This window comes from Mercenaria mercenaria, chromosome 6 (assembly GCF_021730395.1).
Source record: "Mercenaria mercenaria strain notata chromosome 6, MADL_Memer_1, whole genome shotgun sequence".
Taxonomy (NCBI): domain Eukaryota; kingdom Metazoa; phylum Mollusca; class Bivalvia; order Venerida; family Veneridae; genus Mercenaria; species Mercenaria mercenaria.
The window spans coordinates 60,636,826-60,781,004 of NC_069366.1; the positions used below are offsets into that span (position 1 = coordinate 60,636,826).

At 35.2% G+C, this 144,179-nt stretch overlaps 9 protein-coding genes across 17 annotated transcripts; 7 read left to right on the forward strand and 2 right to left on the reverse strand.

Annotated features, from left to right (window-relative positions):
• Positions 1-12,626: 12,626 nt before the first annotated feature.
• Positions 12,627-22,711, reverse strand: LOC123548757 (glucose-fructose oxidoreductase domain-containing protein 1-like). 3 transcript variants are annotated; one of them, XM_045336286.2, is made up of 4 exons: positions 22,687-22,711; positions 21,722-21,822; positions 15,019-15,098; positions 12,627-13,843 (listed from the first exon to the last, which is right to left on the reverse strand). In XM_045336286.2, the coding sequence occupies exons 3-4, from the start codon at positions 15,035-15,037 to the stop codon at positions 12,690-12,692; spliced, it is 1,173 nt and encodes a 390-aa protein (XP_045192221.2). In that variant the 5' UTR covers positions 15,038-15,098; positions 21,722-21,822; positions 22,687-22,711; the 3' UTR covers positions 12,627-12,689. The 3 variants fall into 3 exon arrangements, with proteins under 3 accessions (XP_045192221.2, XP_045192218.2, XP_045192217.2); XM_045336283.2 differs by lacking the exon at positions 22,687-22,711 and adding an exon at positions 22,023-22,159; XM_045336282.2 differs by lacking the exons at positions 21,722-21,822; positions 22,687-22,711 and adding an exon at positions 21,438-21,654.
• On the forward strand, positions 21,765-40,102 carry LOC123548758 (peptide methionine sulfoxide reductase-like). Of its 3 annotated transcripts, none has more exons than XR_008371384.1 (5): positions 21,765-21,918; positions 26,869-27,027; positions 29,725-29,976; positions 31,000-31,144; positions 34,706-40,102. XR_008371384.1 is itself a non-coding variant. In XM_045336289.2 (5 exons), the coding sequence occupies exons 3-5, from the start codon at positions 29,843-29,845 to the stop codon at positions 34,781-34,783; spliced, it is 357 nt and encodes a 118-aa protein (XP_045192224.2). In that variant the 5' UTR covers positions 22,715-22,734; positions 26,869-27,027; positions 29,725-29,842; the 3' UTR covers positions 34,784-40,102. The 3 variants fall into 3 exon arrangements, 1 of the variants encoding a protein (XP_045192224.2); XR_008371385.1 differs by having other exon boundaries at positions 21,780-21,868; XM_045336289.2 differs by lacking the exon at positions 21,765-21,918 and adding an exon at positions 22,715-22,734.
• An 8,405-nt stretch (positions 40,103-48,507) lies between these two features.
• Positions 48,508-64,398, forward strand: LOC123548756 (vitelline membrane outer layer protein 1 homolog). The gene is made up of 6 exons (XM_053546062.1): positions 48,508-48,905; positions 59,352-59,437; positions 59,952-60,031; positions 60,362-60,469; positions 62,139-62,344; positions 62,643-64,398. Exons 1-6 carry the CDS (start codon positions 48,732-48,734, stop codon positions 62,895-62,897), a joined length of 909 nt encoding a protein of 302 aa, XP_053402037.1. The 5' UTR covers positions 48,508-48,731; the 3' UTR covers positions 62,898-64,398.
• Positions 64,399-67,117: 2,719 nt separating this feature from the next.
• On the forward strand, positions 67,118-70,899 carry LOC128557784 (vitelline membrane outer layer protein 1 homolog). The gene is made up of 6 exons (XM_053546066.1): positions 67,118-67,286; positions 67,660-67,745; positions 68,042-68,217; positions 68,787-68,896; positions 69,148-69,360; positions 69,655-70,899. Exons 3-6 carry the CDS (start codon positions 68,103-68,105, stop codon positions 69,907-69,909), a joined length of 693 nt encoding a protein of 230 aa, XP_053402041.1. The 5' UTR covers positions 67,118-67,286; positions 67,660-67,745; positions 68,042-68,102; the 3' UTR covers positions 69,910-70,899.
• A 4,457-nt stretch (positions 70,900-75,356) lies between these two features.
• LOC123548754 (vitelline membrane outer layer protein 1 homolog) lies at positions 75,357-79,572 on the forward strand. 2 transcript variants are annotated; one of them, XM_053546065.1, is made up of 6 exons: positions 75,357-75,464; positions 76,684-76,726; positions 77,118-77,203; positions 77,725-77,900; positions 78,506-78,615; positions 78,925-79,572. In XM_053546065.1, the coding sequence occupies exons 2-6, from the start codon at positions 76,709-76,711 to the stop codon at positions 79,183-79,185; spliced, it is 651 nt and encodes a 216-aa protein (XP_053402040.1). In that variant the 5' UTR covers positions 75,357-75,464; positions 76,684-76,708; the 3' UTR covers positions 79,186-79,572. The 2 variants fall into 2 exon arrangements, with proteins under 2 accessions (XP_053402040.1, XP_053402039.1); XM_053546064.1 differs by lacking the exon at positions 75,357-75,464 and adding an exon at positions 76,305-76,566.
• Positions 79,573-88,903: 9,331 nt separating this feature from the next.
• Positions 88,904-96,347, forward strand: LOC123548752 (vitelline membrane outer layer protein 1 homolog). Of its 2 annotated transcripts, XM_045336276.2 has the most exons (7): positions 88,904-88,985; positions 89,103-89,145; positions 89,524-89,609; positions 89,895-90,070; positions 90,736-90,845; positions 91,103-91,315; positions 91,514-96,347. In XM_045336276.2, the coding sequence occupies exons 2-7, from the start codon at positions 89,128-89,130 to the stop codon at positions 91,766-91,768; spliced, it is 858 nt and encodes a 285-aa protein (XP_045192211.2). In that variant the 5' UTR covers positions 88,904-88,985; positions 89,103-89,127; the 3' UTR covers positions 91,769-96,347. The 2 variants fall into 2 exon arrangements, with proteins under 2 accessions (XP_045192211.2, XP_053402038.1); XM_053546063.1 differs by lacking the exon at positions 88,904-88,985 and having other exon boundaries at positions 88,992-89,145.
• Positions 96,348-98,142: 1,795 nt separating this feature from the next.
• On the reverse strand, positions 98,143-99,679 carry LOC123548755 (uncharacterized). The gene is made up of 2 exons (XM_045336280.2): positions 99,525-99,679; positions 98,143-99,013 (listed from the first exon to the last, which is right to left on the reverse strand). The coding sequence occupies exons 1-2, from the start codon at positions 99,586-99,588 to the stop codon at positions 98,277-98,279; spliced, it is 801 nt and encodes a 266-aa protein (XP_045192215.2). The 5' UTR covers positions 99,589-99,679; the 3' UTR covers positions 98,143-98,276.
• Positions 99,680-106,087: 6,408 nt separating this feature from the next.
• On the forward strand, positions 106,088-115,565 carry LOC123548751 (uncharacterized). Of its 3 annotated transcripts, none has more exons than XM_045336272.2 (8): positions 106,088-106,219; positions 106,398-106,576; positions 109,254-109,339; positions 109,693-109,982; positions 111,154-112,161; positions 112,912-113,021; positions 113,264-113,476; positions 113,765-115,565. In XM_045336272.2, exons 2-8 carry the CDS (start codon positions 106,409-106,411, stop codon positions 114,011-114,013), a joined length of 2,124 nt encoding a protein of 707 aa, XP_045192207.2. In that variant the 5' UTR covers positions 106,088-106,219; positions 106,398-106,408; the 3' UTR covers positions 114,014-115,565. The 3 variants fall into 3 exon arrangements, with proteins under 3 accessions (XP_045192207.2, XP_045192208.2, XP_045192206.2); XM_045336273.2 differs by having other exon boundaries at positions 106,159-106,214; XM_045336271.2 differs by lacking the exon at positions 106,088-106,219 and having other exon boundaries at positions 106,226-106,576.
• A 7,329-nt stretch (positions 115,566-122,894) lies between these two features.
• LOC123548750 (E3 ubiquitin-protein ligase TRIM71-like) lies at positions 122,895-142,187 on the forward strand. The gene has a single exon (XM_045336270.2). It carries the CDS (start codon positions 123,374-123,376, stop codon positions 125,681-125,683), a length of 2,310 nt encoding a protein of 769 aa, XP_045192205.1. The 5' UTR covers positions 122,895-123,373; the 3' UTR covers positions 125,684-142,187.
• Positions 142,188-144,179: the final 1,992 nt, after the last annotated feature.

Sequence of the window (144,179 nt, forward strand, 5' to 3'; positions counted from 1 at the left end):
TACTTTCATGTTACAATCGTATCATAACAACAAGAGCTGTCTCCATAGGATGACACGTGCCCCCGATGGCACTTTGAATGAATAGTTATGGCCGATGTTAGAGTTTAGGACCTTTGACCTACGGAACTGGGTCTTGCGCGCGACACGTCGTCTTACTGTGCCACACATTCATGCGTAGTTATTTTAAAATCCATGCATGAATGACAAAGATATGGACCGGACACGCCCATCAATGCACTATCATGAAAAATGACCTTTAACGTCTAAGTGTGACCTTGACCTTTGAGCTACGGACATGGGTCTTGCGCGCGACACGTCATCTTACTGTGGTACACATTCATGACAAGTTATTTGAAAATCCATCCATCGATGACAAAGATATGGACCGGACACGCCCATCAATGTACTATACTTTAACGTCTAAGTGTGACCTTGACCTTTGAGCTAGGGACCTGGGTCTTGCGCGCGACACGTCGTCTTACTGTGGTACACATTCATGCCAAGTTATTTGAAAATCCATCCATCGATGACAAAGATATGGACCGGACACGCCCATCAATGCACTATCATTTAACGTCTAAGTGTGACCTTGACCTTTGAGCTAGGGACCTGGGTCTTGCGCGCGACACGTCGTCTTACTGTGGTACATATTCATGCCAAGTTATTTGAAAATCCATCCATGGATGACAAAGATATGGACCGGACACGACCATCAATGCACTATCCTTTAACGTCCAAGTGTGACCTTGACCTTTGAGCTACGGACCTGGGTCTTGCGCGCGACACGTCGTCTTACTGTGGGTCACATTCATGCCAAGTTATTTGAAAATCCGTCCATGGATGACAAAGATATGGACCGGACACGGAAATTGCGGACAGACCGACAGACTGACAGACGGTTCAAAAACTATATGCCTCCCTTCGGGGGCATAAAAATGGACAAAATGGACTAAGTGCCATATTGGAATATTTTGGCATGTGTTGTCAGTAAACGCATTTCTTCTTTCTTTTTTTTTGTTGGGTTTAACGTTGCACCGACAGTTACGTCATATGGCGACATTCCAGCTTTGATGATTGAGAAAGACCCCAGGTGCCCCTCCATGCATTATTTCATCACGAGCGGGAACCTGGGTAGAACCACCGACCTTCCGTAAGCCAGCTGGATGGCTTTCTCACATGAAGAATTCAACGCCCCGAGTGAGACTCGAACCCATATCGATGAGGGGTAAGTGATTTGAAGTCGCCGACCTTAACCACTCGGCCACGGAGGTCACGTAAACGCGCTTCTTAGATGTATTGATTATAATTGTATATAACCAGATAATCTTTATAGAAATAACATAATAGCTATTCATAAATTGCCAAAGTTTTAATGTAATACTTCGTGATATTTGATCTGTTTCCCAGTTTTCCTTGTATTTCTTTGTGTAAATGAACCTTAAAAAGTTTTCCTTATCTATTTTAAAGACCTATTCTCGTAATTGATATTTTTTTCATTTCTCGTTATTATATTCTTGCAACTAACTAGAACTGTCACAGGAGTGACTCATACCCCAACCATACGGTCTTGTCACAGAAGAATGGCAACCATAAGAAATCTTAAAAATACTTTGGAGTACTTCATCCTGGGCTTCCACATATAAGTAATACTAGTATAATACATACTAGTAAATATATTAAATCTCTAATATTAGAGATACACTAAAAGTGAATACAAAAAAAAATGTGTCTTACCGACCCATGTTACCACAGAAAAATGTATTTACTTTTTACATAGGACTTATAATAAAAAAATTAGAAAAATACCTACAATATTGAAAATCTAAAAATAGGATTTCTAAAAATAGACTAATTCCTGGAATTAAAGGGGAAGAAACTCAGTACAAAAGTTAAAAAAAGGTTACTTCCCTTTGGCTCTAAGCCAATCAGAATGAGATATAGTGAAAATACATCAAAATTAACATTAAATTCTAGGTAAAAGGGGACACAATTCAAGAAAAATTAGTGTCAGAGTTATGCACCTTGTGTCACATGATGTGGGTGATGAGGTGGAACATCTATTTTAAGTCTGAATCAAATCCATTCAGTAGTAACTGAGATATAGTGAAAATACATCAAAATTAACCTTAAATTCTAAGTAAAAAGGGGCATAATTCATGAAAAATTGGTGTCAGAGTTATGCACCTTGTGTCACATGATGTGGGTGATGAGGTGGAACATCTATTTTAAGTTTGAATCAAATCCATTTTGTAATAATTGAGATATAGTGAAAATACATCAAAATCAACCTTAAATTTAAAGTAAAAGGGGACATAATTCATAAAAAATTTATGTCAGAGTTAAGCACCTTATGTCACATCATCTGGGTGATGAGGTGGAACAACTATTTTAAGTTTGAATCAAATCCATTTAGTAATAACTGAGATATAGTGAAAATAGAACAAAATTAACCTTCAATTCTAAGTAAAAGGGGACATAATTCATGAAAACTTGGTGTTAGAGTTATGCACCTTATGTCACATGATGTGGGCACATGATGTGGGTGATGAGGTGGAACATCTATTTTAAGTTTGAATCAAATTCATTCAGTAGTAACTGAGATATAGTGAAAATACATCAAAATCAACCTTAAATTCTAAGTAAAAAGGGGCATAATTCATAAAAAAATGGTGTCAGAGTTATGCACCTTGTGTCACATGATGTGGGTGATGAGGTGGAACATCTATTTTAAGTTTGAATCAAATCCATTTAGTAATAACTGAGATATAGTGAAAATACAACAAAATTAACCTTAAACTAGAAAATGCTTTTGTAAAAAAGCGCATGTCTCCCCCAATGCAAAGTCCTATAGGAAAGAAGTTAATAGGGGTCAGGAGCGAAAGTCAAAGAGACACTGATGGTTGGCTGCAATAGGAATCATCTACTTGGCATGTCCAGTCATCCCGCTAAATTTCAACACTCTTGGCCTAGTGGTTCTCAAGTCACTGTTCAGGCTCCTGTGACCTTGACCTTTGATCAAGTGACCTCAAAATAAGTAGGGGTCATCTACTCTGCATGTCCAACCATCCTATTAAGTTTCAACATTGTAGGTCAAGTGGTTCTCAAGTTATTTCCAAAAAATGATTTTACATGAACAGGCCACTGTGACCTTGACCTTTAATAGACTGACCCCAAAATCAATAGGGGTCATCTACTCTGCATGTTCAATCATCCTATGAAGTTTCAACATTCTGGGTCAAGTGGTTCTCAAGTTATTGATCGGAACTGGTTATCAATGTTCAGGCCTCTGTGACCTTGACCTTTAACGGAGTGACCCCAAAATCAATAGGGGTCATCTACTCTTCATGACCAATCATCCTATGAAGTTTCAACATTCTGGATCAAGTGGTTCTCTAGTTATTGATCGGAAATGGCTTTCCATGTTCAGGCCCCTGTGACCTTGACCTTTGACGGAGTGACCCCAAAATCAATAGGGGTCATCTACTCTTCATAACCAATCGTCCTATGAAGTTTCAACATTCTGGGTCAAGTGGTTCTCTAGTTATTGATCGGAAATGGTTTTCCATGTTCAGGCCCCTGTGACCTTGACCTTTGACGGAGTGACCCCAAAATCAATAGAGGTCATCTACAATTCATAACCAATCGTCCTATGAAGTTTCAACATTCTGGGTCAAGTGGTTCTCTAGTTATTGATTGGAAATTGTTTTCAATGTTCAGGCCCCTGTGACCTTGACCTTTGACGGAGTGACCCCAAAAACAATAGGGGTCGTCTACTACAGCAGCCCTACAACCCTATGAAGTTTGAAGGTTCTAGATCAAATGGTTCTCCAGTTATTGCTCGGAAATGAAGTGTGACGTACGGACGGACGGACGGAAGGACGGACGGACGGACGGACAGGGCAAAAACAATATGTCTCCTGGGGGAGACATAATTCTAAGTAAAAGGGGACATAATTCATGAAAACTTGGTGTCAAGAGTTATGCACCTTGTGTCACATGATGTGGGTGATAAGGTGGAACATGTATTTTAAGTTTGAATCAAATCCATTTGGTAATAACTGAGATAATAGATTTCGGGACGCGACGGGACGAGACGCGACGCGACGCGACAAAACTGACTCCTATATACCCCCCTCAAACATGTTTGGTGGGGGTATAAATATAAGAACGTTCTGACTGTTTACTTGCGGTATAAATGCATTCGATTTAACTTCCGTAATATAGTACAATTAAGAACACCATATATATGCTACTGCCAAATGTATTTTATTACTATTTCATTGTTAACGAGTAAACAAAAATATGTTTGTGTTGTGGGTAATGGAACAAACACTCAAGGGAAAGAAGACCAAAGAAAAATTCATTCAGCATGTCTGAACATTACCATCATAATCTTGTTATTAGCGACGGTTGAGGCAATCGATGCACTTATTTTCTTGTTTTGTTGTTGTTGCTGTTTGATTTTTTTTGCCTCAACTGCCTCGTTATCTCTTTTACAACAAGAGGACCATGATGGTCCTGAATCGCTCACCTGTCTCCACATGACCCAATTTTCATGAAGATCCGTTGAAAAATATGGCTTCTAGAGAGGTCACAAGGTTTTTCTATTATTTGACCTTATGACCTTGAAGGCACATGACCCAGTTTTGAACTTGACCTAGATATTATCAAGGTGAACATTCTCACCAATTTTCATGAAGCTCTCATGAAGAATATGGCCTCTAGAGAGGTCACAAGGTTTTTCTATTTTTTTATATCTACTGACCTAGTTTTGACCACATGTGACCCAGTTTCAAACTTTATCTAGATATCATCAAGATGAATATTTAGACCAACTTTCATACAGATCCCATGAAAAATATGGCCTCTAGAGAGGTCACAATTTTTTCTATTATTTGACCTTCTGACCTAGTTTTTGATGGCACGTGACCCAGTTTCGAACCTGTCCTAGATATCATCAAGGTGAACATTCTGACCAATTTTCATGAAGATCCATTGAAAAGTATGGCCTCTAGAGAGGTCACAAGGTTCTTCTATTTTTAGACCTACTGACCTAGTTTTTGACCGCAGTTGACCCAGTTTCGAACTTGACCTAGATATCATCAAGATGAACATTCTGACCAATTTTCATATAGATCCCATGAAAAACATGGCCTCTAGAGAGGTCACAAGGTTTTTCTATTATTTGACCTACTGACCTAGTATTTCAAGGCACGTGACCCAGTTTCGAATTTGATCTAGATATCATCAAGTTGAACATTCTGACCAATTTTAATAAAGATCCATTGAAAAGTACGGCCTCTAGAGAGGTCACAAGGTTTTTCTATTTTTAGACCTGCTGACCTAGTTTTGGACCGCAGTTGACCCAGTTTCGAACTTGACCTAGATATCATTAAGATGAACACTCAAACCAACTTTCATATAGATCCCGTGAAAAATATGGCCTCTAGGGTGGTCACAATGTTTTTCTATTATTTGACCTACTGACCTAGTTTTTGAGGGCACGTGACCCAGTTTCGAATTTGATCTAGACGTCATCAAGGTAAATATTCTGACCAATTTTCATGAAGATCCATTAAAAAGTATGGCCTCTAGAGAGGTCACAACGTTTTTCTATTTTTAGACCTACTGACCTAGTTTTGGATCGTACGTGACCCAGTTTCGAACTTGACCTAGATATCATCAAGATGAACATTCAGACCAGCTTTCATAAAGATCCCATGAAAATGTGACCTCTAGAGTGGTCACAAGCAAAAGTTTACGAACGGACGGACGGACGCATGGACGGACGGACAACGGACGACGGATGCTGCACGATCACAAAAGCTCACCTTGTCAGTTTGTGACATGTGAGCTAAAAACAATTTAACAGTACCGTTTTATGCAAAACAAACACATCAGAATGCGTCATTTATGTTCTATTTCATTTTTTTTCTCAAGGGAGATCCCTCAATCCCCTATTAGCAGGAGGGGGCTCCCCATTCTATGTTTATTCCAGATGGCACAAACGGTATTCCATTTACTCCAAAATCCACAAAGCAATGCCCTTTTTCATTTGCCTCATTCAAATCTAGCCTCTTGCTAAGGCTCTGTCTTTTAGTACTGACCCAAACGTTTTATAACGGTTTCTGTATTTTCAGAAGAGGGTAAAGGATAAATGCTGATGTTCATCATTAAGGAGACCACTGTTTGCCTGAGATTCAAACTTACAACCTCTTTAACATCAGTCTTCAGATCTACATATTTATCTAGCCCAGCATGAGTTGAAGACATTACAAGTAAATAACAAACAACTTTACTAAAACGTTCAATGCTATATTTCAGACAAAATAAAAAGATCAGATCTCACAAACACAGTTTATCATTTCCGGCATAGGAACCAGCATACATTATTTTACCTTGGCTGGTACCACTGCAGGTAAATATTTATAATCTTCATGCTGGATGTACTATATATTGGGTATTATATTAGCCCTTATCATGCTGGATACATCTGATTCTGCCTTCGTGACCAGTGTTGATCATAATCAGCCTGCACTTCTATGCAGTCTGATCATGATCTACACTGTTTGCAATTCAGTCAGTATCTTTTTGGTAGACACCCCTTTTAACAGTTAATAGTACTGTCCAAACTGAAAGATGGAAAAGTTCATTATAGAAATTCAACATGGTAAGGGTTAGGGATGGTATGCTTTTTGCTTATACTCACTATCAAATTTAATATATTCATGAACATTTATCTGCATCATGTCCTAATGTATTTGTTGTCAATACATCCCTTACAGATTTTGATACATAACTCATTAATCATATGGTATTATTAAAAAATTACCGTTCATATATTAGTATACCAGTATTCAAAAAGTCATGTTCTGTATCTACAAAACTTGATGTTATATGCAACAGACTGCCATTATATGCTAGACTTCTTTCAGCTGCCATTTTCAGCAATTAAAGCAACAACTAAAAATCAAAATACTACATATTTTTCAGTAAGTAGTACAGGAATAAGCTCTTACATTTAACCTTTAGCCTGCTGACGGCAAGTAATTCTGCCTCTGCGACCAGTGCAGACCAAGATCAGGCTTCACATTCGTGCAGTCTGATCATGGTCTGCACTGTTCGCTATTCAGTTAGTAAATTTTCAGTGAACACCCCTTCGAATAATAAATGGTATTGCCCAAAATGAATGATGGATCAGTTCATTTTAGAAATTTAGTAGGCTAAAGGTTAAGAATAATAACATGCAAATAGAGCCTGTATTCATCAGTATGAAACATAGACTTTAAACTGTTAAAGTTTCTTTTTGCTCTGTCATTCTTAAACTAGCTAGGAAACTTTGCATGAATATCATTCTGCAGCTACAGACAGTTGTATAAAATTCTATTAGTATAAGATATGCTATAAAACAAGTTATGACAACTTGAATGTATGCCAGTCTTAAGTCTAAATTTCAGATTTAGAGCCACACCATGAGAAAACCACGATAGTGCATTTGCAACCAGCATGGATCCAGACTGCATCTGATCAGGATCAATACTGTTCCCTTTCAAACTCTATTGCAATTAGAGAAACCGTTAGCAAACAGTATGGATCCAGACCAGCCTGCACAACAGTGCAGTCTGGTCGCAAATGCACTATGTTGGTTTTCTCATGGTGTGGCTCATATTATGTGTTGCTGAAAATCAGCCCAAGAGGTCACTAAGGTGGAAAACATACAACCCACAGCCATCAGTAATATATGAAGTAGGTGACAGACATTGTGGAGCTATAAAAAAGTTCTGGCAGTTCTGCCAAAATAATTTCAAAACAGAACAATACAAAGTGAATGAATAAAAGTAAACATCACAACCTACAGACACCACTGAAACACATTAAACAAAGGAGGTATTCATCAAAAAACATTGTGCCAGAACTATCATTACAGAAAAGGTCACAAGAACACATCCCACAAAACATATACTACCATTTATGCACAAGTGTCCATCTTTATGATTATTATTGATAAATCACTGTACATAACTCTTTGTTTGTGTTTTGGGAAGGGTTGGGCAGACTGTTCATACACCGATCTGCCTTATAGTAGTTTCAGGTCCTTATTCTTATAGATATAAATATAGAATACGTATACAAATCACTTCTGTGTAAATTCCATGATTCTTTGTAAAAAGAACAAGTGTCTAAAACAATGCTAAAGTTAATAATAACAGTGTCCTGGCAAGAAAAAATAATTATACCTTTGTACAAGACATTATATATGGCACATAAAACCTACACAAAAATAGTAATAGTCATACTGGCACATAAGATATAACATAAAATATCTAACAAATAATATTTTTAAAACGCATTTCTTTTTAAAAAGGATATCTCTACAGCCAAGAATCATTTGTATGTACAACCAGATGGGTTAGGAAAAGTAAATTACACTGCACAGAACCATTTCTACCAAAATACATTAAGTCTGAAAAGCAGTGAAAAATCTTGACACTTAAATCGGCATCATTTTCAATCATTAGCTTTACAGAATGACCGACTAGCAAAAATGTGACACTTCATTTTTTTTACCCTGACTGCCTTTTTTTAATGGTAATTCTATAAATATTTCTCAGCTACAGTGCTCTGTAAAAGAAATAAACATAATCTTAGAGAAGGCAAATTACTAAGCAAAAACAAGAGCTCGTAGAACACGAAATGTCCCCTTTGAAGCATTCAGTGACTGCACAAGGAACAGAAACTATTTGGTCACTGTGCACTGCATGTTTGACATACTGACCTCAAATTAATAATTATAGGTCATTTACCAGTCATAAGTGACCTCTGTATCAAATGTGATCTTAGACGAAAGCATTCTCTAGTTTAATATGTGGCAAAATAAGTTCTACTGTTCTGGGTTAATGTCACCTTGACCTTTGACCTACTGATCTCAAAAACAATAGGGATCATCTGCTGGTCATGACCAACCAGATAAATAATATACCCTTCCTTTTTTGAAAGTGGAAATAATAACTAGTAAGTTACATGATGGATATATTATTATGCTAAAAAATAGAAAATGATATGTAACAGCTAGGTAAGTGAAGAGATACCTGAAGTTTTCCCCTCATTAGATGTACATGTACCAAACATAAACCAAAACATTTTTATCATACAATCAAACACAGCACAACAGTACATAACTTCTGATGTAAATCACCATTCCATAGTTTGTACTATATGACCTGTCAATCTTCAACATTTAACTACTGGGCTAATGAGACAAAAATCTGAAGAAAAAAACTTTGAAAATTAATCTCTGATGTCATGTAATAGAACATTTATTGAATGGCTTGGGTATATTAGTCAAAAAGTGAGAATAAATTGCAATGTTTGGAGTTTTAACACCATGTGGCACTTACAGAAATAAATAATGCAAACCTACACATAAAGTACAAGTACTGTACAAATATAAAACTGCAACCTAATAATTATATTACACAGCAAATTGACCACAACAGCATCTAACATCTAAATGATGTAGGTAAGGCGTAAAAAAAGTTGTTTCTGGTATCCCGACCTACCCTAAATTTTTGGCCAGAACCTGAATGTTTTGATGGCCTTGAAGATTTTTTTTTTCAACTGCACTTTTTATGCTTTGAACACGGTCAGAGATGTTAGAAATCAACTTACTGATGCTCTAAAGGCATAACCCTTCTATTTCTATTCATTTTTTGACAACAACAAAAATTCAGAAAAGTCCCACTTAATAAAAAAAAATTCAAAAAAATTAAATTACCGACCTAGATCTACCTACCCCAATTTTCTTTAGCATGTTAACTTACCGAAACAAACTGTTTTTTATGCCTAATAATATCCAAATTAATGTAGTGGATCCGTAATGACAATTTGCAAATGACTTATTCTTCATATACGATTACAGCATTATCTGGTGTTACAGACAACTATGTACACACAGGGCTGTATTTACATTGGAAGAATATCGAATCCCAGAACAAGACAATGTATTATGGAAATTGCCAAGATTCAATTATAAATAAAAATACCAAGTCATTTAGCTAGTTCTAGGTAGTAGCTCTTACAGTTTACTATATACTTAAAAGAAAACCCATCTACTGCATTAGCCACACAGTAATTCTTTGATGGAAAAAAAAAATCCAAAAATGTTTAAAACTCATTTCAAAAAGGTCCTTGGTATAACTGACATACTATTATATTATGAACATTCCTGCCTAATGAATGAAATTACTATGGATCAGTTCTTACTTTTCAGTATTAATTATAATTGCCATATCTACCGTACCAACAATCACTCTTTTATAAGAATTTCAAAATAAATATTAATAAAATACTGATATATACAGTTCCTCAATTAACAAAAATCTAGGCAGACTTACAACTGAAATGTATGTACTTAAATACTGTTATTGAAATACAGAACCTACAAAATGATCTAGCACAACACATCATAAATGTACAGCAAGTTTACAACTAATCTCCTTAGTGCAAAAAGTGTTTTAACTGCACTGAAATAAGGAAGCAGTTAACCACTTGTTGCGTTAAGGTGACAAACTGTTTCAGACATCTTTAACAAGATTACAGAATTTTGGATCTTTCATCTATCACATGATATCATATTCTAATACGATTGCCTCTGTTAAAACACTCTTACGCTAGAATGACGTCACGTTTATGTGTGGTGACGTCAACGTTTTTGTTGCATCCAAGAAAGAGCGCTTCTTTATTTTATCTAGCGTCTGAATCATATTAGAATCTAAATAATTTATAGCCCAAGCGTTCTTCAACACTATTTATACACTCGGGTGGTAATACATCGTTCAAATAATTTCACGAAATCTGTGCCCTCGTGAAATTATTCACCCGACGTATAACAAACCATCGTGCATAAATAGTGTTCAAGTACTCTTTTGCTATAAATTATTTCTTAATTCTAATATGGCTAACAATGCTTTAATCATCACAACGATATTATGTTGATGTCACGCCGACATGATATTTAGCGCCATGTACGCATCGAGAAATGGCGCTTTCAAATTTGTTAAAATATTTCATTTTAAAACAGCATAACTGTCTTAATTAATTTACACACACAAGGAGTAGGTTATTAGATGTGAAGAATAATTCGTACCCTAATGCAACTATTCCGCAAGACATATTACCATTTCCAGTCCTGGCATGTATAAACAAGAAATGTAACGACCTATCATTTGGCGCCATACATGTGCCAATAAACAGTTCTCTCATATTTTATCTATAGTTTACAAAAAAGATACATTAGAATCGAAATAATTTATAGCAAAGCCGTGTTTTAACACTATTTATTCACTCAGATGGTTTTACGTCATACAAATAATTTCACTCGGGCTGTGTTGTGAAATTATTACGCCTAACGTATAACCGCCCATCGTGCATAAATAGTGGTAAAGCAGTCTTTTGCTACGAATTATTTCTTAAATCAAACACAAGTTATCCTGTAACTACTGAAAGAGATTATTAAACAAATTTTTAGTTGTAAGTCACTACTGCCACTTCAGGAGATGTTTGAAATAATGTGTAAACTTATAAAGTAATAACAAAATTCAGTAAAATACACAGCAACAAAATATTAGAATCATAGTCAGGGCCTCCTCTGGGTTTTTCATACTTGTCGCCAACCTTTTCGCCAATTTGACAAAGTTGGAGCCACTTTAGTGCCATTTTTGAGCCAAAGTTCTGAGCCACTTTTATTTCTCTTAGTTGGCTGTCAAATTGTGCATAGAGAAATAAAATATAGTAAATAATTTCTTTTGAAGATGTATTAGTTCATTGTAGAAGTAAATTCAATTTGTAGTTGGATACAAATGACACAAATCATTTCCTTAGTTTAAGAATCATATCTATCCATGAATTACCAATATTCCAGGACTCATTTATTTTCGGAAAGGAAAATTCGGAATTTTTTCTATTTTAGAAGGTCGAGTTGAACACTCATCTGATGATTTTTAAGAAGCCATGGTAGCAAGTGATATCTTCCAGTTTCTGAACATTTCAAAGAAATTTATTTACCAGGTCCAGGATACAAATTGAGGCTGTTGTTTTTGTTTTCGGATTCATCGTTAAAATCTTTTATGAAAACTGAGGAATTACAAAATTATCTAATATATTTGCAAAAAGTAACAAATTAAATGTATCTTTCGTAATTAAAAATTCGTCAGTCATACAACTGCATGCCACAAACATGTCGATCATTTTTGTAAAAATCACAATACATAAAGCACACCGTGATCGGCCTTAATTTTGGTGAATTCTCGGCAGAGTTCAAACATACAAGGTGGCAGATGTTTTGATTACTGATTAACCATCAGTTCACACATTATTACGCAATGATATTCTCAAAGTGTCAACCAACTTCAACAGTCTAATTGTCAAATTACACCGCCTAGACTGGTTATCGATTTTATTCACTACCAGCGCCTAGGTAAACACGTGTATCGGGAACTAATTATTGGGCCGCTTATATCACTACTGAAAAAAAACAACAAATGACGAGAAAAAAAACTATGCGCCACTTACTTTCGCCAGTTTGCAAAATTTAGCGCCAAATTCTTAGAATTATTGCAAACGGCGACCGACAGCGGAGGCCCTGATAGTTCATACAATAAATACTGTAGGTTCTACTAGTGTTATGAAGTTTATGTTTTGCTGGCACCGTGTGGCAGAATTGGACTTGGAGCTGGCTCATCGTTCTTCACCTCCACCTTCTCCCACTCTTTTGTATGATTGGACGCTTTAATTGCATCTATTACAGTTTGGACGTACAAAGAATCTTCAAATGTTGCCGCATTTTCCAACATTTCCTGACAGTAACTTTGTCTTTCTTCCTCCTTATCAAAAGCTTCTTTAACATTCTCCATCATACGGATGATTCCCTTCAGGTACGGCGTTGGTATTACTGACCTCGTCTTCTCAGAGACACCATACCGTTCTTCTTCCTTAAAATTAATTGGATCGAAATGTAAAAGTTCTTCTTTTCTAGAGTCATTTTTCTGTCCGTACAGATCGGCGCCCTTCGCAGTAAGTCTTGCTTTTGTTCCTACAACAGTGATTTCCTGATAAAACTGTCCCGGCATGTGGGAATTGATCGTCACAGTTGCACAAGCCCCATAATCCAGCTCTAACTGAAACGAACAGAAATCGTCACTAGTTATCTCCCTTATACCATTGATCTTCTCTGTTTGTTTTGTGTAAGTTTTCAACATACCATGAACACTAATGGCTTTCTGTGAGGTAAGATAGGTGACTATATCAATGAGATTACTTCCTATAGAATTCAAAACCCCTCCTCCCATTATCTCGTCACAAGTCCAATCAAACTTTTCTTTCGGATAGTTCCAGAAATGAACCCTGATCTCGCAAATTTTTAACTCGCCTAAGAAACCTTCCTCAATTAATTGCTTCATAGTGTTTATAGTTGGAAGAAAGCGGAGACCATAAATCATTCTGGCTGCGAGTTTTGGATAATATCCTGCCGCGTGTACCATTTTAAGAGATTCAACCTGAGTGGGTCCTGCTGGTGTACCGCACAACACATGCTTCCCAATGCCCAGAGCTTTAACTGCTATAGGTGACTGCATATGAGGTGGACAGCTAATTACAATCACATCAACGTCCTTGTTCAGTAGAATTTCATCTACATTGTCGGTGCTGACAGGGATATTGAGCTCCACTGCTAACTGCTCTGCCTCCGCCTTTACCCGACCCCATAATGCAACAACTCTAAATCCACAGGAATTAAGGATGGCCACAAATGTTCTTATGCTTGGAGAAGTTCCAAATACTCCTATACCTGAAACAAATGTAAAACCAATGCCATTATTTTCAATCTACCGGTATATACAGAAAATATAAACTAATATAACTGGAAGACACTCAGTAAAACTGTCAAACACATGAAGTCTGTAAAAGCTGTTCAAACATGATACTGTTGACAAAGCTGCACATTGTCTTTTGATGGTAATCATGTAGGGATAACGCATGTTTTTTCATGTTAAAACATCTGCAGAATTCCGAGGGATTGGTTGGTGCCCGAGCCTGTAGGGCGAGGGTACCAACGTATCCCAAGGGATTCTGAAGATGTTATAACACGAAAAAACATGCGCTAACGCTATTCTAGCGTAAATCACGAAAAATTAAACCCTAATAAGTGAATACATTCTCCCTCAACGTCCTTATTCCATGAAACGCGCGGGAACGTCTACGTTGTTTTTTCACTTTGACGTCATTTCCGTTTTAATTATCGGTTTCAGGACCGTAATGCGTTTACGCTTTGCCACGGAACGCGCATATATAAAAAGGTGTTATAACAGCATGTGAGTGCGAGAATCTCTCTGTTAATACACGTTAATACACGTTTTCTCTCTTGTTAAAACACCCCCGAAAAGTGACAATAACAGCAGAATGCTAGAATATGCATTAAAATCTAACTTGCATGAATGAGTAATAGTTTACAACAAGCCCACTTCTTTCTAGGAAAAGGCCACAAATCTTGATCTCATGGTCTTTTACTTATGACTGAAATTTAATTCATACATATATATGTCTACAGGACAAGTGAAGAACTGAAAGTGTAGTGTTAGCAATGTTCATAACTCTTGATCATATGGTCTAATTTGGTCAACAATCAAATCTGACCAAAATCTTATAGCCACATAGTGTCAAAGTTTGATTAAGTTTGTTTGTTTGTTTTGGGTTTAACACTGTTTTTCAACAGTATTTCAGTCATGTAACAGCAGGCCCCGCGATCCGTAGACCAATGCTCTCCCTACTGAGCTAAGTGGGTGAGTTGATAGTTTTATTAAGACTGTGTGTAAACCTAACCCTGTTTCTCAAACAACTGTATTTGGGCAAGTTATTTGTTAGATACATGTGTAACCACTTGAACAAAATATTTTCAGTGAGTGAATTTCAGAACAATCATTAAGTAAACATTGCAAAAGTGAGACAACCCCTTACACCTCTTACCTGGAAGCATTTTCCTCATCTCTGCAAATGTTTGAAGTACCAACACAAAACAAGCTCACAGCCTTACATAGTCTTGGGCACTGAAATAAAAACAGAAATGAGCCGTGCCATGAGAAAACCAACATAGTGGGTTTGCGACCAGCATGGATCCAGACCAGCCTGCGCATCCGCGCAGTCTGGTCAGGATCCTTGCTGTTCGCTTTTAAAGCCTATTGGAATTGGAGAAACTGTCAGTGAACAGCATGGATCCTGACCAGACTGCGCGGATGCGCAGGCTGGTCTGGATCCATGCTGGTCGCAAACCCACTATGTTGGTTTTCTCATGGCATGGCTCAAATATACATTGTTTATAACTTCTGATTTAGATTCTGGATTTTTTTTTTTACAGTTCTAAGTTAAGTCAGGTCTCTGTGACCTTGAACTTTGAACCTAATAATGACCCTACTACACACTGAAAATAATAAGGCTCTACCTGAGGGTTGCTCCAGAAGTAAGGTCACTTCATCCATTGTGTGTTTATTCACTGTTGTATTATTATAAAAATTAGATCAAGATGTAGGCTAATTTTATTATGATTACATGGATAAATATTATTTTCTAGTGTTGTTGTTTTGTTTATATATATAGAGAGAGAGAGAGAGATCTTCAAAATTCATCCCTGACAACAAATTTCCAGCAAACAAAAATAGTGTTTCTTTCATAAACAGTAAAATCAGCCAAACAAAGAAAATCACCAATCGACATCAAAACATTTTAATTTTTGAAGAGTTTAGCCATCCAGTAACAAGACACCTAGTATGCGTTTTAGCTGTCTGATAACACCTAACCTGTCCTCTGAGGGTTTTCTTAGTGTCTGGTAATCAATTTGTTCATGAATTAAGTATTTTTCATGTGAGAATTATATTGCTAGAACTTTTTCATGATAATTTCAAGTGGCTAAACGATAACTCTCATCAATATTTGTCAAAAATGCTGCTGATGATGATGAAGTTACTGATGCTGTTTAAATGCGTTCTGGAGTTGTTGTTGTTGTTGTTGTGTGGTAGATAATTATGCTGAGGCAAAATACTAACAAACAGAAATTTCAAAGATGATGACAAAGATGAAATGTTTCACTCCGAGGATATGATGCACAGGAAGTCACAAATGAGAAATGTTAGACATTCCTACATTAACATGCTTGTGACATATCTACATTCTATGTGTCATTAACCATTTTCAACATTCCTTTCAACAATATTTAGACTAAGTATTAATTATTAAATTTCCTCATCTCAATATCCCAACACTTTAGATTGCCCTGTCACAAATATAAATCAATCTAAACGTCGAATTATTTTGACTACTAACCTTACTTATTTGGCTTATTGGGATGACTTATTTCATGATCTTTTATTGTGCTGTCCCAAAAACATATTTGACTACCAGACGCCTAGTCTGTGTTCTAGCCGTCTGGTTACCAGATGGTAGAACACAGGCTAGGCGTCAGGTTACCAGGCGGCTAGACACTGTAAAAAATATGTTGACTTATAAACCCTTCTGAATGTTATAATTAAATATCTATAAGTTTAAGACACTCTTAGGGATAACACACTTCATTCTGCAGAGGGGACTGTTCCAGGATAAGGCCGAAGAACTTCTAGAAAATGTGTAGTTTTGTACATACTTTCCTGTTTATAAAAATGGGTGGTTGTTGTAATAACTGTAAATTGTAGGACACATTTTTTCCTTTGCGGAAGAGCTAGCAAGACATTTCAACCACAAGACATTTCATTCCCAAGAGACAATCCGACCCAAAGACATTTCAACCCAAACTCCTTGGTAATTTCGACCCCAATCTATGATATGCATTGTAGGTTAAAAGATGTTAATTTATTTGAAAAAAAGGTGTATTTATCCTTTTCTTTTTAAATGTGATCAAAGAGCTATAAAAATACTTCTTTGATGTAATATACTGGTTTGGAAAATTTTTAATATTAGGATAATTGAGTAAATTTAATTTACTCAATTATCCTAACATTAAAAATTTAAAAAACTGTTTAATTACCAAGTGTGCCTTTTAGATAATATTAATGCCTATGCATTTCCATTGTGTATATAACCAATTATTTTGAAAGGAAGTAATAAGACGCTGTCAAGTTCTATTTTATACACTGAATAGTTAAAGTATTTGTCTGTCTGTTTGTCTATTAGTCTCTATATACTTGGAAATTAAATAAAGGTTAGCCTATATTTAAATATCAGTGAGATTTATCCAAAAAGAAATATTACATTGAAATGGTATAACACACTTATATGTACCATCAAAATATTGAATGTTTCTCAGGTGTGCGCATTAATTCTATATACTAATAAACAAGAGGGTCACGATGACCCTGGATCGCTCACCTGAGTAATGTGAGCTGCATGTTTCAAATGTCAAACTGATGCTAAAATATTAAGAAAGTGGGTCAGTAGGTCATATTCATAGTCACTGAAAGTCAGTTTTAAGATCGGTGTGCAAAACTGTATATGTCATCCAAATTTCAAGGCTGTATCTTAAAAAAATAAGAAAAGTAGGTCAAGGTCAAGTGACCCCTAATTACTTGGGGTCATCAGGTAATTATAATTAAACAGTGTAGGAAATATGATCAGAAAATTTTTGAAGTATTTTTTCCTGTATAACTCATATAATAAGTAACCCCCTGGGCTTTTCACCCCAGGGGGCCGGGCATAATTTGTACTTTCTTGTTAGAGAACCACTAGGCATTGCGACATACCAAGTATCAAAGGCCTAGGCCTTGAACTTTTAAACAAGAAGATTTTTAAAGTTTTCTCTTATATAAGTCTATGTAAAACTTGGGACCCCCAGGGTGGGGCCTCTTTTCACGCCAGGGCAATAATTTGAACAATCTTAGTAGAGGACAATAGAGGCCCTAGGGTGGGTCTATATTTGACCCGAGGGGGATAACCTGAACAATCTTGGTATAGGACCACTAGATGATGCTACATAACAAATATCAAAGCCCTAGGCCTGTGGTTTTGGACAAGAAGATTTTCAAAGTTTACCCTATACAGATCTATGCAAACCAAGTGACCCCCAGGGCAGGGCCATATCTGACCCTAGGGGGATAATTTGAACAACCTTGACAGACAACTACTAGGCAATGCTACATACCAAATATGAAAAGCCCAGGCCTTGCAGTTTCAGACAAAAAGATCTTTAAAGTATTTTCCTTCATAATTAAGTCTATGTAAAATTTGGGACCTTAGGGGCCTTCTCTCCACCGACCAGGGATATAATTTAAAGAATCTTGATAGAGGACCACCGGGCATTGCTTCATACCAAATATCAAAGGCCTAGGTCTTGTGGTTTAAGACAAGAAGATTTTTAAAGTTTTTTTTCCTATATTTAAGTCCAGTGATCTGCCAAGGCCGTGATAACGCGAGAAAGTCGCGTAAAAATTACGATTGTCGCGCTAAAATATGTCTAGAAGCACCAATTGTCGCGTTACAAAAATTTTGGGGACAAATGTGCCTGTGGACGACCGGAAATTAGTACGAATCGTTCACATTTCTTCTGCACCCCAATTGAAGAGTTTCCCGCAAAAACGTCACTTTGACTCGCCAGCAAAAAGACAATGAACAATTTTAAGCTATATTTCTGTATCTGCAGACAAGAAAAACGTTCAGTCTAATAATTTACGTCTTATTACTTTATGTCGCTTCATAAACAGCTCCATAGACCACAGAAACCCTGATGCGTTTTACCGTTCTCCAACCACTGTTGCTTACCGTTCTCCACCAATGTCTCAGCAGGTGAAATTGAAAATGAATCTGTTGACTGCCTTATCATCTCAAATACTTAAATCATTACAAAATTAAACCCCAAAGTGTGCAGAAAATTCGGATTAAGTCTAAAATCATATATGGTCAAAAGTTGTTGTCCCCAAGATTCTGAAAATGTCTCCACATTTTTCATACCTAGGGGACATTTGTCCTCACCTTTTTTGATCCTCGGCAGATCACTGTAAGTCTATGTAAAGCTTGGGACCCCTAGGGTGGTGATGCTTTTCACCCAAGGGGCATGATTTTAATAATCCTGGTAAAGGACCACTAGATGATGCTACATAACAAATATCAAAGCTCTAGGACCTGTGGTTTTGGATAAGAAGATTTTCATTTTTGGCAGGGAGTCAGTGGTTAGCAGGTTGGACTACAATGCCAGCGGTCCGGGTTTGACTGCCGGTTACGGCTGATATCCAGAATAGTGTTCAGTGCTGGGTGATATGCTTGAATCGGTACTGTTTCCAGCAGTATCGGCCTAGACTGGATGCTGGGGAGGTAAATATGACACCTGCTGTGGGCTCAGCTGGAAATAAGTTGTTCCATCCGTTCCAGGCGGGGACTTTCGTCGACTACCCACGTTAAACAAGAAACTTTACTTTACTTTTAAAGTTTTTCCCTATATAAGTCTATATATATAAACCATGTGACCACCAGGGCAGGGCTATGTTTGACCCTAAGGAAATAATTTGAACAATCTTGGTAGAGGACCACTAGATGATGCTACACAACAAATATCAAAGCCCTAGGCCTGTGGTTTTGGACAAGAAAATTTTCCAAGGTTTCCCGATACAATTCTATGCAAACCATGTGACCCCCAGGGCGGGGCCATATCTGACTCTGGGGGATAATTTGATCAATCTTGGTAGAGGACCACTAGATGATGCTACATAACAAATATTAAAGCCATATCACCTATGGTTTTGCACAAGAAGATTTTCAAAGTTTTTCCTTTTGGTGTTGCCAACATCCACTACGTAGATATTGACATGGAGGAAAGGTGACTGTACATCGTTGTAGAGTGGAGAGTTCCGACATTTTTTAAAAATTATGCACACGTCCGCAGCTTCAACTGTCCCTTCAAACTGATGTTACGCACTACACCATAAAATAGTCTAATGACCAACATGTATATACACTATATAATAGGGGATGAAAATCCCCGAGACGGTAGCATCCGTATATAGTTATTCGTCTTTGTTGTCTGCATATTCTGAGGCAATTTTTTCGTTGTTTTCCGGTTCCGGTTTATGTACACACCACAGACTGGTTGTCTGCATGAACATCCGAGCACCCCGAATCAGTCATAGAAATTCGTAAACCGCGCCAACATGATTATTTTACTTCTTTTTCGTAATGAAAACCGACATGCAACTGAAAAACACTTTTAAAACAGTAAGGAAGTGTAAAGGAAGTGTAAAGGCCGTCAAGTTTCTGCGTGGAGTGCAAACAAACAAAAAAAATCCTAAAGCCAGTGCGAGAACGCTGAATGACGTCACCGTCACGGCTTCCCGTAAATTTTGCAAAGTATGATATTCGCTGTAAGAGGTATGACGACACTAAATGTAAACTACTGTTTAGAGCGAAGTTTCACTTTATTGAGCGTTGAATATTTCTTTGTAAGTGGATATATAAAAGATAAATCCCCATGCTAGGCGGTGCCTTAATTCATATTAATACTGTGATCCTTTTAAACAATGGATGGCACAAGCGGGACGAGTTGGATGGAGGATATGAAGGCATCCAGACTCGTGGTGACACTAGATTCCGGAAATATTTTCCATGTGATACAGTGCTTTAGGGTATAGCGGATAGCTAACTAATTTTTCCTGCATTCCAATTCAAAGAAATGACAATTTTAGTTTTTTTTTAGTATATCAGACAGAAAACATCTATTCTTCTTAAAACAGTCAGCTTTTCATAGAAATTCATGTGTTTTTTCTCTCCACGCCATTGTTTACATATGAGCTGATTTAGGGTGTACAGGATAGCTTTGGTCATTTTTTACATTATTAGTTTAAAATCCACATCTTAACAAACTTTCCAAGACTTCTTTACTATAAATCAGAATAATAATGTATTCTCTTTTCAAAAACATTCAGCTTTTTAAATTTCTATCAAATACATTTCATTCACTGACGTTTTTTACATACGCACTGATTTAGTCTATAGGGGATAGCTTTATTTTACATCTGATGACATATGAAAAATAACACAACGAGAAAATATTTAAAATGTATGTCAATATGTCTGTTTGCATGCCAGTAAAAGAATGATATGAAAATTTATACAATAATTCAAGTCTAAATATAAAATTTATCAACCTATCCCTAAAATCCGCTATACCCTAAAGCACTGTAACAGTTCTTGGAAAGAATGAACTTTGATATATCCTATATTAATACCTGATTGATAATGAATGAAACGGACATCGAGCAGACACAAAAGCTCACCTTGGCCTGGGGTCAAAATGTCCAAGAAAATTCAATTTTGGGGTCGAAGTGTCTGGGGTCGAAATGTCTTGCATTCGCGGAGGATAGCTTGGATGATACCGTATTTGGGCGAGGTAAACAACATGACTCTGGGGTACCTACTGTATCATAAGCGCTTGTTCTGTCTCCTTTAATTTCAAACGTAGCTTTTGTCTGGCATATTTATACGAAAAAGCAAGAAACTTCTTTCAGATTTTGACAGTTGTTACCGGAAGTAATCTTTAATGAACACAACGCGTTTTTAATCACACGAGGATATCATAGTTTAAAACAAAAAAAAAGATAATAAATTAAATATATTAAAACATTTTTACATGCCTTCAAGATCTATTCCTCTTAAGACTTAAAGTACAAGATTGATGCAAGTGACTCATCTTTTGACTTACCCAGTTGGGGAGATCTTTCCTGTATTTTTTTTTCGGACAGACGCTTGGAAACTGATTGCTTGTCTACTTGTAGACGCTTTCTTGAAATTCGTCTGTTGAAACTGATTGTTGAAAAAAAAAATATCAAGAAACAAGTTTCGATTAAAGGTGTGAACGAAATTACGTTAACGTTGAAATCAATACACGATATTTTACAGGTGATTAGTCAAAGAGAGGATAATGACTGGAAAGGAAGTCCCTATTCCTACGGTCCCGTAAGAATAGCCTCACAGGCTATTCCTACGGCTCTCCCGTAACTTACGTAAGAATAGTGAAATAGCCCGCAGGTGGCTATTCCTACGGCCCTAAAGACAGTTTTGTGTGTCCATCTTGAATAGCATTGTACTGAATTAATTCCAATGGTATATTTTCGAACATATTGTTTACTTTTCAGTATCAAATCAAGAGAACAGGAAGTGATTTCGAACATAGGAAAAGGCTGATTTATGTCTATGTGTAATATTGTTGTCATCGAATGATATATATGTATAGATATATGCAACAAATCAATGAATGTAATGATAAAAGTGTGAGTAATAAATATGTCATTATTCTAAGTTTACATCATGTTTTGAATATCATGTTACACGTTGTTCTCAGTGATAAGACCTCCCCGAGGTATGGCTCATGTGATGACAACAATATTGCCCATTTGACATATAAATTAGCCTTTTCCTATATTCAAACTCACTTCCTCTAATTGTGATACTGAAAAGTAAACATTTTGTTCGAAAATATATCAGTTGAATTAATTCAGTACAATGCAATACAAGATGGACATACAAAACTGTCTTTAGAGCCGTAGGAATAGCCACCTGTGGGCTACTTCACTATTCTTATGGGAGAGCCGTAGAAATAGCTTGGAGGCTATTCTTACGGGACCGTAGGAATAGCCACTTCCGACTGGAAAAGTTGAATGAAGTTACATAACATTGACGTTCTAGATCAGTGTCTGGTATCTGCATGCCCTCAAGGTCTCTTCTAGGGTCCATTACCTTGATACCTTGATCTTCGGGCCGTAATATTAGCTGTGCTATCCTGGCCCCTCTTGTGAAGAATCTTCTGAGTATATCTCAAAACTAATTGATACTAATAAGTTTTAATGAACTATGAGTGCGCACTTTACAGTCATACTAAAGTCAATAACAACTTGGCACAAATTTCTTTGCATTCCAATTATCATTGTTCAGCAGTGATTTAAACACATTTACTGACTCAGCATTCACAGTCTTTGCACTTACAGCATTCCAGTAAAAAATGGATCTTTGACTAAATGAGTTAAGCCTAATGTTATGGCGGCACTTTTTCTTCATGAATTTTAAATGATGTCCGCGAAGACCACCCACAGATAAATTGAACATTTTGTCCCAATTCATATCATCAAATTTATGAACTGATTTAAATATCTGTATAACGTCAGCTCATTCACGTCTGTATTCTAATGTTACAAGACCCAGTTTCCTAAACTTCTGCTCATATGACAAATGTGAAATATCATGAACCAACTTGGTTGCTCTGCGTTGTACGTCTTCAATTTTTCTAATATCTTTTTTCAAAAATGGTGACCACACACTGGATCCATATTCTAAAACTGGTCTAACTAGAGATTTGTATATTGTGAGAAACATGTCCCTGTCGAAATACTGGAATGACCTATGTATAATCCCAAGGGTTCTTTGAGCTTTATTTGTAATGTTGATAATATGTTGTTCAAAGTTCAAGCCCTCATCAAAAGTTACACCTAAATCTTTCTCAGATTGTACTGGATCAACATACACATAATTTCCATCTGTATCAGGCATTGTATATCTGTAATGCTCATTACTATTTCCAATATGCAGAACTTTGCACTTCTTTGCATTAAACGAAAGTTTCCATTCCAAACTTCAATTACACAGGCTGTCCAAATCTGACTGTAAACTTTCACAATGTGTCATGTCCGAAACACCAGAATAAATTTTGGTATCATCAGCAAATATCTTCACAAGACCCTTCACTACATCTGGTAAATCATTGATGAAGCACAAAAACAGAACTCACAGGGCCGAGCATGCTGCCCTGTGGAACACCACTTATGACTTCCGACCATGTTGAAACTGATGAACCTATCCTAACACACTGTAGTCTGTCTGACAGGAAACTGCTAATTCACTTTAGTGCTAGACCCTATAAATGCCAAATTGTGAAGTTTATAAAGCAAACGATCATGAGGCACGCTGTCAAAATAGATCTTTCATTATAAACAGAATACAGTTTTATAATATGTGATATATTTATCAGGCGCACTGCGAGCCACCTGGCGTTAGGGTAGTCATAGCTTCTGTTACTGTCTAGGTAGACAAGCTTACTGTCGCTGAGTGGCTGCTTTTTAATTTCAGACTTTTGCAACCACCGTTACAGTTTGACCGTCACAATGTAAAACAGACTGTATACGTCGGATTAGTTCGACTACTGTCTAGGCAGTGGCTTAGTTAAGTTGGTTTGGGCTACCTAGTCCAAAGAAGTATAAAACAGGCTGGTAACATTGCCCGATCGGGCTTTCGACATAAAAACTTATAATATTTCTTGAAAAATAATGAAGATATTTCCTTCAAAATTGGTCCATTTATGAATCATAACATATGATACAAATTAAAATTAAAATAACTTGGTTGCCTTCTGAGTTTTGGTAGAATTATTTCCCCTTTTCATGTTTTTATGACGCATAATTTTTGAAGTCCAAAAAATATGGTTCCGATGTTAAGTTTAAAACAAAAAAGGGTTCAATGGCTTTCTATAATGCTCTAAATTGCTGTGCTATTACAAAAATGTATACATTTTACTGTGCTCTCACTTACAACATTATAATGTAAGTTGTAAAAAAAATTGTTCATATATCTGCACTAGAAACAAAGTATTAACCCTAAATATATAGAATAAAGGTATTGGCGCACAAATTTGGAGCAATAGAAAGCCATTGAACTCTTTTCTGTTTTAAACATTGCATTAAAACAATTTTTTGGACTTCAAAAATTATGCATCATGAAAATCTGAAAAAGGGAAGTAATTCTAACAAAACTGAAGGGTACAAAGTTATTTCTATCTTAATATGCATCATATGTTATGCTTAATAAATGTGAGCGTGATTTGGCCTTATCTTAGTAAAAACAAACATCGGCGAGCATTGAGTTACAATTTGTACCTTTAAAACTACATTTAAAATACGTGTTAGCTTCTAAAACAACATTAGTTTAATGTGAAATAGTCTTAAGACACAAAGTACACGTTTCTTACCATCAAAAGAAGCGCGGTCATACGGTTATAATTAATTTACCGATGAATAATTGCTTTCGCATACAAAATGGTGCATGGAAAATGTGCCACTTCCGGTAAATGAGATATCATGCATTCAGTTGTCACGTTTTTTTGGCGAGATTTGCCTTATATGCCTTTCAAGTTTCCGATCTATTTATTTTTACAGCTCTTTGCTTAGTCCAAAAGTCTACTAAGTTGGTTCCAGCTACCTAGACTAAAGGTCTACATAGCTGGCTCTGTATATACATATCATATATATGAACATGTAGGGGTGGCAAATTCAATTGTTCGTATTGCCCAGGTTGTCCCTAAGCTTGTATGGACAAGTGAAAATTGACCAGAATTTACTATATAACTATCATACAGACAAGTAAAAGATAGCAAATGACAAAAATGGACAAGCAAGTCAAAATCAGATTTCGCCAGCCCTGCACTAAGTCCGGCTCTTTGATAAACTGTATTATAGAGTAGAGGATCATTATATGGTTAGATAAATATTTCATGTGACATTTCTTGTGATTTATTTACTGTGTGTGATTTACCTGTTTATAATGCCGTATTTACACACTCATATCATACCGGCCAACATTTTGTTATGTTATTAACAAATTATCAGAGTGTCTTTATCATAATCAGGCTACATACATGTGTCTGCTAAATTATCCGCATTTACAGTTTAACAACTGTTTGTAACATAAAAGTGAATGCGCAAAAAGATGTGCATTGGTAACTCCTGGATACGTCTTTAAACCTTATTGACTCAAAATTTATTATTAAATTCTTATGAAGTGCTATTTTTACTCAAGTTAGAAATTGAATTAGCAAATAACACGCAAAATGTCTAGAATTCCGAATTCGCTAACTTTTCGACTTGAGAAATATCCACTTTTAATATACAGTATGTTTTGAAAAACACTGTGTTGTTGAAAATGATGTTGAATAAAATGAATTCCCAACTAATTCTACATACACATACAATGTAGCAGTGTAAAAGTCTTATTGAATTACACAGTCTTGCTAAGTGCAGCATTTTTACATGGTTTTAACCAGATTGAATCATCTGTATTGAGATGTTACAATAAAATCATTAAGGTAGTGGAACATATAGTGACAATCATAAATTTACGCTTGTCTTCATATGATTTTGGCATTCTCCATTTTCAATGGAGAGCCATGTACACGTTGAGCTATATTAATGTCCGAAGAAGGCTAATTTTACTAATAAGGGTTCTTATTCATACTGAAATTCAAGAATTGCCAAATTTCGTTTAAGATCCGCTACCTTAAAGGCACTGACAGATATCGGCTAAAACAGATCTTTCTTTAAGATTGAAGTTATTATGAACATTTGAACACAAATGTTTGTTTCTTAACTAGTAAAAAATGCCAGATCAAGAAAAATACATGGCCGAGTCGGGGAATTGAACCTGGGCCATCACAGCAATAAAAACTTTCACTCTTTCTAAAAACAATACACTACGGAGGAATATGTATCTAATAACTGTTGAATTAAAAGATTTATTTATAATTAAGACAATTTACCTCTGGTACCCGTTACAAATGCTTTTCAATTTTGAATGGATAATTTAGTAATAATAACTTATTCTCATGTGTTTCCATTTCCAAGCCTTAAGAAAAATAGCAACAATTTCCTTATATCTAAAAATTTTCTTTTCTTATGTTGTTGTACCATCAGCAGTTCAGTGCCCTTAAAGTATTATATATTGTCTTGGATAATTTTTTTCTGCTGTGGATTCTCTTGTAAAGTCCAGTATTGCAAGAAAGTATCATTCATTTGTCGAAACTATTTGTAGATTCAGAAGGAAGATGCCTGGAGGACTTTTGAGAAGAGCAACTTTTGCAATGAGCTGATTTTGGCATCCCGAGGCACAGTTTGGCTGTGTCCCGGGAGTGGTGAGGACTCGTGTTGGCTTCTCTGGTGGATCCACAATTAATCCCACATACAGAAACATGTAAGTGTTGTCAGAACCAAGGCCTTTTTAGCTCGACTCACTATACGATATATAAGAAGAGCTATCCTACTCGACCCGGCATCTGCGTTTTCCACGTCCCCACCTTGGTTAAAGTTTTTTTTACACTTTCTCTTTTTCTTCATATCTCTGTAATTACTTGATGGATTTGATTCAAACTTAAAATGATTGTTCAGCATCATCACTCACATCATATGACACAAGGTGCATAATTCTGGCACCAATTTTTCATGAATTATGCCCCTTTTTACTTGGAATTTAAGGTTAATTTTGATGCAGTTTCATTATATATCTCAGTTACTGCGAAATCCATTTGATTCAAAATTGAAGTAGTGCTCCAACTCAGCACCCACATTATATAACACAAGATGTATAACTCTTGCACCAACATTTTATTAATTATGCATCATCTAGTGGTCCTCTACTTAGATTGTTCAAATTATTTCCCTGGGGTCAAATATGGCCCCGCCCCAGTGGTCACATGGTTCATTTAGACTTGTATAGGGAAAAACTTTGAAAAACCTCTTGTTCAAAACCACAGGGCCTAGGGCTTTGATATTTTGTATGTGACATCATCTAGTGGTCCTCTGCTAAGATTGTTCAAATTATTCCTCTAGGGTCAAATATGGCCCCGCCCTTGGGGTCACTTGGTTTACATGGACTTAATTAGGGAAAAACTTTGAAAATCTTCTTGTCCAAACCACAAAGACTTAGGGCTTTGATATATGTAATGTAGCATCATCTAGTGGTTCTCTACCAAGTTTGTTCAAATTATCCCCCAAGGGTCAAATATGGCCCCACCCCGGGGGGTCACATGTTTCATATAGACTTATATAGGGAAAAACTTTAAGAATTTTCATGTCCATAACCTGCAACATTCAAATTTGGACCATATGTATAGTTTTGAGTGGCAAGATGAACCTTGTCATGAGTGGACCTTGATCTTGACCTAGTGACCAACTTCCACATTTCCGTAGCTACAGCCTTTAAATTTGGACCACTTGCATAGGTTCATGTACCGAGTTAAACTTTGACCTTGACATTGACCTAGTGACCTACTTTCACATTTTTGAAGGACCAGGCTTCAAATCTGGAGCACATGCATAGTTTTGTGTTCCGAAATGAAATTTGACCTTGATTTTGACCTACTGACCTACCTCCACATTTCTGAAGCTACAGGCTTCAAATTTGGAGTACACGCATATTTTTGTTCTGAACTGAAATTTGACATTGATTTTTACCTAGTACCTACTTTCACATTTTCTCAAGCTACAGCTTCCAAATTTGAAGCACATGCATAGTTCTGTGTACCAAAATGAACTTTGACCTTGAAATTGATCTAGTGACCTACTTCCACATTTCTCAAGCTGCAGCTTTCAAATTTGGACCACATGCACAGTGTTGTGTACCAAAATCAAATTTGACCTTGATTTTGACCTTGAGCTAGTCTTGAAATTTGGAACATTCAAAAATGGCTTAATGGTTGGCGCCAAGATCACTCTGTGATCTCTTGTATAAGTTATTATTTTTGACACAGACTCGAGCTATAGTGCAATATCATCATCCACCATTGGAGTCATTAAACACTACATTGACAGCTCCAGTTTCCTCAGATGTGCCAAGTTTCACTATCCAGCATTGAAAAATAGTGGAGCACACTGTCTCATTAGTAACAGTAAAGCTCAAGACTGTAAATTGAGAGGTGAAAAGTTTAATCACTTGGCAATGCAACAGTGGACAGTATGTTTGAAGTCTTTTGTTCCTGGTGATGAACTACATTGTATGTAGGGAAGTTGTTAGTTAATTTTATCCCCAGGGTACTGTGCATCCACCCCCAGGGTACTGTGCATCCACCCCCAGGGTTCTGTGAATCCACCCCAGGGTACTGTGCATCCACCCCCAGGGTACTGTGTATCCACCCCAAGGGTACTGTGCATCCACCCCCAGGGTACTGTGCATCCACCCCCAGGGTTCTGTGAATCCACCCCCAGGGTACTGTGTATCCACCCCAGGGTACTGTGTATCCACCCCCAGGGTACTGTGCATCCTTATAGGACAAGTCACAAAGGGGCTTTTGCTGTTCCAAAGGTCAAAGGTTTTGGGTTAAAGTCCTTTTTCTTTTCCAGTATTTCCCTATGGAAAAAGTTGCCTGCCAGTATAGCACAGGCTGAGAAATTACCTGTTAGTAACATGCAAAGAAACAAAAATACAGCACTAGTGTTGAACCCATAACAAGCAGGGTTAGGTGCTCACTCTTGCCAGCAGTAAAACCCAGATTCAGAAGCTGGGAATTCACAGTATGACTTGTAATTGTGTCATGATGTTATTCCTTTCCCTGCAAAATTTCTGTTATGAACTTGTCCATCTTTCAATTTGAACAGTACCATTAACTTTAAAAAGGGGTGCATACCAAAAATATACTAACTGAATGGCTTAGCAGGCTGATCTTGATCTACTCTGGTCTCAAAGGCAGAGTCGCATTGTGTGTTTAGCATGTTTAGGGTTAAACACAGCAAAAAAATTGTCAACCTGTTGTTATGTTAGTATATTATATCATGATATTTCTTATGATATTAACAGTCTTACATACAGTTGCAATGTGCACAAACACGTGGATATAAACTGCTGTAATTGAGTAACTGGACAATGTTTTACTTTGTCTGTATATTGCTCTTTCAGTGGGGATCATGCAGAGACAGTAGACATCGAGTTTGACCCAAACAAGACAAATTATGAGACCCTGCTTAACCTGTTTTGGAAGTGGCACAATCCAACATCAAGTCATAGTAGACAGTATATGTCAGCCATCTTTTACCATGATGAAACACAGCAGAGACTTGCAGAGAAGACTAAAACAGAACATCAGAAGCACATAGCTCGTCCAATTGTAACCCTCATACAGAAAGCTGGACCTTTCTATAATGCTGAGGAGTAAGTTCTTTTTAAAAGGGGTATATGTTATTATTTGTCAGCAGAAAAGTACACCTTAGTTTATGATTTACCGTAATAAGCAGAAAATACTTCAACCTTCCTAGATGATTGTCTCTGGTCAGAAGATGACCTATTATGTTTGGGGTCCTCTGGTCAGAGGTCAAAGTCACATTGACATAAGGACTGAAAACTGTTTGTGAGGAATAAATTTAGAATGCTTGGGCCTACAGTGATTAAACTTTTTTGTTGTCACAAGATTATTCCTATTGTTTCACAGCTCATTTATCAAAGATTCTGATCAGTTAACAGTGACTTCATTAGTGAAAGTATTTTCCAATCAATATCCTGATGGTACCTTGGCCAAGGACTGTCAATCTTTATTGGATGATTTCTTGTGTCAGACCACAAGATGACCACTACTACTTTAGTCTATTGCTTTTTATGTCAGTAAGTGGAAGGTCATTGTCACAGTGACTTAAAGGCTAAAACAGTGTTTTCTCAGTAGTGTAAGACTGCTTTGAGCTACAGCCTTCAAACCAGTGTGTTATTGACTGTAGTCAAAAGATGACTGCTATTGCTTCTAAAGATTGGTCAAGCTTACAGTGTCTAGACACTTGGTAACATAGGTCTGACATGACTTAATGAAAGTTAAGGCCCTTGAATGACTTGAAAAATGTTGAATATTCGAGTGATCTGTTTTACAAACAGCTCTTTGTTTCTGTATTTTCCCACCAATTTAAAAGAAATGTTATAAGATTTGACTTTATTCAGGCATATCAGTTCAGATTTTCAGACACAAACATTTTACAGATTTGTTGAAACACAAACATTTTACCTTATAACATTTTGTATATATAATATAGACTAATATTTTATATTATTGACAGATATCACATTATTAGCTTATGCTGCAACTGAGCTAATAAGTCCCTTTTCCTGTAGGGTACACTGCCGCATAGCAATACTTAGTTCACTTGTTTTTACATATTTTACTTGCTTAAGTAGTGTGTTTGTTATTTACAGCTATCACCAGAAATATATGTTACGTCGTCACTCGAAGGTAATTGACCGTCTCAATCTTACAGATGAAGAGTTGATCAAGTCAAAGGCTGCTTGTAGATTAAATGGCTACCTTTCTGGTTATGGGACAGAAGAAGGGTTCCTAAAGGTAAAAAGCAGTAGAGTGATGGAACATGTGGGAGGCATATTTTCATACTGAATGTTCTCTATAATGAGATAAACATGCACAGAATATTCTTTCAATACTTTAATTTACCACCCTTTACACACCACAGCATTGGTAGAAAGTCCAAAGCTCATATGAGCATGAAATGCATGTGGTGAACTTGTAGGATCGTTTGGTATCTCATCAGTCTGTCATCCACAACTTCAGTCTGTCCTTCACAATTTCAGTCTATCCTTCACAATATTTCAGTCTGCCCTTCACAATTTCAGTCTGTCCACAACTTCAGTCAGTCCTTAACAATTTCAGTCTGTCCTTCACAATTTCAGTCTATCCTTCACAATTTCAGTCTGTCCACAACTTCAGTCTGTCCTTAACAATTTCAGTCTATCTTTCACAATTTCAGTCTGTCCACAACTTCAATCTGTCCTTCACAATTTCAGTCTATTCTCCACAATTTCAGTCTGTCCTCCACAATTTCAGTCTGTCATCCACTATTTCAGTCTGTCCTCCACAATTTCAGTCTGTCATCCACAATTTCAGTCTGTCCTCCACAACTTCAGTCTGTCATCCATTATTTCAGTCTGTCATCCACAATTATTTCAGTCTGTCCTCCACAACTTCAGTCTGTCATCCACTATTTCAGTGTCCTCCACAATTTCAGTTTCAGTCTGTTCTCTACTATTTCAGTCTGTCATCCACTATTTCAGTCTGTCATCCACAATTTCAGTCTGTCATCCACTATTTCAGTCTGTCATCCACAATTTCAGTCTGTCCTCCACAACTTCAGTCTGTCATCCACTATTTCAGTCTGTCCTCCACAATTTCAGTCTGTTCTCTACTATTTCAGTCTGTCATCCACTATTTCAGTCTGTCATCCACAATTTCAGTCTGTCCTCCACTATTTCAGTCTGTCAATTTCAGTCTGTCATCCACAATTTCAGTCGTCCAAACTTCACAGGAACATTTCTTGGTCATCCATGCAGAATTCTTGTAGCTATGGCAGATACCCCTTATGTAGATTCTTACAATAACTATAGGTCTTGCTGCCATGTCGATCATTTCTTAGGCACATTGCTGACATACAAAAAACATATTAAGGCCAAGGCTGCCATATATTTATAGCCTTGTACATAGAAAACAGCCATGTCTATGATATGTTATAGACACATTAGCTGTGTATATAGCCTCGGCCATAAAAATGTGGCTCCTTGGACAGGCAGAAAATTTTACCCAAAAATAATGCTGCTTCCAGTATTAAACTTTGTTGTTAGGAAATAGACTCTTTTTATTAGCCCACCATCATCATCCGTGGTCCGTCGTCCTTCCGTCCGTCAGTCCGCCCTTCCGTTAACAATTTCTCGTTATCGCATCTCCTCAGAAACTACCAGGGGATTTTGACCAAACTTTGTCAGAATGATGTATTGGTACCCTAGTTGTATCCTCCTGAAAATCAGACTGGTTCAACATTTTTTATTGAGTTATGGCCCTTTGTTTATTTCTATAATTTACATAGATTATTATAGAGAAAAACTTTGAAAATCTTCTTGTCCAAAACCACAGAGCCTAGGGCTTTGATATTTGGTATGAAGCATCATCTAGTGGTCCTCTACCAAGAGGTTTCAAATTATTTCCCTGGGGTCTAATATGGCCCCGCCCTAGGGTTCACATGGTCTATATAGACTTATATAGGGAAAAACTTTGAAAAACCTCTTGTTCAAAACCACAAGGCCTTAGAGGGCTTTGATATTCATCTAGTGGTTTTCTACAAAGATAATTATCCCCCTAGGGTCAAATATGGCCCCGCCCCGGGGGTCAAATGGTTTACATAGACTTATATAGGGAAAAACTTTGAAAATCTTCTAGTCCAAACCACAAAGCCTAGGGCTTTGGCATTTGTAATGTAGCATCATCTAGTGGTTCTCTACCAAGTTTGTTCAAATTATTCTCCTAGGGTCAAATATGGCCCCGACCTGGGGGTCACAAGGTTCATATAGACTTATATAGGGAAAAGCTTTTAAAATCTTCTTGTTAATAACCTACAGCATTCAAATTTGGACCACATGTATAGTTTTGAGTGGCAAGATGAACCTTGACATGAGTTGACCTTGATTTTGACCTCGTGACCTACTTTCACATTTCTGTAGCTACAGCCTTCAAATTTGGACCACATGCACAGTTTTGTGCACTGAAAAGAACTTTGACCTTGACATTGACCTAGTGACCTAATTTCACATTTTTGAAGGTACAGGCTTCAAATTTGGACCACATGCATAGTTTCATGTTCCGAAATGAAATTTGACCTAGTGACCTACTTTCACATTTCTCAAGCTACAGCCTTCAAATTTGGACCACATGCATAGTTTTGTGTACCGAAACAAACTTTGACCTTTACATTGTCCTAGTAACCTGCTTTCACATTTTTGAAGGTACAGGCTTCAAATTTGGACCACATGCATAGTTCTGTGTTCCGAAATAAAATTTGACCTTGATTTTGACCTAGTGACCTACTTTCACATTTCTCGAGCTACAGCCTTCAAATTTGGACCACTTGCATAGTTTTGTGTACCGAAATGAACTTTGATCTTAAGATTGACCTAGTGACCTACTTTCACATTTCTGTAGCTACAGGCTTCAAATTTAGACCACATGCATAGGATTGTGTACCGAAACAAACTTTGACCTTGACATTGACCTAGTGACCTACTTTTACATTTTTGAAGGTACAGGCTTTAAATTTGGACCACATGCATAGATTTGTGTTCTGAAGTGTAATTTGACCTTGATTTTGACCTAGTGACCTACTTTCACATATCTCAAGCTACAGCCTTCAAATTTGGACCACTTGCATAGTTTTGTGTACCGAAATAAACTTTGACCTTAAGATTGACCTAGTTACCTACTTTCAAATTTCTCAAACTACAGCCTTCAAACTTGATGCACATGCATAGTTTTGTGTACAAAGAACTTTGTCCTTGAAATTGATCTAGTGACCTACTTTCACAATTCTCAAGCTACAGCTTTTGAATTTGGACCACATGCACAGTGTTGTGTACGGAAATGAAATTTGACCTTGAGCTAGTCAATAAGTCTTGAAATTTGGAACACTCAAAAATGGCACATTGGTGGGCGCCAAGATCACTCTGTGATCTCTTGTTCATCATAATCAGCTTCAAAGATCTTTGTTTGAATTTATTGTTACAGTAGTACCAAATTGATTACAATTAAGGATGTAAAAAAAAATGCCAGTTTGTAAGAATTACGCCAAGAACTGGTATTCACCAAGACCTGGTTTCACCACTCTATAGGAACTGAGCAATTATATTATATTTATTGCTTATATCTTTTCCAGTTTGCAGAGAAATTTGCTTTCAATGTATGTTTTCCATATGAACTATAAGGAGAGTGCCCCGAGAAGACGATGAAATCCCCCCCCCCCCCCCCCCCCCCCAACACACACACACAATGTTCATTAGATATGAAGAACATAATTCAGCATTATTGAACAGCTTGCATTAAACCTGATAAACCATTTTATGTTTACAGGAAGTGGATGACCTTGACATCAAAGAATCTGTAGTTGGATATGTACAGCAACAAATCAAGAAAAGTAAAAGATACTAGGAGTGACAGTTTGCTCAAATTTGACTTCATTCTGTATTGTTTTTACCATTATTTATATGTAAATTTTTAGAAAATGTTATTTCTTATGGATTTATTACAAGTAGAATTATTGGTTGATTACTGGTGTTACATTTTTCTTTGAACAAGATAGAAGGTAAAATTACTTTAATCCAGGTTCTAAGATAACAAAACTGAGTTTGGAGACAAGTATCAAATGTTGCCATTGGTCAGTTTCAAGACCGAGCTCAGAATCAACCAGTCAGATGCTCTAGTTTTGAGACTGGTATCCTAACTCAGTTTTTAAAATCTCAGAACCTAGAACCCATATTTACCAAAGTCTTAAGTTTTATCAATTTCAGAGTTGGGACATTAATGAACAGTTTTTAAGTTTGTTACTGATGAGAGGCAATTTTATCTGAGATTACCTGTAACATCTAAATCAGTAGTCTCCCTTACAGTAAACATTTTAGCAGATTTCTGATGAACAAATTTTAGAGTTGTTCAGAGTTCTTTCTACAGAAACAAGGCTAATGAAGGTGATATAAAGTGCAAAAAATAAATTTTGTAGAAAAATATAATACTAGTATGTGAACTTCTTTACATGGGTCATGTGATATTTGTGCAGTACTGCTAGTGTCTGCCTTGGGAAAGTATTTGATAACATCTTTGGTCTTCCTCCATTTCATGCTAGAAAACTGGCAGTTATGTATCTATACAGGGAATTGGAAATTTATCCTGGAATTTTTTGAAAATGGTGTTGAGGCTACTTGTTCAGAGGCAAAATGAAAATTTTGGCCACATTCCTTTGGCTACTCAGAAGATTCTGCATCTAGTGCAGACAAAACAGTCACATGATAAATATTTACAGCAATTGGAAAGCAGGTCTGGGTTCCTATCCACTTTAGGTAATCTCACTAGAGTTGGGTACCAGAGCAGAACAGTGTACTTATTTCGTTCCTTTGACAACAATTAGAAGACTAGTCTAGAATTTTAGAAGACTGGTTCAAGCAGTCAAAGGAATATGGCCTTTGTTTTACAATCATTACATATGCCTGACATTTGTAATCATTCAAAAAAATGCTGAGTGTGTAATTTCCACTGTTTTTATATTCTTATAATTTATATTCAATCAGTACAGCTGCATGCCAAATTAAAGTTCACATTAAATTTTTCAGTGTAGACTTACAATTACATGCATTTCCAACTAGTATAAAACAGTCATATCCTATCTATTTCTTTAGATAATTTATTGTTAGTACTTAAGGTAGAGTTTAAAGTTTATGTGCCAGTGCATTATAGTGTTGTAATTTTCAAACATAATTATTTTTATAAATTTTTCCTTTAGTTTTCCACTTAGTCCACTGGACATAAGAATTTGAAAACTTGATTCTTCATTACAGAATCTTTATTATATGAAAAGTATTGCAACTTGAATACTAATTGATAGGAAAATACATTATCTTTCTGCATGTGATAATTTTATATTTGTGAATTGCAGATATTGCGTGTCTACAAAAATATGGGAAATAAAATATTTATCAGTTGAAAAAAATGTGTTTTGTAAACTTTAATTTGGTATGTAAATGTATGTCGTAAAGATAACGGGTAGCAAAATACTGTTATATTGTTAATATACACATGTCTTTCATTTTACCTTCAACTCTTATCCATGGTTGTTCTGTTACTCGGTGTGGTTTTAGCTGCCCCAGTCAGCATTAGTTTTTTTATGAAACCAAATATCTTTTTCATTGCTTAAGGGATCAATTCAAACTTGTTGTATTTACTCATAAAGATAATTTTCATTAGAGTGACAAGTTATGTAACTCTGAATGTAATATTTCAAGAATTATGCCAATTTTTAGCTCACATGTCACAAAGTGACAGTGTGAGCTTTTGTGATCGCGCAGCGTCCGTTGTCCGTCATCCGTCCGTCCGTGCGTAAACTTTTGCTTGTGATCTCTCTAGAGGTCACATTTTTCATGGGATCTTTATGAAAGTTAGTCAGAATGTTCATCTTGATGATATCTAGGTCAAGTTCGAAACTGGGTCACGTGCGGTCAAAAACTAGGTCAGTAGGTCTAAAAATAGAAAAACCTTGTGACCCCTCTAGAGGCCATATTTTTCACAAGATCTTCATGAAAATTGGTCAGAATGTTCACCTTGATGATATCTAGGTCAGGTTCGAAACTGGGTCACGTGCCATCAAAAACTAGGTCAGTAGGTCAAATAATAGAAAAACCTTGTGACCTCTCTAGAGGCCATATTTTTCATGGGATCTGTATGAAAGTTGGTCTGAATGTTCATCTTGATATCTAGATCAAGTTTGAAACTGGGTCAGCTGCGGTCAAAAACTAGGTCATTAGGTCTAAAAATAGAAAAACCTTGTGACCTCTCTAGAGGTCATACTTCTGAATGGATCTTCATGAAAATTGGTCAGAATGTTCACCTTGATGATATCTAGGTCAAGTTTGAAACTGGGTCACGTGCCATCAATAACTAGGTCAGTAGGTCAAATAATAAAAAAACGTTGTGACCTCTCTAGAGGCCATATTTTTCATGGGATCTGTATGAAGGTTGGTCTGAATGTTCATCTTGATGATATCTAGGCCAAGTTCGAAACTGGGTCAACTGTGTTTAAAAACTAGGTCAGTAGGTCTAAATATAGAAAAACCTTGTGACCTCTCTAGAGGTCATATTTTTCACAAGATCTTCATGAAAATTGGTCAGAATGTTCACCTTGATGATATCTAGGTCATTTTCGAAACTGGGTCATGTGCCTTCAAAAACTAGGTCAGTAGGTCAAATAATAGAAAAACCTTATGACCTCTCTAGAGGCCATATTTTTCATGGGATCTATATGAAAGTTGGTCAGAATGTTCATCTTGATGATATCTAGGTCAATTTCGAAACTGGGTCAGCTGCGGTCAAAAACTAGGTCATTAGGTCAAATAATAGAAAAACCTTATGACCTCTCTAGAGGCCATATTTTTCATGGGATCTATATGAAAGTTGGTCAGAATGTTCATCTTGATGATATCTAGGTCAGTTTCGAAACTGGGTCAGCTGCGGTCAAAAACTAGGTCATTAGGTCTAAAAATAGAAAAACCTTGTGACCTCTCTAGAGGCCATACTTTTGAATGGATCTTCATGAAATTTGGTCAGAATGTTCACCTTGATGATATCTAGTTCAAGTTTGAAACTGGGTCACGTGCCTTCAATAACTAGGTCAGTAGGTCAAATAATGAAAAAACCTTGTGACCTCTCTAGAGGCCATATTTTTCATGGGATCTGTATGAAAGTTGGTCTGAATGTTCATCTTGATGATATCTAGGTCAGGTTCAAAACTGGGTCACATGAGCTCAAAAACTAGGTCACTATGTCAAATAATAGAGAAAAAAAACGACGTCATACTCAGTTCAAAACTGGGTCATGTTGGGACAGGTGAGCGATTCAGGACCATCATGGTCCTCTTGTTTATCCCCCCACCAAAGGTGAAGGGGATATTAGAAATGCTCTCCGTCCGTGCGTCCGTCTGTCCGTCCGTCCGCAATGATATTTGTCCGGAGCATAACTCCAAAAGTACTTGAGGGATTTTCTTCAAACTTCATACACTGATAGAACACATTGGGAGGAAGTGCAGTGTGCAAGAACAATAACTCTACCTTGCCTATTTTTTGAGTTATTCCCCTTTATCTTATTTTCTTAAAAAAATTTGTCCGGAGCATAACTCCAAAAGTGCTGGAGGGATTTTCTTCAAACTTCATGCACTGATAGAACACATTAGGAGGAAGTGCAGTGTGCAAGAACAATAACTCTACCTTGCCTATTTTTTGAGTTATTCCCCTTTATCATATTTTCTTAAAACATTTTGTCCGGAGCATAACCCCTAAAGTACTGGAGGGATTTTCTTCAAACTTCATACACTGATAGAACACATTAGGAGGAAGTGCAGTGTGCAAGAACAATAACTCTACCTTGCCTATTTTTTGAGTTATTCCCCTTTATCATATTTTCTTAAAGAAATTTGTCCGGAGCATATCTTCTTCATGCATGGAGGGATTTTGATATATCTTGGCTTAAATGTTTACCACCACGATGCGGAGTGTCATACGCAAGAACTAGGTCCCTAGGTCTAAGGTCAAGGTCACACTTAGAGGTCAAAGGATACAAGAATAAAAACCTTGTCCAATTTTGAGGTGTATTTTGACCAGTCTCTTCCTGATAAAGATTTTTGTGTGGACTTGCAATTTTTTTTTTTTTTTTTTTTTTTTTTTAAAGATTAACTTCCCTTAGTTGTTACTATAAATAACTTATATTGTAACATTTTTATAATTGACCATAGGGAAAAAACAAGACCACTTTTCTGTGGTACATCATAGATGTTACTCTCCAGTTTTAGGTGTATTTTATTAATTTTATTATATATAAGGTATCTCTACCTAGTAAGGAGTTTTTTTGTGGACTTTAAAAAACAAAAGACTTACAAGGATTACTAAACAACCACAAAATTAACATTCCATTTGCAAATACAGCTGCTAGAGTAAAGAAATTTGCTTTGACGGGCATATATTGTGACATTCTGGCACTCTTGTTCCCTGTTAGCTTTCCATTCCTTCTTTTTACAGTAGCCATATAGAAAAACATCATAGTTATACTCTTCATGAAAATTAATAAAATTTAGCAGTAACCCACCTCACTACTGACTTATTCTTTCTTCCACATCTTAAAACCCCTGATGCGGACCACATCCTTCAATTATGATATGCCCGGTGGGGGGATTAGCCATGTCTGACATGGCTCTTGTTTAACTTAGAAATATTGGACTCCATGTACAACGATGAAAATTATTTTATGACTTGATGTCAAGCCATGACTAAATTCATTAAAACAACTTTGCTATCTTTCGTAACATAAAATATGAAATGAAAATGTTTGACACATTGAATAATTTCAAATGATGTCTTAAAATCAGTGCATAATGTGCTGATCTCTTTAATCATGAGCAAATATCTCTAAAGTACATGTATTATACATTTTTTTTACCATATACCATAAGTTGTCAAGTAGCTTAAATAACTTGAAATTTCACATAATCAGAGTATTCTCACTTGTTATATTGATAATTATTATTTATTTACTATCTCACAATAGTTGAATTTATGAATGTGATAAATGAAAAATAATTTTATCACATGATGGTTTTCATTTCTATTCTGAGATAGTAGATTGTTACATAAAAAGTGATTATTATGTACGTACTTGTTACTTATGTTGACCATAGTGTGTTTTAAATGAAATGAATATTTAAGAATCAAAGTACTTAGTTGTTGTATTTTTTTGGACAGACAGCCTGTTTTGATACTGTAAAATTAAATAGTTTTAACCGTTGACCTAAAATTGTGACCTTGACCTTTGAGCCAAGGGTCTTGGAGTTGTGCCTGATATCTGATGTTAAAATGGGGAGCACTTGTGCCGAGTAATATTAAAATCTCCTGATGTATGGTTGAGTTAGTAGCCTAACAGAGAAAAAACTATTGACATTTGACCTCCAAATGTGACATTGACTTTGAGCTAATGGTGTGGGTCTTGCACATGACGTATCTTCTTTTTATGAGGAATATTTGTGCCAAGTAATAACGTAATCCTGCAATGGATAGCAGAGTCATAGAGCAGACACATAACATTTATGCCAAGTAAAATTCCATGATAACTAGAGCAGCAATTTTAACTTGACCTAATGTGTTGCCCTGACCTTAAAGTCTGGGGTCTGAAAGCTGTGCTTGACATATCGTCACATAAAGGGGAACATTTGTGCCAATTGACCTTGATTGATGGTTGAGTTTTGGACCGAACAGGACAACACATGTGTACTATTCAGTATTGAAGTGGCCTACCCCTTTAAATTTTAGAGAAAAATGCCATTTTCTACAAAAAAAATAAAAGGAATTTTTTAGACGTTCTAGTATCCGTGACTGTAAACCTGTCAACGCTTTGAAAATAGAACGATACAAAAATAATAATAAATAGAATACTAGAATAGTAGTAATGATAATGAAAAAAAGACATATTAGTGTTTTGTTTTGGTTTCGTGACTACCAAAACGCATAGAAACCACAATATTTAATGAATATCGAAATATTTGAATTTGCCTTACATGGATGAAGCCACTAGCGAGTCTACTAAAAGGTCCTTTTGTTTTACTCGCACTTAAAACGAGAAACACTTTTCTACCGTGCCAACAAATGAAAGCGGACATGGTAAAAAAATCTACCACAGGCATTTAAGCTTTGACTCTCTGCCTTTCTTTGACTTATATGACATTCGCTTGCAAACACTAGTATCGCATAAAGGCGGATCTTACACTTATCAGATTTTGCTCTTTATAGCCTTTTCCTTGACTATTATGAACAACAGAGTTTCGCATTAATTAAGCAGGTGCTAGGGAGCGTGAAGGGGTGTTGCACATTTCATAACCTCTCACGAACAGACTCGATCAAATCGACTCTGCTATTATGTGGTTTTTGATCGGCTGCGTTCTATCTGTTGATCTGTCTGTTTCAGGTTTTATGTGTTTTCGGGAAATCTTCCCTTACATTTTGTTTTTCCGAAGGAACTTCTTCTAGATTTTATTAACTATCACAACATGAGTCTCTGAGTGCGGTGTGGCGGCTGTAAAAAATCCCCGTTCTTGGACTCTGTATTGTTATATTAACTTGTCCTTTGTGATCGTGGAGTTCATTCAGTGTTTAGTGATAAAAGAGTACTAAGCCGATGCTAATGGGCATAAGCGGTGGTTCACACTTCATGACCTCTCACGAACAGACCCAGTCAAACCGAGTCTGCTATTATTTTATCTGGTTGCGATCTATGCTTCCAAAGGATCTTCGTATAGATTTCATTCACTGCATTTTTTCTTGTTGTTTTGTGTCATGTAATATACGGGCTGAGATAGTTCTTTGGGGTTGTTTTTTGGTCTGTGTCGCCATAAATTCAAGGTGGATTTTCTTTTTGTTTTTGTCCGGCGATATTTGATCAAAATAAGTCCCGTATCCAAAACCTGCATTCATAAATAGTCGTTTTTCAAAAAAAAATTATTTCAGAACCACACGTAAATTCTGTAACTAAGACGGTATATCATGACATGTATAAACGGCTAATACATTTTATAATTCCGTGGATTTACAAATTTGGCAAACTTACACATGCTCATTTGATATTTTTCGTTTATCCACACCTTGCCAATTGTTCAGCTTAATGAAAGTCAAAAAAAAAAGTCCGTCGCTTGATCATAAATAGTCGGGGGACGCCGATTTGATCCAAAAAGTCTGAGTACGTTGACCACCGTGTAATTGATTATCCGAGTGTTAAATACTCTGGAAATGCCACCCTAAACGTTCGGATTTTAAATCCTCACTGAGCTATTAGTATTGGTGGATGGTCCGGCTTCCGCAATCTTTCTACATAAAACTGCTGGTGACGTCGCGTCAGAAGTTGAGTCTAGAGTAATGTGGGGAATAAAAGACTGTGAATATTGTTTCATAATCCTAACATATCGTCACCTTGGCGCAAAAAGTGAATAAGTCCTTCTTTAAGTCAATGTAATTATCCACTTCTTGCGTTGAGGTGACGATATACACTGTTTTATACCAAGTAAACGATTCTTTCATTTGCTCTGTAACTATAATATTTTTTACCACCAGGTAGAGAGATGTAACAGAAAATATCAGGTGGTACAAGTTAATAAGCGAGTAAAGAGTGAAAACAACACAAAATTATGGTAAAAACATATACAATATGGCGTTGACACGTGCAGTGACGGAAATGACATCAAAAAAGAAGGTTGCATCAACAAAAGAAAAAGAGAGAAAATTGTTATGTAAAACGATATTAAATTATGAGAGTTTTGGAAAAATAGGAATGCAGAAAATCATTTTCGTATTTCACAAATGAAAACAAAACAAGATTGTATGTACATTAAAAAAAAACAACGTAATTTCTTGTCATTTATTAGTATTTTTTTGTAAAATTGTAGAAGTTAAAAAGTTTTACTGGAAATACGATTTCTAGTAAAAATATCACAAATTAGGGGAAAAAATGTATTGATAATTACAATGCCAAGTTTCTCATCCGACACGACACAAAAAGGCTAATGAAGCTGATATAACGTGAAAAAAACTTGTAAGAAAATATGATATTTGAAATTCTTTGCAACAGTAACGTGGTTTTGTGGCCATGTGATATTTGTTTGCGTTATGCAGATCTTCTTTTGTATCAGTCTTTGTGGGTTAACTTTTGAAAAAGCTGTATTCTTTATTTTTAAGATGTTTCTAGTTTCGATTAAAAGAAAAAATCAGAGAACATTTTTAATTTTATCTCTATTTACGTTCGAGTTTGCTTGATTACCTATTTTAGTACACTTGTTCTTGTAATGGAACACTTACTGTTGGCAGAAAAATTAACAAAGCTGTTCTTAATAGGTGGCACATAAGCTTTTATAAAAACTTAACTTTTCAAAATATAGAGAAATTTCATAGGATTACAATTCGCCATAGACATAGAGTCCGTGCACAGTTAATCAGTTAAACTCTCAAATGGTGTTTTAATTAACACTCGTATATTTAACCGTTGCAGGGTCGTGCCTCACTATGTGCCTCTTGTCTATTTTTTTCACATATGTGCGTACATATCCGACATACCAAACCCTATATACACTGTTTTTAGATTTTGCTTTAAATGTACGTCGAGGTACATAGGGCAGCCTTGGAACATCGCTATTCCTGTTGATCCAAATTGATGTAGGTGAAAGCTTCTTATCTAGAGCAAGTTCTTGTAAAACGAATAAGTTTTGTATTAACATCTTGGCCTGAGGGCATATGGCAATTGTAAAAGTTTTTTCCTTTCTTCATAGTTTTGTTAAAAAAAGTAAACATTAAGACCAAAACTGTAGCTCGAAATAGATATATAAAGCTTTGCGATACTATATCTCCTTTAGAAAAATGTATTTTACCAGTCTTTAGAGAGATGAAACTTATTCATGAGTAATTATATTATCATAGTTAGGGGAGACCGGGGCATGTCGGAACAAAAAATACACGTCGAACCGTTCTGTGTATTTTTAACACATTCGGCAAATCAGTTATGAATAGTTTAGCAATGTATTGCAATTTCTTCAAGAGTATTGGCTCACTTTGTATATTGAATGAGTATTTATCAAAATAGACTAGCTCAAAGTAACAAGGTGTGATGTTCCAACTTACCCCGTCGTTGGTGTAAGTTGGAACACGGACAGGGGTAAATTGGAACAAAATAAAATATACTTACGATAATTGTGTTGCAAGTTTAATCAGTCATTAACACCTTTCAACCGGAAACAATCATAGTTTGCATGAAACAATTTCAGTAAGACAAGAAAAACGTCATTTGGGCACCACTATCTCCCTCATTTTTATACAGACCCACAATACTCGAGAAGGACACCACAAAACGTTAGATGCTCGTCCGAAAATACATGGTCGGTAAATGGCGTATGTTTAGTATTATTGTCTACCAAGTCAATCACAGAAACGCCTAACAAGAACGGTAAAATTTTCGAACATTTTAAGCAGTTAGGACCTACAAATCTGTTGTTACATCGTTTCTAGACTATTACATAGTTTAAATTTGCAATTACTAAAACCAGCGATGGGTGCAGATCAGGAAACGCCACACATTAATTATATAAATGAAACCAGATCGTCATGATGGCCCTATATCGCTCATCAGAGTTGATCTGGCCTACTTGTCCAAGTTGTTAATCCCACATGACCCAGTTTCAAACTTGACCAAGAGATCATCAAGACAAACAGTCTGACCAAGTTTCATAAAGGTAGGGTCACAACTGTGGCCTCTAGATTGTTAACAAAATTTTCCTTTGATTTAAAAGGGTGTCCTAGTTTTTAACCCCACATGACCCACATTGGGACTTGACCTAGAGGTCATCAAGACATATATTCTGACCAATTTTCGAGAGTTTCAAACTTAAACCGTGGACTCTTGCGTGTTAACAAGATTTTCTTTTGATCTTGCCTACAGACCTAGTTTTTGACCAAACATAACCCAGTCTCAAACTTGACCTATAGAGATCACCAAGCAATCATTCTGACTAATTCTGATTAATCAAATTGTGGTCTCTAGATTGGTAACAAGAATTTCCTTTGATCTGGCCTTGTGACCTAGTTTTTGACCCCATATAACCAAGATTCAAACTTAACCTACAAATTATCAAGACAAACATACTAACAAAGTTTCACAAAGAATCAGTTACAGTTGTAGCCTCTAGAGTATTCACAAGCTTTTGCTTTGATCTTGCCTACTGACCTAGTTTTTAACCCAACATAATCCAGTTTCAAACTTCACCGACAAATCATCAAGAAACATATTCTGACCAAGTTTCATAAAGATAGTATCACAACTGCGGCCTCTAGAGTGTTCACAAGCTTTTCCTTTGATTTGACTGGGTGACCTAGTTTTTGACCCACTTAACCCAGATTCAAACTTGACCTAGAGATCATCAAGACAAACATTTTGGCTAATTCTCATGAGTTTCATTTCTAGAGTGTTAGCAAGATTTTCCTTTGATCTAGTCTAGTGGCCTAGTTTTTGACCCCCACATGACCCAGATTCAAACTCGATCTAGAAATCTGGTGAGTCAAAATAGTGTAAAGATAAAATCTGATGTTTCGCCTTCAGCAGTATACCAACGTAAGTTTTACACTGAATGCTGGCATTATCGTAAACTAATTTGCATTTGCATTCAAAGTATTTTGGCAGAGAGAAAAGATAAATAACGCTCTCTTTCGACACCCAGACGACCAAGAGGCCTGACTGGGGCAAGTCGGAACAGTGTTCCAACATGACCCGGCCACGCTGTTTCAATTTACCCCAACCGCGTGTTACCTTCTGTCATCGTCTTGTGAAAGCGCGCCGATGACAATGATTCAAATTGTAGTGTTTCAGATGTTAGCTCAGAAAAAGGACTTTTAAATCATGCATAACAATTAACAATGTTTCTATACTCATGATGTGTGAAACAAAACATGTACAAAATGCGAAAATTTATTTATGGAGTCGAAAATTAAACTTTTCTCTCTGTCCATTTGTTCTGACCTCCCGCCATTGAAACTTTTGAAAACAGCAGGTACGAGTTACGTCAGTCTTATACGTTATCAAATATCGTGTACATTATAAACATATAAAAATTATCGCCCTTGTTCCGACTTACCCCTGTTTCCCCTACCTGGATATGATGTGTCTTCTCAAGGACCAAATAAGCACGACCTCCCGTTCGTAAGTGTATAAACATTTGCAATGAGTAATGCGCAGATATTTATCATTTAAACTGCATTTAGTGCAATTGTTTTAGTGCCAAATCCAATCAATATGTTGGAAAACCGGCTATTATGTAACAATGTATTTGTTTAATCGTGTATTTTTTGAACCCAATATAATGCAGATGTATTGTTTTTTAAAATTAGATATGTGTCACAGAAGATTTTAGGATAAAAAGGCCATGCAAAATTAGATCTTTGTTAAGCGTCTCCATCAGGCAGGAAAAAAATAAAGTGAGGATAAAAAAGCTATTGTCTCAATGACATCTTTCTTGACAAAAATAAAGCGGTTTAATATCAAGACATAAAACACAAACTACTAATTCACAACGAAACAACAACAATTATCGACAAGTAAGATGACGAATCCTTTTTAATATGGCTTTTTCTGTGATAATGTTTACACTCATGAAAATTATAACAAACTCTTAAACAATTGTATTTTTCATTAAGTGGACATTACAACACAAACATGCATAAATAAATTTAAAAATTAAATGAAACAGTACGGATGTGGAAAAAGTGTTAAACGACTGAATATTTACATTCGCCCTATTCTTTTCCATTGACATTTCGTATGAACAGCGAAAGTTACGTCAACGCTGCTTAGTGATAACGGGCCGCCGTTTTCACGACGTCCACGTATAGTCAGAGAGAACGTTTCTTAGATAACGTAGCAGTATAATAATATAATAATAATAATAATAACTTTATTTAAAGAAGGTAACACATAAAGATATATAACAGTGTTAGAACATATTAAACATCTTAAATTTCAATGTGGCCTTCTGTAATATTAATAAAAACAGTTGTTCCGTGTATTCAGAATGCGTGGACGCTTATTTTAATGTTAAATGCAACAAAATGTGTGCAGTTTATAATATAACCTTGTTTACAAATGGAAAGTCAATGTAATAAAAATATACAAAATGAAACTTTTTTTGGTGTTCATGCGAAATGAACGACAGAATATGATCGGCAAACTAAACATGAATCGCCAGCGCGTTTCATGGATTTGCCCATTATTATTGTTTGAATGGGTTCACAATTCAGATACTAAATACGAGGTCGCTCGTGATTAAGTTCTGAAAATAGATTAGACTGCATTAAACAGGGTGAGGCATAATATCTCTTACTTTACCTTGACATGTATCTGTAGAATTTCAAAATATGCTGTCTGAATGCACATACTATGGACCAGCAATTTATGAACAATTTATGTATCATGTAAAACATGTTTATATTTTACATGTGATAAGGCGGTGTAAGTATTAGCATATACACAGTGTTTTTTATCGAAACGGAATAATGTTATAGAAAGTGCTACAAAACTGTCCTATTATTTTCGATTTTCATTCGCCCGGTTGGTGTCACCTTTAGACTTCTTTCTGTAGAGATATTTGTGTATAGAAATATACACAATTAACAACAGTTGACTGAAAATATGCTTTTAGAAATATCTAAGGAAGATGACTGCAGTTAGTGGAAAGGGTCGTCACTTTGAAATTATGTGTGTAAAAAGAGCGCTTTACGAAAATGTTAGATAGTATGTAAATACTTACATTGATTGTAAATCCTCATGGGCCTTTTGGCCTAATGGAGTATTTGAAATAAACTTATCAAACTTAAAAGTCCGAAACAGATACGAGAAAACCCGGTTTGCATCTATTCCTTTCGAAAACCCATATATAACACACCCCACCCCACCAAAGAAAAAAAACAGTGGACATCTCACAAATGGAATCATCCTATGCAGTATGCAAAATACATAATTATATGACAATGACAAATATAGGCATACAATAACTCTCAAAGATGTTTTGAAAATGTCCAGAAAACAAAAAAGGGTCATGTGCATATAAGCGATTCACTTGTTGGGGTGTTACAGCTCAAAATTTAGAAAAATGTAAAGTTACAAAACCAAACGTATTCTAAAGAGTAAATGTATTAAGTAAATGGAAACAATCCAGGCTGGTGCTCAGTTATTGTTCTGTAAATTGATTTTTGGAATATTGTAGAAAACTATTACGTTTGAAAAGATATAGAAGTCCATGAATCATGATCTATATACGATTTTCAATCGTACGCTTGCTTTATCCTGAACGCCTACCTTCAAAGTTTATAGAATGACCTTGCCTAATTAAATGTTTATACAAAAACATAAACATACGAAATGGTAATGTAGTATTTATTCCCCTGAAACAGTTAGCAGACAATAATTTCAAAACCTAAACTACATTAAAACGATATACTGCACCTACGCACTTTAAATTGCTAATTTAAGTTGCCTTCTTGTCACCGTTCCAACGAAATGCATTTGTATCAGCATTTACCCAAATATCGGAAAGTATGTCAGAGCTTCCAATCTACTGTGAATCATACCATACGTATCTATGTCAGAAAAAAAAACAGCATGGAAAATAAACTATCTTGGCCGACAAGGCATTTTTTGGTTTGTTGTCTATTTAATAAGTTATGAATATATATAAACATAACTAAAACACACTGTTTTAATAAATGAACAAAAAAAAACTCCAAGAGAAAATACTATTGAAAGAATATTGAGGATTTTAAGTAGATTAATGTTGCTTTTTTCATTTGACACTACGATAACATATTTTGAAAAAAAAATGGATATATTGCAAAAAGGACAAAAAAGTGTTGTCTATGTATCGGTTGAAAAGAATAAACCTGTTGTGAAATTGTGTAAAACAGAATCCCCAGAAGAAGATGATGTAAAAGCGTTCTTGGACTGGGTATGCACACTTTTCTTACAATCTCGTTTTTGTTTTTAAGCAAGATGTAAAACATTTGTTCATATTTATAGTGTATAATTTTATACCAAATATAATATGTTATATAATATGTTTGAAATATGAAGGTAGCTCCTTTCCCTTTTACTTTTGGCTCAATTTTGTCTTTATTTTTTTTCAATCCAGGGGCTGTAATATAAATGTCAAATGTAGGGTCTAGTACACGTTGTGGCACCGTTAAATGTCGCAACACCACTAAATGTCGCAACCACCGTTAAATGTCGCAAGGTTGACGCTTAATGTCGCAACCACCGCGAAATGTCGCAAAATCATCTGCCGCTAAATGTCGCACCTTTAACGTTAAATGTCGCAAAAATTTGTCCACCGTTATTATGTCGCAACACCAACGCTAAATGTTCCTATTTGATACTATGATATATATATAAACAATTGCTTGTGTAAATTTCAAAATTTTATTTTACGTAATTAACGTGAATCTTCCATAATAAAATAATATGGTGTTAGCTTAAAGGCCGACGGAAGTCATACTCATACATTCTTGTATACCTTTACGAGGAAAGAAGAACTATCAGGTTTATGTTATACCAGTAATTATCTTGATAATACGTGCTGTTACGTATAGAAACAAAAGGGCCTTTTGTGACCCTAGATCGCTCACCTGAGTTCCACACCTTGCTTGAATAGTCACACAAGAAAAATATCTGTGAAATTATTTTGTTGTAAGGCCAGTGTTTTGAAATAGAAATACAAATGTATCATGAAGTTTCTACTAACTAAATAGGATTTGGTAATGGCGTTCTGTGTTTTGTCGGGGTTTGGTATGGATGGGGAACGGGATGAATGATGACACAGAAATCTATGACACAAATACCAAGACAATTAATAGAAAATATATTTACATTTTTGAAGAGGGAGAGGGAGGGGGTTTATGTGTGTGTGGTGGCGGGGGAGAGAGAAAGGAGGATAATGTGGGCACAGAGAGAATGAGACTAAGCCAGACGATTTTAAGAAACTGAAAGTAAAAAAAAATCAAAATGCCCGCTCGTACCTGAAATAATGTACAAAGGGACACATAAGATCTTCCTCCGCCATTGAAGCTGGATATTCGTCATATGATTTAAAATGCAAACCTCCACCCAACAAAGAAATAGAGTACATGACTGATTAATAGAAAATCTTCACTTTTTACAGTGCACTGGTATAAAACACAGTAACACTGTATAGGTTAACTGGCTGCGAGTATATAACAAGTGACATGGACAGGTTAAGTCTCTCGTGTGCGTCCCTTTATATGAACAGGCTTAACAAGATAGGTGCAGTTCACATTGCTCCCATGTGCATCCAACTGCGATTGAATGTCTTTCAACCAATTTGGGTTCGATACTTTGGTGACATATATCTTACATTTTCCCGTTACAAAAATATACATGTATTTTGTAGCAGCTTTTACTGCCGAAATGAAACAGATTGGGCTCGGCTGGGCTAGTTTAGCCTATAAACATGATAGAAGCCACTCGCTTTTTATACGCCCGAAGGGATGTATTATGTTATTACACCGGTGTCCGTCTGTCCCTCCGTCCGTCCGTTCGTCTGTCCGTCCGTTCGTTAGCAAATTCGTGTCCACTCTGTAGCTTTTGGATCCCTTGAAGGATTTCGAAGAAACTTGGCACACATATTCACCACATTGAGGCAACGTGCAGAGCGTATGTTTTGGATGGCCCGCTTCAAGGTCAAGGTCACACTTAGAGGTCAAAGTTCATATGACTTTGTTTCATGTCCGCTCTGTAACTTTTGAACTGCGGAGAAAGGAGGATAATGTGGGCACAGAGAGAATGTTACTGTTGTAGATGTAGCAAAATTTCGATCCTGTATGGCAAATTTTCGAAGTTCTTCACATAATCTCATGATTGAAAAAGGTAGACATATTGGTTTAGATAGAGAACATCGTGACTGTCCATATTGTGAAGCTATTATTGAAGATGAATTTCATTTGGTATTCATATGTCCTTTGTATTCAAATATTCGGTCATTATACATTTCAAACCATTTTGTTAACAATGCTACAATACAAAAATTTTATGATCTAATGTCAATAGAAAGTGATAAAATTATTAGAAACCTAGCAATGTATATATATCATGCTTCTAAGGAAAAAAGTCGGCTATTTTCAGACTTTACTTTAATATGTATTTGGTAACAGGTACATAAATATATTAACATGTGTTTACTATATAATGCTATTGTATAATTGACAAGTACCTTATAATATTATTATGTAAATGTAAATGACCTTTGCTTCACACATATAATTAGATGTTATATATTCTGTATTTCTCTGAAGTATAGAATTGAATTGAATTGTAATATTGAATTTGACTTGTATGGTCGATTATTTTATTTTCTATGAAAATTTGGTAACGTTGATTCATTAATTTGGGACGGTATACCTTGTAAATAAAATCTTAAGGAGGTAGTATACCTTGTTACCAGGGTAAATTCAAATTAGTTGAACGGTAGCAATTTATTGTATTTCGTGTAATTTAATGTTTTAGCTGCTACAGTCTCAATTTCGTTTATCTCTGACCCTTCAAGTACAATTTTTATCCAAGTTTGAAGTACATGACTCTCTAAAGATGTGCGCGAAATTAGCAAGAGCAGCCAGAGTAGCCAGAGTTCAGCCAGAGTTTAGCCAGAGTAGCCAGAGTTCAGCCAGAGTTTAGCCGGAGTAGCCATTCTCGCACATTCTCTAAAGGTACTTTATATTGAAATAAGAAGAAAACTACGGATATTAACACATGTTTCACTGTTATCAGTAGAAGTATGCGTAGTTGATAATTTTATTAGTATGCACGTTAGCTTTCTAATATAAGCTTATAATGTATATGTCGCGTGGCTCATGTTTCCATGGTAACGCATTTTCTCTCATTTTTAAACAACTTTGTACATGACATCCCCAACTTTGAGTGTAAAATATACGAGAACCGCAACTCTTGTCGGTATTGTTTTTTGCCTTGTGCGCAGTTGTAGTTGTTTCCCTTTACACTAAAATATCGATAAACCTGCTAATTGGCAACTCGGCTGTCTATCTTCCAATTAGTCAAACCCCTGCTGGGGACCTAGACTTGACGCGCGTCAACCGACAAGAAATTAATAAGATAAGAAATAAAATGTTTTTCTGAATTGGTTAGATAGAGTTATTGAAGTATGCAAATTAAAGCAGAATATAACAAATCTTTAAGCTACTGTAATTAATTGTATTTTAATAGAAAACAAGAAATATCTTTAAAAATGATGGTCGGCGAATTGTAATAAGGAAAGAAGTTTATGAATTTTTCGAAAATTGCAACCCTACGAAACCTTTGCGAAAACTTAAAAGAGAACCATTTAAATTGTTAAAGTGCGGTGTCTAGTTTTTGCAATTTGAAAAATGTTAGATGAAAGATGAATGTTAGATTGTCTTATCAGTTCTAAAAATAGAATTTGTATACAAACACGATATCTCCTATCAGGCAGAGTGTTACATAAATCTTCCATTTTGATAAATTATCTATAATGCGTTATCAAGTAGTTTGATTTGCAAACTGAAGTCACGTGGCATAGGCAACGAAAACGAATTTAGACGGCGTCGCCGAAAAATGTGGACTTTGCTAGATACCGACATTGTACCATGAATTAAATAATTATATATTAAACAGCAAGCAAAATATACAATGCCCAAAATAGTTTGCCGTAATGCACAATGAGTTTCTAATGAAACTGCATGGATTTTACAGTAAAAATACTTGTTCCGCATGACCGAATCATTATGCGTATGTAATGTGTATTTCCTGTCGTGTATATGCTGGGTTAAGTTATAAGTTTCGTTGAATGTATGGGCCGAAAACTGCCACCTTTTAATGGTAAAGGATATACCATGGTCAGCTTTTAACGAGAATTTGCAAGAACTATCTCCCTTAATTATTGACTATGTTAAAGCAATTCCCTTCAAATTGGACTGCCTCCCTTACATTAGCTCAAGTCGTGTCATTCATGACCGAAGTCAATAATTCTTTGTCATGGATTTTGCACTGATCTAATATTTTGCTTTAGGTAATACACGGAAATAAGGCTCGCGTGTTACTCCATAAAAAGCAACAAAACAGTTAGCCAGTTTTTGATACAAATCATGTTGTTTTATAGATTCATACAGAAGTATTATTCATGTAAAGATATAAAACATTTCTGTAAAAAAACATTATGTTAGCTTAAGATATTGCGAAATTCGTGCTGTCATGTAACAGAAAATGAAAACATTTAAATAAATTTCTTTTCTTTTGAAACTTTGAAATCCGCCAAACATTGAAATCCGAAAATTATTCCATCAACGAGCTTTCCCACAAACACATGTATACATAATAGTTTTCCTCGAGAAAAACGAAACTTGTGTGAAGATACATGTATTCCCATCTTGACTGATTGTTCTTGTCAATATAACGGTACTTTTGTTTCACTTTCATGTCTAGAAGTTTGCCAGTTTTAATAAACTAAACAATACTGTATTTGACAGGCAGTGGTAAAGAAAAACCCGAGCAATTTAACAAACTTAAAAAAACATACATGTTACTAAAACACGCAAACACATGTTTTATTAACTGGTCTTGACCCAAGGTTTTCCATAGAAATCAAAGAAAGAAAGTATCTATTGAATTATGAATCAAGTTTCTGATTTTTTCTGATCAGCATTGGTGTATGTGTATCATAGAGATCCTAACTCATTTTTTTAAACAATTAGCTCTGATTCATCCTGTCTACTTATTTATAGTGTCTAAGTTACTTGATTATACATAAATCAAATATGCCATTCAGATATGTGTTTGTACATACAATACAATTCAATCATGAAATCAAATTTATCGTGTAAACTGAAGTCTTTAGCTGTAAAGGTGACTGTTTTTTATGTTTTTTATAAAACCGTGGCAAATAATGTAGGTCGTACTAAAGAGATAATCCTAACGTGCAAACTCATGGAAAGCATGCAAATTTTTTTTTCAAGCTTGGATTTCATTTCTAAAATAGACACGACATTGCGCGTCTGTTAATTTCACCCTGTCTTTGCACATCGTGGAAATCATGTTGTGTCTTTTGTTTAAATAAATGTACACATTCTCTCTCCCCCACCCCCACCCATCTCACCAGCTTTCAGTGAGCGCCTAACTTGCAAATTACACTATTTCATTAGAAAATTATTCTTTGAAGTAGTTTTTCTCCTGTGGTCGAATGTTTCAATATTCCAAAGATATTTAGCTTTCAGTCGGAAATAATGTAATTTATGTTGATTCGTATTGTTTCCATAAAAAGTTTGGTGAAAAATCAAAGCTCTTTTCTATTCTGTTCTTTTCATTCTTTTCTATTTTTTTTTTACTAATTAGACAATTATGAACGTTATTATTGTAAAAACTATATTGAATCGTACGTCAGTTGTCGGTATATTCAGTTCCGTAAATTAACACGGTTTAAGTTTCATCAGACTTTAAGAAATCACAAGTTTTTTTATTTCTTGGTACACTTTGAAGTAAAATGGAAGCAAGAAGCCTTTACCCTATTACACTTAAAATTATATTATTGTATTGTTTATAAAGTCAAGAATACCTACATATGTGATAATAAATTGTCATGCTTTGGAAAATATGCTTTATTTGCCCCTAAAGTAGAAGAAATTGAAAAGTTTACTGTTTTTCACTATATGTTCAATATAAGCGACGGTGATAATTTTAAAACAAAATTGGAAGCAAGAAGATGTTCAGTTAGAATAAATATTTTCACATTAAATTGAAGAGAAGAAATTGAAGTTTTCTGTCATATCTGGTAAAATATTCACAAACCAAAAGACATATTAGAAATTAATCATTACAAATAAATTTCCTATATAATCTATTGCTCAAAGTAATGTCAATAGGGAAACCAATATTGAGTATCGGATAATTTTCAAGGGGGACAACCTACTATAATAAGCCAGTCAAATATAATAAAAGCTGGGGATGCATAAAACATCACACAACAAATCTTCTTGTTTTCAAATGAAAGCTTTTCCCCCCTTTTTGCTGTGAAGCGTAATGTTGTAAAATTATGTTCTCAAGTTCTTTTTTTTTTAAATTATTGCCCTGCAAATTTCAATTTTCACAATTACTACGAGATAAACACCCCATGCTAATTACCCCAAAATACGTCTGTAACAAAAATCATCAAGATTTGCAAGAGACTATAATGTACATTCGTTAAAAAAACAAAAGACATTTTATAATAGTCTAAAACACATATTATCTTACATTTTACAATTAATCTAAAATATCTATTTGCTATTAAAATTATTGTATTACAATAAAACTTCAATGTTTCACAATATTCGCAGTAAGACCATAAAACATTTGTCAAGCGTATGGGTAGAGAAATGTCCCCCACGCTAGTCAAATATACAACCCCCGTCTTATCTGCTGCTTATCAGCGATTATGTAATAGTCGCTAATTGATGGACAATTTTGCGCAACAGGTGTCCCTATTAGACCATGAAGATTTGTGGAGTAGGAATTAATTTTCCTTTATTGAATGTAGAAAAATAATAATAATAATATAGTTATAACAATAAAACACAGATATAGTGAAAACTAAAACTATGTCTTTGCATTGATAAAAGATATCTGCCAATATCATGATAATGAAAAAGGTCATATATTCAATAAATATATACTTGTGTTGTTGTTTTTTTTAATTTAAATAATAAGTTGCATCTTATATGTCGTATGTAAGAATGAGACGTAAATAAAGATATAAAAACTAGAATTAATCTTAATTGCCTTTTTAATTTTATGCGGACTTTTTCAGACCAATTTTCCAATTATAGATGTGACTTAAAGTTTGCCAATTCAAAAAAGTTTTACATTTAATCATGATATCAAATAGAATATATAACTGGCACTAATGACGGATAAATAAATAAATAAATAAATAAAATGCTCGAACGGATATGCAACACATTGATACACCTTGCCGTATACCGCCTTACCGTCAAGTAATTGTGAAAAGCGCGCTCAAGATTGCGATTACTTCATTTTCAAATTAAAATGGAAGCAATTTGTCTTTCTTCAATTTTAAAATAAAAAATACCCAGACAATGTTCAGACAATGGAGAATACTTCACGAGGTTATAAAATAATGTCATTTTGATAGAAAATAATTTTATAGCGTACATATACGATATTTTCCACATTTTTATATAGAAATACATAGAAACCATAGTCATCAACTTCAAACAAAAATGGAAGCAATAAGTTTTGGACCACATCGATAAAAAAGACATTGAAATAAAGAGCAAAAAATGAAGATTACTTCACGAGGTTATAAAATTTCGTTATATAACGATAAAAATACGTTTTTAATATTTGAAATATATTTTCCTATACAAATCTATAGTACAACTGTTTATCGATAAACGGATTACACCAAACCAGAAGTGACTACTCAGTGTTACATGTGAAGTAGTCCAAAATGTAGTTCCATGCTATGGATGAAATCTGGTATAATGAGTGACATGAGGAGGTGACAGTTAAATTTTTGGCTTATGTTTATTGCTTATAGTATTGAGAATAGATCTAGACCATTTTCATTGTAAATTTCTTTGAATAAGTTTTATTCTTTGCGAAAAATGTCTACCTACGCGTAACTGCTAAACGGCTGTTTTCATGGGGGCATTTTTAGAGGGTGATGTTTCTCAGAACAGATTATTTTTCTTATATTCAACATAACATGTCAATATTTTTCTATTTTTGATAAGAAGACATTATGTTATACTAAATGACCATATATGGTTTTCATATCATTGAAATGCTCTAAAGTGCTGAAAATGAGGTCTGAATGTTTTGTTATTAATATATAAATAAGGAATTGAATTGGTAGAATGTAACCATGTAACGGGTCCGCGATCCGTGTATATTCAAGGGAGACTACTTTTGCCGAAACTACTGGTCAGTTTATTGGAATGTTGGCCATGTAACGGTTTCTTCGACGGCTTCAGTGCCATTCTGTTAATGACCAACATGGAATATTAGGGTAATATTATTAGCAGAATACCAAACACTTTACATGGTAACCTATTTATCTTAACGTTTAAAGTAACCATGGCAACAGTGATTGTTATGTCATTTACTTGTCAGGATAAACCAAGTTAGGGTTCGAGACCCAATATGAATAACACTCTTAAAGGTTAATACATTTTAATCTACATGATACAAGTGCAACTACAATACTGAATACTTGACAATGAAACATGCCTATTATATAACACAGTAACAATAACTCAATGTCCTAACAGTGTTGCTGATACAGCGTTGTTGCGCCCTTAGTATGTATGTAATCCAGTTACACAACAGTGATGTCTAAAAATATCATATATCTTGCTTTTTATCATAATTTCTTAGAAAACTATTAAATAAAATTATCTTTCTCGTTTAATATAGCTCCAAAACATTTTATTTCTAAGGTAAGTAATATATTCGTGCTATTTTCATTTAAACATGATAAAAAGAATATTACATTTGTGACGTTCCACATAGAATTTATTAAACTCGTTGAATAAAATTGATAAAATGCTCGGCAGAGCCTCGCATTTTATTATTTTATTCAACGAGTTTAATAAATTCAATATGAAAAGACACTCATGCAATATCCTCCATTAAATCTTACGCGGCAACTGACACGTAACGCCATGACGTCGATGATGCCATTTTAAGGCAACAATGTTTTGTAGCGTTTCTGTGGTAAATTATTCATTATTTCAACATTATTAAACCATAAAGCATCAGATCGGAGACAGGTTAATGATTTTTTTTCGGCAGAAGCAAGGCCTAACTAAACTAAAGGAACCAGCGTGGGAGCCATCTGGTCTAGTCGCGTAATGGCTGCCAGGTATTTGAACACTAATTTTTCACTTGGCATGGCAACGGAGGTCTAAATTGAAGCTAGTTTCTGTTTAAATTTCATTGTGGGTGTATTTGTGACATTTTGGTAGGAAAAATGGGGGAGCAGGTTGTATTTGGTGAAGTCAAGCTCAATTTTAGTATGAGTAGTACTTCCAGGTCACAGCAGTGTGATTTTGATGTCAGTTTACAGTAAGCAAATGTGACCAGAAAAATCTCTCTTAGAAGATACATGACCCCTACTTTTCTCTTCATTTTATATCAGTTTTATCATAACTCTTTAAAGTAAGGATTTGTTCTCTGAAATGGGTCTAGTTATGTTTGGTAGCTCTTTAAAAAGTTCAGTTTTATATAGAATATATAGGGAAAACTATTTAGCTTATTGTGACCTAAATATATATTTAGTGTGTCGTAAACGTTGTCCTAAATCGTCATGATAGCTTCCGGTTGGGCATGCGCATACAAATATTAAGGTATACTACCTCCTAAATAACGATCCTTACAAAAACTAGAATCCAATTAAGCAAAACAATAGCAGACTTTGTTTGATTTTGAGAGATAATGAAAAGTGCAACACCCCCTCACACCCTAACATAAATGTTAAAATGTTTTCAAGTGTATGTTGATTTATCTTTCAGAAAGCAGAAAATGGTGTCAAATAATTAAAATTTATCTAAATTAAATAATAGATTTTTTTTGTATGGTTTAACGTCACACCGACACAATTACAGGTCATATAGTGACTGTTTCAGCTTTTGATAGTGGAGGAAGACCCAGAAACCCTTTCTTGCATTATTTCGGGCACTTACTATTATTATTATTATACCAGATTTATATAGCGCCCTTTCAAGACATGATAAACGCGTTCAAAGGCGCTTTACATGTAGCAAACGCAGCCACACATGGCGCGAAATTCATCCTTTACTAGTACAGACTCAGAGCGATATGACCAGAGGGACAGAGTAAGATAAAGCCCCCAGAACAGATAGAGAGAACAGATTACAGATACAGGCCTGTCCGGCTAACTTAGCCTAGCTCTTTGCGAATAGACAGTCTGGTTCTTTAACGTGTCCAGTGTATAGCACCGATACACGCGAAGCCGTCTTTCCTGAGAAGAACGAGTATAGGCCTCTTAGTTAGGTGGGAGACACTTAAGAGCATCTCAGAAATTTCCAGTGCCTGGACCGGGATTCGAACCCCTGACCTCTGGATTGACAGTCAAGCGTGTTACCACTAGACCGCCGGCCCACTTAGAACCACCAAGCTGGACCTCTTCCTCGCATTGAAGAATTTCAACCTTTAAACAAGGTATCGAACCCACAGCGGCGAGGGACAATTGATTCAAAGTCATTGACTTTAACCACTTGGCCACGAAAGCCCCCGAAATATTGGAATGTATAACGTGACGCCATACAAAGAATGCAATCTTTAGATACTGTTAATTAAGAATAATAATCTACATCTACTTTACATATTCAAGAAATGCTGGCTATTGAAGTGTCTCCTGACATGTATATTTGTGGGAGTTGCAGCTTTTCTGTTTGTGTTTCTGGCTCACAACATGCAGTAAGTATAATTGTTGTTTTGGTTCCCCTTTATACAGAGTTCTCTTCCTGTAAACTTGGTAAATACTTGCACCGAAAATGACAACAGATAATTATAAAAACAAAACAAACCTATAGATAAGACCCTTTTGACGTATACAATGCAACCAAGCAAAAATAATAGCGGACTCGGTTTGATTGAGTCTGTTTATGAGAGGTAATGAAATGTGCAATATCCTTCATACCCACTAGCACCGACTTAAGTGGAACCCTATTATTCATATACATTGAATGGACCCCATAATCACAGAGGACCAGACAATAAAAACAGCACTGAGTTCAGTCAGACTATAGACATTTTTTTAGAATAAAAATATATGTTCCGCACCAAACGTTAAATTGCAAAAGTCATTGCCATCTTTTAAATTTGTTTGATAAATAAATTGAAATAATTTTACTCACACTTTACTCATTATTTCTGAAACTTAACAACGTTTATCGTAATTTTTAATTTGTTTTGTTTATGATAATTTCAGTGATTCAGAAAGTAAAATAGAAATAGAAAATGCTGCACAACAAAGTAGCACAGCTGATGCAATGGAAAGTCCACAAACTGGTATTTTTTCATTTCAGATTTACAAAGCGATACTGCTAGTACATTGTATTTAAAAGTATTGCATTCGTTTCAGTAAATCATATAATTATTTTTAAATTTTGAAAATTAAAAAAGAAAGACTTCAGCGAAGTTAAATCAAATAAGATAGCTATCTGTTTATACATTTTGCTCATACTGTGGTAAAAGTGTTCCCACTGCCCCAGCCAGATTAGTTTCCTTGAAACATTTACATTAACACTCGAAAGTAGCAGGCTTTATTCAGACTTTATTTTTCCAACTTAGGTTTACAAATTAATTTTATGTACACGTATTTAATTAATCTACTTTCAGATAGGCTGATTACTAAAGTACTGACAGTGGAAAATGGGGGTTCGTATGGACTATTGTTGCAACCCCAATACTGTCCGATAGGAACATTTGCAATTGGATTTAATACGAAGTTATTTCCTTTCATTATTTTTTCATTAGTATATATGGTAACGGTCTCTGTATGTATATCCATCCGTCCGTCCATTTGTCCGTAACACTATTGAAGGGATTTTATTAAAACTTCACACAATGACAGAAGCATTAAGGGAAAGTGCCATGCACAAGAACCATTTAACTCTGTCTTGCTTACATATTGAATTATCTGTGTTTGTATGATTTACACATGACACTTTTGTCTGGGCTAAAATTCCAGTCCTGTTGAATGGTTATAGTTAAAAGTTTGATTTATTCATAAAACTTTTGTAGAAGAAACATACCGGTTTGCATTAACTCTACCACACGCATTGAATGTAATACATGTATTGTAACTATGTTAAACCTAACCCTAACTTTATTATACACTCAGTACGCGCGTACATCAAACAGGAGCGGATAAGTGTTAGCTTTGCCATGCTTACATTTTGAATTTTATCTCTTTATACATGTATGCTAATATAGTGTAACTTCCGAAAACCGAACGACCTCCGGACCAGACTAAAAGTTCGGTTTTTGGAAGTTTCCGGAATTCAGAAGTTTAAAAGTTTGTAAGCAATGTAGACTTGGTGCACAGGAGTTATGTTTTCTTACACATAGGGTGTTGGAGATTATTATCCTTTTCAATTTTACAATTTCATTAAAAGTAAATAATTAGTCAATTAATTAATTAATCAATTAATCAATTACAAACATTAAGGATAATAAATACATAAATAACAGATGTAAAAAGAAACAACATATCTTATATAATAGCATTTACGCAAATATTTTCCACTTACATTTTACTATCTTTGGAGTTTAATGTTGACACTGCATAGTTTAATCGATGTAACTAAATGAACTAAAACACCTACTTTACTTTCGTTCAAACATTAAAAAAGTTTTTCACACTAAGATATTTAATTTATCACGTTTTCATAAATTGAATACAAATGAAAGTAACCACTGATTACTTCCTTACTTTTGCATCAAATGATCATTGTGATTATCTAGCGTGTCAAAATAAACGCCGGCCGCTGATAGGTAAACAAAAGAACATGTTGACAGCGTTTTTGGATTAACAGGTGACACTTTTAAACCAGCAAAAATTTTATTGCTCGGTTTTCACAAGTCAATTTTAGTGTTGAAATATATAAATGTCCTTCAAAAAACGTCCGGTTTTCAGAATTCAGAAGTTCCAGTTTTCAGAAGTTAAAAATATACAGAAATAAGAGCAGAAAAAATCGGGACCTTGAGGTTCGTGCGGTTTTCAAAGGTTTTCGGTATTCAGAAGGTCCGGTTTTCGGAAGTTACACTGTACCCGTAAATATTGTCCGGAGCACGACGCCGGGATTTTGATATAACTGCTCACAATGACAGCGTACATAGCGAGGAAGTGCCCCGTACATATGAACCGTAACTATTCTATTTTGACTTCTTGAATTATCTGCAGACAACTTAATTCACGAGCGTGGCAAAGAAGTTGATAGTCATGTCCATTTCCTTTAAAAGTCCGAAGAGAATTTTTAACTCACTGAAACACAATTTAAAAAAAATGAAAATGTAGTATCTTTCGTAAAGGAATTGAAACAATTCAACAGATGTGTTTTGGAGCGAAACGAGATTTTTCTCTCGAACGTTTATTTAACAGTTATTATATTATAGTACCAAGGCAATGAAGGAATCGACGGCGATGATACGGCACTGAATGGCATAAGTCTTCTGTGTGCTGATAAGAATGGTATTCGGAAAAACAAGGACAGGCTTGTACAGTCTGAAGCAGATCCGTTGACTGGGGATATTTTCTGTCCAAAGAGAAAAGATGCTCCTCTTTTCTTGCAGAGATTTGTGCTTAAGGTGCATAGAAAGGTACAAATTATTTATTCCTGTATGTTCAAGTACTTGCCTACAAATGTATGAAAATTGATTTCTATGCAATATGCATTTTAATTAATACATGTATTTAATCGGTCATAACATTATATGGACTTCAGCAGAAATAGTAGTATTTGAGAACAGTCTTGTGTTGTATCGCTAGTTGTACACAAATAGATTCAGTGGAAATTTAGAAAGCAATTCTATTGTAGTTTTTTTTACCTTTTCCGTTAAATCACATTTGACACTTAACTGTCTTCAATCATTTGGAAAAGACCGACTTTAATTTCAGGAACAAAATGCAAATGACGCCATGGCAACAGAAATCCAATTTTCATGTCGTGATTCACAGTGGTTCCATCATCCTCATAAATTAGGAGGTCATATTGCCGGAGCCAAAAATGGTGAATATGGACAATGGAGTAAAAAGTGTCCGAAAGGCTCGGCAGTATGTGGTATCCAAACTCGAATTGACGGTCATCTACCAAAGGGCAATAGCACTGCTCTAAACGACGTTCGTCTTTTCTGTTGTGACTCTAAAAGTTAAAGTGAAAGTACCATGTTTTATATTTCGTACAAAGTATATACATGTGCATGCTTTTAACAGAAGATAGATGGACTGTGTGATTTGTATGCAGCATTATCTTTATTCAGATTCTTATGTATTCATGAGTGCAATTCTTTCCTTATCATGAATTCAACATTTACGAAAGCAATAAGTAACAGTTACCTTCGCATCACTTTACTAAACTGTGCCCGTCCAAAGTGTTTATTTACGCATTGTATCCTTCCTGATGTATTTATTTAATGTTTGTTCCGAAATGATTACAAATGTTGGATGGCAGAGAAAAAGTTTTTATGAATATTTCTTTTATATAACTTAATGCTTATAGTATAATGCGTATAGTTTATTGGTAAAATCAAATCTTGTCATAATCACAGAAAAGCAATTTCATTATTTTTGAATAAATATGTTTTTGTATGTGTTTTATAGGATTAGGTAAAGGTTGGTCTAAAGGGTGAGTAAGACCTTTTTATAAATGCACAAGTGTACACAATTGATGGAAGCAAATTATTGTAACAGAACGACTCGTTACATTATTTTAAAACATTTTGTAACAGACGCCAATAGATTGTTCCAAATCTTGAACATGTATATTATTTTATGGGACAGACTTTCCTTTTTTGCACATCTTAATTGTCGTGAATTAATCTTTGTGATGCATGGTATCTTTTTTAAAACATAGTTGTTGTTATACTTAGACTTCTATAATTTGAGACGTGTTTTTCGAAGAAATAATTATCGATTGACTGTATGATTGTGTAGATGTGTGAATGTACATGGACTTTAATTGAAGGCCATACTGGATAAAAGTTGTATACTATTTGTATTTGTACACTTAAAAGTACCGCACAGTATTATGGCGTTTTTATTTTTAGGCACATGTAAATAAACAGTAAGTACTTAGCAATCTCTTTTAAAAGGAAAGATATTGAAAGGAGGCTTGGTGGCGCAGTAGATTGAGTGGATAGACATGTAATCATTTTGTAGTGATAGTCTTAATGGTTCGAACCTTCCGTCCGTCATTTTTTTTATTTTGTATTTAATTTATGTACTTTGTGTAAGTTTGTTTTTCTGTGATTTCTACTTTATTCACGAAAGCCTTAAAACATTAGATCATATTAAAGAAGAAGCATATATATAAACATGAATACGTGTTGACAATGACATATATAAGTTAGTGAACAAGTAATAGATCAACAAATTTTTGCTGTTTTCTTTGAATCGTATTGAAAAAAGAAAAAGAAATTTAATACAGTTTTCAAAATACTTTTAAGGGTCCGGGAATCGATCCCCCGACGAAAAAGTATAAGACGGATACGAATACCGCTCGGCAAACGAGGATTTACTATTCGCAGCGTAAACGTTGTATATTGAATTAAATTTATGTTATTGTTATGTTTGTTTACATTTCAAAACGCTTTATTACTGTGCGATACCTGTAGTATGTAACCTTCAGAAAATAAAGTTATTATCATTATTGTTACTTAAAGCGTTGATTACGCAATTCGTATGACAATAGGCCTAATACCGAAACCGATGTATTTAAACCTACTGGCTAAGTGCGTAAATCGAACATTGAATTATGAGATCAGATACTTAATTACTTAATCCCATGATGAATATACAAATTATACATAAATGATGTACAGTGTCAAACAGTTACAGAAATATATTCTTATTTTTATTTAACTGGCATGGAAATTACATTCTGTATACTACTGTAAGAAAGTGCAGGGTCCTCTTACTTTACAATATTTCCAACTAAACTCAAAATGTCCTTTTATTCGTCTTATTGCATTTTGGCAAATTCAAAGGTAGATTCTGATGAAGAATTTATTTAGATAGCACTTTAAAACTCACATTATTCACGCATTATGATATCTTTAAGACATATAGTATATGCATGTATGAGGATGACAACTCCCTTTTTGTTTGTTTGTTTGTTTGTTTGTTTTGGGTTTAACGCCGTTTTCAACAGTTTTTCAATCATGTAACGGCGGGCAGTTAACCTAACAGTGCTCCTGAATTCTGTACCAGTACAAACCTGTTCTCCGCAAGTAACTGCCAACTTCCCCACATGAATTACTAGAGGTGGAGGACGAATGATGTTAGACACAATGTCTTTTATCAAATCGTCACGATACGTCCCGCCCGGGGAACGAACTTGCGACCCCGCGATCCGTAGACCAACGCTCTCCCTACTGAGCTAAGCGGGCGGATGGCTTCTAGAATAAAAACAGGCGATTACTACAAAACAAAAATAGTTGAATAGCATTGCGCAAAGCAAACGCAACTACAGAAACACCGAACTGTATTGGAGAAGATACATTTTGATCATGATGGAAAAATAGCGGTACGGACAAAAACACATAGTTTCATTGGGTGTACACTACGGTAGCGCTGTCAGACGGATTGAGTGACGTTACGCTCTACGTATAGAATGCACATAGTTAATGAATTGTTTTAAGGTTTTGGTTGTAATCTCGTACACATGAAGGCGAGGACGCCACTGTAGTTTATGTTAGTAACTTTTATTTGTTATATAAATATTCTTCTAATTCGAAGTAAGTTCCAGCAAAACGATATAAACATCCATAGGATGTGGCTCGGGTGATATCCACGTCTAAATAGATATAATATCATTTAAATTTCCAAAAATAACGTTTCTACATGCGACTTATTATTAGCATTTTCCTTTTTTTTTCCTCTGAATAAATGCATCTGATAATTTTTGAATGCAACAACAACAAAAAAAAAGAAGCGGGTTTACAAGTACAAAAGTACAGGACTGTTTTATTGACACCTTTCCAGCAGGTAAAGTATGTATTCGAAACACTAAAATGTATCACACGTCAGAAAATCCCAAACATCGTTAAATATAATAATATAATTTATTCTATACCTATTTTATCTATCCAATCGCGAACGTTCATTTGCAACACGTGACCGTACAATATATTACGGTATTTGGATGCACGTGCGTACAAAAATCCTGTATTTTCTGTATTTGGACGCACGCGCGTACATAAAATCCTGTATTTTCTGTATTTGGACGGTTCAACAGTCCCATGTTAAACATACGATAAAGCCCGGAACGCGTGAAAATGTTCCGAATGTAAATCGGATGAAGTAGCTCTATGTACAGGGTTTGAGTATGCGTCTTGAAATCTTGATTTAATTTGAGTTTTTTTTTTGTTTACAACACACAGAAACGATTCAAGGGATAACACTGCTATCTGATTTAGATATTAAAACGTTCGTTAATAATCAAAAACTTAAAAATACAGTAAAAAGGATCATCAGATGTTGGAATATTTGAAAAGTCGCTTAAAGAAGCCGTTCCGGACGAAACCTAGAAATTGGTATCAGCCCTGACTGCTTGAGTAGCTACCTCAGCAGTTTTTATTTAACGGTTAAGAAACAAAATAGAGAAGATTATGAATGGCAACGGACGGGCGGTCAGCATTCAAAACATGTCTGCTCTATAATTCAGTTTTGGTCGGATCTTCACCAAACTTGCTGACAATGTTTGTGGGCATTACATCTCGGCCAATTTCGATAACCAGCCAAATTGTACCAGGCACTCTTTGATTATAGTTCTTGAATTACTCGAAAAACGGGGAATTTAGCCTTGTCCGCTCTTTTAAGCCGAACAGTTATCATCCGATCTTCACCAAACTTGCTGACAATGTTTGTTGGCATATAATATCTCAGCCAAGTTTTATTACCACCCAAATCGCCAAATGGCTGTTGTAGGGAGGTTGCACCATAAACTTTTTTTAATGATGATACGCAGAAAAAAACAACATTCAATGAATTACGTATGAAGTGAAATAAATATAGAATAAAAAGATTATTTAAGGTCTACCATTGTTCTGTATAATATATATTTGCACTCACACCAAGCTGGGAAAAACTATAAAAGGCAGGAATACAATATTCAGTGAAACATTTTTAATTTAAACTATTATTATAGTAAGATAAAATAGATATAGAATAAAAAGGTTATTTAACATTGTACTGTACAATACGAGATATATTTTGACTCGTACCCAGCTGAGAAAACCATATTGAACTCGCCTAGCGGCTCGTCCAATATGGTTTTCTCAGCTGGGTACTCGTCCAAATATATCTCCGTATTGTACAGAACAATGTTAAATAACCTAATAATATATAACGTATTACGCAACATAATTATTTATCAGTGCGCAAAAAACGACAGTCAGTGCTTCTAAAGGCGTTTCTTTAGTAACTTTAGAAATCTATGGTATCTATGCATCACTTGAAGAGAATGTACGGACTAAACCTACAGCAAAATTATGTAAAACAGAAATATTACTATCAGATGGCTCAAAAACATCCTTACCCTGGGTATGTAAAATTTTCTATCATCTTCTTTAGTCCGTATGGCAATTGAGCAAGATTAAAAACTTGAAGCTGTTATTCTCATATGTGTCTTAGGTTTTGTGTAAATATCTATAAAAGTATAACTATTGGCAATATTTGAAGATTTACATTCTGTTTGATAAACATATCAAGTTTATCGATCTCTTTTTTCGTTGTTGTTGTTTAATAGAAATAGTCATGAATTTTTTTCGAGAAACATACACGAGTTAGACATCATTAATATGACCAAAGAGAATAGTATCTTGAAAAGTTTGCTAATATCTTAAATCTCCTTAATGTTTGTAACAATCATTAAAGATATGTTGCCTTAATCTTCAATATCCCTTTCCATTTATAGAAGCGATGGCTCTTCATATGTTCCGCTGTATGTGTGACTGCGATAGTTGGGACCTTTCTTTATGTGTACTTGACCCAAAGGCCCAAGTAGGTATATGTTTTGCTTTTGTCTGTCTTTCTTAAAAAGCTCCTAGAGTGTAATCTTGTTTTTCCATTTTTAAACTATTTTGCTGAAAAGGAGAATAGCTAATGGATGTTTGTAATCATGTAAAAGGCTACAATACTGAATCAAGACAAACTAATCCTGCACAAAGCGCGTTAGTTGCGATTTTTATCAGTAACACCATAAATATAATAATTTGACTAGACTATGCGTAAATAAACATTTTTAAAACTGATAATTCATGTATAACTTTATTTATTTTGTTTCATGATAATATCAGTAAGTCGGAAAGTAAAAATGAAGCCAAAGCGGACACACAACAAAGCAGGAGAGCTTCTTACATGCGTGGGCCTGAAACAATGAACACTCTTCAAAGTAATGAAACACGGACAGGAATAAAGCCCACGACGCTGACAGACTCGCTCAGACTGCAAAGTGATATAGAATTGCTTTCCAGTAAGTATTGATATAAAACAGATTTTAACATCTTTGATTTCATGCCTGAATCCATTATCGAATAATTCGAGTAAGAAAAGCCTTTGTAAGCTACCAATCAAGACAATAGTAGACTTGGTTTTATCGAGTTTGTACATGGGAGATTATTATAAGGCGACTCACGTCATGCTCCTCTAGTGCCGATTTAAGCTGAACGCTATTGTATTAAAATTGAATGGATTCCATGATCCCAGAGGACAAGAAAATACTGAGTGCTGAGTCCAAGTATAAGAGTACTTTGTTCAAGTATGGGAAACTGTACACTTATAAGACTGCTGTTGCAATAGTGTTACTTTCAGACATTTATTACATATATTTTCGGAAGTCGTATTACTATTTTGTTATGTTTGACATAGCAGGCTCTTATTTTCATTGCGTTTATAGAACAGATATACGCGAAGAAAGAAATGGTATTAGAGATGGTAATGATTGTTTCAAATAAATAATTCTTTCTTATAACATCTCCATAAACATTTGGAAATATTGAACATGCAAGATATTTTCAATTAAATGTAAAAACTCTATTTCAGACAGTCGTGTTACTACAACATTAACAGTTAAAAATGCGGGGCCATATGGAATATGGTTTACACCACAATTTTGCCCAGAAGGAACGTTTGCAAATGGATTTAATATAAAGGTATGTACTTTTATTTTTTCTAATTGATTTGGTCCTTAACTATTGTTATAAAGTACATAAACCACGGTTCCTTTAACTGAACTTGGAAAATTAAGATATAGCTTAGAGAAGTCTAAAAATTGTAAGTGAAGTAAAATATTTTATAAATCTACGTTTCAACCAATACTTAAATAAACAGTCAATTAAATAAAAGCTGCAAGCCAGCTTCCCCACCCCTCCCATTAAGGATAAGTGAAATTATTATTTTGTAGTACCAACACCCTAAAGGACCTGGCGCCGACAGTACTGCACTAAACGCTATTAGCCTTCAGTGTGCCGACAAGAATGGTGGACAACAAAAGGAACACAGGCTTGTACAGTCTGCGGCAGGTCATAAAGGTCGCTGGATTGGAGATGTTTTCTGTCCAAAGGGAAAAGATGGTCCTCTATTCTTGCAGAGATTTGCGCTAAGGATGCAAACAAAGGTACATTTTTTATTATTGAATCATATTTCTACCTGCTTTAACAAGTATTTGAAAACAAATCCATGAATTGATTTCTTATGGAAAGTGTTTAAGTACTTGATTGGTCAGAATATTATATGGACGTCCTCTGAAATGGTGGCATTTTAGAAAATTCTTGTATGCTATCCCGAGATGTTCACAATAAATTCCATTAGAAAGCTATTCTACTGAAGATAATTTTTCTGTTTCAATTCAATACATTTAATAAGTAACTGTCTTAAATTATTTTGAATAGAGCAACTTATTTAATTTCAGAAACACGCTGGGGATGAAACCATGGCAAACGAAGTCCAATTTTCATGTCGTGATTTACACTGGATCCACCATCCTCATAAACTAGTAAGACCCATTGCAGAAGTCAAGGGCGAATATGGAAAATGGAGTAAGAAGTGTCCTAAAGGCTCGGCAATATGTGGTATCCAAACTCGAATTGGCAGTCATCTATCAAAGGGTGATAACACTGCTTTAAACGACGTTCGTTTCTTCTGTAGTGACTCTACCTTAAAGTGAAAATAGAATGTTTCACTTTCTGTACAAACTTGATTACAACTATGTGCTTGTATCAGAAGAGGTATTTTTCCAAAACCTGTTTAAGGGTAGAAGTTACTACGAAGTACTGCGTGATTTGTTAGAATTCACATTCTTAAATATGAGTGTGATTCTTTCCGTTTTTGGTTTTCTGGTGCCAGAGTTTTAACATTTATGAAATTGTTTTGTAAAAGGGAATAATTCTTTGTAAAAGTGATGTTATGCTAAGATGCCCCACAGACAAATGAGCTTATAGGCACATTTCAATGTACAGAAACATTTTTGATTTGTGTATGTTTGTTCAGTAAATGTTTGTTATTTTATGCTTCTGATGAAGATATCTTACGCCTGCGCAGGCGTATAACTGTTCTCGAATGTTTAGATATATTTCACATATTGTGTTTTCATATGTCCAATGTGCCGAATGTGCCACCTTTTGCTTTAATCATATAGTGGAAACTTCAAAATGATATTTTCCAACGACGACTCCCTGCCAACATTTTTCCATTAATCGGATTCATCGTCACTTTTGAAGAGAGTAATATCCTTTTCACTAGAATGTTTTTGAAACATTAAAAGCCTTTTTGTCAGAAACCGCTCGCTTGATTTTAAAATTAACATACACATAAATGTCCTTGAGGTGACCATTAAGGAAGATCGTTCAAATTAATCTTAATTGTCAAAAACATGGCGGCAAGAACTTAAAATGGAAAAAATCGTCAAACGGCATATTTTCCTACTTTTAAATGATTTCACAGAAATGTTCCTTGGTTGACAATCTCTCAAGATTTTCTAAGTTATTCCGATCCATAAAAGATGGCAACTGGAGGGGGTGTTATTAGTTTTCTCTATATGTGCATAATAATCGAAACTTTAAAAAACTTGTCAGAAACTGCCTGTCCGATTTTTTAAAATTTATTTATTTATTTATTTATTTATTTTTATTTGTGTGTGTGTGTGTGTGTTTGTGTGTGCGTGTGTGTTTGGGGGTGGGGGGGGGGTCAAAGTTTTAAACACATGCATGTTGATTGGGTGACTCTTTACAAGCTTGATCAAACTATTCTGATTCGTCAAAATCCATGACCACCAGTTTGCATGGTACGTATGTAGTGGAAACATCAAAAAAAGTTCTTGTCAGAAACTGCTTGCCTTATTTTAAATTAATTTTAATAGATGTTACCTCACTGACCATTAAAGTCGTTCTGCGCGTTCGGATCATTTTTTTCTACAATGTAGAGTTTGATTAAACCCTGATTTTTCATAACTTCAGAATGTACATTAAAAAGAAAATTAGGCAAATAAATAGATAGGGGTCGTGAGCCTATTTTGCCACTAGATTGATAGGAAAATTTTTAATTCTATACAAGTTCTCGGAGACTCCTGATGAGAGTCTAAGAGAAAATCACAATTTTGATGACACTTTTTCTACAATGTAGATTTTTTATGAAGCTTCTCACAATTGTAAGCGGGTTATCACTATTCATGTAGTGTCCAAGCTTTACTTTACGTCTTTTACAGAAGACGATAATTGCTTAAATTGTTAAACAAAGTCGGGCACATGCCCCTCTTAATGCATTGAAATCCTGTTTACAGACGGATTAGTTTACTTACTAAATGTAGATTAAATGTGACTTTGTTATTATTATTATTATCATTATATACCACATTTATATAGCACTCTTTTCATATAAATATACGTTCAAAAGTGCTTTACATAAAAGCATCTATATAGTGTTCAATAAAAATTGGTAATTGAACTATCATAGAATGAATTTAAAAATACATTACGGTAATAAGATACGTAGCGTTTTGAATTACAGGTAAGCTGATCAAAACATGAAACATAATCAATAGCGTAAACAATTAATTGATCTATCAAAGTTACAGGTAACAGGTTAGAACAGAACAGAACAGAAGATATCCTACATTTTGACTTGCGCTCAGTATAAATATAGAATAAAAATAGTACTAGTTGAAAAACGTTTATTTGCTCGATTATAAGTAGGGAATAACGCCGTATTTACCAAAGCGACCACAGTTATAGGTCGTATTGAGACTTTCCGGCAGGAACACCCCAGATGTCCCTCCCGACATTATATTAGGTACGTGCGGGCACCTGTGTAAAATCATAGATATTCTTTAAGTCAGCTGGATGGCTTTCTCACATGAATGAATCCTACACCCCAGGCAAAGCCTCGAAACCACAGCGGAGAGAGGGGCACGTTATTCAAAGTGAGCGACCTGATTCACGCGGCCACGAAAGCCCCACTAATAGAATAATGAAAGCCAGCTATTTATGCTTTATATAGATCAATACTTGACGAAGAAAGCTTGTAATCTTTTTGTTAAGAAAATTTAGAAATGTCAATTAAGATAAATATTGACCTTTTTTGTGTCGCCTTAAAGATTTTTATTTATTTCCAAAAATATATATCTAAAACAGACAGCAATTTCAAAAGCTGACCTACTTTTCAAAACGGTATTGTACGTAATAAAACTTAGGTAATAATACTGGTTTACAAATAAAATACAAAACGCAAAAAGCAAATAACGGAACGCAAATAGCAATAAAACATGTCGCAATGGGATTCCATACAAATCTGATATCATAATTGATACTTTTCCAGCAGGTGAAACATATATTCGAAACAACAAAACGTATCACACGTCAGAGGGCTCCACACAATATGTATTACATGTTCTTATTGTTTAGTACCAAAGCTTTGTACTTGCTTTTTTCGAGGTCCTCAAATGCTAATTTACCAATTGACTTAACTATAAAATTATTTGACCATACAGTCCTGCCAATCTTAACTTATGGGAGCGTAATTTTTGGATTTATAAATCGTGTAATTTTAGAAATGTGCACAACAAATTCCTCAGAATAACAACTAAAGTTAGGCGTTCAACCCCTACTGCATTTCTGTATGGCGAACTCGATAAATTTCCCGTTTCAATAATAGTGAAAAGTTGTATGTTATTTTATTGGGATCTTCTGTTAACCTGTAAAGATAGCATTTTGGCTCTCCAAATTTATAAGTATATGTTAAAACAACCGAATAGAATTCCAAATGGATAAACACCATAAAAGACATACCCGATTCTGTTGGTCGCCCCGTTTTATGGGAAAATCAGTTTCAAATTAACCAGAAAATTCTCCATAAACACTTATCGACCAATTTCAGCAGAGCTCAAAAGTCAAATAAGGGTTTTTTTACTGTTTAAAGAAGTCCATACCGTGAATGTATAAAAATCGCTAGAAACTTGTGCGATTTTGGTCTAATGAGCTTGTCACTATGTCCGTACTCATCCGTACTAAAAATGTGTTCGTGCTCACAATGTCACGAGTGTAAAGTAATAAGTCTTGTTCCTGTTTACCAAATTTTCAAGTAAAATGTAAAATAATTGGTAATGTCATGTTTGTAATAACGAGAAATATAAAAAAAGTCATTTTAAAGCCTTCAGTATATGCTTTTGACAGTGTTGATTCCTGGGCTCCGTATATGGATATTTAAAACATGTTTACCGTTTCCAAGAAGAACAAAGGAATGGTAATTAAAAATGTACCGGAATCGTAAAGTCATCACATATGAAAATATTCACGCAAAAATAGCGACAATTCAATATTTTTTGTTCTGGTCTGAACTCTAATTCACCAATACCTTTGTCCAGCAGACTCAAAGGTGACCGCAGTTAATTGATAAGTTCTGTATATAAGCGCTGCTGATTTAAATATTTAAATGCATTATGTTTCAGAGTAATCAAAAGACTTTAGCAGCTTTAAGTGTTTTTCATTTGACTTTGAATAAAATTGTATTTGTTAAATTTATATACATGTATTCATTTTTTTCTTGTTTATTCTTTTTTATAAGTCGGTCAGTCAGTCAGTCAGCCAGCCAACTAAGAAGTAATTTTAACCAAGTTATGTTTTTATAGATATACATGTAAATAACCGATAAATACAGCTAGTTCAGGGTCTAACTAAGCACATCACAAATATAGTCAAATGAAATACTAATCTGTTTCATTCTTCAGTCTATTTTAAGGCATAAGAAACGTTACTTGTTACAAACAAAATTATCAAAGAAATAGGGTCTTAAACATATATTCCAAAGCATAGGGTAAAGCTACTAAACTAACAGGAAGTGTCGAAAATATTGATTTATGTACTTCATTGTCACCATAAGACGACTTTCCTGACAGATTCATATGTTTGTTAAACCAAGTTGACATAATGTCCGACATATGGTGACGTTGCAACTTTAAATGGGTGAACAAAGACCACAGGTGCCCTTCCGGGCATGGTTAAAATCCGGGATGGTGCCTTTGGGTAGAACTACCGATCTAAAGCCAGCTGAATTATATGAAACAATTCTAGATCCCTTGCTGGGCTCTGGGCCCACAGTGTTATATGGGTCAGCAAGTAGCACCATGCAGTTCTAAAGTAATTCGCGACACATAGGCCAACTTCAGTGAACTGTGACTGGGTGGTTAAATATGGCCTTTGTCAGTCACACAAACGTATTGTCTGTAGGTATTGACCTGGCACTCATTAATTTTCGCCAATATTTTCGGAGGTTTTCGTCAATTTACGCAATATTTGTGTTCTGAAAATTTCTATATTATTAAAGTAACATATACAGTTAACCGATGACACGGTGGTGTAGTGGTAAGGTGTCTGACTTCTACGCACGTTACCACGGGTTCGAAAGCACCTTATTACATTCTGATGTAATGTAATGTTATCGTTACCTGTTTAATTGTTACATTATGCATCATACATCATGAATTTTAATTTTTTTCGCTTAGTATTTATTTTCAGGAACGCTGGAGACAAGTAATTTGTCTTTTTTCCTAACATACTTTTAAAACAATTTTATTCCATTTTTTACAACGGGTAAATATGATAACTTTTAATGAATGAAACATAAATATACGTTTGATCAAATAAGTACGTTTGCATATAAAATTTGGGGAAAAAAAGATATGGTCAGACATAGGACTCGAACCCACAATCCTGATATTTGCAGCTAAACGCTTTGTCCGCACAGTTACCTGCACATGCGACAGTTTATCAATTAAGAATTATATATTTGTAATGTATATATGGGAAACCGAAAATTAATTTACGGAAATATATGGAATATGCATGAGTGCCAGGTCAATACTTACGGACAATATCTGAAAAAAAATCTCTGATGTTTTGTTTACATAAAGTCAATGTAATTATCTTGAATCAAACCAGATCATCGGTATTTAAAGCTTAATCTTCGGACGCAATACTACACAAACCAAATCTATTTATACTACCTAGTTAATTGCGTTGATAGAGATCAGATATATAATAGTGTTAACCTATTTTTAGAAATAAAAGTAGCTGGAGCAAACGAAACTACAGAAATTCTAACTGACATATTGTACTGGAGTGATAATGCAGACAAGATAATTTTTATCACAACAAAAACAATATCAAAAAGAGGACACACTTAAGCACCAGTATACAAGACAACACACGCAGCATATAGCATATAAAATGGGTACGGACAAAAGCTCTCTGGTTTTGCAATTCGTAATTCATCTAAAACATCTTACGTATAATATTTTGAACTTGCTGTAATTTATGTTAATAGTGACCTTGTAGTAAAATTTATTTGTTATATAAATATTCTTCTATTTCGAAGCAAATTTCAGCAAAATGATATAAACATCCACAGGATTTGGCTTTGGGTAATATACACCTCTTAATATCTAAATGTGGATAGATATAATACAATCTAAATTTACAGCATTGGTCCAAAAATAACGCCTTTAAAACCAACGTATTAGCTAGTTTGGTTGAAATTCTTTCGAAAAGATACATCCGTCATCATTTTTTTTCACGCGATAAAAACGAAAAAGATAATAAGGCGGGTTTATAAGTACAAGACCTCATTTATTGATATCTTTCCAACAGACAAAGTATATATTCGTATTACACGTAAGAGGATTCCAAACATCGTTAATTATATAATAATGGAATGTGTCTGACGGATCAGGTGGAGGACTCTATGATTAGTAGTTCTTAAATCCCACCAGGACTGAGCTATTCTGATTTCCGTCTTCTGGCCTGTTTCGTCGGGCCCTTAAGGGTGTTTTCCTTGTTGCTCTGTCTTCTGCAAAGACATTGAGTACATGCGTATTAGGTTCTTAAGGACTGCATTTTTATATTATATTTACAAGGGCATCTTTGTGTTTTACATAACATACCTTCTGTTGCCTTTACGTATGTTAGGATTTCACCTGGCGGGAATTAATTTTATTTACACTGTCTTGTAACTTTGGAACATTGTGGGGGTAAGAGTGAGGTTAGGTGCACCATAAACCGGTTTAAACTCCCCAGTGGTGGTTTTGCCACTGACCGTTCCAAGGCGGTGCCCCACTGTGTTCCTGTATTTGTTTGTTTTGTCCTTTGGTGTTTCATTTTCTGTGTTGTTTGCGAGGGTTGTTCGTGTGTGTCTTTGGGGAGGCTGCGTGTTTTGAACGTGGCTTTCCATGTTGGATATTCTTCCTTGTTTTATATATAAGGTACTGCGTACCATTATAATTTATAAGTGTGCAGAAAGTCTCGACCGACAAAGTCAACGCTTTATTGTTTGTTTAGTAAGTTTAGAAAAATATCATAAGTATACTAAAATTGCATGTAAAACTTGTTTATGAATTAATTTACCTTGGCAATCTAGAAATTGCAGTTAATTATGCTTATTTGTCTTCTGACAGGCTGATGAGACAGATATAAATAAGAATGGAGAAATTAAACTGGGTATGTATTATATCATTGCTGTTTTAGTTGGTATGGCAATTGAGATTGAAAACTTAATTTTAGCTTCTATACTTATATGTCTGTAAAGTTTTGTATAAATATTTATAAAAGTATAAAAATTGGTAATATTTGAGTATTTACTTTCTGTTTGATATCAAGTTTGTCTCTTTTTGTTGTTGTTGTTGTTGTCCTTAAATAAGAATCCTTCATTTTTTCGAGAATTATATACGAATTGAACATAATTCAGATGACCCCAATATAATACTTAATAGTATCTATAAGTTTGCTAATATCTCAAATCATCTTAATTTTTGTTACAATTTTTTTATAAGAAATCACCTTTAAAGATATATTGTTTTATTCTACTTTTTCCATTAATTAACATTCACAGAAGTGCTGGTTGTTGGCGTGTTCCACTGTATGTGTAATTGTGATAGGCGGAGCCTTTCTATTTGTGTATCTCGCTCACAACATAAAGTATGTATACTTCTTGCTTTTGTCTTTCCTTCTTATAAAGTTCCTAACGTGTAATCTTGTCATCTTGTAATAATTGCGGATATTTCTAAATTGTATTCTGGTACTTATGTGCAAATTTTGAGTTATGCTCAACCTGGGCCTAGAGGGTGTGGGTGGTAGTTTGCATTTCCACTACTGTCCATAAACAGGCCCAATCAAACGGAGTCTGCTAATTTTTTATTTATTTCGTGTTGTGCGACATGTGGTTTTCCACATTTTTATTTTGTTGTTCCAATTTTTAAAATACTTTTGCTTAAAAGGAGAACAGCCAATGGATGGTTGTAATTATGAAAACGGTTATAATACAGTATCAAGCCAAACAATTCTGCACAAAGCGCATTAGTTGCTATCCTTCAAGTTTTATTGGATGACGTTAATGAGTAACATCATAAATAAATTTGACAAGACAATGCGTAAATTAACATTTCTAAAACTGACCATTCATGTTTAACTTTATTTATTTTGTTTCATGATAATACCAGTAAGTCGGAAAGTAAAAACGAAGCCAAACCCGACACACAACAAAGCAGGAGAGTTTCTTACATGCATGGGCCTGAAACAATGAACAATCTTCAAAGTAATGAAACACGGACAGGAATAAAACCCACGACGCTGACAGACTCGCTCAGGCTGCAAAGTGATATAGAATTGCTTTCCAGTAGGTATTGATATAAAACAGATTTTAACATCTTTGATTTCATGCCTGAATCCATTATCGAATAATTCGAGTAAGAAAAGCCTTTGTAAGCTACCAATCAAGACAATAGCAGACTTGGTTTTATTGAGTTTGCACATGGGAGGTTATTATAATGCGACTTCCGTCATGCTCCTCTAGTGCCGATTTAAGCTGAACACTATTGTGTTAAAATTGAATGGATTTCATGATCCCAGAGGACAAGAAAATACTGAGTGCTGAGTCCAAATATAAGAGTACTGTGTTCAAGTATGGGAAACTGTACACTTATGAGACTACTGTTGCAATAGTTCTACTTTCAGACATTTATTACATATGTTTTCGGAAGTCATATTACCATTTTGTTATATTTGACATAGCAGACGCTAAGGCAAATGATATTCTGCATTATACTCTTATTGCACTTTTCATATTGCGTTTATAGAACTGATATACGCGAAGAAAGAAATGGTATTAGAGATGGTAATGATTGTTTCAAATAAATCATTCTTTCTTATAACATCTCCAAAACATCTGCAAATATTGAACACGCAAGATATTTTCAATTAAATGTAAAATCTCTATTTCAGACAGTCGTGTTACTACAACATTAACAGTTAAAAATGGGGATCCATATGGAATATGGTTTACACCACAATTTTGCCCAGAAGGAACGTTTGCAAATGGATTTAATATAAAGGTATACTAGTATACTTTTATTATTTCTATTTGATTTGGTCCTTAACTATTGTTATAAAGTACATAAACCATGGTTCCTTTAACTGAACTTGGAAAATAGTACTTAATTGGTCACAATATTATATGGACGTCCGCTGAAATGGTTGTATTTTAATACATTCTTGTATGCTATCCCGACATGTGCACAATAGATTCAAATGGCAAATTCAGAAAGCAATTCTATTGAAGATAATTTTTCTGTTCCAATTCATTGTATTTAATAAGTAACTGACTTCAATCATTTTGAATGGACCAACTTGTTTAATTTCAGAAACGAACTGGGGATGACACCGTGGCAATCGAAATCCGATTTTCTTATCGTGATTTACAGTGGTTCCACCATCCTCATAAACTAGTAAGACCCATAGCTGGAGTCGAAGGCGAATACGGAAAATGGAGTAAAAAGTGTCCGAAAGGCTCGGCAGTATGTGGGATTCAAACTCGAATAGAGGGCCATCTATCAAAGGTCGATAACACTGCTTTAAACAATGTTCGTGTCTTTTGTTGTGACTCTAGTTATAGTGAAAGTTGAATGTTTCACTTTCTGTACAATTTTGATTACAATTACGTGCTTGAATCAGAACAGGAGTTAGAACGAAGTACTACGTGATTTGTTAGCTATTAACATAAACTATATACAGTGGCGTCCTCACCATTTTATGTACTATAATTACATATCTGATCTCATAGTTCATAATCAATATTCAGTCGTAGGTATAATTATATAGTAGTCTTACAAATTGCGTTCGAAAATAAACAAATCTACGCTTTAAGTATTTATGAATGATTTCCAAGTGGTGACTCATAATCAACATTGTGTTTTAATTTTATCTAAATAAAACATGATTGACAGATACCATATTTGCCCAAACAAATTCCAAGTATAGCATTTATCTCAATAAATTTGGATCGTTTGTAATTTAGCCACTTCATATATATTTGGCCTAGGTGTCTACAACTACTTTGGTTTTTAACTTATTCTTACCTCTACCAAGAAAGAGGCATATGTAGCCGAATGGTAATGGTTGCTGACCTCTCACTTTAGTGGGTTCAGAATCCCTCAAGGGATGTAGAATGGTTTCATGAAAGGAAATGATTTTGTGGGCTTCAATGTCGGTAGCTCTACCGAGGTGCCACCCCAGGTCTAAATAATGTCAAGAAGGACGCCTGTGCTCTTTCTCCAAATAAATAAAAACTGTAAAGTCGTAAATTATGTCTGTGTAATAAAAAAAAACACCAAACGAATTTGTCAGGAAAATCATCTACTGGTGACAATGAAATATTGACATACTTTCAATTTTTCTATCAAAATTATACTCCCAATACATCTGTAAAGTAAAATGTTGATCAGCTTCTCTGAATTCGCTTTATGCTTCAGAAAAGAAATACTGATCTAAATTATATGCATGTTTACGCTTGTTTCGATGACCATTCTATTTGCAACAATTTTGAAATTTTACATTGAAAGACAATAAATGAATAAATGTGAAATATCAAAGTGTCTACTACTAATTCGGCTCTTGAGCAGTTTAAGTCAAGTCAATGAACATGTTTATAACGAAATGTAACATAGCACAAATGTGATGCCTTATTTAATCATTAAAATATGTAAAATGATCCTTTGGAAGCATAGAATGCAACCAATCAGAATAATAGCAAACTTGGTTTGACTGAGTCTGTTCACGAGAAGTAATGAAATGTACAACACCTCTCACGCTCCCTTAGCACCGGCTCAAGCGGAACTCTATTACACATAAATTATGTTAAATGGACTCCATGATCCCAAAGGATCAGAAAATATAACAACACTGAATCCAAGTACGTGATTACTTGTAACAGTCGCCACACTGCACTTAAAGATTGCTGTTGTGATAATTGATAAATCTGTGAAAAGATGTTTTGGAAGCATAGAATGCATCCAAGAAGAATAATAGCAGACTCGGTTTGAGAGTCTGTTCATGAGAGGTAATGGAACGTGCAACACCTCTCATGCCCCCTAGCACTGGCTTAAGCGGAACTCTATTAAATCACATATATTGAATGGAATCCACGATCCCTAAACACATATTGAATTGGTTATTCGATGAGCAGAATAGTTTGACATCATTTGCGTTCTTATGGAAATATTCCACAAGACATGTTACCATTTCCGGTACTGGCGTATATAAACAATGGAGCTTGACGAACTATCATTTGGTGCCATACATGCGGGAAGAAACGGTTCTGTCATATTTTATCTAAATATGACAATAACAGACATACATATTAGAATCGAATTTTTTTATAGCAAACCGTGTTTGAACACTCTTTATACACTCTGGTGGTTATAGAAGGAGAAGTTTAGGTATAGAAGAAGTTTATTCAATATAATCACCATAATAGACCTTTATCACGGACACGGACATGGAAATGGAAATGTAAACGTACTCTGTACTTCAGTCAAATTTAAAGGGTTTTCTCGGACACGTTTTAGGAAGCTTGGTAACTTGTAATTACTAGTATGTGTGCATGGAGAACATATATAATTATAGATAATACACATTTTTAAAAAAAAATTGTGTACACGGATAAAGGTGTAACCAAGTAAGGTTACACTTTATAAGCTTGCAGAAAACCATGAATGCGGTCGAAAAAAACGTAAGTATGTGGGAAAGGGTTTGGTGTACTGAAACAACATGAAGAAACACGAAAAGAATATGGATAAAAAAAATACAAAAATAACTGAGGTACGGTGTACGAGTGTATCAGGGTAGAGTAGAAGGGTCTGGGTGTTTGGGGGAGGGGGGATACTTAAGTATTAAAAGAGGAGAGAGCATAAAATTTTATTATGTTTTAGTAGTCAGAGTGTTTGAGTTAGTGGGATACTTAGAAACAATATGAGCTTAAACACGGCCATTAAACATTGGCCCCACCTGTTTTTGTTGGCGAGTGAGGCGAGTGGAAGAAATAGCTAATGATACTTCCGAGGTGGCGAAGAAAGACTACTTTCTGTAACAATCTGAAACTGTATTTCAATAAACGGGAAATATAGTTCCATTCATAAACAACCGTAACTTTTACTGTTTTGCGCTATCACTTTTGACAGCAGTGAAATAGAGCCTGTTCCAAACGAGTTACATTTTGGCCATATGTTCCGCCCCGATTTGTACAACGAAGTAGTACCGATTTGTTTGAGAATCATACTTTATTACAAAATATATGATGTGGTTAACTGAATGTTTTTCAGTCGTCTATATACATTGTTGACATACAAGATGGAGCCAAGGCCGCTGTGTAGGCGTTAAGAACCAGAGTTGGAGACTATGAGATATCTTCCCCTTAAAGAGAATTCCTATATTTTTTTTCCTTTCATAGAATTTTTTTAAATTCACATATATGATAGGAAAATTTGTGCTGAAAACAATGAACAAATAAAAACAGTAGGTCACCAGGCTTGTTTTTGTGAAAAATTGTTTTGAACACACCCACTGTTGCTGAAACTGCAAGCGATTTTTCAACATTTTCATAATGTTCTGCTTTTTTATAAATACCAACCAAAATATACATCCAGGCAGCACAATACGGTTTTTTTCTTTTTACAGATTTTATTATATACTTATCTGATATCATAGTCATATTTGTAATACTCTACCCTTACAATAATGGGTACAAACGAAAAAAAAATTGTTTCATATTTACTTTTGTGAACTTTTTTCAATGAAAAATACCCATAGTGAAGAAATTTTTTTTTAACTTTTGAAAAAACTCTTTCATAAAATTTTTTCTTTTTCTTCTTGTGTATAGATAATTGTATTGTCAGCATAAAAATGGCTAAAAATGTATGGGTCACCATGCTAAATTTTATGTTAGGACCGCTAGAATACAACACCTGTTCGGACGGAAATGGCGCGAACCTGGCCAAATTGATTACATGTATGTCTGCTAAAAGTTTAAATAAAGTTTTAAAAATTCTTAATTCTTTCTATAATTGAATACTAAATAATCTGAAAGGTGATATTGTCTTATCAGTACTAAGTCAATTATCTTACATTATATGAACAACACTGTCTTTGTACTAAAATGCGATGTGAAAACACAACCACAAAAATAGCAAGATACCTGTCAGGCATGATACTTGTCAATACAACATAAACCAGTATCAACATTTGATTACTGATATAACTTATCAAAAATGTTATTTCATTCAAAAATCCTCATGTTAAAGATTGTCTGTTCCATGTTTCAACAAATGTTCACTTCAGCTCAGTTTTCCATAGAAAGTGTCGGCTGCGCAGAAAGATGCGCATAAAAAACTATAGGAATTCCCTTTAACAAGAATAACCCTTTAGTAAGGGATTTTGATTATAGGGGCAGTAGTTAAAAAGGCATTAAAAAGCTCGACATAAACAATTTACAAAAAATATAAGGGTTTGATGAGTATAAGGGCAATTTATCGTGAAATTTAGAATGTGATCAACTTTGACCCGATATCAAAGAGAAACACCGACATCGACGTCTGTGCAAGTATTATATAGCCCTTCTTATTCTTCTAATTAGAGAGCTTGAATTAGTTGAGCCCAATAACTGTAAATAAGAATGAGATATTACGATGAAATTTTGCTTATAGGTAGCTTTTCAAGATAGAAAGAATTGGATATATTTGGGGCGGCTGGAGCTTGTTTCTTACTGAAGATAGAGACACAGGTTTTTGGCCAATATATAAAGTTTGGAATGACATAGTAGAGAGTTCGAGATTTCAACCTTGCCTTTCCCTTCAACATCTCTCATATATATTTGGGGTAAAACGTCACCGATATGCGTGTATTTTATTTATATCAGACGTTGCTACTAAAGTTTTCCATGTAATATCAAGTAAGCCTAAGACTTCTCTTTATTACTATGTGAAATAAAAAGTTTAGTTTCAGGATTTCTGCTTATCAAATTATTCGATTATCCATATGTATAATTAGACTAAATTTGATGCGAAACACTATCAATAAGTATACGAATAATGAAGAATGATTTTATCTAAATACATTGAATTGAACCTGGAAGTATGAAGTTATCAACTGATTTTGAGAAACTTTGAGATTTTGTTCAAACTTTAACTTCTACGGCATATTTGTGTCCCCAGGCGGTATCGATTATACTAGATGTACCTTTTTGTCGTATGAAGTGAAGTTTTGAACGTCCAAAGATGTGATATCACGAAAGTCAAAACTTCAGTCTTTTTACATCTACTCTGTCCACATACTCGGCATCAAAGACTGAAATCTGGATGGAGGCACATGGCATGACATTTGGTGGAACATTTTATTTTCACTTCCAAACAAAATCAATCCGTTTCTGCCGGACACTTAATACAACAATTGCGTTTTAATTATAAACAAAAAATGGTACTAGTAAGACGGAAAATTCTTTTGAAGTACGAGACAATTTCAGATCTATGATATCATGATGCGAGAAGTTTCCTATTAGCCGTATGGGATAACTCCATTCTTTACATGCACGGACCAAGAGTCTGGCAGAGGGGCATTGCGGGTCATTCCCCCTTTGATTCTTACATTTTACAAAGAACGTCGGTCTTGAAACTCGGTGTGAGTCATCACCCCCACCCCCCTGGTGACTTGGCACGAGAGTTTGGCATCATACAGAGTCATAGAGTGCCATGATGTCAAAACGTATGATATCACTAGGGTATCCTACATTTGTTTCAAATCGCTTGTTAAATGTATTCATAAACTGTGTATATTGACTCATGTTATCAACATACTCTTTTAAAAGGTTAGATTTTCATCAGGTACATTGTTTATGAGAGACTACAAGTAAAACGCGTCTTTTAAGGAATTCGATGTACAAAGTACCAGTTCAAAGTGAAAAAAAAACACTTTAAGAAAAAACTATGAAATACTAGTCAAGAGCATAACGGATGAATCTGTCGGTTATTTTTATGGTCATGCCTTTTGTGTTTGATTTATCGCACATATTTAACTTAACTTCAAAGTATATCGAGAAATGCATTTGTTATAGTTGGTGCCTCAGGTTTTTGTTAAAATATTAACTGTATTATCTTTCAAGAACACCATCAACAATAGAATACGCTGATATGATTATTAGCTCGACTTCTCGAACGTAGAGCTATTGCACTCGCCCCGGTGTTGGTGTCGGCGTCGGATTTGGTTAAAGTTTTTGATAAAAAAAATCTCTGTTACTATCAAAGTTATTGACTTGAAACTTAAAATGGTTATTTACTATCACAGTCTACCCCATGAGAAACAATCCCCATAACTCTGATTTGAATTTTGACAGAATGATGCCCCTTCTTAACTTAGAATATTTTGTCATATTTTTTGATAAAGTCAGATATCTCTGTTTCTATTAAAGCTTTGACTTGAAACTCAAAATAGTTATTTACTATAAAAGTCTACACCAGGACCTTAACTCTGATTGAATTTTGACGGTGTTATGTGCCTTTCTACGTTGGAGTTTTTACTGGCAAATCTCTAATTCAGTCAAGCACTGCGAATAATCGAGCGCGTTGTCTTACGGACAGCTCTTGTCATTTTTATTTTCACCCATGTATGATTTACAATCGTGCATTGTATATTGACGTCATTTTACATAAAACTTAAATGTTCGGAGCAACACCAATGAGTTTTTACATTGTTCACATTGTATGTTTTTTTTTTGTTGTTTTTTTTTTTTTGCGGGTGGGGAAGGGGGTTGTTGTTGTTTTTGTTTTTTATCGTAATCGCACTAATATCCATGTGATGAGATTATATTAATTTATTAATTGAAATGTTTTTAATTTAATTTTCTTTTTTAAAACCTCTTGTAAAAGTCCTGCCCTTTCGGACAATTTATATCAAAATGCACGAAAAGAAAGGATCATAATTACGGAAAAATTGAATGGGCGGGGCGGATTAAAAGAAGTAAGGTTCATTCTAAGGCTTGAAATCTCAAGGAATTTTAATCGAACTTCAACTTAATACGTTAACTTCGAAGAGACGTTGAAGGGGAAGGCGAAGGTTGATATTTCAAACTCTCTGGTGTCACATATTTCACTCCAAGCATTTCTTACATAAGCACTTAATTATTTACTTTTGCTTGTGAAACACATAACATTTTGCTAACAATTTTTGTTTAAACAGGCTGAAAAAATTCATTTGAAAATAAAATCACTTTCTTATGGAACTTAAACTTTTCTCCGATTTATCAGTCTAGCATGGTAAACCTGTCAACCTGAGTTGTTCAGATTCATTTGTCCGAAATGGCTTAAACATGCATAGTTTTGTCTTATTGAATTTTCGCATTTTTCTACGAGGGTCTCGAACCCGCAGCCTTCCACCTCTACAGTCCTCAATTTACTCAAATTACGAAGACGAGTATTGTGTATGCGTACCTTTGTACCTAATTTGCTCAGATTTGTTGTCAGAGATGTCTTAAATGTACCATTTTATCTTGTATAATCTCGAACCAGGGGAGTACCTTAAACCCCATCTCTATTTGGAATAGGGGTCGGCCGGGTTCGAATTCCGGTCCAGGCACTGGAAATTTCTGAGATGCTCTTGAGTGTCTCCCACCTGACTAAGAGGCTTGTACTAGTTCTTCCCATGAAAGACGGCTTCGCTTGTACCGGTGTTAACACAGGTTACATTAAAGAACCAGACTGTCTATTCGCAAAGAGCTACGCTAAGTTAGCCGGACAGGCCTGTATCTAAAAAGAATTTTTCTCCATCTGTTCAGGGAACTTTATTTCACTCTAAAATAGAGAAAAGTGGAAACTTCAAAGGTCGCTCAACACGACAGAAACGAAAATGTTGCAGGCTCGGTTTGATTGAGCCTGTTCATGGACGGTAGTGGAAATGCATGCTACCGTCCACGCCCTCTAGCCCCAGGTTGAGCAGAACTCAACATTTACACATGCTAAAAGTACAAAAAGCAATTCTGAGACATCCGGAGATGTATTCAAACGGCGGTGAACATGGAACCTTCAATGGTACACGTGTTGAGGCGTATAATTTCATGAAGAGCGGCGTTTGGTCCCCAGATAAAGTAAAGGGTTGGCCCTAAACGAGAAAACAATGGGCAGAACTAAACAAACAGAAATTTAGGAAGGGGATCTGACGTTATGGAGCCTGCGTATCACAGGAACTGTCAAAAGACAAAATTAAAACGCAGGCACCATATCCAAGGGGTGATTAAACAATACCAAAGGCTATGAAAGCGGGAGTATTGGAACCACCCAGGCCGAAATGGTCATGTTGAGAAACTAAACAGTACCAGTAACACGACATAAAAGTCCTGCTGAACTATCTAAGAAGATCGAAATATAACAGCCCTGATTGAATGTACGGGGAGACTTTTTACGGCCGCCACACGGCACAAACAACGCTGCTGTGAAACTTCACAGGTCGCTCAACGCGACAGAAACGGAAATGTTGCAGGCTCGGTTTGACTGAGCCTGTTCATGGACGGTAGTGGAAATGCATGCTACCGCTCTTGTCAGATCGTTCTATGTCTGTTCTAGTAGAGGGTGAATTTCGCGCCCTGTGTGGTTGCGCTATTTGTAAAGCGCCTTTGAAAATGTTTATCATGAAAAAGGATATAAATCTGGTATAACATAACATATTTGGACTCAAGTTATGCAGGCGGGTAATGTGTACATTTCAACATGATTCTCTTAGATTTTTTTATCGAAGATGTTTTAAAATGCACCAATTTGTCTTTTTAAATTTCATTTTTTTTTGCGCAGTGTCTGTGTGTGGGGGGTAGCGGTGGGGGGGGGGGGGGGGTGGGGAGGGGGGGAATTAAAACCCAATATTTACCTGTATTCCGAATATGCAGTCGATTAGTAATTTTTTTAACTTATTACCTCAGAATTTTTCTAAGAATGCTTAAAATACATAGTTTTGTCTTGTATAAATTCTAAATTTCTTGAAGAGGACCCCGAATCCAACTCTCTTCGTGCACTCCAATCATGCAGGACGGTAATGTGTATATTTCATTCAGATGTGCTCAGATTTTTGTGCTTGAAATGCACACTCTGTCTTATACAGTGTGAACTATTTTCAAGGAGGATTCGCCCCACGATCCATTGTTACACGTGATTGTGTGTACATTTCAAAACTATTTTGTTCAATTTTTAAACATATAAATTAACTTGTTCAATTGTAAAATCGTATACTGTACCTAAGCCCATACATGTAACAGTCTATAACATAGTCACACCCGAGACTTACAGTAACAATGTATCATCTTCTAAATTTCTAGTGCTGTCTAAAACCGATTGATGAGCTTTGTTTGGATGTTATTCTATTAAAAAGATGCATCTCGTTATTTTTGAAAACGGAAAACCGTCCATGATTAAAAGTGTCACCAAGATACTTGGATATATGTAGTTAAAAATGTATTTTTTGATAAATGCGTTTTCTGTGTAATAATTTTAAAATAATTGAACCTTGATATACAATTACGCAGAAAATAGATAATAACAGCATAAAAATAACGACATTGGGATACCAATGTTTACATGTTATAAATAGCAATAATTTACCTTCCTCATCACAGATCCAAAATGTGTATGAGTCGATATAATGCCGAAAATTTATTACTTTATCTAATTACATTCGAATTGATATTTATTTGTTTTTTCTTATGAAAGTTTGTCCCACCCCATCCCCCACCCCACCCCCTGACCCCATTTCGCCCCTTGCCGTTCCTTTCCCCTCCATCAATATTTAGCATAATTTAATATGTACTTGTTGGATGTTCGAAACAACCCGTCTGAAATATCTTTCCATTACAGCTTCTTTTTTGGTGGGCCTATTATGTAAATGCGTGGCGCTGGGGCTGTGTTTTTGGTGCTCTGTGCTTCCGAAAATCTACCCTTACCTATTATCTGTTTTAATCTAAGCCGGTATTTGTTGTAAATTTTGTAAACGGTCAAAACATCAAATGTTCTTATTACCCAACAATTGTTGCATTTATTGATAATATCGCAGGATTTCTTAGGAGACCAAACAAAATTAACACCTGAGGTTTTATACTTTAGCACAATGTATTTTGCATTTGATCTTAGATTCACATAGATACAAAATCTTTGTTTATTTCTATCATTGAGAGAGATTGACCGTCTTTGCTTCGCCTAAAAATTGCGTATTAGTTCCAAAGATAAATCTGAAACTTAGCTGACCTACTTTTTAAAACGCATTATAAATACGCAATAACGCGGGTTTGCATGTACAATACTGCATTACGTAATCAACATCAGAGGATCCCACACTTTTCATTACAGCTTAATACGTAAAAGTTCTCCTTGGAGAACGCAGTCAGTGTTTGGGTATTTGTTAAGTAAGTTTAGAATTATATCATTAGTATGCTAAAATAAATGTGAGAAAAAGTTTATGAATTATTTTACCTTGGGAAATTAGAAATTGCAGTTAATTATGCTAATTTATCTTCTGACAGGCTGGTGAGACAGATATAAACAAGAATGGAGAAATTAAACTGGGTTTGTTACATTTATATCAGTACTGTTTAACTTTGTAAACGTAAATATATCTTATATTCTTATATGTCTGTAAAGTTTTGTAAAAATATTTTTTTTTAAAAGCATAAAAATTTGCAATATTTCAATATTTACCTTCTGTTTGATATCAAGTTAGTCTTTTTTGTTGTTGTTTTCTCTGTTGCTGCTTTTGTTGTTGTTAATGTTAAATAACAATCTTTGATCTTTGTCGAGAATCATATACGAGTTAAACATTATTCAGATGATAGTATCTTGAAGTTTGCTCATATCTTAAACCATCTGATTTTTTGTAACAATTTTTTAAGAAATCACCCTCTGAGATATATAGCTTAAATCTACTATTTATATTTCCATTTACAGAAGCGATGGCTCTTCATATGTTCCACTGTATGTGTGATTGTGATTGGTGGGGCCTTTCTATATGTGTATCTCTCTCACAACCTGAAGTACGTATACGTTTTCTTCTGTCTTTTTTATTTTCCCTTTCTTTTTTTTAAAAATGCTGAAAAGGAAAACAGCCGATGGATGACTTTTATTATGTAAAAGGCTATAATACAGTATCAAGCCAAACAATTCTGCACAATGCGCATTAATTGTTATCGTTTAAGTTTTATTGAATAACGTTAATCAGTAACGTCATAAATAATTTGACTAGACTATGCGTAAGTGAACGTTTCTAAAACTGACCATTCATGATTAACTTTATTTATTATGTTTCATGATAATATCAGTAAGTCGGAAACTAAAAACGAAGCCAAAATGGACACACTACAAAGCAGGAGAGCTTCTTACATGCATGGGCCTGAAGCAATGAACCATGTTCAAAGTAATGAAACATGGACAGGGATAGAGCCCATGACGCTGACAGACTCGCTCAGGCGGCAAAGCGATATAGAATTGCTTTCCAGTAAGTACTGATATAAAACAGATTTTTAAAAATATCTTTAATTTTATGACTGAGTCCATTAAAGAATAATTCGAGTAAAAGCATAGAAAACTACCAAGCAAAATAATAGCAGACTTGGCTTGAATCTGTACATTGGGAGGTAATGATAAGGCAACATCCCTCACGCTAAGTGAGTGCCGACGTAAGCGAAACTCTGTTGCAATAAAATTGAATGGATTTCATGATCCCAGAGGATAAGAAAATATTCAGTACTGAGTCTAAGTATTGGAGTACTGAGTCCAAGTATTGGAGTACTGAGTCCAAGTATTGGAGTACTGAGTCCAAGTATTGAAGTACTGAGTCTAAGTATAAAAAAGACTGTTGTTGCAATAGTGTTACTTTCAGCCATTTATTACATATGTTTTTTGGAAGTCATATTACTATTTTGTAATATTGAAAATGATAAAACTTTCCATTCAGACGTTAAGGCAAAAGTTATTCTGTATTCTACCCCTATTGCATTTTTCATTGCGTTTATAGAACTGACATACGCGAAGAAAGCAAAAGTAACAGAGTTGGTAATGCTTGTTTCAAATAAATCATTTTCTTATAGCATCTCCGTAAACATTTGCAGATATAGAACATGCAAGAAATTTTCAATTTAATGTAAAAAAAATCTATTTCAGACAGCCGTGTTACTACAACACTAACAGTTAAAAACGGGGGCCCATATGGATTATGGTTTACACCGCAATTTTGCCCAGAAGGAACGTTTGCAAATGGATTTAATATGAAAGTATGTACTTTTATTTTTTCTTTTTGATTTGGTCCTTAACTTTTGTAATAAAGTACATAAACCGCGATTCCTTTAACTGAACTTGGAAAATTAAAATATGGCTTAGCGAAGTCTAAAAATTGTTAGTGAAGTATAATCTTTTATAAACCTACGTTTCAACCAAAACTTAAATAAACAGTCCATGGGAATTAAGTAAAAGCTGCAAGCCAGATCCCCCACCCCTCCCGTTAAGGATAAGTGAAATTATTATTTTGCAGTACCAACACCGTAATGGACCTGACGCCGACAATACTGCACTGAACGCTATTAGTCTTCAGTGTGCCGACAAGAACGGTGTACAGCAAAAGTTACACAGACCTATACAGTCCGCGGCAGGTCATAGAGGTCAATGGACTAGAGATAATTTCTGTCCAAAGGGAAAAGATGCTCCTCTATTCTTGCAGAGATTTGCCCTTAGGGTGCAAACAAAGGTACATTTTTTATTGAACGATATTTCTACATGGCATTTTAGTATATTTCTCGTATGGTATCCCGAAATGTGAACAATAGATTCAAATTGCAACTTTAGAAAACATTTCTATTGAAGATAAGTGTTCTGTTCCATTTCATTATGTTTGATAGGTAACTGCCTTCAATCATTTCGAATCTACCAACTCATTTAATTTCAGAAACAAACTGGGGATGACACCATGGCAAACGAAATCCGATTTTCATGTCGTGATTTACAGCGGATCCACCATCCTCATAAACTAGTAGGTCATATTGCTGGAGCCGAGGGTGAATATGGACAATGGAGTAAAAAGTGTCCAAAAGGGTCGGCAATATGTGGGATTCAAACTCGAATAGAGGGTCATCTATCAAAGGGCGATAACACTGCTTTAAATGACGTTCGTTTCTTCTGTTGTGACTTTATCTTAAAGTGAAAATAGAATGTTTCACGTTCTGTACAATTTTAATTACAATTTTGTACTTGTAACAGAACAGAGATTTTTCCGGTTCCGTGGAAGTTACAACGAAGTACGGCGTGATTTGTTAGCATTCACATTCATAAATATGAGTTTGACTTTCTTTCCGTTTTGGTTTTCTGGTGTCAGGGTTTTAACATTTATGAAGTTGTTTTACAAAAGGGATTAATTCTTTGTAAAAGTGATGCTATGCGAAGATGCACCACAAACAAATGAGTTTATATGCGCATTTAAATGTGCATAAACATTTTGCATGTGTGTATGTGTGTTTAGTTTATGTTTGGTATTTTATGCTTTTGATGAAGTTAACTTACGCCCATGCAGACGTATAACTGTTCCTGAGAGTTTAGATATACATGTATTTCACATACTAGTATTGTGTTTTCATATGTCAAGTTAAACTGTAATGTCCTGAATAAAAAAATGACAACACGGGCAGAAGTTCAGGAAGTTCTAGTTAGCCCACCATCATCAGATGGTGGGCTATTCAAATCACTCTGCGTCCGTGGTCCGTCGTCCTTCCGTCCGTCCGTCCGTTAACAATTTCTCGTTATCGCATCTCCTCAGAAACTACCAGGGGGATTTTGACCAAACTTTGTCAGAATGATGTATTGGTATCCTAGTTGTGTCCCCCTGAAAATCAGACTGGTTCAATATTTTTTAGTGAGTTATGGCCCTTTGTTTATTTCTATAATTTACATAGATTTATATAGGGAAAAACTTTGAAAATCTTCTTGTCAAAAACCACAGAGCCTAGGGCTTTGGTATTTGGTATGAAGCATCATCTAGTGGTCCTCTACCTAGATTGTTCAAATTATTTCCCTGGGGTCAAATATGGCACCACCCTGAGGGTCACATGGTTTACATAGACTTATATAGGGAAAAACTTTGAAAATCTTCTTGTCCAAACTACAAAGCCTAGGGATTTGATATTTGTAATGTAGCATCATCTAGTGGTTTTCTACCGAGTTTGTTCAAATTATCCCCCTAGGGTCAAATATGGCCCCGCCCCAGGGGTCACATTGTTTATATAGACTTATATAGGGAAAAACTTTGAAAAACCTCTTGTCCAAAACCACAGGGCCTAGGGCTTTGATATTTTGTATGTGACATCATCTAGTGGTCCTCCACTAAGATTATTGAAATTATCCCCCTAGGATCAAATATAGCCCCGCCCTGGGGGTCACATGGTTTACATAGACTTATATAGGGAAAAACTTTGAAAATCTTCTTGTTCAAACCACAAAGCCTAGGGCTTTGATATTTGTAATGTAGCATCATCAAGTGGTTCTCTACCAAGTTTATTAAAATTATTCCCCTAGGGTTAAATATGGCCCCGCCCCAGGGGTCACATGGTTCATATAGACTTATATAGGGAAACACTTCTTTTTGTCGATAACCTACAACATTCAAATTTGGACCACATGTATAGTTTTGAGAAGCAAGATGAACCTTGATATGAGTTGACCTTGATCTTGACCTAGTGATCTACTTCCACATTTCTGTAGCTACAGCCTTCAAATTTGGACTGCCTGCATAGGTTTGTGTCCCGAAACAAACTTTGACCTTGACATTGACCTAGTGACCTACTTTCACATTTTTGAAGGTACAGGCTTCAAATTTGGACCACATGCGTAGTTTTGTGTTCCGAAATGAAATTTGACCTTGATTTTGACCTAGTGACCTTCTTCCACATGTTTCAAGCTACAGCCTTCAAATATGGACCGCATGCATAGTTTTGTGTACCGAAATGAACTTTGATCTTGAGATTGACCTAGTGACCTACTTTCACATTTGTGAAGCTACAGGCTTCAAATTTGGACCACATGCATATTTTTGTGTTCTGAATTGAAATGTGACATTGATTTTTACCTAGTACCTACTTTCACATTTCTCAAGCTACAGCCTCCAAATTTGAAGCACATGCATAGTTTTGTGTAACAAAATGAACTTTGACCTTGAAATTGATCTAGTGACCTACTTTAATATTTCTCAAGCTACAGCTTTCAAATTTGAAACACATGCATGGACCACATGCACAGTGTTCTGTACCGAAATGAAATTTACCCTGATTTTGACCTTGAGCTAGTCTTGAAATTTGGAACATTCAAAAAATGGCTCAATGGTGGGCGCCAAGATCACTCTGTGATCTCTTGTTGATGAACAAAATGGTTTTCGAAAGAAACGTAGCTCAGTTGACCATTTTTTATGTTCTACCAATATTATTGAAACACGTCACAAGTTGAAGTTTACATTTTGTACGTTCATTGATTTCAAAAATTAATAGATGTAAACTTCTGAAGAAATTAGACAATACAATAGGTTTATCTGGAAAATTATTAAAATCTGTAAGATCCCTATGTAGTACTGTTTTGTCTTGTGTAAGACTTAATGGATTATGTATTGATTGGTTCAATGGCTCATGTGGATTGAGACAAGGTTGTGTCTATCACCCCTTCTGTTAATTTCTGCATCAACGCCTTGGCTACATATTTGAAGTCATTTAATACAGGAATAGCTTTTGGTGAAGAAATAATATGTATTTATAATAATAATAATAATAAAGCCTTTATTTAACGAGGAAAACTCATTTGACGAACAACATCAATCTTCCATGAGGCCCTCAAAACAATACATAACATATACATCTAAAATATTTACATGGTACATTGTAACATATAGAAGACAGACAAGTGCATTTAATACCAGTATTTTGTTTATACTGTAACTATACGAAGTGCAATATTAGAAATATTAAGTATTATGATTGTGTGTTGTGCCAAGCTATATATAGTGATTTGAACTGCCCTACTGATGATACTCTTTTTATATGACTTGGTAAGGAATTCCAGATAGTAGCACAGAATATGTAAAACTTGTTTTAAATAGTTCAGTTTTCGGTCGAGGAAGGTATTTAACTCTGTGCTGATGATATTGTCTTATTAGCTGAAACCGAACATGACTTACAGTTTTTATTAGACTGCCTTAATGACTGGTGTTGTTCAATAGAATTGAGTTTCACTGGGGTGTAAAAAATCATAAGATTTTGTTGATAGTTATTCTTATTTTGGTCTTGTATTAAATGAACATTTAAACTATAACATAACACTTAAAGCTGTAACCCGCATTAGGTCTTTTAATTGCTGTGGAGGTTTTACATAGGATATTAATAAATATTGTATGATTCTTTAGTCAATGATTATGGTTCATCTATCTAGGGTAAAAAGAAATCATACTCTTGTGTGAATGCTGTTCAAAAAGGCAACGCGTTTCTTCCTTGGAGTCAGGAGATACACCTCAAATGTAGCTGTAAATGGTGAAATGGGATGGGATCCCCCAGCTGTACGACAATGGAAATCTGTTTGCAATTTCTGGGCTAGTATTTCTTCATCCTAGAATTGATAAACGTGTCACACAATGGGCAAATGTTAAGTCGAGTAATAGATGTAAGAACTGGTTTCATAGTGTTAAGTCGTATTTGGTTAGTCTAGATCTGAATCACGACTGTTGTATTGATACTTCAATACCTAAACATATTTTTATAGCAACAATTTAGGCAACGTCTATGCGTATGTATGTTAATGATTGGAAGCCCAGATTGAATCAGGTAAATAGTACCAGAAATAGAGATAGATAAAAGTTGTGCACCAATTCACTGTTTAAATCTGAATTTAGTATAGAACAGCATTGTAAAATTATACTTCCAAATAGTCATAGTAAATTCTGCTGTGGTGCGGCACCATTGAGAATTGAAACGCGGCGTTTTGGAGGTATAGATATTGGAAACAGAAAATGTCATTTTTGTGATAATTTAGAAGATGGAAAACGTACACTTTTGCATGGATTGCCACAGTCATGTACTATGACGTTAAAGTTGACTTGTTTAACAAAGCCTGTTTTTATAAATCAATTTTTTTTGTATTATATCAAAACAAGATCAGATAAAGGAAATATGTTCCAACCCAGTATTGATAAGAGATAGTACAAGAGCCTGTTTCAATATTTTAAAAGAAAGATCTTTTAAACTACGTTGATAATGTACGGTCATCTTTTACTCTCTTTGACAGAATATAAGATTTATTTCACACTATGTACATAATGTACCTTCGTCTTGTTTTCTCTTTTAAAGTTTGATAAATGATAATCCTAGAATGATATTGCTAATCAGTTACTTTATGATTTGATCATAAAGGATATTTGTTATTTTTTATGTACCACTTTTTTGTTGTGCGCTTTTAGCGCCCGTTTACTATTAAGTGTCTTATTCTAAACATTTTAATGCAGTATTCAAACCTTGGATTAGCAGTAACAATCTAGTATTTGGGATATGTATGACCGTTATTCATACAGTAATGTAAATGTCAATCAATAGTTCATTAAAGGTCTCTTGTAATTCATTTACGAATGACACTATACTTTAGTTAAACATGTTAATTTTAAGCATGACATGTTTTAATATGATAACATGTTTTAATTTCATGTATATTGTACACTGATCATCATAATTAAATATATATGTCCAACGTGTCGAATGGGACACCTTTTGCTTTATTCAAAAAATATGTTCCTTGGATTTAATACTCTCTGCCAACATTTTTCTCATTATTCGGATTCATTGTCACTTCTGAAGAGCGTAAGGTCAATTTTCCCAGTATGTAGTTGAAACATCAAAAGCCTTCTTGTCAGAAACTGTTCGCTTGATTTTAAAATAGTATTTACACAAAATGTAATGTTCCTGGGTTGACCATTTACGAAAATCGTTAAAATTAATCTTGTTTGTCAAAACCATGGCGGCAAAAACTAAACATGGAAAACCCGTCAAACAGCATCTTCTCTTATTTTTAAATGATTCACATAAATGTTCCTTGGTTGAAGTCTCTCAAGATTTTCTAGGGTATTCTGATCCATAAAAAACATGGCATCCGGAGGGGGTGGGGACGTTGTTAATTTTCTCTATATGTGCATAATAGACGAAACTTTAAAAAACTTGTCAGAAACTGCCTGTCCAATTTGTTTGGGTTCTTTAATCGCATGTTAATTGGGAAACTCTTTACCAAGCTTGACAATGACAATGAGCCATTAGATGGTATACGCATACGCGGTAAACAACATTGACAGGTTGGAGTTTCATGATCTCTAGCGCTTTATTGATCAGACTCCCTATATATTGTATATATCTTACGCCATAGTTTAGACTCCGGTCCTAATGGCTCATTGTCACAGGGGCAAAACATTTTCTAAATGACTTTTTGGCATTTTTTTCTTAGAAAACGTAATGATTGTAATATATTTAAGTGTATATGGCTCATGGACCCATACTGCATCCTAGGTACGCTACTGTCACCTGTGCACTGGTTATGTTAACTGCCCACCGTTACATGACTGAAATACTGTTGAAAAACGGCGTTAAACAAAAAACAAACAAACAAACTGATGGCATAAAGTAGTTTTGCACGTTCAAATCATTTTTTTACTACAATGTCGAATTTTATTAAACCCTGATTTTCATAACTTTAGAATGAACTTTAAAATAAAAACGATAAGCAAATAAAAAACATTGGAGTCGTGAGCTTATTTTTGCACTAGATTCGTGTGAAAAAAGGACCGGGCCAACAAGTTCTCCTGATGACAGTCTAAGAGAAAGTTACAATTTTGATGACATTTTTGCAAATAGAATTTTTCTACAATGTAGATTTTAAGACACTTCTCATGATTACAAACGAGTTATATTTATTCATTTACGTCTTTACCTTACGTCTGTTACAGAAAACGATAATTGCTTGAATTGCGACACACATTTGGGCACATGCCCCTTTAAAGCATTTGAATCCTGTTTTACAGAAGCCACTTTAAAACGTATTTGTTTACTTCACTAAATATTTAGATTAAATGTGACTTGAACTTGGTATAAAATAATACCTGTTGAATGCGGAAGTAAAATACCGAAACATTTATTAATAGGGAATTACGTAATTATATACGCTCTAGTATTTAGTATTTACAAATGCGGACACAATTATAGGTCACATTGTTACATTCCTGCTACCTCCAGACATTATTTCAGGTACGAGCGGGCACATGGTGACATTCTTTAAGTCAGCTAGATGGTTTTCTCATGTAAATACCCACAGCGGCAAGGGGGCATTTTATTCAAAGTCAGCGACCTAAACCACATGGTCACGGTTAAAATAAAGAAGACCAGCTATTTATGCTTATAGATCAACACTTTGTGAAGAAAGCTTGTCAATTCTTGGCGGAGGGAAAATTTAGGCGAACAAATCAGAACAAATCATCAAAGTTTAGAACATTGCAAAGTTGTAAAAAATAAGACCTTTTCTTAATTTGGTTCTAGACTTCTTTTCGTCTTCCTTTGCTTTATTTATTTGTAAGAAATGTAACATAATGACAAAAATATGAAATAGCGACAAATAATATTTAGCAAGGAGCAGAACACTTTTGAAGAAAGTCAATCTCCGGACCTGCAAATCCCGAAACTACAACTTAATAATCGAGAAAGAAATGTATGCTTAGTCCCGTGTTTCTGTCGTAAACGCACAAACACTTCTGGCGGCGTCATCCCCGGTAATATCTTCTCCATTTCTTCGTGTATTTCCGTCTCATTTCTTGTATATTTCTCAACCAAATAAACGTTAGTTGACTGTAGAAGTATTTCAGATTCGTCCGGGATCTGAGAGTATCTCTCAATGTCTAAGCCAAGAGCGTCTTCAATTAGAATAAAAGTTTTACAATCAGAATATATTCCTGCTATCAAGGGATCCGTGGATGTGCTTGTTATTTTCCGAAAACTGAATTCTGGTTGCGAAAAATCCGGATGGTATACGCATCCACGGTAAACAACATCGACAGGTTCGAGCCTCATGATCTCTAGCGCTTTATTGATCAGACTCCCTACCTTACGCCATAGTTTAGACTCCGGTCCTCTTGGTCTAGTATTTTGTAGTTCTTTGTTTAACCTTTTGTAGAAAATTCCATTGTTTTCCGTTTTAGAGAGAGTACACGACGGATTAGAAAACATGTTTATAAGTATAACGGCATAATAACTGTCCCGGCTATCCAACGCATTCGGTGAGTTAAACAGAGACTGTGCCTTTGTACGAGCGACATCAATGCAGTCAGGTATACCGTTATACTGTTGAAATATCCCAAACCGGCGAAGAACTGACTGTACTCTGCTGGCAAAATCTGGAAAAAAAGTATAATTTAATTTTAAAGGCAAAGGTACAAGACATTTGTTGTGACATCTTATGTGACTTGTGCGCTGAACCGAGTAGCTTTCTTTTTTTTTTTTCTTTTTTTTTGCACGTAAAACAGAGAACTGAGCATGCTGGTAAATAAAGTCTGTGTCGTCAAGGTAATGGACCCGTGATGACACTCGGCACTTTCCGTGTGATTACGTATCCTCGTTCGGCATTCTCCGGATGTACAAGCATGCAAAAACATCACATGCGGAGACTTCGTGATTTTCCATTTTCATTAGATGTCCTACCAAGTAAAACTTTCTTTCGTGACTTATGCGTCAGCTGAAAAGCTACTGTTAAGTTAAGTATAAGAGTCTTTATTAAATTGAGTATCTGTTTAAGTAAATGTATATTTATTATGTATGTATATGTACGCATTAAGTGTTTGTTAATACAGTCATTGAAAATAATAATGAATTATTATCATTGCTGCCGTATCAGATCGTAAAACATACCTTTATGTAAGATTGTACTGCAGGGAAACAGAAAAATCATCAAAATACATCCCGAATATACCATTTTCACCAAGATGCACTTTAGAGTAGAGCTCTACTACTAAATTTTGAAAAACTTATGCCGAAATGGACAAAAAATGTTACTTTATTTTACCTACAAAAAATACGGAAACTATGTCGAATCATCAAATGAAATTAGTGAAGTAGTGCACACGTAACATGTTTCAGTTAGATCTACGCTGTAAATAATAACACGTAACAAAGCGGAAGTCGTGACATAGTTTTGTATTGCCTTGTAATGTACGCCAAATAGTTGTTCTATATAGTTATGTTCGCACCGAAATAAATTTTCTACCCAAATACAACTCAATTCGAACATTTTGTGGCACGACATGTATTAAATATATGTTTTATTTCTTAATTAGTATCATTCTCGAAAACAAATGCATCTAGTACAAGTAAACTGATGTTAGGTTATACGGTCACACTATAAATTAGAACACGCGATCTCTGGATTTGAAAAGTAATAAAATGTACAACACCCCTCACGTCCCTAGCACCGGTTTAAACGGAATCCTGTTACACAACTACATACAGAATGGACCCAAAGGGACCGAAACATTTAACAACATCAAGTAGTTCAAATCCTGCATACATTGTGCCTCAAATAAAACTTATAATTGACCACTTAAAACTAAATGTTTTTTAGCCCACTGTTCTGCCGATATATAATAAGAGAAAATAAATTAAAAATGCAAGTTTGTAAAACTAGTATTACCTCCCTTTATCTATCTTCAATGAGCAACCAGGATAGATTGGAAATATATGAGTTCCGTTTAAAACTTGCATTTTGGTTAAGAATGTTGAAATATCCCATTATCAGTGAAATATAAATGTAAAGTTAGAAAATATATTGAATTCTAATGCGATTGTCTCTGTTAAAACACGCTTACGTTAGAATGACGTCACGTTAACGTATGGTGACGTCATAGCTTTTGTTGCGACCAAAAAAGAGCGCTACTATATTTTATCTACTGTTTAAGATTAAGGGTATATTAGAATCGAAATAATTTGTAGCAGAAGAGTGTTTTAACACTATTCATACACTCGGGCGGTAATGCGTCGTACAAATAATTTCACGAGGGCACAGCCCTCGTTAAATTATTACGCCCGACATATAACCGCCCATCGTGCATTTGTCTGTGTCAAAAATATTAAGTTATAAAAGAGGTAAAGATAAAAGTGTATCAAAGCACTAAATAAGTATAATTCTAAGCAAAAAGGGGACATAATTCATAAATATTGGTGCAAGAGTTAAACACCTTGTGTCATATGATGTGGGTGATGATGTGGAACAACTTCTTCAAGTTTAAATCAAATCCATTTTGTAATTACTAAGATAAAGAGAAAATGCATCAAAATTAACCATAAATTCTAAGTAAAAGGGGGCATAATTCATGAAAAAAGTGGTGTCAGAGTTATGCACCTTGAGATATATGATGTGAGAGATAAGGCTGAACAACTATTTTAAGTTTGAATCAAATCCTTTTAGTAATAACAGAGATAGAGTGAAAGTGCACCAAAACATTAACCTGAAATTCTAAGTAAAAAGGGGAGATAATTCATCAAATATTGGTGCAAGAGTTATGGTCCCTGTTCCATATGATGTGGGTGGTGATGAGGAATAACTATTTTAAGTTTGAAAAAAAAATCCATCAAGTAATTACAGAGATAAGGAGAAAAAAAGAGAAAGCGTAAAAAAAACTTTAGCCAATTCGGGGACGTGGAAGGACGCCGACGCCGGGATGAGTAGGATAGCTCTGCATATACTTCGTATAGTCGGGCTAAAAATGAAAAAGGTCACAAAATGTTGATAAAATGTTACTGACCACCTTTAACTGTCCCAGATAAATTGCTATATGACATAATATGATAGGTGGAAATACCCTACAATTTTAAATGATTATTTTAAGACAGATTTTATCTTGATATGATTCATGCCGAAAGACAAATTAAGTAATGAATGTTATTGTTATGATGTACGAAATAAACATAGTATGAAGTCGGATATATTTATTGTTCACCGCATGGTACATAGCTATTTCTGTAATATTGAATTGATTACTTAATGACTTCACAATTTATACAAGCAAGACATCAAGGACGTTTCAACAGAAACAAGTGACCCTGTTCTCCGCAAGTAACTACTAACTTCCTACGTGAATCATATGTTTAGGACGAATGATTTCAGACACGATGTCTTATAGAACATATACCTCACGCAGTGACCTAACTGTCCCTATTGAGCTAAGCGGGCGGACAAAGCCATTGCAAAGCATTGTTTTTCTTAACTTATCTGGTTGTTAATGACGTATGACGGTATCAGGTATGTCGTACTAGCAAAACATTACAGTTCATTGGCAAACAAATCGGGTCGTATTAATACTGAGACAACCATGTTTTATCATATCTAAAATTATACGAGAGCGTAGCCCAAATGAATAATTAGAAGCAACGTACAACCGATTCAGATAATAAGATACGTTCTTATATGCTTGTCTCTGTTAAAGCACTCTTACGCTAGAGTGACGTCACGTTAACGTGCGGAGACGTCAAAGTTTTTGTTGCGACCAAGAAAGAACGCTTCTGTATTTTATCTACTGTTTTAGATTTAGGGCATATTAGAATCCAAATAATTTATAGCACAATCGTGTTTTAACACTATTCATGCACTCGAGTGGTAATACGTCGTTCAAATAAATTCACTCGGGCTGCGCCCTCGTGAAATTATTACGCCCGACGAATAACCACCCATCGTGCATAAATAGTGTTTAAGCACTCCTTGCTATAAGTTATTTCTTAAATAAAACATGGCACTGCTTTATTTTATTTCGATTCTAGTTATGTCTTTTATCTAAACAGGTAGGGAAATAGGGAAGCACTATTTCGTGGTTAACACGAGGATATGCGACAACGTTTACGACAAAATATTTACATTCACCCCAAAATTATGACGTTCATTTCGTATGAACACTAAAAGGAAAGGCCCTCATGGTTCAGTCCCTACGCATCTGAACTCTGACACGTGGTAAATTAGACGATAAACCACCAGAAGGCCTTGATTGTTTTCATTCTGACTTGCACATTGACATATTTTAATGAATATTGTACTGGGCTTCATTTACCCGAAGAGTAATATATCGGACGTCATGCGGGAATTTTACGTCATTATTGACGTCAAAATGCTCTCTTACCGGTCCGTGCGTCAACCATTGTTAATCGCAGAATATGCAGAGATTAATTGCCTTCTTTGTTTAATTGGAAATAAAATCGAGACATGTTAGTATGTAAATATAAAAAATGAAACTTTTGTTTTCGGTGTTCATGCGAAATGAACGACAGAATAGGATTATATAAATACCATATGGCAGCGTGTGTGACATTGATATTGTCAACCCGAGGGCAGAATGTCACCCGAGGCGAAAGCCGAGTGGTGACATTCTCTTCCGAGGGTTGACAATATCAATGTCACACACGCTGCCATATGGTATTTATTTTATTATACCGAACAAAACTAAACACATAAAAAAAGTTTTTAAAATGTTTTTGATTCATTTAATTCAATACTTTCATCTTTAGCGCGGTAATCAGTTATGTACACATTGAATAGCAACGTCATTACAATATGATATTGTGTACAAGGGAGGCAATCATGTGGCTAAAAACTGAAGCAGTTATTTGCTCTTATATGACATTCAAAATATCAGCGCGGTCACATGACCTCTTGGTCACGTGTCAAAAAGGTTGAAAAGGTTTCTGATAGTCAAAATATCTCCTTTTCGGGTAATGGGAGTTTACCATTGTAGAGAAAAGTGAGGTATAATAAAAGAAAATATTCTATAAAGGAAAAAACTATAGGAATTCTCTTTAAGGTATTGATTTCAAACATGACATACAGGTAGGTGGCAATGACACGATGTCCTGAATTCATGAATCGGGGAGGTAGATCAAAGGTCAAGATCACAGCAATGTCAAATCTGTCTGTCATATTTTATGTCTAGTGCATAACTTAATAACAGTTTTTTAAAGTTATTACTTTATATAAAAAAAAAAAATATAACTTAATAACAATTCAAGGTATTGACTAACTTGGCGGAAAGCTAGATGACGATAATATGATGTGAAGAGCGGGTGAATTGGGTCGGTAAGTAAAAGGTCACAGAAACAAATTTAGCTAAGTGCAAATATGTCCCTCTTTAAGGTATTCGGAGCGTAACTTAAAAATTGACATAAAACTGGATACGTAGGTAAGTGTCGGTAGGACATTAAGTAAAGATCGTATAAACTAGGTCAGTAGGTCAAAGGTCAAGGTCACCAACTGATCTCTCGCTCAAATATGTCTATCATAGCACAATTTAAAAACTTATTTATTGCTTTAAAACTTAGAATATTGTAAGAGGTTATGAAAAATAAAATTATGTCCTAAGTGTAACATTCAACATTATTCTCTGCAACCCCCACCTCCCGCTCCCAAAAGATCGTTTGCTTTTTTTAAATTTTTATACGCCCGTTTTGAAAAGAAACGGACGTATTATGTGATGATCTATGCGTCTGTCTGTCAGACCGTCCATCCGTCTACCATAATTCGTGTTCGGAGCATAACTTTATAACTATTAAAGGTATTGGCATATAAATAGATGGCGATGAGACGATGTGCAGATTGCTTGAGCCGGCTCTGTAGGTAAAAACTGAGCTTAAAGTGCAAATATGTCCTTCTTATTTAGTGTCCGGTGCATAACGTATTAAACATTCAAAGTATTGACTTTAAACTTGGCATGTAGTTTAGTAGTGATGAGACAAAATATACAGAACATAAACCTGGTCTACACGTCAAAGGTCAAGGTCACAAGATGAACTAATAGGTAAAGTCTGTCCATCATATTTAGTGTCCGGAGCATTTATGAACCATTCAAGGTATTGACTTCAAACTTGGGATGTAGGTAGGATGTGATGAGACGATGTGCAGAGTGCATGAACTAGGGTTGGAGGTCAAAGTTCAAGGTAAAATCTGCCCATCACATTTCGTGTCCAGACGTAACTTTAAAATATTACTTTACACTCCCCCCATCAATCCCAGCAAAAAAATAGAAGAAAACATCGTTTAGTTTCTTGCCCTTTTGTATCCTGTCACCACCACAGCACACAAACACCTTGCACCTATCCCCTCCCCACCCCCATCCCCCATCCCCAAATTGCTTCCGTCCTCCTCAGATATAACCCTACAAGCGTATATTATTCTTTAAAATACAGATAGATGATCGGTGCAGGATAGTTGGAAAATAAATTATACGTAAATTTCGTTTTCTCTTGAAAAAACCTGTCTTTGAAGGTATGTTATTATGAAAGGGATCCATAAGCCCAAATTTGGAAAATATGGTATGTGTTTGAAGGTCAAGATGAAATGTCTGTACATCAATGTGAATAACTTTGGACTAGGAGAAAATGTGTGCGAGTATCAAAGAGATCCATTAAGAAATTAATGGATTATAAGCAAGGTTAAACTTTGTGATAGACAGACAGAGCAAAAACAATATGCACCAAGATCATTTGATCTTGCGGTCATAAAAATACTGGAACATATTTTCTGAAAATCGTGCAGCTCACTATTTAATTTTATCATTATCCATATGACCATATGACCAACACAGCCTGAAGCGGTTTGTTATTTACAATGTTTTTGCAGATCTTGTGTATTTATAAGTCGTAGTCATATTTTAAAAAGGTGCTTGTTTCTTAATTGTACAAATTAATTTTTGAAACATATAATAGTACAAATTCATACTGTGGTTAGTTTCAAATGTGTATTAATATCGATAGCCTAATATACATTACTGTTTAGACACACAAACGTGTTATTTCGTGTTTATTTTTTTTTTTAGTACGTATTTCTAATAATCGTTCCCGTTTTTAATTTAGTGTCAAATCGGCGTAAAGTAAAACTTTAACACAAACTCATTTTTTTCATATTGGTTATAGCCGAAACCTCACGATACTTTCTGTTTCATAAATCTCTTGCCAAATATTTGTTTATATTTGGCTACGGTAATGGAAAAAAACATGAAACTCATTCACTACATGAACAAGACATGATATAAGCATTAATCATAGCCACATGTGCTATTTTGTAATATTTTAAAATAATTTACTTTAATGAATACTTAATGGCCTTAGAATTATCTCTCTCTCTCTCGACAGGTGTCTTTGATTTAATTCTAATGAATAGAACTAGCAGGTTGGCTAACAATTGTTGCAAACGGCATTCAACATATGAACAAGAACGACCTTAAATCTTTAAAGATAATGGAGAGGATTTGCAGTGTTCTTGTCACCCTTCCAGTTTTTTTTTATAATGAAAGCAATTATTATTATCAGCATGCCTTAAAAATTGTTTCAGATTCTAAATTCCCAAAACTAAATTGAGATCAGACATATTGTGTATCCGAAGATCCCCCAAGACAATAAAAGTGTGAATCATTCCAGATCGGAAGAGTCTGATTAAATGTCTATTATGTATTATATGTCAGTATTTATATCCTCTATATAATGTCTGCAAAAAAAACTAACGGGTAACTGACATAAGAGAAAGCAGCCCCGACCAACAGCGACACTTTCTGCTTTGAAATTTATTCTGTATGGTTAGAAATATAAATTGCAATTAATGGACACACTGAAAAGTGTGGTGAATACGTATTTGAAAACAAAGCACTTCTATAGAAAACGCAATCATGAATATTTAGGATTTTTAATTTTACTTCGTGATACAATATTTTAGCAAAAGCTGCAACAGATACAACTTTTTTTGTCATTTGACAGGTTGTTAAGAAATGGAGATGTACACGGAGGATGCAACAAGACAATCTGAGCAAGCAATGGAGCTATTGCAAAAAGAACAACAAGGTGATGTTGAAAACAATCTAAAAAATTCACCTGCTGCAAAATTGACCAAAACAGACTTCTCAACACTAGATGGTGCCAAGACAGCCTCAAACGGGGTATGGGACATTTTTATCATGATCATTGATGTTGTTATGTCAACAGAGCAGATGTAAAATGTCTGTTCAAACATATTTTGTATATATACGTTTATTATGTATATATCTGAACAATTTAAATCGTCACATTTCAGTCACGCTTTTTAAATTTCCCTAGTCCGATTATATAAAATAATTTTCTTCACCAGTCGTCAGTATTGTACGGAAGCTCAGAGGGGATATGTGAGTTCTGTTTTTATATTATCTCGTGGCCACGAGATATAAAAAACGTATCTTGTAGCCATGAGATATAAAAAAAAACACAAAAAACAAAGAACAAAAAGTTATCTCGTGGCCACAGATATAAAAAAAGAAAAAATAACAGAAAAGTTAATTCGTGGCCACGAGATATAAAAAAGAAGAAAAAAATGAGATAGTTTAAAAACAAAAACAAATAGCTATCTTGTGATCACGAGATAGTTTAAATAAAAAAAAACACGAATTAACTTTTTTTGCTTTTTCTTTGTTTTTTCCTTCTGTTTTTCATATCTCGTGGCCATGAGATAAGTTTTTATTCTCTTTTTTATATCTCGTGGCCACGAGGTGATATAAAAATAAGATTCACATGTCCCATCTGAGCTTCCGTAGTATTGGTTTAACTAACGTTTAAATTCCATATATTTTTGATATATAACCGTTTAAAATTCATATATTTCTATGTAAACTCGTAGATTAATAACCGTTCATGGACGCATTTAGGAGTGAATGGGTGTCTTACTTTAAAATGATTTTCTTCAAAATTTCTTAAGAAAGTCATACCTATGTAGATTACAAAAATAAGGCAGAAAGATTAAACTACACCATGGTACTATTTATTTTAAGAAGATTTTGTAAAGATAACAAAATATGTAAAATTCTATTGTTATCTTCAAACAGATTCAACTTTCTCATCAATACTCCGAATGCGCCAAACTTTTGTGTGCAGTGTGGTAATCCGATAAACTATTAAAGTGTATCACAAATATTCTCTAAATATTCCGAAAAATTAGTTGCACAGAAATCAAACATTTTTGGCATCTGGTAGAGGAAAGCATGATGAATTTATAAAAAACAACAGCTGTCACTATTAGTGTCCAATGCCCCCGAACATTTATGCCAAGTAGCTTTAAAATCCCTTCACCGATGGCAGAGTTATGGGCCGGACAAGAAACAACCATGTTAACCATTAACCTCTAAGTGTGACCTTGACCTTCGAGTTAGGGGTCTAGATCTTGCGCATGACACGTCGTTTTATTATGGGGAACATTTATGCCAAGTAATTTGCAAATCCCTTGATGAATGGCAGAGTTATGAACCGGACACCAAACAGACCCTGTTAACCTTTGACTTCTAAGTCTGTCCTTGACCTTGAAGCTAGGGGTCTGAGTATTGCGCATGACACGTCGACTCATTATAGTAAACATTTATGCCAATTATTTCAATATCTCTTCATGGATGGACCGGGCACGAAACAGACCCTTTTAACTTTTGACCTCTAAGTGTGACCTTGACCATAGAGATAGGGATCTGGGTCGCGGCTTGACACGTTGTCTCATTATGGTGAACATTTAAGTCCAATTATATCACACACACACGCACGCACGGACGGACACTGCGATCATAATATGCCCACCTTCGGGGGCATAATAAAAAACAAAAACTGTTAATTCACTCCTTCGTGTATCCTTTTAAAATCCGTATTTGTGTATGTTTACTCACAGATTTGTAACCGCTTTAAACTCCTAGATTTGTAACCGTTTAAAACTTCTAGATTTGTAACCGTTTGATTTAAAATATATTTTTATATCATTGTATTTCTTTTTTTTTTTTCGAAATTAAGGCTTTCTTTAGTAAGTAATTGCGCGACGAAAAGATATTTTAAAGTCACTTGATGACCTTCTTATCTACAAATACAATAAATACAATTGTTTAGTCGAAAGCATTCACACATGTTAATGAAGTATTGAAATTTTACAAAAAAAAAAATATATAGAATTAATTTAGCTGTACTTTGTGTCATGCACATTAAAATATATATATACACGTCTTTAAAGAGACACCACAAAATAACTGTATTCTTTTGTACTTCCATGCTGGTAGTTATACATGATTTGCATGAAAAATATGAGATACACAAGAATTTAGTTCCAAGTTGACAGTGACATATATTAGGCTAAGACAATGTGTTTAATGTCTTAACATTTTATTGAATTAATGTAGTAATATGTACATAAATCAGTACATTTAGTTAAGTTTCAATCACATTTTGTCTCTACAGTGTAAGACTGTTATTCATCTATATTCTTAAAACTATGCTGAAAAGAGATTTACTGAATAAGCTTGCAGATAAAGTTGTGAAAACACATTTATTTAGGAAGGGCCTAAATTGTCCACCTGAAAACTTGTCGTATAGATGTATATATTACTGTATTATAAAAATGATTTTCATGAAGTTTTTGTGGGCGAAAAAGGGAGGTCACTAGCTCGTGGTGGGTCTTTAAGTTTCAAATAGAGAGTTTGCGTAATTACATGGCCATCAAAGCACAACTTTCAATGTTCCTCATGATTCTTTTTTTTTTTTTTTTTTTTTTTGTTGAATTAAAATTGCAACGTGGTATACCGTGCATAATATAATTAAATTTGTACTGTTTTATTGAAGAAATGCTGGCTATTGAAGACTTGTCTTATATGTGTATGTGCTGGAGTTGCCGTCTGCGTATTTCTGTTTTTGGCACAAAGAATCAAGTAAGTATCAGTGTTGTTTTATTTCCCTTCGTTTAGACCTATAGATCCTTGTGGTTTTTAACATCTATTTCTGTAAACTGGTCGTTGTGGCAACCTTTGTAAACAGTGCTGTTGAAAATGACAAAAGGCAATTATGATAATGCTAACGCGACTACATTAGATCAATAGAAAACTAGATATGTACATGGATTGCGTTGCAAAAGATTTTTCGATCTTCCATGTGTTATTTTTATAATATCAGATAATTCATTAATAAGTTGACTAAACTACATGAAAATCTTAAACAGATAAAGTTTATCAACACCTCATTTCTCTAATACTTTATATGTTAGATATATTTATTACAACTGCAGTAAATTAGAGAGTAAAATAGAAGCAGAAATGGACAAACAGCAGAGCAGCTCAGAATCTAGCGTACCTAGGTTTGAAGCAATGAGAAGTCAACTGACTGGCATCTATCTCCTCACTAATGAAACGCTACCCGGAATGAAATCCATGGAACAGCCGAAATATTTCGCTTCCGACAATCATACGCGACAGAAAAATGTCAGTATTGATCAGAATACACTTAAAAGTGAAACTCGAATGCAAGAAGAAACATCAGAAAACGACATGGCATTGAGGAAATATTATTTTAATATAGGTATGCTCCTTACTTGTATTCTAAGCATTGACTTTGGTATTGCAAGTGAAAATATTCACGTAAACCGTTCTTTGGAATAGAATTCGATGTCACAATAAACAGTTTATCTTTTATCTGTGAATTGGTAGAACGGTTTCAGAATTGAATTTAAAACGTATTTATTTACTGAATATATGTTGAATACGAGGAAAAAGCAACATGTCTATATTTAAATATGATCATTTAATGTTATAAAAAAAATAAATCTAGGAAAAAGAAGCATCTAACTTTAAAACATAGGACTCGTTTAAGTATAAATCATAATGACAAATCGTAAACAGGACCCGAGTAGAGAGATAGCAGACTCGGTTTGAGAGGTAGCAACTCGTTGAGGGGTACAACCGTATGAGAGGTAGCAGACCCGGTATGAGAGGTAGCAGACTCGGTATGAGAGGTAGCAGACTCGGTATGAGAGGTAGCAGACTCGGTATGAGAGGTAGCAGACTCGGTATGAGAGGTAGCAGACTCGGTATGAGAGGTAGCAAACTCGGTTTGAGAGTAGCAGACTCGGTATGAGAGGTAGCAGACTCGGTTTGAGAGGTAGCAGACTCGGTATGAGAGGTAGCAAACTCGGTTTGAGAGGTAGAAAAGGTAGCAGACTCGGTATGAGAGGTAGCAGACTCGGTTTGAGAGGTAGCAGACTCGGTATGAGAGGTAGCAAACTCGGTTTGAGAGGTGGAAAAGGTAGCAGACTCGGTATGAGAGGTAGCAGACTCGGTTTGAGATGTAGGCCTAATGAAATGTACAACAATCGACACGCCCTAATCATTGCCCTCAGCATTTTATAGACTACAAGATCCCAAAGGATCAGAAAATATTTCCAGACTCAGTCAAAGTCCTATCAAACGTTATTAAAGTATGCTGCATTGTAAAAGTGGCCTTTGCTACTTACTGGCATGTGCATTGTTTTAAAGCCTACCCCTGTAAGAACAAAAAAAATTCAAAAATCAAAAAAAAGAGTAAATTGATTTTAAAATGAACAAACATGCTTTTGCAAATATCTAGATCTAGATCTAATACGAATTTTCACTAACTTTAATGCAAGACTCAACGGAAAAGGTAGAAAATGAAAAATTAATTACCACAGATGTGAAAGGGTTGCGTAATAAGAGGGCTTATAATTTTGTTTCAGGTATGCGAGAGGACAGTATGATGCAGGATTGTCAGAATTCTCACATGAAACACTCTTTCCCCGACATTGACTATGCGTTTCTTGGTTACGACATATATCGGGGATATCCCTTAGCACATGGGCATGATCCTGGATTTACTTACCCAATTTTTGATGCCGACTATTCGCATGGAAAGCAGACAGCCGATTGTCGTTATAGCGTCCCTAAGGGCCTTGTTGTGGTACCAGATGTGTCCTGTGTGACATCATTCACTTCTGACGTCATAGAGACCAGCAAGGAGCTAAACCGTGATCTGTCCACAAATGCCGGTGTTAGCGGCGACGGTTTTGGTGTAGCGTTCTCCGCCAGCGCGGGCTACAAACAGGTCTTTTCTGACTTGTCTTCCCACGAATCTGTATATATAATATCTTCAGCCCATTGCAACTACTACTACAGTAAGTTTCAAAAGGAAAACCCACCACCATTTACAGATATATTCGTCGGCTGGATTCGGAGGTTAAATAGCTCAATAAGCAAAGCTCCCTATCTCGACTTCTTTGATACTTTTGGCACTCACTTTGCAAAGGAGATCACCTTTGGTGCTAGATATTTGTATGAACATAAAATGAAAAGTTCCATGTATAAAAAGAAAAGAGAACAGGGCATCAACGTTGCAGCTCAAGCTAGTTATAGCGGTCTAATCCGCGTTAGCGGTGGGTTCAGTCTGTCGGTCGAACAACGCCAAGAAGCTTCCCAGTTTTCTAAGTCAGTTGAAACAAAGACTATCACTGTTGGTGCAGCTCCACCGGCTAATGGAGACGCAATGACATGGGCTTCTACTGTCCAGAACAACCCAGTACCCTCCAAATATAAATTGGAGCCCATAGAATCACTTTTCAGAGAGGATTACATGGGATATCTCGACGTAGATTATGAAACAATATCAGTCAATATAAAAACATTTAAAGAAGAATATTACAAAAGGCTGGTGCCTGACGAGCTACAAAGACATATAGAATTTCTTTCTGGTAAGAACTGAAATAAAAGGCGTTTATAACATGTTCAGATAGAGCTCTACATTTGTCTTACTCTGATAGGTTCGATGTAGCCAGTAAAATAAAGTAACGCCATTTTTATCTCGTCACTCTTGTCCGAAGTGTGTTACGTTTATTTCACTGACTAACAAGATGCATATTTGGTCCCCCACAAAAATAGTAAAGATGGTAAATGAATGTAGAAAAAGATGCTGTCATCAGTTGCAAATCTGTTTTCCTTAAATGCGGAACTGCATATAAATTTGTATATATAATACGATAGAAATGGTTACTAGTGATGTCTAATGCGAAAATGTCTCTGTCATGTGTAGATATTTTGAAAATGTAAGCAATCTATTAAAAGATATTTCGGTGGAGTCTGCTCATGAGAGGTAATGTTATGTGCAGCACCTCTAAGACCAGAGGCCCTATCATTATTTATCTTACTTTCATAGCGACATATCCCTTGGTCGGTGTTACATACCGATCTGTATAGTGTATCTATTTGAAAATTTCTGTTATTAATTAGGCACGTTATTTCAAATTCAGTAAGTTTCCGCTCGGTTACGTTTTCTCGGTATGTGATTTCGGCATTTTTCGGTTGTCATGGAAACCATTGTTTGTATGGGCTATATTTACGGCCAAAAAAATGCCGAAATAACAGACGAGATTACAAAGTTGCACGGAAACTGCCGAATGCCATAACGGGTCCACTGCTTCAATATAGAAATAATCTACTTTCAGATGGACGTGTGACTAAAACACTTACAGTTGAAAATGGTGGTTCGTATGGATTGTGGTTTACACCACAGTTCTGTCCAGTAGGGACATTTGCTATTGGATTTAATATGAAGGTATGTATTTCAGAATTATTTCCCTATTTGGTCTTAAAATGATTGAAACAAAGTATATAAAATGCACTTGTTGTACATATACAACGATAATTTTAGAATGACTACAGACATTTTAAATAAAAGAATAAAAAAGTTTATATATCTGAGAAATATATCATAAATGTAAATGTTTTACCAATGTTCTTTAAAATGAAATAAAATCTGCAAATCTGTGATTTTTTTTTTCAATATTTATTTTACAGTACGAAGAAAACCAAGGAATTGACGGTGACAATACGGCCCTAAATGCCGTTAGCCTTCAGTGTGCCGACAGGAACGGTGTACGGAGAACGTTACAAAGACTTGTTCAGTCTGCCGCAGGTCATAGGGGTCAATGGACTGGCGATGTTTTCTGTCCAAAGAACAAGCATATACCTCTTTTCTTGCAGAGGTTTGCGCTAAGGGTTCAACCAGAGGTATTTTCATATGTTCTTACATGTCCCGTTACATGAAATTTAATTGCAAACAAATTCATCCATTGATTTAAGTAAGAAAAGTTCCCTTATATCTGACTGATCGCAACATTATAATGAACGTCCGTAGATGCGGTGGTATTGGTACAACATCCCAAGTTGTACACAAACAAATACAGTCGACACCATCAAAATCAGTTCCTATGTATTTCTTATTTTCTGTCATGCAATAACTAACCTCAGAAATCATTACATTTCAGTTAACTGTAATTGTTGATACAATACTTTCAGAAACAAACAGGAGACGACACCATGGCAAACCTTGTCCGGTTTTCGTGTAATGATTTACACTGGACCCAAAATCTTCAAGAATTAGCAAATCCTATAGTTGGAGCCGAGGGTCAGTATGGAAAATGGAGTGAAAAATGTCCAACAGGCTCGGCAATATGTGGGATCCAAACCCGTATCGAGGGTCATCTGTCAAAGGGCGATAACACCGCTCTAAACGACGTCCGTTTCTTCTGTTGTGACTCTACATAATGATCAAACAGTGTCTTGACACATTCATCTTCTCTTTTTTTTCAAAATACTGGACCAATAACAGAAAAGGGACTTTATCAAAATATCATTTTGTAAGCAGCAGCGTCCATTTTACTTTTGCTTTTTCCGGCTGTGTACAGGAGTACCCTCCCTGAATTTTGTTGACTTGGTTTCAAATACCATTCAGAGGTCCAAACAATTAACTACTTAAATTGTATGTAGACTTTGCCAATATGTATGTATATATGTATGTATGTGCGGGCGTGCGTGCGTGCGTGCGTGCGTGTAAAACTATATGATTAACAAAGTTAATTTACAGGAAGCAACAACTATGTTTCTGAAATGAATTTCTAATTCTTATTTGCACGTTGTGATTTAAATAAATAAATTTAAAAAATGCGTTACAACAGTTCAGATCGTTTTCGTTTGTTACACACGTATAAATGTTTTAATTGTTAACAAATCGTTCGATTTGTATTGTTATTTATATTTTCTTCTTTCAGTGATAACTGATAACTATCAGAGAACAGATATATTTCTATAACAGCCGTACTATTGCGTACGATCAATCTATTTTTACCTTTCGTTTTTGCTTTATAAAGTACATAATTTAGGGTATAAACAGTACTTTTCTGTTGGCTTTAGTCTGAGTTTAGAATGTTGCATTTGGGACAAAAAGAAGCATTTTTCAGCAGGCTTTCGGCGTATTCTTTGGAACTACTGGGTGGAAATTATCAAAGTTTTGTTTTCGCGGTGCAGATCTTGGCAGACTACCAGTATCAGTTAGGCTTATCTTTATTATAAAGCACAGGACAACGTTAGAGTTAGGAACAATTATAGCAAAAACAGTAAATGTCACACTTCTGTCTCATTGTTTTTAAACTACATTACACAAATAAATAATGCCTGGGGCTTTCTGCTGGTGGGTCCCGCAGACCAGCTTTGACCTAATTTGCTTCCTGAGTTGCTTTGATTAGCCTGTTTTAATGATTATTTATTATGTCTTGAGTTTGCCGTGTTTTTTTGTAGTTTAATAATATGTTATCACCTCTGCTTACCTTGTTTGGCTGATTGCTTAGTATGTGCTATCTAGCTTGCTTGTATGCTTCTGTGCATATTATTGTATTGTACACTGTCTGTATATGTGACATGCTCTCTTTCATGTTGTTAGTCATTTGCTGCTGTGAGGAAGTTGCTGATCAGTTCTTTCCAAATCTGATTTGGGGGGATACAGTTTTTATCACCATTTCTTAAGCATACACGTCTGTGTTGTTTTTTTTGTATTGCAGATCTTATTTTCCTTACTTATGGCAGTTTTTAGACAGCAGCGTCTAGATCAGCAGCTTCAACACAGATTTTAACACTTGTATTATTACACATGCTCATCCAGTTCTACTTAAATTAGTGTGCTTAATTAATTTCTCTTTTGTAGCTCTTTTAATTTTGTTAAACTTGTTTTAATTTGTTGTATAGTCGGTTCAAAAGCTCTTCAGAGCTTATGTTTTGTAATGTTGCCTTCTTGCCGACTCAAAATAAAACTTATTGTATTGTATTGTATTGTATTGTATTGTATTGTAAAGTCTAAATTGTTGGAAACAATTTTTGATCAACTTTACAAAATACAAAATTAATGTGCACGCATCGCCTCCGGTACTACCAGACTTGTTTCTTTGGAAAATCTATATCGAGAAGCAACTTCTGAAACTCTCAAGCCAGACGAACGATACAAATATTGACTATTAGTATGTTCTTTAAAATGAAATCTAATCTTACACCAGCCTACCTATCTTCTCTTGTCCCTGAGCAGGGTGATTCACGCAACAATTTGAGAAATTCTGAAGATATCCATATCGTTCCTGATAGAACATTTTATAGTATAATTCCTTTCTAACCGCTGCTGTTCAAGTGTGGAACCTACTGACACCAGTAATCCGCATCACAAAATTCGAAAAAGATATCAGTTATTATGATGGCTGAATTCTGCCATTTTGCTTTGACGTGTTATTTGTCGCTATTTTGTGTTGGAGCCTTTCAAATGTGAAACACGCCAACATGCCAAATACTTGGGACAGAACTTACGACGATACTTGCACCAGCACGCCAGAACGACAAATAAGGTCAAGGGCCAAAAAAAAAAGCCAGAACGAAATGGCAGAAATCAGCTACCATATAGAGTTCACATCGTGTATTATTCTACATGTAATGGACACATTTTCAGAGGTTCTGGATAGGAGAGGTTTCTGAATTGTGAAATGGAGTTTTAAACAACTTTGATGCTCTATATCGGCTACCTGAATATAGCGGTAAACTATCAAGAGTGGCCACCTACAGTCAGTCCCTTCGGTGGCCTATATAAACAGGTTATATTGTAAATATAAAATACCCTTTCAGTGGTCACATGGAAATTTCTCACCTGTTATCTAGACAACTAAATTACTAATGAATTATATAAGTCGTCCGTGTTGATCCTCGACATTGTACTGTCAATGAGGTCCAATAAAAAACAACACCTTAACATCATTGACAATGTAGTGCTTGTATATATAAGGCACTTCCAACAGCCAGGTTGTTGGACTAGCTTTCACCGGTGCGGCTGAAGAGTCTGGAACGGTTTGCAAAACAACCCTATCCATCGTTCGTACCTGGATGGTGTCCAAGAGACGTCTCCGCTCCATATGGTTCGTACCTGGATGGTGTCCAAGAGACGTCTCCGCTCCATATGGTTCGTACCTGGATAGTTTCCTAGAGACGTCTCCGCTCCATATGGTTCGTACCTGGGTGGTGTCCAAGAGACGTCTCCGCTCCATATGGTTCGTACCTGGATGGTGTCCAAGAGACGTCTCCACTCAATATGGTTCGTACCTGAATGGTTTCCTAGAGACGTCTCCACTCGATATGGTTCGTACCTGGATGGTGTCCCTGAGACGTCTCCGCTCGATATGGTTCGTACCTGGATGGTGTCCTAGAGACGTCTCCCATCCATATGGTACGTACCTGGATGGTATCCTAGAGACGTGTCCGCTCCATAAATATCACATCAAGCTCACGATAAATTTTAATTGAAACGCGAAGTTTAACTTACAGTGTTTCTGACGGAGTATGGTGAAAAACCTTTAAAGTTATTTAAAGTTGTTGTCTATATTTTGATGTGACAACCCAAAAATGCTCAACAATTGAAATAAATTTCGAGATAAGAAGTTTCAATTTTCTTTTTTTTCTCTTGTAACCGCTAAAAATATCAAACAAAACCATTTAAATAAATTTAGGAGATGATCTTGAATGATGTTACGTACCAAGTTTAGTGAAGATCCATCAAGCGTCTAGTGGCCTCTTACAGGCACCATTTGAACAGGTTTGGGATAGGACCATACAATGACACTACAAATCAAGTTTGGTGAAAACCAAGCCAACGGTTCACGAGAAGATGTCATTTAAAGGGGGCTTTTCTCCATCTTTACCTCCAGCGGCAGCTAAAAGGGTCTAACACACCCATTTGAACAAATTTGGGAGAAGACCTTACAATGATAATACAAACCCAAGTCTGATGAAGATCCATCAAGCGGTTCATGAGAAGAAGTCATTTAACGGTATCTTTATTTTTGTTCAAGTGGCCCTAACACAGTGTCAAGCGTTTCCATTGGAATAAAGTTGGCACGGCACGTTACAATGATGCTACAAACCCAAGTTTGATGAAGATCCATGCTGTGTTTATGGGAAGAACCTTTAAAGGTATATTTCAGCTAAAGAGGCCCGTAAAAGGGACCAAGTGTCGCCATTTGAACAAATTTGGCAGTCGATCTTATAATGATGCTCAAAACCAAGTCTGATGAAAATCCATCAAGCGGTTCATGAAAAGAAATCCTTATCTGAACGTGCAGAACCAACTTAATGTCACAATAAAATCGTTTGCCTGTGTGCTGTGTTGACTTGTACGTCTTCTGTTGGTACTTTCTTGTAAAAGTAGTTGGCAGATTGTACAAATTATACCTACAAGGCCAGTGCATACTTTTTCGTGCTGGTTCTTTTTGTGCTTATTACTAACGTGTGCCCCCGTTGTGAGCACTCGCATGGTTTTAGACCAGAATATATATCCATGTGTACGTTATAGCTTGCCTAAAGAAGAACTTGATGAGGATACGTCAGCACTTTGCTAGCATTTCTGACATCATGATGCAATACTGTATGCCTGTCTAAGTCTGATTTCGATGAAAATTGTTTCCCGAATGCAACACATAACGATAAACGAAGCCGATGTTTAACACCTACATCTGACATTAACTTTTCTTCAGTTCAAAAGGGAAGTGAATCACTTCAAAGCAGTGTGTACTGAAAACTTTTCTCCAAAATACGCCAAAGGGAAGTGTCCTGTACTTTTTCTTCAACTGAAATTGTCTCGATATAATCAATCTACAAACAAAAGAAATACAAAACAAAATTGCATGAATTTTGTACACACTTATCGAATGGCTTGTCGGACAGTAGATGGAACTATTTCCCGTGCTCCGAAAAATCTCTAACCTTGTGCAATAATTTTGATTTTGGCCGGTAAATCATTAAACGAGTGTTTTGTTACATTACATTAGTTTCATGTTCTTTTCTTCAAGTTTTGATTTTAGCCCAGCAAAATTTATAGCTGAACTATTGACCCGCAATGTATATAAGGAGACATATCATGACTCTTACTATTACATGTATATGTTATTTATTGATCTTCTATGAAATTATGTTTCACCAGTAACTTAATTCATAAGGTCAATAAGTAACCTTTTTATAACTTATACAGATAAAACTGTAACCATTAGCAATCTCAGTCTCTCCAACTAAATGATCTACTTAATGGTTTTACCAGTAGGTACCGTGAAACCTGACATAATAAACTAATATTTCAGTCATTAGTTTATCATGTCAGGTTTCACAGTACCTACTTATGCCAAAACTTTACAAAAAAAAAAAAAAAAAAAAAAAGAGCCTGCAAAAATTTATTTCTGATATCACGAAATAAACCATTTGCCTTCAGACTTCGGGTAAATAGTGATGACTATCAACCGACAAGCCCGAATTAGTCAGTAAGTGTTATACTATTGACAGGCAAGCCATTACATGACAATTAACAAATAAATGTTCACATTTTTTCAAGTTTACATTTTAAAATATACTGATCAGATGGACCAACAATGGACCTATGATGTATATAATCATATTTTGAATCAATCTATCCATATGAAATTCATTATGTAATCTCCGCTGTACTCCAAACATTATAGATAATAAATTCTTAGACACAATGCGCGGTGCATTACTGCAGCTATTGCAGCCATACGTAAATGTACCGGTACAGGTATACTGTTGTTGAATTACCCCTCACTAGTACACATGTAGTATATAAGCAAATTACGAGTTACGATTTTGGCATAAAACTGCACTTCCTCGCTACACAAATAATTTTCCTACCAATTCATATTTGAATAACTATAACTCGCAGTTGATACTAATTTATTTTAGCTTGATTTTAATGAAAGATCGTTATATGTGAAGGCATGATCGTGAACCCAGTGGCACTAGAACCCACGACCAACGGGTTGAACGGCCGACACCTTGACCACTAGACCACCGCTCCAGGGCGACATTCGGCGGGGCAATATTCGGCAGGGTGTCATACCGATGTTTGATGGTACGACGTTCGGCGGGGCGAGATCTGGCTCGGTGGGGCGATGAACGGCAGGGTGACATTTGTCGGGGTGCCATAACGACGTCTGTATAATAACAAAATAGTGCGAATCAGCTACCATATATGTTAGTATGAGAAATACAAAACAAGAATTTAAAACGAACGGGGGTGTGGTGGGGTGATAGTGCGGAATCGGATGATGGTGAGACGGGGTGTTTGATGTGGTAGAAGTTGGGGTACAGGAGTTAGGGAGCGGTATGGGGCATACTAAGAAGTGACAGGTTAAAAAATACAGTAAGCCTCAGTCCCCGCGTCACCGTGGAGGCGTATAGTTCCTAGAGCAGATAGGTTCGGGAGGGGACCTCTGCATACTAGATCTTGTATGTTAGGAGGATCAAGTGCTTATCCCCACACCCCGCTACCCCCTCGCTTTTTTAGACACAGCTATGAAATGATGGCCTCTGGTACATTTACTGGTGGGGTATTCCCCTCATTTTTGGAGGTTAGGGGGCTCTCCCCTGGAAATATTTGAATATAGGTATATAATGGTGGCCTCTAGTGCGTTTCTGGGTATAAATTTTGAGCAAATTTTATTCCTTTGCCAAAATAGTAGGGCGCATCTTTGATGAGTATAGGGTGGACGGATTAACTCCGTGGTTTGCACGCTGGCTTTCCAATTCAGAGGTCCGGGGTTCTGACAGGTGCCTCAGAAACATTTTGAGTACTAGAGGTGTAATGGTAAGAAACCCAGGCAATCATTGCGTGTTTCGGTGCTACACGGGGCATGTTAAAGAACCAAGGGTCTATTAAAAAAGAGCCAGGGTCAGGTACCCGGATTCCCTTGTATCTGAATATCTGTCTCTTCAAATAGTCTGCACCTGTCAGTACATATACAAGTAGTGTGCATTTGTACATAGTTTTATATAAAGAGTAAAAACTACTCACGGGGGGGGGGGGGGGGGGTACGACCACCCTCGGATCGACCCTGTAGCCTGAACCTACTCTAACACAAAATCTGACCCAGTGACCTTGACATCTGTAGTACCCAACCGTGAACGTTATCTATTTATTTTGTTGGGTTTAACGTCACACCGACACAATTATAGGTAATATGGCGACTTTTCAGCTTTGATGGTGAAGAAAGACCCCAGGTGCCCCTCCGCACATTATTTCATCACGATCGGGCACCTGGGTATAACCACCCACCTTCCGTAAGCGAGCTGGAACCCACATCGATGAGGGACAAGTGATTTGAAGTCAGCAACCTTTAGTACCCAACGTTAAGCCATTAGAAGTCTCTAAGTGTACACAAGGGCGTAGGAGCTGGGGCGGCAAGGGTGGCGCCCGCCGCCCCAATATTTCGAGGAGCGGCGAAATGCCGAACTCGTAACTTTTTGAAAAGGCTAGAAATATCATTGAGAATAAATACGGCGGTTTTCCCTTGCCAATTATCAATTTATCATGAAGTGCATCGGCGACTGATATGTTATATCGCTTACACCTTAAAATTTGCTAGATCACCTTGGTGACAAGGTATTGCACAAAATCCAAGTTCGCTGTATTTCCACGCCCCGCAGAGTCGGATTATAGGCGACACATCAATTAAAAAAAGTTAATTGTGTTTAACTGCTTACTGCTTAACAGATTATAGACACTCGAATTTATGTTGTGTCTCAGATTCTGCCAACAAAGGTAAGTATCTTCAGTAAAACAGAAAAGCAAATCGACATTCACAAAATATATAAAATTAAATATTTTTGACTCTTAAACATATTGTTTGAAATATCAAAGAAAATATAGTAACATACGAATAAATAATTAGTGCTTCTTTCAGAAAGAAAACAGTGAATTGCGTAAATTTACCTTTATAAATGCCACAGGCACGGATCCATACTTATCAAAGGTACACCCAACTATTTCGGCAAAGGAATAATATTCTCTCAAAATTTAGACCCAGAAACGCACCAGAGGCCACCATTTCATACCTTTATTTTAAAATTTTCCAAGGGGGGGGGAGAGCCCCCTGACCCCCCTTCCATCAAGCAGGAAGTAACTCCTTCATTGCATACAAATTTAGACTTAAAAATGCACCAGAGGTCACCATTTCATACCTGAAATTAAAAAATTTCCAGAGGGAGAGTCCCCCGACCCCCATAAAATGAGGGAAGTACCCAGTAAATGCCCCTGAGGCCACCATTTCATCCTTGTATTTCAAAACTTTCCAGTGCAAGACCTCCCTGACCCCCTTACATGGGCAGAAATCCTCCCCACACACACCGCTCCCGTACCTACCCGCTCTCGGCGCTATGCGCCTCGGCAGTCGCGTCTTGGTTCTAGACTGGTGCCTCCCCCCACCCCCACCTTCCCCAGTCAAATATTTCTGGAACCGGACCTGTGCCATGTAATGACTAAAATGCCATATTAAGGGGTTGGATTAACCCTGTAAGTCAGGCTCTTGTGTTCGATCCCTTACTTAGACATTATTGGTTCTACCCTGGCAAGACACTGTTGTCCGTATCAAACATTGTACCGCCATTACAGTGTTTAAACACAGTAAACTGTAAATTTTATAGGGATGAAAACTCGAGAAAAAAAAAACGAGTATGTTCAACAGCTACTGATCAGTCCAAGAAGTCACCAGATTGCACCATTTACTCTAGCTAATAGTATATGCAAAATATCTTCGGCACACCGGGACCCCGTTGAAGGGATGGTGCTACCACCTCCGAAACCAACCCCCTCCACAGCCCCAAAGCTCAAATCGTCCCTACGCCCCTGGTATAGAGTTATAATACTGTAGGCCTACATTATATTTTTTTGGCACAGATGCCAGTTTGAAAATTAAAACACGTTTTTAAAATTATAAATCAGCACCTGCACATACTGTAAGGGTGTAGCAACCCGAAGAACCTAGTCGTTCATTTTCAACACTAACAATCAGTGAGATCTGATACGAAATTCACTGAACTGACAGGTATGGCGTTCCATAGTACCTATATTACGATTGATTGCGTAACAAGGTCAGCGTGTCAAATATGTACGTCACGTGACCCCAATGAATGAATTAATACACACGGCGATGTTTTGAGCGTAGGATATTGCTGTACATCGTCAGTATTAAGATGATTTTTTGATAAAGGAATTAGTTCCGAAAAGAACGTTTTGGGCATCATAATTTCTATATTGCAGAAACGGAATCAACAAAAGTGCATGGTTAGAAAGTTGGTCAACTGCAAAATGTTTACGTTTGTTTACTTGGCGATGGGCCAAATATTTGCTATTGTAAAATTTGATTGGTCAGTAGTTTGACTGACAGGTACGTTGATAATTGGGTTACTCCGCCTATTACATTGAAGCTGAAAGATGGCGACCAATATTCCACATCGTGTGAATTTATCCGTGTTATTCTACGGGAGTGTAGATAAATTTGCATGTGATAAATTATCAAAGGATTACTTATTAAAGAAAATGTGACAGGTGATGTGCATATGTGTGCGGACTCAGGGAAGTGGAATCAATAACTGCGTATTTGGGGCGTGTAAAGATCTCCAAGGACAGACTTGTGCGAAAACTTGTGTTACATATTGGTATAATGTCAACTTGACTGGTCAACACGTACACAAACCAAAATGTGATCGTAAGGAACTAATTTCGACGTTGTAACCGCTCTACCTCATGAGTTTAATGCGTCAATGGCCAGTATATCAGATCAGATAGGGGACTTGGGAGAGCTTGGAGCTTGCCCGTTATGTCGAAGAATATATCAAGATCCAAGAGTTCTGCCTTGTTTACATTCTTTTTGTAAGAGATGTTTAGAAAGGTACCATCAGGAGAATGGGTCAGCGGAGACGTTAAAATGCCCGTCATGTCACCAGGAAGCGTCTTTAAATTCTGGTGGAATAGAAGGAATTCCATCAAGTATCTTTATTTCAAATATTTTGGATGTGATGGTGTCACAAGACGATTACGAGAACGGTGAAATAGAAAATGGTCACCAGAATCACTGGTGTAATTCATGTGATGAAGGAAGCAGGGCCACATCGGTTTGCAAGAACTGTCATGAATATCTCTGCGATAATTGTGTGAAAGCACATCAGCGAGTGAGACTAACCAAGGATCACTACATCGAAAGATTCGTAAATCCCAGGTACAGACCTCAGAATATCACTCCATGTATGCCGTCTCCGATTATTTCAGCTGCACAGGGCGACCGTCAGCAAACACCTTGCACAAAACATGAACAGGAAATTCTTCGTCTTTATTGCGATACATGTCTATCCCCTATCTGCCGAGAATGTACCATGACTGAGCACGTCGGTCATAGTTTCATCTACCTCCAAGATGCCATTGATGATTCTCGTACTGTAACAGTCAAACTGATTGCAGATGCGAAAGCTGGCATGAAAGCTATTGAAGAAAGTCTACAAGTCACTCAGGGTATGGCAGAACGTGTTGAAGTTAGGTCACAGTCAGTTGCCACAGAGATCCGCAATATAACTAGGCGCCATATGTTAGCTTTAGAAGAGAGGGAAAGAGACTTGTTAAGGAGAGTTGAGAAAATACGACAAGTCAAGGGGAAATCTCTTCATATGCAAATGGATGACTTGAAACAAGGTTTAATGTCGCTGAGCAGAACTGTAGAAAATGTTGAAACTGTGTTAAACACAGGTCGTGATATTGACGTTTTGAAAACCAAAGAGAGCATGGTTAGTGAAATACAAAAACTGCGCTCCCTTCGCGGACATTTACAACCACATGAGGATGAAAATATTTTATTCACACCCCCAGATGCTGCCCTTCATGTTGCCATCACAAAGCTTGGCTTCATAAGCAGTAGCGCTTATGCACCAAATTGTATCGCTGTTGGGGATGGTTTAAAGAGAGCCCTGAAAGGGAAGGTTGCCATATTTGTCATACAAGCCAAAGATCACTTAGGAGAGCAGAGAGTTGTTGGAGGCGACCCGGTGGAATGTGTCATTCAAAGTCCAGAAGGTGCTCTTTATCGAACGGAGGTAATCGACAGACAGAATGGGACATACAGTGTGACATACCGACCTCAGATTGAAGGCCAGCATGCAATCTCTGTTATGATCAATGGCAAGCACATACACGATAGCCCTTTCTCTGTATCTGTGAGAAGTGGTAGAAATTATACTGCAGTGGGGGCTATGATGATGCAGTTCGGTGGAGAAGGTGAGGATGAGGGGAAGTTATGCCGTCCTTGGGGCATATGTTATCATAAAGAAGGTTACATTCTTGTAGCAGACCGTAGCAACAATCGAGTCCAGGCATTTAACCCTGATGGATCCTACCATCATCACTTTGGGGCAGCAGGGACACGTAATGGACAGTTTGACCGCCCAGCTGGAGTGGCTACTGATAGTCAAGGGCGGGTTATAGTGGCTGATAAAGATAATCATCGTATCCAAATTTTCACTCTGGATGGAAATTTCATATTGAAATTTGGTGAGAAAGGAAATAAAAATGGTCAGTTTAATTATCCATGGGATGTAGCTGTAAATTCGGAAGGAAAAATTCTTGTGTCAGATACACGAAATCATCGTGTACAGTTATTTACATGTGATGGTTTGTTCATTAACAAATATGGATTTGATGGTGCTTTGTGGAAACATTTTGACTCGCCTCGTGGAGTTTGTTTCAACAATGAAGGCCAAATGGTGGTTACGGATTTCAACAATCACAGGCTCCTTGTGATTCATCCCGATTTTCACAATGCAAGATTTCTGGGTACAGAGGGAAGCGCAAATGGCCAGTTCCTACGTCCACAGGGTGTTGTCGTTGATCAAGAAGGAAACATCATCGTTGCAGATTCACGCAACCACAGAATTCAGGTTTTTCAACCAAACGGCAACTTCCTGTGCAAGTTCGGCACACCAGGTTCGGGTCCTGGTCAGCTTGACCGACCATCTGGCATATGTGTTACGCCAGACGGTCATGTTCTTGTTGTTGATTTTGGTAATAATCGTGTACAAGTATTTTAAATGCTTTTGCCCTTATAAAGGGTCAGCTTTTTGCCTTGCTCAGGTTGAGACTCAGGTTATATCCTGCGTTAGCTCTTGTGAAACATTTGGACATGTTTGCCGAAGGCATATTTGTTATGACCGCTCAGGGAAATACTAAAAGTGCACCAGATTGATTCCTTTCACAAATGAAAAATAGATTTTTTATGTATCGGTTACATTATGTGAAACATGTATACTTGTTAGATTGTATATGTCAGATGTTAGATTGTTGGTCTCTGTATGTCCTTTGAAGGGAATTAATTTGGTTCACTGTAAACTCTTGTTGTCAATGTAAACCATATATTTTTCACATTATTTTCTTTTACCTAAGTTTCTTTATAAAACACACACAAAACATCCTTCGTATTTATTACATAGTAATAGTAAATTCTACATTTCTGAAAAATCACTTTTACGCTATGTACAATGTTTTTGAAACAACTGTGTTCTTTTAAAAGGAATGTCATCCATGCTGATTGTTCAATAAAAACATTCAGTTTTTTTATGGACAACTTAGTACTTGTCAAATGATCTCTAGTCAGCAGAAGTGATCAAAAATATTCAAAAATATAAAGTGTATATTTGAAACAGTTGCACACCTTATTCATGAATGTGTTTTCTAGGTATATTTTCAGTACTGACAAATACAAAATAAAGGGGCAGTTAAGATTGAAAGACCTTTTTTTCAACACAAATTGTAAAGAACAGTAAAAGTAGTTCATGACCTAGGGGTTTTCCTCTTATATGAATGGCTTTTTGTAAAATGATACCATTTCAATTCACATGTCAGAAGTGAAGCTAAAACTTATGTGGTCCATTGTGACCCTTAAATTGGTTCCTGTTGACCAAGCACGAGGTTCATGGGAGTAAATAGGCCAGTCATGTGAAAATTACCAGATATTTTTCATCTATGGATTCTGTTTTATGATTTTTGCATGATTGGTACCAATAGATGATAGAATGGGAATGCAGAAATATAATTTTTTTTGGTCAAATTAGCAGATAGATTCTATAGCATTAATGATTTCAAAGTTAATTAACAACCTAGTAGACAATAGCATGTCTAATACATAGCCACTGCTGGATCTATGATAGTTAATTATTATGTTATAATTTTTTCAATTTGTTGGAAACAGTTAAAATGATCAAAATGATTGGTTGTTTATTCAACCCAAAGATAAATATTGATGAATTTATTTCTGTAATTAGTGTAAAGACCATAAATAGCTTCATGAGATTTATTATAGTAAATTATTTCTGTTTTTGTTTCATTCACAGCTTGTTATTTAGAAGTACTGTAGAATTAAATCAATAAGGTTAGCTGTTGAAAATTAGCACATGAATGCTTTATCTCTCCCATGCATTGATCTAGAAACTGGCCGAAGTGGCCAGTTTGTTTGCTTGGCGGGTTGCCAAAAATTTGGCTGTTAATGTACAGTTGTATGGTCAGTTATGTAACTAACAGTACTTGGCCAGTGGTGTAAACAAGATACAGATCAATGGTCAGTTGTTAAGCTACACTGTTTGCATAGGTCAGTACACAAGGGGAGTGGGCAGTGTAGTGTGTATTGGTTGAAGGATAAACTGACCATTCAGTACATGTATAAAATAGGCCTGCTTGTAAACATGCTGGCCTTGATAACTTGTTGAAATGGTAATTTCTCTAGTGGGGATTTCCTTTGGCCATTTATCAGGCAAATATTTTGTTCTTCCTGGCATAAATTATCAATAACTGATCTAAACTGAACACAAAAATAAGAACATGTGAGCAATTTTGCCACTATCATTAATGTATTTCTGTCTGTGGTAAGGAAGGCCATGGGGATTAACTGGTTTAATTGAAGTTAATTGATAAAAGCTGATAGTAATTTACTTTAGGTCACTTAGACACTGAAACACTGTATTTAGTTTATCTAAAAGGTGTGTACCAATGTTTAATATCTATACTCTCTTTATTTCAGTCTCATCAGTGTACAACATATATTACATAATATACATAATAGAATATCAATAAAATGCACACTGCCACTCTATAAAAGAGTTATAAGAGACTTATAGCTAAAACATATCAGTATTACTTTGACTATTAAAACACCATGTTAAAAGAAAGATGTAGCTGCTAGGAAATGCTTAATTCCATTTTAAGCAGAAAAATTGGCACTGGAATTCTAATCTTAGATAAATTTGTCCCATTTTTGTTTTTAGAAAGTAGGCAAAAATGTTTTTCAAAATTTATTTCTAGTTTTTCAAAAAGCTTAAATGAAATGTGTGTGTACCAACATTATCTAGAAAACACATCCATGACTTTGTATACAAGTAGACAAATTGACAATGACTGGATGTTAATATCTGAAATTATTCCCATTTTTGTTTTAAGAAAATGGGATAGGGAAGGGTTTTAACCTTTTTCCCTATCATCATATGAAATATGTGTACATGTGTAGAGATAATATAAATTATCATGCTAAGTTTAGTGCTTATTGTAGCCTTATTGTTAATTAAGTGTTTGAAATGATGTATTTTTAAAAATAGCATTTTAAATGAAAAGGGAAAAATATGAGGTCTGAATTTTAAAAATTCTGGTTAAATAATGATAATGATTTCTAGTCTGATATCGTCATGGATTATTCGAATATCCGTATATCATTAGAGAGTCTTAATTAATTTTATAATAAACGCAGATTTTTTTTTAAAAGCGTTTGGAAAGCTTAAGAATCAAAATCAGTATTATATAAATTTTAAGTAAATAATTGAGGGCATTATATAAAATACAGCTAATGTTATGCTATATAGCATCCATTTTTACCATGCAACTTAAATGCTTTAAAGTACTTTGTGTATGCCATTTTCCAAACAGTCATGTTTGGATTGCTTGAATCCAAGAGAACTTAAGCATTTTACTCTTTGGCTGCAAAAGTAAAAGCCTCTCTTACCTCTTGCAAATACAAACTTAACGACCTCACTTGATTTAATGAGTACTGAAATTCAATATACCTCATTGGGTTATAACAATTTTTGATTACCGGTACTTATTTTGAAAGAAACCTCAACATCCATCTTATATTGTTTTACAAAGCCAGTGGTTTTTGGGCAAAGTTATTTTTATTATTGCAATAAGGATGTTATTATTTTAGCTTATTGCATTGCTTAAATATTTTTTTAAGCAGATACTTAAATATTATATCTTATGTCATATAATATGTCTTATGTATATACTTCTGTATTAGAGTAGTGCACTGTAGCCAGTAAATTTTGTTTTTGTTTTCATGACTTGAGGATGTTATGAACTTTATGAAGAAAACTTGTGTCGTTAAATATTACATGTCAACTGTATGTATGTTTATCGTAAGGCTTGAAAAGTCATGTAACCACTTGCTACCTCAACATGTTTGTTTTCTGTGAGCTTTTTTCATCACATAACCATGGCAGGCTATGTATATAATATAACATTGTTTGTTATGTATTGTTTTTGCTTTTCAGTCCTGAAAGTGATAATGTAGAATACTAATCAAGGTCGTATGATTTAAGATATGCAAGATTTTATGGCGGTTTGACTGTAAGGAAAATGTTTGAAAGAATTTTTTTTTTGTCAACTCTACTTCGTACTCGTAACATACTTATAATAATAACATTCTCTTCAAGTTATATACTTTAAAAACTTTGACAAGAAAATTAAATATAGTTAAAATACAAAAAAGTAACCCTATCATGCTAAACATGATTGATTCTGCCTTTGCAACCAGTGAAGATCATGATTCGCTTGCACATTCTTGCAGTCTGATCATGATCTGCACTGTTTGCCATTCAGTCAATGTATTTTTGGTAAGCACCCCTTTAATAATACTGTCCAAATTAAAAGATGGCCAAGTTCATTATAGAAATTTAGGATGGTAAGGGTTGTTAAGTCAGTTTATAGCATATCAAAGAGTTTGGGAATATTACAAGTTTGGGATGCTTAGAAGTTAGAACATGTAGAATAGAATTATATTTTGTAACATGTCTTAACCCTTACCATGCTGGACACGATTGGTTCTGCCTTTGCGACCAGTGTAGATCATGATCAGCCTGCACATCTGTGCAGTCTGATCATGATCTGCACTGTTCGCTATTCAGTCAGTATCTTTTGGTAAGCACCCCTTTTAACAGTTAATGGTACTGTCCAAATTGGAAGATGGATAAGTTCATTATAGAAATTTAGCATGGTAAGGGTTAGTATTTTCAAGTTTAAGTCTTATATTTCCAAGATTTCCAAGGATAACTCCTAGTATTTCCAAGTTGTCAAGTATAAATCCTGGTATTTCTAAGCATAGGATAGATATATCTGTTTTCTTTATCATTTTCTTAGAAATTAGGGACCCCTATCAGAATGAATCACATTGTATGGGATAATCAGTTATTTTTGCTGGTTCCCCAACAGGCATTTTGTAAGGGGAGACTAATTAAACAGATCCTAATTGCACTTTAATGAACAATATTATCAACTGGTTACACAACTGATTGCTACACGTGGGAATTTGATTGTTTTCGTCTAACCTGATTGATGTCTTGCAAGGTGTAATTAGTGATTGATTATTTTTCATGTATTCAAAGGTTATATTACATATGCATTAGTTCCGCAGTAGAAATATTAAACAGCTTCAAGAAAGCAGTGTTACTTTTAACAAGTGCATATTTCACGATGCAAATCTACTTACTCTTTTATTACATACACATTTACTCTTTGAAATGATCTTCATTTGTTATTAATTGAAACCATCAGCAGTAATGGTTTTATCTAGGTGATGATATATCTTTTATGGATGTCACACGTCCAATAGGAAATTGCATGTCAGTATGGGAAAAAAAATGAAATAAGGTTTAAGATTCCTTTGTAACTAAACAGAGTTGAAAAATGAGTATCTAACTGTTGTTTAATATGGGTTGAACAGAGCCAGGCAAATGTATTCATTGTAGAAATTTGATGAATAAAGGTTGTCCTTGGTTATTTGTTTTCCTCCTCAGATTTATGCGGAGAAGTTGACACGATACATGTGACGTAGGTGCTGTTACTGGCACTGATTCCAATAACACCACTGTTATTGATAAAGTTTCATCTGTTCTTACAGAGTTAGGATTTTTTTTACTTATCACAAATTATAGAAATTAGGAAACAATATAGTAAACTGACTCTTGCCCTAGACAAAAAAAAACAACAAAACTCAATGATGAACTTGAAGGGTTTTATTTTTGAACTGATTACAGACCAAGATAGTCTTCTACAGAGATGATAAACTTACCAGTATTTTTGACTGCATAGACAGTTATGCAAGAAAGAGACCTGATTTTATCAGCATTTATTGCCTAAGGTTAGTTGCTATTGAACATTTTGAAAGCCTCCTGATAAAGCTTGTGTCATTATTCTCAAACTCCCAACAATTAAATTGTCATTTTAATGTAACTATCTGATTACAAATTGTACTGCAAATTATGTCATGATTTAACTAGTTTGTAATTTTGTCTGGATTTATGCTGCAGTTTTATATGGTTTAATTTTCATGCTTCATTTTAGGTGAAAGAGCTTAGCTTTTTGTGCTTTTTTGGCAATCTGTCCAGAATTATCCTCACTTTCGTACTGTTAACAAGAGATTTTGCATAGAGTAAGGCAGTTTCTGTATTTTTGTAGTCAGAGGAAACATCTAGGTACTAAGATGTTTAAGAAATATGGGTACAAAGATTTTTAAAATATCTGGTAACGTTAGAGGTTTGAATAATCTGGGGATGAAGATGTTTGAAAAATCTTGGTTTCTTAGATGTTTTATAACTCATCAAGGAGGTAGATGCATGAATTCAAGTTGTTTCAGAATTCTTTCAAATCTGCCTGAAAATTGCTTTATAATATGTTCTTTTCAGGATACTTTATAACTTTTTATTAAAATTAGTGATTCTCTAAAAACATTTTATAACTGTTAAGATATATTACTGCAGGTGAACATAATGCATAAACCTTACACAGTGACTTCCCCTTACAGTGAAGAGACGACTGCACAAAAATTTTGCAAAGTTTTTTTTCAGCATTTAAATGAAGATATTTGAGCTGTGCCATAAGAAAACCAACATAGTGTGTTTGCGACCAGCATAGATCCAGACCAGCCTATGCAGTCTGGTCAGGATCCATGCTGTTCGCTTTCAAAGCCTTTTGCAATTAGAAAAACCTTTAGCAAACAGCATGGATCCTGACTGACTGCACGAATGCGCAGGCTGGTCTGGATCCATGCTGGTTGCAAATGCACTATGTTGGTTTTCTCATTGTGCAGCTCATTTATTGATTAGAGTCTATAGAGAAATAACGCTAATTAAAATGTAGGGTACAACATGAAAAAAATAAACTTCAAACGAAAAAAGGATATTTGAATTGCTTTGTAACAGTCATCTTGTTTCATCATAGAGTTTATGTACCGCTAGAGAGGGTTTATTGCTGTGGGGGAGTTTCACTTTTTGACTTAAATATATATTATGTACATATAACAGAAAAAAAGACAGATCCTTTTTCCTGATAGCAATATACAGTTATGTTTGATGTTCATCATATACTATTTTCATATTTTCGGTAATAAATTGGTGTTTTAAACACATTTTATTATTCATGAACAGAGATATATAATTATTTCAATATTTGGGCTTATTTTTATATAAATTTGAGCTTTTATTCAATAATAAAGCTTTTGAGCTTGTACCTCATGTCCATTGCTACCTCAGCCTTTTTGTACCTCAGTCTGATGTTTAAAAATAATTAGTTTTAATACTGACAGTAAATCTTTAAACACTTAAAAATCAATACTGTACAATATATCATAATTATATATATATATATAATAGCTTTTGGTATCGTCTAAATATTATGCATCATATTGATATATTGCTATTTGGGGTCTATCGCTTTGCTTTAAGTCTGTGTATATGTTAATGAATATATGAGGAGGGTCCTAAATTAATATAAAACTTCAGTTTAGAGACCAGTCTGAAAACTCCAGCATTTGATTGGTTGTTGCCAGGAGTTCTGTTAGTGTTTTAGATGTGCTGATTTGTTAGAAATGGGATCTGTACATTTTGAGTATTTTGAAATAAGTTTGATTTGATGTTAATCTATATTTAAAAGTAATAAATATGCTAATAGCTTAGGGTAAATGGGAAGCACTTCTTCTCTACCAACAGAATTTGTTTTCAAACCTTAAAATTAACATTTTTCTTGCTAATCAAACAGGACCAAAGATTTTTTTGGGGGGTCCAGTTTGGGTACCAGGTTGGTTTCAGAAAGGGCTTTTCTCTCTTCCTCAGATATTATACCTCAGTAGCTGGCAGGATAGAAATTTTACAAAATTTATGGGCCAAGACTTTGTCCCATATTGTTGAAATATAGCCACTCTTGGGTGTGTTTTGAGTGTCTTGTTTGCCTTACTGATGTAACATGTATTTGTTTATGTTTAATATTGGCATGAAATGGTTAAATCAATGTGTGATATGGACAGGAGTTGGATTTTTTCTGGACTAGACCTGAATTTAGACTTTTGACTGCCAGGATTTCCCTGTATAATCAGACTCCTTTGATAAAGATGATTCCTGGCTTTACAGTGTAGATTCTTAGGCTTTTGGTTACATAATATTTTGCTCTTGTAAAGAAGTGTTTTCTTTTTGGCAAAAGCACTTGTATTTAATCAGAAAACTTTAAATAGTTTATAATGTGTAAGTTACAATTAAACTTGTCTTTTAAAAGGCCATAATGTAAATGATAGTTTTCTCATGAAATTTCGCAAACTGCCTAATTATAACTAAAATTTGCACTTGTCAGCTCATTATTGTTATTAAATGTACCTATAATGCATATTGCCTCATTTTTTTATGTGTAAATTGGGAAAAAAAAAACAAAAAACCAACATACGGAATTGCTGCTAATGTCTGTATGAATGGTGACCGAATATTATAGTTTTTGTAACGTCAGATGCTTAAAGCATTTTTCACGGGTATTATTGTATAATTATGCACATTTTTCATTCTAGCTAAAACAATCGCTTTTTACCTCAGAGCCCATTATGTACTTAATGTAATCATGTTTGTTAATATGTATACATTGTAACTAAATGTTAAATTTATTAATTAATTGTTGCATTTAGATGAAGTTTCGAGGTAGCATCCAGAATACGAGTCTGTGCTAAAAATCTGTGTCAGTTCTATATGTTATAAAAAAGTTCCCCACATAACCTAACTGGTTATGATATGACTTAAATCCAACAAAAATAAAGAAGTAATTTAATATGGTCAGTTTAGGTCTAATTGAAATAAAGTGTTGTGGAAACAAATTTTATCAATGTGTATGTATCGTATGATTTTTGCATAATTGGGTCATATGACTGTCAAGAAAACAGGTCACTAGGTAAAAGTTTGGTAGGGAACTAGGTCATTAGGTGAGGATGGACTGAAAGGTAGACCTAGTACGTTCAAGCAATCTTTCCTAGGGGTTACAGGTAGTATTGACATAAGGTTTTTAGCAGATATTACAGATTGTAAAAGCTATTGTAGATTAGGTACTATTGGCGGAGGTTTTGTTTCGCTAGTATTCACACACAATGCCACTTCAAAATTCAAAATATTGATGAATATTTATCTTGCATCATTTCCTAAAATTTCACAATATCTTAAAGGCAATGACCTCCAGATTTTGGCTAAAAATGATCTTTCTTTCAAATTGAAGTTTGGTCATATTATGAACATTAGAATACGAGTTTTGGTTTCTTAACTATTTTAAAAAGGGTGACTGTGTCGAAATTGAACCTGGATTGCCGCGGCAATAAGTAACACTACGAAGGATTTAGTGTTCATAACATTTAAAATATAGATATTTATAATTGAGTCAGTTTAACTTGAGTAAAGTGTTACAAACGCTTTTCAATTTTTATCTAAAAATTAAAAACAACTAATTCTAATGTGTTTCAGTAACATAGAGTCAGTCAGTAAATAAATTTCAAAGCATTCTTAAGAAATATAGCATTTATTTCCAGATATCTAAAAAAATCTCCTTTTTTTTGTTGCCAAAAGATCTGGAGGCCAGTGCCTTTAACACCAGAGAACAGGCTGCTAAATAAAGCCTGTGCAAAAATTACTATATCTACAGTACCTTTGTTTGCTTGAAATATGTAGCGTTATTTAATACTTGTACTTGTATTGCTTTCATACCTTGCTATTAAAAACATGCATTAAATGTGGCTTTGAAACTAGATTTTATGTTAGTAAGGGTTTTCATTCTAATAATGTAATGGTTTTGATTAAGATGATAAATTTTCAGAATATTTGACTATGAGTATGTTTAAGAAAAGTAAAAATCTAAGCCTTGATTTATATCTTTCTGCTTTCAGTGTTAAAGTAAATGTCAGTCAGATAAAGAAAAATCGTACCAGTAGACATTTCATTTTAACAAGATGGTACCATCAATACCAAGTCACATTTTGGATGATTTTCATTTTCACTTTTGATTTTGTTTCATGTACTAGTAATAATCCACATGTATCATATGGCAAATTTTTTGTAATAGAGTTCTGCGAACATGATCTACGTAAAAACTGTAGAAAGGAGGAGGAGTTTGCTATAAATACCAGCATCTAATGTATAACCTATTGATGAAAGAAAAGGAGAGAATATCTCATTTTTAGCTTATCTGATTTTTTGAAAAAAAATTATGAGTTATTGTCATCACTTGAGCGGTTGTCGGCGTCAGCGTCTGCGTCGGCGTTGCCTGGTTAAGTTTTATGTTTAGGTCAGCTTTTCTCCTAAACTATCAAAGCTATTGCTTTGAAACTTGGAATACTTGTTCACCATCATAAGCTGACCCTGTATAGCAAGAAACATAACTCCATCTTGCTTTTTACAAGATTTATGGCCCCTTTTGTACTTAGAAAATATCAGATTTCTTGGTTAAGTTTTATGTTTAGGTCAACTTTTCTCCTAAACTATCAAAGCTTTTGCTTTGAAACTTGGAATACTTGTTCACCATCATAAGCAGACCCTGTACATCAAGAAACATAACTCCATCTTGCTTTTTGCAAGAATTATTGCCCCTTTTGGACTTAGAAAATCAGTTTTCTTGGTTAAGTTTTATGTTTAGGTCAGCTTTTATCCTAAACTATCAAAGCTATTCCTTTAAAACTTGCAACACTTGTTCACCATCATAAGCTGACCCTGTACAGCAAGAAACATAACTCCATCCTGCTTTTTGCAAGATTTATGGCCCCTTTTGGGCTTAGAAAATATCAGATTTCTTGGTTAAGTTTTATGTTTAGGTCAACTTTTTCTCTTAAACTATCAGAGCTATTGCTTTAAAACTTGCAACTCTTGTTCACCATCATAAGCTGACCCTGTACAGCAAGCAACATAACTCCATCCTGCTTTTTGCAATAATTATTGCCCCTTTTGGACTTAGAAAAATCATTTTCTTGGTTGAATATTATGTTTAAGTCAACTTTTCTCATAAACTATCAAAGCTATTGCTTTAAAACTTGCAACAGTTTTTCACCATCATAAGTGGACACTGTACATCAAGAAACATAACTCTATCCTGCTTTTTGCAAGAATGATGGCCCTTTTTAGACTTAGAAAATCATGGGTAGGACAATATTTCTATTATACAAAAAAAATCAGATGAGCGTCAGCACCCGCAAGGCTGTGCTCTTGTTTACAGTAACGACGCTTCTACAAAAGCAATTTTTAAACTGTTAATAGACTTATTACCAACTTAACCTTTAGGTTGCTGGCAGCAAGTGATTCTGCCTTTGTGACCAGTGCAGGCTGATCATGGTCTGCATTGTTCGCTATTCAGTCAGTAAATTTTGAGTGAACACCCCTTGGAAGAATAAATAGGAGAGATCTCCGTGATGTCACGCATTAACGCCTGTTTATCTGGTGGTGGGCTAAACAAATGTTTTTACATGGTTTGTGTATGGGATCGGAATTTTTAATAACTTTTTTGCTAATTTATGGATTTTGAAAATTCAAAAAGTTCTGAAATGCTTACGATTTTCATATTTTCTTATTTAAATATCTTTTTAAAATGAAAACCATTTTAAATGACATATGATTTTAACAGCGGCGTAACAATGGTCCGGAGTTTTAGAAAAATCACTGTAAGTTAAGCATTCATTATTAATCCATTTTATTCCGAAATAATGATTAAAAGTAATCAATAAATTGCTTGTTTTGTATCCTTTCCATTGATCAAAAAATTATTGATATCATTTGTGTTTTAACAAAGTTTAAGCTGTTAGAAAAACACCACTGTTTACAAAAAAACATGGACGCTCGGCGTCTGCCCACCCAACCTTTGTCTTATCAGTTCTAAAAATAGAAAATACAACGGATTTGTATACAAACACGATCTCTCCTATTGCGCTGCCCAAATTAAATGATGGACCAGTCCATTTTAGAAACTTAGCAGAGTAAAGGTTAAAAGTGTTAATAGATTTATTACCACCTTTATAAGTGGTAGCTTTGGAATGACTTTTGATTTTTGCGGACAATTTAGGCCAATTATTGACTAAGTTGAAAACATGCAGAAGTATTACAAAGAATGGTACATGAATACTGAGTAAGGTACATGAATATAAAGTATAATACATGAATATAGTAGCAATTTCTTGTGTGTATTTGTCTACAATTTGCAAGTTACATGTTTGTACATTACAATGAAACTGTTTTGTTTTAAGTTACACTTTTATGCCTTTGTATAGTTGGAGTTAGTTTGTTAATTTTTTGCTGAGAACATTATTAGTGTAAATATATTGCATGTATCTTTATAAGTAGAATTTTGTTAACTGCTTTGTTACGGATCCCCTTTAAGAGTGGAAAAACTATATTTTAGCAACTTGTTCATGTTGATTATGGTCAAAGACCAAATTCTCAAAATTTTGTTTTTACATGTCCGCTATAAGCGACGGTAGCTCTGGGAAAATCTTCAAGCATTTTGCCAGGCATCTATTACGGGTATTATGCAATTTTGTCCTATGACCAATTTTGATTTTTTTTTTTTGGAAGAACTGTATTTTGTTATTTAACCATCAAGATATCAGTATCAAGATATTAGTAAAGAATGGACTATAAATAATAAAGGAATTAGTTTCATGCAGCCATTGTTAAGTGAAATCATTTTTTATGCCCCCGAAGGGAGGCATATAGTTTTTAGCTCATCTGATTTTTTGAAAAAAAATGATGAGTTATTGTCATCACTTGAGCGGTTGTCGGCGTCGGCGTCTGCGTCGGCGTTGCTTGGTTAACTTTTATGTTTAGGTCAGCTTTTCTCCTAAACTATCAAAGCTATTGCTTTGAAACTTGGAATACTTGTTCACCATCATAAGCTGACCCTGTATAGCAAGAAACATAACTCCATCTTGCATTTTGCAAAATTTATGGCCCCTTTTGTACTTAGAAAATATCAGATTTCTTGGTTAAGTTTTATGTTTAGGTCAACTTTTCTCCTACACTATCAAAGCTATTGCTTTGAAACTTGGAATACTTGTTCACCATCATAAGCAGACCCTGTACATCAAGAAACATAACTCCATCTTGCTTTTTGCAAGAATTATTGCCCCTTTTGGACTTAGAAAATCAGTTTTCTTGGTTAAATTTTATGTTTAGGTCAACTTTTATCCTAAACTATCAAAGCTATTGCTTTAAAACTTGCAACACTTGTTCACCATCATAAGCTGACCCTGTACAGCAAGAAACATAACTCCATCCTGCTTTTTGCAAGAATGATGGCCCCTTTTGGACTTAGAAAATATCAAATTTCTTGGTTAAGTTTTATGTTTAGGTCAACTTTTTCTCTTAAACCATCAAAGCTATTGCTTTAAAACTTGCAACTCTTGTTCACCATCATAAGCTGACCCTGTACAGCAAGCAACATAACTCCATCCTGCTTTTTGCAATAATTATTGCCCCTTTTGGACTTAGAAAAATCATTTTCTTGGTTGAATATTATGTTTAAGTCAACTTTTCTCATAAACTATCAAAGCTATTGCTTTAAAACTTGCAACAGTTTTTCACCATCATAAGTGGACACTGTACATCAAGAAACATAACTCTATCCTGCTTTTTGCAAGAATGATGGCCCTTTTTAGACTTAGAAAATCATGGGTAGGACAATATTTCTATTATACAAAAAAAATCAGATGAGCGTCAGCACCCGCAAGGCGGTGCTCTTGTTGAACCGTCTGTCCGTCTGTCGGTCTGTCAGTCTGTCCGCAATTTTCGTGTCCGGTCCATATCTTTGTCATCGATGGATGGATTTTCAAATAACTTGGCATGAATGTGTACCACAGTAAGATGACGTGTCGCGCGCAAGACCCAGGTCCGTAGCTCAAAGGTCAAGGTCACACTTAGACGTTAAAGGATAGTGCATTGATGGGCGTGTCCGGTCCATATCTTTGTCATCCATGGATGGATTTTCAAATAACTTGGCTTGAATGTGTACCACAGTAAGACGACTTGTCGCGCGCAAGACCCAGGTCCGTAGCTCAAAGGTCAAGGTCACACTTGGATGTTAAAGGATAGTGCATTGATGGGCGTGTCCGGTCCATATCTTTGTCATCCATGGATGGATTTTCAAATAACTTGGCATGAATGTGTACCACAGTAAGATGACGTGTCGCGCGCAAGACCCCGGTCCGTAGCTCAAAGGTCCTAAACTCTAACATCGGCCATAACTATTCATTCAAAGTGCCATCGGGGGCATGTGTCATCTTATGGAGACAGCTCTTGTTTTTTTTCAAAATTTGAGTCTTATTTTCCTTCGGCAGTTATAAGAATTTATTAATTCTTAGCTTTGAGCAAGTATTCTTAATGACATTTTTGGTATAACCTTACTTAAGTTAAAACTTTAAATCATTCTTTTATAAAATAAGATATTTCTGAAAATATTGCTGTCAAAAGTTCATCTCGACCGTCAGATAGTAAATGAGAAAATTGTAAATCAATTTAATTTGAAAAACATGATAAAAGATAAACTTGTTGTTGTTGTTTACTTCTGTATTGCATGGGGAGATGTTAGATTTTCTGGGAGTTATGGGTAAAGAAAAAGAAAATACATTCAGTTTTTGTAGCCTACCCCAGATTATTGAACTAAAAGATGCATGTTTTATGTAAATATATTTAATTGAAATACTTAAATTATGTAATTTTTAAGAACTGTAAACATATATAAGGCCAAAAAATGTTATCATGAGTTTTTAAAGAGAGAGAAGATTTTTTTCCTCTCACCAGTTATTGCTTCAATAGCGAGCAGAAATACTTTAAATGCATGAAAAGCAACAAAATGATTTTCAAAGTAATCTTTTTGACATTTTATGAAAATCCTAGGTTTTAAAAATAAGCAAGGCAATGCTTAAGAAACCAATAAATAATTTTATAGGCTAAAGCTATTTTTAGTTTTCTCAGAAAGAACTTTATATATTCTTTGTCAGTGGTGACTAGAATTATCAATGTTTACAAAATATTGACAGTTCTTTCAAGTAATTTTTAAATTTGTTAAATATCCAATTTAGAATTCAGGAAATTTCATGTTTGCAGTTCTTGTGTTTAATGTTGAGGTTTGTTTTTAGTTTTTGAAATGAAGATATTGATTTTTTACGAAGGAATTTCGCTTACTGTACACAGAAAGCTCTCATAGAATTTTGTTAAATATTAGAAAAGTGCTGTTTATCCTTTAAAAAGGTACATTATTTGTTATCAGTTAATGAAAGATAGAGTCAGCCTATTCAGTAAAAATGACAAAGGAACAAAACATTAACCATTTCATTCTGTATGTAAAACATTCTAGTGGCGAAAAAAATATATGCCATAATATTTCACACATGTGTCAAACACTTAAAAAAAAAAGAATTGCATTTTTATGGTTTTATTTTTCGGCCTAGCCAAACTTGTTTACATGTTTTTGATATTGTTTTCCAAGAAAAATGTGTATTTTTGTCATTAAGGTTTTGCTAAAAGCCACACGGCTGTAGTTTGTTAACAGTTTTCAAACTGTTGTTAGTACATTAATCCCGGTAACTTTCATGCTACTGCTCTACTGAATTTTCTGCCATTTTTGTGCTTGTGTAACAAAATTATTCAAAGATTTTCATAGCTGTATAGAAACCATTGTGTTTTATTTTGCTTAAATGCCTTATAATAGAATACATGTACTTTACATATACTCTCATACCCTCGTGGCGATGGACACCATCTTGAATGAGGTGTTGAGAGAGTTTAATGCAAGTTGTAGAACTTGTTTCACATTCTACTTAGTGTCATTTAGTATTATTACTTTACAGTATGATTTAAGTTCCTACAAAAGAATTTGAACTGAACATTCAAATTTTTCTTTCGTTCCTGCAAGAGTAAGCTCTATATGATATACTTTTGTATTCCCAGAAGTAAACAAGAGGGATCAATAGAATTATAAGAAGAGCTTGCACCAGAAAATAGGCTCGCCTTTTCTTATTTTGTTCAAAATGTTTGCCTTAAAAAGATAGGTCTTCAAACAAATTGTTGGTAGTAGTAATATGGGAGGAATTGTCTACTTTTTGGTCTATATGACCACTGCACACTTCATCAAGTCATTGGTAACAACTGGCTGTGTTCAGTTTGATATAAACTTTGATTTGGTACAGAAAAGTATTACAAAGTTGAAATTTTGAATGTAGAAGACTTTTTAAAAGACAGCTTTGCAATGGTTTATACAGTCTATGATGGTCATGAATAATTGTGTTACTGTTTGTATGTAAAGGTGTATAATTTTCTTGTCTGTGTGTACTTTTTCTTTCTTGTTTTCTTTATAGTCTAGACAACCAGTATTGGTAGCTATTTCTTGCTTTCCTCTCCTTTTAAAACCTGTATTTTTGTAACTAAAAGAATGATCCTTGATTAATGAATGTTCTAAATTGGTAAAATGAGACTGTTTAATACAATTCAATCTACATAAAACAAAACCAATAATCTTTAAAACAAGTTGTTGTATTATTTTGTGCAGTTAGTTAAACCATCAGCTGAAGTATTTGTTTTGTTTCAATTTTTACAAAGAAAGGCAAATATTTAATATACCTTAGAAAATGCTCAGTTTTTCTGAAGGCATTATTTTTTGGAATAACTAAACAAAACAAAAGAACTGTGCTTTTTTGACAGCATTGAAATTTTAAAATAATGATGAAAGGATTGCAGGTGTTTTCTTTTTCAGCATTGTTATTAATGACTGATTTTTAGTATTTTAACTTTTCCTAAATATTTTTAGTTAGAAATGAATAAGAAATTAAGATGCTTCTGTACTGTATGAAGATTTTATTTGCGAAAGGTATGTAATCAGTCAGAAAAGTAGCATCTGCTATGGAATAGGGTGAATGATTTAAAAGTATTTATATTCTGTCATTAACGTCTGCTTGTGTAACGTCAGGTTTGCTAAAAGCTTTGGAAATAAACAAATTTCTTCCCCTTACATACAAGTGTTTGTTCTTTATTCATTCAAGATGTCGGACTTTGTTTAACCTTTAGTCTGCTGGTGCCAAATGTTTCTGTCTTTGTGACCAGTGCAAACCAAGACCAGTCTGCACACCTGTGCAGGCTACTGTTCTGAATGGAAGATCAGTCCATTTTAGAAATTTAGCAGGGTAAAGGTGAAGAAGAATGAAAACATTTGGAACTCTTCCGCCTTGTTATACCCCACAAACAAAGTTTGGGGGGTAAATAGGAGTGAGCTTGTTGGTCTGTTGGTCATTCCTTGGTTTTCATGGTTTCTGGACAATAACTCATGAAAGGCTTGACAGATTTAAATAATTTTTGTACACATGTAATATCTTAAGATACAGATCAAGTTCGACTTTGGCTACAAACCACCAATTAATAGCTCGTCTGATTTTTGAAAGAAAAGTTACTGTCATCACTTTATGCCGTCAGCATCTGCATCGGCGTTGCCTGGTCAAGTTTTATGGTTTGGTCAGCTTTTCTCCTAAACTATCAAAGCTATTGCTTTAAAACTTGCAACACATGTTTAACATCAATAGTCGACTCGGTACAGCAAGTAACATAACTCCAACTTTTCTCCTTGACAGTCAAAGCTATCGCTTTAAAACTTGGGAGTAGTTATTCACCATTTAAAGCTGACTCTGCACAACAAGTACCATAACACTTGCAAGAATTATGGGCCCTTTTGGACTTAGAAAATCATGGGTAGGACAATATTTCTATTATACAGAGACAAAAGGTGCGTCTTGCTCTTGTTTGACAGTTATCGCCTCTTTCCAAATTAAAATTTGCCAAACTTTTGTGAAAAGGCTGTGGTATAATTTATCACTCATGTGACAGTTGTAGTTTGTCGGGATGAGGGTTCCTGTTGCCAAGTGGTTAAGGTCAACTTCAAATCATTTGCCTCTTACAGCTGAGGGTCCAAACCACGCTTGGGGTGTTGAATTCTATCATGTGAGGAAGCTGCTCTGTTGACTTACGGCAGTGAGTTTCTTACTCAGATGCATGCCTGTATCTGAGTTAGTGTCTAGAGGAGCACCTGTGGTCTTCACCTACTATCGAAGTTGAAAAGTCGCCATATGACAAGTGTGTTGGTGTGACATTAAACCAAACAATGTCAAATTAATTGTCTGCATTAATCTTCCCAACAGGTTGAAAGCAATCTGGCCCAGAAATGTATCACTACATACAGTAGGGGAAACTTCCCTTTCTTGAATTTAAATTATGTTTTTTTACCAACTTCCCAAACTTAATATAGCTACTTGTTTACCATTCTGGAAGCAAAATCAACATTTCTTTGACATGTTTCCTTCAAAATTCGAAGTGCCCAGTTATGCATGGTATCAATAAATGAAATATGCCTGGTTATTTTGCTTTGTTTTGTTCTATGGGTCATACATTTGATAATCACAGCATCAGTGTTAAAGTGCCATATGGCATCCTTGCAGTGGAACTCTGTTATATCTTCTGGTCCTTTGAAATTGTAAAGTCCATTCAATCTTTATGTATAACAGATTGCTGCTTCAGGAACCACAACGTTTGACTAAAATACCTTAAAATACTGATGGCTCCATGGTGAATATGTTCTTTTAATAGTAACAGTCTCTTGATCTCAGCCTTTGACAGACTGACCTTAAATTCGCTGCTCATGAGCAATATCCCTGCCAACTTAAATGGTTGTAGGTCAAGTAATTCTCAAAATACAGAGCAGAAATGTTCTTGTACTAACAATCACTGTCACCTTGATCTTTCACCCATTGACCTTAAAATCAACAGAGCCATCTACTGCCTGCTGGCATTGTGCCTGCAAAGTTTGGGGGTCTTAGGTCATTCTCAAAATATTGAGAGGATAATTATGTTTTTGTGCCAACAGTCAGCATGACCTTGACCTTTGACCTCAAATCAATAGAGGTCATCTATTACACACGAGCAATACGCCTGCCAAGTTAAAGGATTATTGAATAAG

Bases quoted from the DNA above. Each gene is read 5' to 3' on its own strand.
- LOC123548754 (XM_053546065.1), top strand. The intron at 77,901-78,505 runs GTAGGTATTGAT...TCTCTATTTCAG, and splicing joins TGATATAGAATTGCTTTCCA to ACAGTCGTGTTACTACAACA. The intron at 78,616-78,924 runs GTATACTAGTAT...GTTTAATTTCAG, and splicing joins CAAATGGATTTAATATAAAG to AAACGAACTGGGGATGACAC.
- LOC123548756 (XM_053546062.1), top strand. From the start codon at position 48,732: ATGTTGCTTTTTTCATTTGACACTACGATAACATATTTTGAAAAAAAA. The intron at 48,906-59,351 runs GTATGCACACTT...TACATATTCAAG, and splicing joins TAAAAGCGTTCTTGGACTGG to AAATGCTGGCTATTGAAGTG. The intron at 62,345-62,642 runs GTACAAATTATT...CTTTAATTTCAG, and splicing joins TGCTTAAGGTGCATAGAAAG to GAACAAAATGCAAATGACGC.
- LOC123548750 (XM_045336270.2), top strand. From the start codon at position 123,374: ATGGCCAGTATATCAGATCAGATAGGGGACTTGGGAGAGCTTGGAGCT.
- LOC128557784 (XM_053546066.1), top strand. From the start codon at position 68,103: ATGCGTGGGCCTGAAACAATGAACACTCTTCAAAGTAATGAAACACGG. The intron at 68,897-69,147 runs GTATGTACTTTT...ATTATTTTGTAG, and splicing joins CAAATGGATTTAATATAAAG to TACCAACACCCTAAAGGACC. The intron at 69,361-69,654 runs GTACATTTTTTA...ATTTAATTTCAG, and splicing joins CGCTAAGGATGCAAACAAAG to AAACACGCTGGGGATGAAAC.
- LOC123548758 (XM_045336289.2), top strand. From the start codon at position 29,843: ATGTCAGCCATCTTTTACCATGATGAAACACAGCAGAGACTTGCAGAG. The intron at 29,977-30,999 runs GTAAGTTCTTTT...TGTTATTTACAG, and splicing joins CCTTTCTATAATGCTGAGGA to CTATCACCAGAAATATATGT. The intron at 31,145-34,705 runs GTAAAAAGCAGT...TTATGTTTACAG, and splicing joins CAGAAGAAGGGTTCCTAAAG to GAAGTGGATGACCTTGACAT.
- LOC123548755 (XM_045336280.2), bottom strand. From the start codon at position 99,588: ATGGTATATTCGGGATGTATTTTGATGATTTTTCTGTTTCCCTGCAGT. The intron at 99,014-99,524 runs GTATGTTTTACG...CTTTTTTTCCAG, and splicing joins CAGTACAATCTTACATAAAG to ATTTTGCCAGCAGAGTACAG.
- LOC123548752 (XM_045336276.2), top strand. The intron at 89,610-89,894 runs GTACGTATACGT...TGATAATATCAG, and splicing joins TATCTCTCTCACAACCTGAA to TAAGTCGGAAACTAAAAACG. The intron at 90,071-90,735 runs GTAAGTACTGAT...AATCTATTTCAG, and splicing joins CGATATAGAATTGCTTTCCA to ACAGCCGTGTTACTACAACA.
- LOC123548751 (XM_045336272.2), top strand. From the start codon at position 106,409: ATGGAGATGTACACGGAGGATGCAACAAGACAATCTGAGCAAGCAATG. The intron at 112,162-112,911 runs GTAAGAACTGAA...ATCTACTTTCAG, and splicing joins ACATATAGAATTTCTTTCTG to ATGGACGTGTGACTAAAACA. The intron at 113,477-113,764 runs GTATTTTCATAT...CAATACTTTCAG, and splicing joins CGCTAAGGGTTCAACCAGAG to AAACAAACAGGAGACGACAC.